Source organism: Anas acuta, chromosome 4 (genome assembly GCF_963932015.1).
Source record: "Anas acuta chromosome 4, bAnaAcu1.1, whole genome shotgun sequence".
NCBI classification, from domain to species: domain Eukaryota; kingdom Metazoa; phylum Chordata; class Aves; order Anseriformes; family Anatidae; genus Anas; species Anas acuta.
In genome coordinates, this window is record NC_088982.1 from 23,490,264 (window position 1) to 23,628,857 (window position 138,594).

Consider the following 138,594-nt stretch of genomic DNA (forward strand, 5'->3'; position numbering starts at 1 on the left):
TAAGGGAAAGTCACAATAAAGAATTAAAGAAAATTTTGAGAAAATAAAGCAACTATTATCTAAAAAAAAAAAAAAAAAAAGAGCTTGGTGAGGTATCACCCAGCCAAATCGTCAGCTGGAAGCACAGTTCAGGAAATGGAGGTTGTTTAGGTCACAGGAAATTCCAAAACTCCAGAGTAAGTTTTCAACCCAATTTGAGATGAAAAATGTAGATAATACATTTTGCAGAAGATATCCAAAGTATCTAGATTAATAAAAAAATGTTTATACTGGTAAAAGATTATGACATTGATATACATGTGCACATACATACACACACAAACTAAAAAAGCTAACTGGACAAAGAATACCATTCAGGAAAAGTGATAGAGAAGAACCAAATATAAACAAGATGAGATAATCAAAATGGAATCTCCCATTTCAATTTTGAATTTCCTTGAAACATTCCCACTAAAAAGCCAGTTGTTTTCAGCATTCAAATTCACGAAATACATTTTGCACCCAGTGGAGCATCATTTTCCAGAGGGAAATTTCCATTTCAAAGTTTTGTATCAGTTCCCTCATGATTAGCTCAGCTGTTATTCCACGAATCGGAGAATCTTTGAGAATTATGTTTTTTCTTCATTGATATGCCTTCATTTTTCCTAAGCCAAGTTTTCCCTTTCATTACACTAAAGGGAATTCTTCATTTTTTACACATTCCTTTAGTTTGTTGTTGTTGTTGTTGTTTGTTTGTTTTTTAATAAAAAGACATCCACAAATTTTATTGTCCTGTTTCTTTCCAGACCACCCTTACAAACAACTTCTGCTTTGTTTTTAGAATTACCCCTTCTTGATAGCTTATATTTTCCTGTGCAGCTCTAAGATGATTTACTGTAATTCAAATTTAACTATCAGTTTGCTGCACCATACACCTGACAACATGGCACAAATAATACCTACCCATAATCTCTAGCCAGGTACTTCATTGTCTTTCCTCACTAGATTATGTGAGTACCCCAAATACTGATGAACAGAAAAACATAAATAGGTTTCTTACTTTAATGTGCAAAGAAGAAGTAATAAGATTTGTTTTCCAGCAATCAGTACTCAATGACTATGAAAAACTGTGACACCATGCATTATGTTCTTGGGTGCAAGCATATAAAATTTATGGAGGTTAAGTTATGACCAAGAAAGGATGTTTGTACTTCTAGTGGTATAATACCTCTAAATGTCCTATTAGAAGAACAAACAAAGCTGTATTATAAATTTGTAAAGAACTTTGATGTTTCAAACTGATGGCAGTGAAAAATGAGACCCTTTGGGGCCACCACATAGTTACTGCATGAGGCAGCTGCAGCCCTACACAGTCAGTCATGAAAAGGTTAAGATTTTCTGGAAGTGGTGTCTCCACAGATGGCAAATTCCTCTTTCTCTTCAAATGAGACTGTCAAAATCAAAACAACCTCTTTCCCAGAGAAAGAAAACTAATTTTCCACGAATTCAACCCTTCCTTCTTCCACCATTTCCTCAGCTGTTGGTCCACTGCCAGTTCAGTGCATCCTTCAGTTCCCTTTGGTTCTCAGAAAAGATTATGTTGGCTGTTTGCTGTTGTTTCCCAGCCCTAGTTACCGTACTCTTACAGCATATGTTACATCCCTCTTTCCCCTGATATCATTCCTACTTTTCTCTATTGCCTTTATGACTCCATTGCAAGTTTGCAATATCACACACTGTTCAAGGGACACTACCTCTCCCTATAAAACCTGACTCGTTCACACCTCTGAACTCTTAAAGCTAATGGCCTGAAGGTTTTTTTCATCTTGATGGCTTCAAGCTAAACCCATTCTCCTGGTGATTCAGTGTCAGATCTACATACTACCACCTCCTTTTTCAGATCTTCTCTTGTTTTTCTGTGATAATCTTCATTTGCTTTACTGGGATCTTCTTTAAATGTCATTAACCTCAACAGATTTCAGGAACTGCAGCTGGTAGTTTTTTTGTTTTGTTTTGTTTTGTTTTTGTTTTCCCCCTTCAGCCTGTCTCCAGGACTGAAGGTTTCTTTTATACTCTCCCTATTTACTTTTTTTAATCATGTAAAAAGAATTAACTGTATATCAAAACTAGTAGGAGATCAACCATCATTGTTAAATGTCTTAACTAACCCCCATATCCTTCTCTGAATACTCATCCATGAGAACATGGATGTACAAATTTTCATGTACTAGAAATCTTCTCATTATCAGGACTATTTCTCCATAGATGTTCTAATTCAGTTCATATTCTTCAGCTCTGTGACATCAAGATAGTCAAAAATTTATACATTACTGCACATCTAGTCAAAGTTTCATATTTTCACACAGTTATAGAATCTTTTAACATATATTCTGATTTATATCAAAACCTACCTAAGAATCTAAATAAGCTCTATTAGGAGAGCAAGCTAGCAGGTAAACAAAATTTTTTTCATTGCAACTTGATGCAGAATAAAACATTCTTATGGGCAGGTCAAATTTTCTAGGAATTTCCATGAAGTTCCTGAATCTCTGACTTTCAGTCTTGGTTGCATGTGCATGCAGATGGGCATTTAGCTTATATCTATACACATGAAACTGGAGCTGTAAGCTGTTGTAGCAAAGGAGGGTCTGATATAGCATTTTCATCTTTTTCAAGCAATACAATCTCATATAATTGCTTTGTTTTGAACACATAAAAAAAAAAAATGAGGCAAAGCAGAGGAACAAAATCCCCAGGCTCTGAACAGACAAACTATTTGTGCAGCTGGATCGCTCCTAGTCCTGCAAAGGAGGCATAGCAGACAGCCACCCACACAGCTTTTCAAACCACCTAATTTCAGTGCTGTGCTTATCCATTGGATATGCCACTTTCAAGCATTTATTCTGCCCATTCTCCCATGCACAACACACACAGGAACTCCTTTTCTAGTCTGTCCCTCTCTGCAACTTAGTGCAGTCAAATACCAGAGTCAAGGCAACTCTGTTATATGAACTACACAATGGCAACAGATATGGTAACAGGACTTCCCAACAAATGAACAACACTCTTAAATAGCAAATGCTTTTGGATTTGGGGAGAAGTACTGCTGAGAGAGATTTTTGCGTCTGTAGGTAAGTTGGATGTGCACACATGAAAGAGTACCTTTGTTGTCTGGTGAGGTTAATGAAAAGTTCACCTTAAAGGAGAATTCAAATGCCGTAAAATACAATACCCACAACATGAGTGTTACTAAGCACTGTTAGAAACAGAGAAAAGACAACAACAGCAAAAACACAAAGGTGATTGCAGGACTGTGTATGTCATACTTTCAGGAATAAACCTAAGCTGAGAGGAGTTCTAATCAGCCAAAGTAACCTCCCAGAGTGGCAAGGTGGCAGAAACGCAGGAAAATGCACAAAAACATTTCTTGTTTGGTTTAGCTCCACATTGTACTTGGAGTAGTTCAGCTGATGAGGAAACTGGGGAGGACATTTCGAGGTGAATTGAACAGGAGGGCCTCTCCATATTGTGCTTACAGTACTGGGAGGACCAGGGACAGCTTTGGTCTTAGAGCACTCAAGGCATTTGTAACCAAAAGTGGCATTGCTGTGAAAAGATCCTGCACAAGATACCTACAGCCAGGAAAAGACTGGTCTTTTCCATAGGAAAACTGTGAATCCCTTTAATGGTGAAATATCATCACATAAGTTCTAAATATGTGACAAATTAAAATGATTACTTCATCTTTTGCTACTGTCTCTCAACACTTTTAATTTCACTTTCACTTCCTTCCTAATTTTAAGCCTCCCTAATCAGCATTTCTCCCAAAATTGGTGATTTCTGTTGGCACCTGACCACCAAAAGCTCTTTGCATAATGTGCCTTAACCTGCAGCCTCGCAGATATCTGTGGTGACTGCTCCTGATGCAGGAGGGCTTAGTGGGCAAATGGAATGGAAAGTCATCTCATTTACTTGATTATAATTCCAATTATGCAAACAGATCCACTGTCATTTCTCTTACTGCTGTTTTCATGGTAGTTCACATAAATTTTCACAAAGCCTTTGAGAAAGCAGTGCTGGCTAGCTTAGTTCTTTCATTATAAATAATATTGTCTATATCTTGGCTTTCCCTGCCAAATCAAGAGTGAAATCTAGCATGCTTAGTTTTAGCTAAGGAGCAACCTGTTTTCCTAACACTCAAATGAAGTCAAGCTAGTCAAGTCTTACATCAGGAAATCCTTACAAAATAGGATGTCAGTCATTCCAAGGAGTTTCTTGATTGTTAAATTGAACTGTGCCATGATAAATTGGCACTTTTAAACAAAATGCAGCCTCATAATTCTCACATTTCTTTAGATAAATGTCAAATGAGAACAGGGTGGCTAAATTCCAGGTAGCTTTCTGGAAAGCAGAAAGGTTAATTAATCCACAGTGTAGTTTCAATCTTCAAATACATATATATAGGTATATATAAAGCGCTCCAGGATTTCAATTTCAGCAGGGGCTGCTATGCATGCAGCAAGGCTAAAATGTTCTTCATCAGTGTCTGGTGGTCCCCAGAGATTTTTCTAGATAAGGTCAAAAATTCAGTCAGGATTTGATTTTTATTCACATAGTTGAGCTAAGGCTCAAGGATGTCTGGACATTTTTGAGCTTCAGCTGTTCATGTTTTCCCTCTTTCCAGTCTTTCCAGGGCCTAATTTCCTTTCTTTTCCATTCAGAGATCACTGCTGTCACTCCCATGCCACAGACAGGCCATGACCCCAGCCTAGCGTATCTTCCCACCAGAGACCCAACCATGTGCTCCATGGTAGAGATTTGCCTGTTAAACATTGTTTTCAAAAGATAACTGTGACATGAAAAAGCCTTACACACTTTTCTGTCATGTTTTCCCATTCTAGGTAACATACATGTATTTTCCCCAAAGTATGACTTGTTCATTTACAGAGAAATAAATGTAGCATTTTGCTCCTTATTGTAATTGGAAAATTATTTGGTGAGCAACTCTTCTAGGGAGACCACTGTAATTATAGTTAGGGTCCGATCTTTGGAGATCTCCAGAAGCCACCTGGACATGGTGCTGGGCACCATGCTGGGGGTGTCCCTGCTGGAGCAGGGGCTGGGGCAGGGGCCTCCAGAGGGCCCTGCCAATTCAGCCATTCCATGATTCTGTGATGCAGTGACTCTGATCCTACAGAAATCATAGGAGCTTTTTCCCTTGACTTCAGTGAGAATCAAACCAGATCCTAAATCACTTGGAAGATGCATACAGGAAAATCCACATCTAATGCTGGCTGTTCAGGAATGAGGCACATGAAAAATCAGACCTGAAGCTGTGGTACCAAGGAGCTCAACACTGAGTATGCAACCCAATTACTTGTGCAGTGGGCATGACAAGCACGACGACTTATATAGCAATGCAGCACGCCTAGTATCAATGTTTAAAGAGCAAGCCTGCAGAAAACTGAAACCTAATCTGATACATTTGCAGAACACTGGCAGAAGGACAGAGAGGTAAAGCATTATTAATATGTATTAGAAAGGAATATAAATTCAAACTGTGAAACGTTCATTCCTTCCTCAATAAAACTGTGAAATAGGCCACAGCCAAAACAGTAGGCCTGAGTTTCACGTTTCTCTGCTGTGGGGATCTATAATTTCTGATACTACTGCACTTAAATCCAGGGATTAGGACTTTGGATCTGGATCCAATGTTTCTATCTTTTCAAAACGGTGTTCAGATTTGATTATAAATTCAGATCCAGGCCCAACATCTCAGTTCAGCTCAACTCCATTGAAAATGAGTTATCCAATTCACAACATTCAGATCCCAACTTGTCCAGCTTCCAAGGAGGCTCAACCTCAGCCAAGATGATTCTGAAGTTCGATGGTGAAATTGAGATCCAGATGTCTGCAAAGTCTGGGGAAATAGGGTACCTGGAGTGAGAGGAAAACACAAGGATGGAAATCAGAAGCAAAATAGTGGGAGGATCAGCTGACTGACAAGAGAGGAAAGAAGTGTTAAGAAAAGGGAAAGACACTGACATTGTTGCATAGCTCTGTTCAACACTTCTGGCAGGTAGGAGATAAAAAGCCAGCTCTAGTATGAAAGCCATGGAGATATGTCACTGTGCAATGCATCTGTCCTAATAAATCTTGCTTTTCAAGCAGACTTACTGGAATGGGAACACTCCCATCCTAATCAGCTATGGAGCTCTGGGAATAGAGCTGACTTGCACTTCTTTCTGAAACAGCAGCATGATTGCTTCCACCTGTGAGCAGGTATCTGGTATTTCAGATAGCTGACACATTGACATGTCTGTGTATACATGACACAAGCCTGGGGTAACAGGCCCAAGTGGAACTGAATTAAACAAGTACCCATGATATCTCTTAATCTTTTAAAGACCCTCCTATAAATATATATATATATGTGTGTGTGTAAATGCTGTACTCCTTCTAAACCAAAACTGTAGCATCCTTACTCCAGCCCTCCACAAATGGAGCTCCATGTGGAATATTATTCTTCCAACTTTGCTATTCTTGATAAAGAAGGAAACCACACATCTTTGCTTGTTCTGTACTACAGAAAGACAGAAAGAAAAACAAGTGGCAATGCTAAGTGACCACCTGCTGTACAAGCAGCGCCTGAGAAGAATGCAAAAGCTGGTAAGAAACAAACCTGAAAGAACTCTGTTCATTCTTAGTGAGACCAAACACAAACCTCTTCATGCACAACGTCTTCTTGATGAGCAAGATCCACATGGGCTGTTAACACAAACTGCTCCCTGTTACCCCTCTCTCTCTCATTTCTCATGTACTTACCACTTAAAGTAACTCCCTTAGGTGCTGCATGGATCCATAAAGATATTAAAACAATGAAAGTGCACTAAAAAAAAACAACATGCAAAAACCACCTCGGCACTGCCCTTCTAAGGGCATTGCAGAAATTCTGCAAAATTATCATGCCTAAACCAGTGGAGTTTTGTGGTTTTTTTTTACTATCAATATATATTTAATAACCTACTTATCATGTGCATGTGTGAAAACTGCACACAGAGTCACAGGTGCAATGGTTGCTAAATTGTGTTGCTTGCAACTCTGCATATGATAACAGAAGCCAGAATGAGCATTTTAGTCCTGTGGGTGGGTGAGAAAGGTCAGGTCTTAGAAATGCCACAACAGAATCAGCAAAGCTTCAACACACGTGCCAAGAACAGATTCCAGTGAGATCCACACAGAGAGCTGATGGTTATGCTGCAGAATCTGTCTGGGGCAAGAGCAGGGCCATGAGAGGAAAGGGAACCCAGGCTATGTGTCAGGGATGCTTGACAGGATAAAGAGCTTGAAAACTGCAGGCTGGATCTGAAATTCATCAGAGATTGCATTTATGCAATGAGCATAAAACTGGACCAAATGGGTTCTCTCACATTCCTCTTTCCACATATAAGAAATCCTAGAAGTGCTTAAAAATTATACATTTTCTGAGCTTAGAGATGAAAAAAGAGAAGCTGGAGTGGTATTTACAGAAGTGATTGAGATCAAAGGTGGAGATTTTTTTTAAGGTGGGAGAAACTAAAGCTTGCTTGTATTGTAGGGTAAAATATGGCAGAGAAAAAGGAAATTAAAGAAGAAAGTAGAGTAGACACAGGAGGGGTTCAGCCAGAGATCATACTCAACTGGGGCTATATTCCCTGCTGCTTGCTTCATGCACCCCTACTACCAGCCTGCAGCTTGTATAGCACTTGTATGCTGTCTTGATAGCAGCTTGACTGCTACTTGACCACATTAACTCTTAATTAATATCTCATTAACTCTAAGTTAATATCTCACTAACTACCCTGGGATGTGCTTTTAGGACCTGTCGGCTGGCCAGCTCTACCTCCATGGCCTCGCTGCAGCAGGCTAAGGAGATGTAATGACAAACCTGAGCGTTGGCACAGACAGACCTCAGGCATGAGAGCAGGCCCAGGCCTGTGCTCCAAACACACTTTGATTTTTTCAAGCATTTATTCCAAAGTCACATAGGAAATTGATGGGATAGTCCTGGGAAGTGAAAGTTGATCTCCAGGGCATTACACTGGCATCTACAGCACATTTTGTCTTCCATGTTTCAGCCATTTGTGGATGCATGCGTGATTGCTCACATGTTGAAGTGCACAGTGACTTGACATTACCCACGCCACAAACACTGGGAAGTGTCTTCTCAGTTAAAACATTAACCAAATTCTTCGACAGGCTTGGAAAAAATTAAGGTGAAACTTTTTTTTTTCTTTTTTTTTTTCAGTCCACTGTTCACCTTCAGCACTCAGCTCAGATCCAATATTATCTTTTATGTACTTGGAGATCTTCTGGGTATAGACAGCTTGAGATTACTGAGTATCCCTGGGGGCTGGGGACACAGGTCTATGGACTGACTTTCCTTAGAGAATCATTTCAGGTTACCTTTAAAATTATAGGACAAATGGCAACAATAAAACAGGTAATAAATTACTATCACAATCAGAGCCCTATATCTCCTTGAAAGCAAACATCTGAACGAGACCAAACTACCGGCAGTGCAATAAAACACGAAGGGTGTGGAGTTTGTGCAATATGTAGACATAATTTCTGTTTCATGAATCTACTTATAGAAAGAGGAAAGATTTCTGGGAAGTAAGCAAGTGTGTTTAAACAGAAAATAAACTTCAAAGAATATCATAAAAAGAGGAGGGTAAATGCAGAGATGACTTTGTTTTGAACTCAATAAAATCGCTCAATAAAAATGTCTAAAATGCAAATTTCATTTTTGGTTTAAACAATATAGTTTCTTTTGCTACTTTGGGCAACCTGCTGTCCTTATCCTGGAGGCACTTCCCTTACTGCTCTTTTCCTTAGACTTTGACCTTGAGGCTCCACAAGGACACCAGAGTTCATCCATATGGATTAGCTTGCAGGATTGGGGATTGCTTATTGCTTATCTGAGGGTGTGGAGTGATGGTTTTCAGATACGGTCACCAAAGCTTTGCTGCTGAAGCAGTACAGGTTAGCTCAAGGTAGGAGAAACTGGATGTGCCACTACTGCAGTAAAAAAAAAAAAAAAAAAAAAAAGAAAAAAAAAAGAAAAAAAGAAAAACATTTTTCATGATTTCTTTTCAAACTACAGTATAATTTTCAACTATAAGGATCCTATTTCTGATTTTTAATTTAAAACTGCACACTTTTAGAGCAGTGGTGTGTGAGTTGGCATGTCAAGCCAGCCCCTGCTTTACTCTGCCTTCTGATCCCATTTCCTCTTTTAAAAAACTTCATAATCCTTTTCAGCATCACACATCAGATACTCACCAACCAAAAAGGCTTAGAGGCAAGAGATACAGTTTCTATTAACTCACATGTTGCCTTTGAGAAGGAGAAGATAAGAATTTCTGGAAGGAAATATACTTCAGCTATATGTACTCATACGTCCTCCTTCTTAACCTGATAGGATTTCAACTTTTATCAAATTACATAATCATATTTTACCCACAATTTCCTTATTCTCCTGTGAGCTGAACCAGCTGACGTTTATGGCTTTAACTGTTAGCATGCTACACATGATGTATCTTAATTTATATATGTGCTCTGCTCACAGCGAAAAGGATTGCCAGAAAGAAAAAGAAAGAAAGAAAGAAAGAAAGAAAGAAAGAAAGAAAGAAAGAAAGAAAGAAAGAAAGAAAGAAAGAAAGAAAGAAAGAAAGAAAGAAAGAAAGAAAGAAAGAAAGAAAGAAAGAAAGAAAGAAAGAAAGAAAGAAAGAAAGAAAGAAAGCTACTTTTCTTCTGGCTTTTAGTGGACACAGCTCCCTGTGGACAGCTACCTCCCTTCCCTGCCTTTGAAAATCCAAACCATTGTTATTATTATTTAACAGTTTTTATAGCAACCTCTATATCAGGCATTTAATGTTTTATGAGCAGATTCAGACATCAAACTTTCTAATTTTTGCATATAACAGATCCCAAGATCCCAAGAAGACAAAAATACCAGCTGAAACCCACTCTAATCAGAAGAAAGACACATGCTGACACTAGGGACTTGAGGACCAAGGCTTCAGTCATTGTCTTCACTTGTCATTCCCCATACTAAGAGCTGGGAAAAAAAAAAAAAGTTCCCTATTTACTCACACTCTGTCCTTCCCTTGCAAAAATCAAACTCACTCAGAGCCTGAAATGTTTCTGGAGACCGTGGCATTGTTTTGATCTGGTTAACATTTCATGCCATCAATTTTTATGATGTTTTCCAAATAGCGTTAGAACCAAGATGACCTGCTACCTTTTATTTTTAAAGAAGTAGGATTGGTCAGATTCCTAGGAATAATTTTTAAAGCCAGATGGCATGTGATACCAAAGTTCAGCTACACTTACAAAAAAGTACTTCTATAACATTTTGCTTCAAGCAGAGCAAATACAACAGATAAGGTGCTGCTGAATCACATTACATTTTCCTCAAAGTAGTAAAAACAATTTTGAAGTTCCCAGAGGCGCCATCTCCGTAGGCCTGTAATAGAGGAAAAAGAGAGAGGAAAATAAAAGAAAAAGAAAAGAAAAAAAAAAAAAAGTAAGCATTGTTTTCCGTTTCTTGAGAACTGCCAGGAACAGAAAGACAATGAATAAGCCTTTCTTGCATTATATATGATATTTTTGCATCTTCATGAATGTTATATATACAAAGTACACATGCACACAAATACACACAGATGTCTAGAAAAAAAGATTGTCATTAATGCAACCACAGAGATGAGAAATCCAGCATTTCAAAGTCAGAAAACCCAGCCTTAAAATAAAATGTTCTCACTGAACTTTGCCCTCCTGTATTTATTCTCAGATAGGGGTTTTGTCATAGAAAAGAATAGGAGAAATGGTAGTGATTCCAACAGCACAAACAACATAAAACCACTTTTTGCACAGCTCAGCACAATATCCTTTACTAAAAGCAATGTTTGGCCCTTCCAGATCTACAGGCTGGAGAACTTCAGCCAATTTTCTGCAACTTTGTTGTACTTGAATTGTGAAGGTCTATTAATTAAACTAGCTTTGCTTAAACTGCCCTATTGCTGAACTATGCTTGCACAAAAATGTGCAGTATTATCTGGGAAAAAGTTATTTAATGTGTTCAGAATGAAAATGCAGTTAATGCTTGCTGCAATGAGACAAACAATGAAGTGCAATTAAATCTAACAAAGTTTTGCACACCTGAGACAAGGATTTAGAAATCCAAACTAAAGATCTCCCTTAAGTAAACAACATTGTTAGTAATATTTTTTTGCCCACCTGAATGCTAATGCTCTCATAAATTAGGCATCATAAATTCTGCTACATCCAATTTTCTCTTTGTTTTATGTGAAATAATAATAATGAATTAATTAATTATTTGCATTGATATCAAGCACAGACATTTCCTGAAATGCTTTACAAACTCACCTATGAACAAAGTGTCACTGTAGGTTAAAAATTACATGAAATGAAATAACATTAAGTCCTGCATCTAGGGGCTGGCAACAAGAATTTCTGTAGTGTGGCAGAAGTTATCAACTGGAAACACAGAAGAGAAGACTGAGGATACCAGGATCATAGGATGCCTTTTAGATGCAAATGTAATTGTGAGTTAAATAATGTGGTCCTGAGATATTTCAGCCAAAATGTTTCCATTAGCAATAGAACAATATTTATGGCAATGTACAAAGCATTGCTGTGCCTTCATCTGAAATATTTTATATACAATTCTGATCACCCATTGTTCAAGAGGGGTGAATTCAGGATGCCAAGACAGTGCAGATGACTCGGATCATCCGAAGAATGGATAGGCTACCATACATAAGAGTACAATAGCCTTATTTGTTTAACCTAGTGAAATAAAGGCCAAATAGGGATAAACACCAGAAAGCTAAAATAACTTTCAGCTACGCTGAAAATGCTGTCATTTGATAGACATTGGAATGAATACATTTATGCCATAATTTACATGTTTAATCAGCAAAGAAACAGGGTTCTGAAACAGACAGTAGGATAAGTGGGAATAGAAACCTAACTGGTTTTACCATGGAACTCAGTTGTGGAAGGGACTGTATGACACAACTGTCTGCAACAGGACAGACACAGACTTGATGATCCAGAAGGTCCATCTGAGCTGTATCGTCCTACCTGACGATATCATCCTCTTTGGATGGTATATACCCCATAGGCTTTCTGGGGATCAGCCACCCACAGAAGATCAGGCATAACCAATGTTTCAAGGATTGCAACAGATGATGGGAAGTAGCACCCCAATATCACACTTTGATTTAAATCAGGAGCTCTGAGGCAGTGCCTACTCAGGTTTACTTTTTTCCCAAAAAATAACACGCTGGGTCTCTATGGCTACATATGAATGGCCAATGGTAGTCACTGCCAAAAGCACCTGGGGTCAAAAAGCACAGGGAAGCTCATGTGGTTTCATCCTCTTCCCCAGGCAGTACCCAGGGATGCAGCCCTGCTGGAAGCTGTCATGCACCTAGCACAAGTGCTCAGAGATCTGCAAGCTCAGAGGACAGCCTTCAAGCAGCCAGGATTTGGAAATCCTGGCTCCCAGCAACAGGACAGTTTGTTAACATGAGCTGTGGATCCTGGAGCTTTCCAAGCCTGGCTTTTTGACTTTGGCCTGTTTTTGTCAAAGACCATCCTCTCTGATGATCCCACCCAGTGCCTGCTTTCTGGTTCATCTGCATCCCCGTGAGCACACATGATCTGGAAAACTGTGGCTATTGCATACGGAAAAGAAACCTTGCCCACCTGCAGCTTGCCAACGTCGCTTGCCGTTCCTTCTGCAATCTCATTAAGCTTTGTTTTGCTTTGCTGACACCAACGCTGCCAAAGAGATCAGCTGGCGAAGGAGACTGCATTAGTAATGTGGCTGGCATTTTGCCTCCTGCAGTTGAGATCACTTCTGAGCACTGCCTCTCTGCTGGTCCACTTGGACAGACAGCCTAAAACTCTCTCCCTCGGTTCAACTTCCCAGTCACACAGTGTATTTGCCATTGAGCTATTGCACTGGCCTTGCTCCATACCGATGATAATATCTATAATTATTATTTTTCTTGCCTCGTATCTCGTCTTCACTAGCCAGCCATCTGAGTTGTTGAAACACTTGGTGAGCCTGTGTTCTGTTCCTAAAGCTCCAAGTAGCCCTGTGGCCCTGTCATTGTAACTCACGGTGATGCCTCCACTTTGCTGGAAGATTTTACTTAAACCATTTCGCATTTGGGCTAGAGTCTCGCTTTTCCGGTTGTTACCTTGTGATATACTCATCCCTCTCATTCATGCAAATCTTTTCATTTCAGAGATTAGAGATGTGAAACACAAACTCTGTCTTCTTCGCATGGAGCATAAACAGCCCTAAATGCAGCAACCAGGGTGGCATTCATCTCACCTCACCTTAGCCATCTAAAAGTCAGCCTCACTGAATCATCCAGATTTCCTCTATAATGACTTGAAAGGGGAAATTCTTTCCAGAAGGAAAATTTTTATCCTTCTAATGCAGGGAGAGGCCTCACCATCTGGAGATGTCTCTCTACTGAACGCAGAGCACTTCTAGGAAACTACCGAAGACCAACGCTCAGAAAACTCAAGGTAGATGAGACCTTTATTGACGTTTTAATGCCTTGACAGTATGTTGAGAATAGCAAGTAATTATTTCTGGCTCTTATAAGTGAAGTAAAACTGTTTCTATCCCATTTCAGAGAAGGCAAATAGAAGCCCATAAAGAATATACCTATGACCTGACAAAAGAGGTACTGGCCATCGCTGTCAAAGTCACAGGAAGAACATGGGGGATCATCAATCACAGTCCTTTGCTGAGACCATTAAACTATGTCTCTTTCAACAAACGTCCTCCTACTTGTTGCCAGCAAACATCTCAATAACAGTTTTACACGGGTTGTTAATTGTTTTCAGGGCCTTGCCTTTGACTAGCAATAAAAAGTGGTCACACAGAAAGAATTCTCCAGAACCGGGTTGCCTGTTTGTTTCCCTTACCCCCTTCTAGCCTGCTGGAAGAAATGAGCCAAGTGCAGCATCCAGAGTGGTTGAGAGTGATCGTTCACTGCTCTGCAGGCAGTAAAACTCCAGTGGACACAGCTGTACTGGGAAAGGAGGGGATTTTTTTGGTTGGTTCATCAGTTGTTGCTGTGTTTTTTGTTTGTTGGTTTGTTTTTCCCCAGGAAGAAGGGATATGAACACAAGCAATCTTTCCTCTGGTCACAATTGTGGAAGACTTGCCAGCTCCAAAAACATTTTATAGAGTAGAGCAGACTTACAGCCTTCACAGGTATCATCGCCCATCCATAGAAGTCAGGCCAATGACCCTTCAAGTTCATAGATTACCCAGGCCACTGTGAACATATATCTGTGTGTATATATTTATACATGCACGTATGTATCTGTGAGTGTTTGCACATTCACTCACACCATTTTATAATTTCTAGAAACTAATTCTTGATAATTAAGCATTTAGTGTTACTAATAATGTGCATGGCTCACCAGAAATCTGCGTGCACATCGAGCAGAACCCTGGAGGGATTTCATTTATTTATTGATTTCCCATTTTATGGATCCTTCGCAGCACAGAGGAGACCCACAAGACCAGGAAGGGAGAGGTATGGCTATAAAACCAGAGTAAATAATTAGTGGTGCAATGTAGCTGTAAAATCGCTGGACAAATACCTGCCATGACTCCAGTCCATCGAGCTGCTGAACTCCCTGGCCGCCGGGGGGGCATGCCGCCGAGCAGCTCAGCTGTGTCGGACCAGAGGCCACATGGGAGTCTGAATTCCAGCTGCCAGCTTATCAGAAAAAGTCATAAGACAAAGGGAAAGCTTTGCTCATTTCCAAACAATTTCGTAACTAAGAGCAGAAAATAGTGGGTTTGTTTGTGGTGGAGGTGGCAGTATATCCTGTGCTCTGCTACTGTGCAGAAAAAGAAAGCATTCGAATGCAAAACGATTGCATTTTAAGCTCAGATTGTAAAGGTTATACCCTGCTCTGTGCGTCCTGTGCTTCACGCTGTGGAAAAGCTGCAGCATGCCAGAAAGGAGCTCTTTTTCAAAATACAGAAACAAAACTGAGGAAACTGGAAACCTACGTTATTTACTGCATCTAAATCTCTTTCTTATGGTAAGCAACAGCTCTGGCCAACAAGCCACAAACCAAAAGACACCTTAGTGGTCCAGGAAGTTCAGAGTTCTTTGAGTTAAATATTGAGCAATGCAGGTGCAGGCTGCAGATGGGAGGTTTGGGTGCGAAAGCATGCCAAGTGCATAACAAAACTCGATTGAAGGAAGCCAATTTTAAGATCTCCATCTGAATTAGTTGCACATAGATGGCAGGAATTCCACACATACCCTGTTTGAGAAACAAGAGTTTTCAAGGATCTTCAGTGTGCGAATCACTGGCATGAAAAGGGACCTTCTTTGCTTTGCTTTGCTTTCTCACAATTAAAGTTACCACCAGGCACACCCAAGTATATGTGGGGGCAAATAACTTCTTGCTGCAATTTAACTGAAGTTTGCAGGGCGTTTTGTCTGTACTCATCAAACCAATGCTTTTTCAAGATTTGTGTCTAATTATTTTAGAATTAAGAACTGAAGATTTTGCTGAAAGCAAGGAGGCAGACTATCAGTATTTCCATTCCTTTCACTTTCCGCTTTTCTCCCACTCATCTTTTGTGTACTTTGTGTTACCTTACCCACTGGGATATGTAAATCATTTTTAAAACTGAAATACTGTTTTGGTGTTGTTTTCTTACCTACCTATAGAGCTCTAGTCTGTAAAACTGATAGAAATTCAAGCAATAAATCAAATTACAAAGAAACAACAACAAAGACATGCTGGGGTGGGAGATACTTGCAAAGAAATCAGCTCAGCCTGAAAAATCTGGGTGCTGATGGGGTGGACAGACTTTACCATGCTTTCAAATCTTGAATTCTCCTCATTTCTGCAAAGCAGCCCAATTAGTAGTCCACTATTTAGGGGGAGAAGCCATCACGAAGAATATACAAAGATGATGTAGCATCTTCTTAAAGCAAATGATCCTTGCTTGGCTACAGGGCAATGCTCAGGCGATGCCTACCACAAAGCTTAAAACAATGGCAGCCACCCAAGAGAGCTCCATTCTGCATAACACATTCCACTAGGGGCTCAATAGCCTTCTGGTGAACCTACTGGCTCATGGTTTCCTTTAATGGGATCTTTAAAGAACAAAAAGAGATCTGGTAGGCACTTCCCTCTTTATTAGGCTCCCCAGCTGTATACTATATCACTGTTTAGCATGAATTTTTAAGTGAGAAAGCAATAACACCAGCTTACCTTACTAATACCTGACTACGTAGCTACACAATAAAGACTTGTTTGACTGCTTAAGGTGTTTTCTCTTAGCTTTGTTAAAATGTTTATTAACAATAAAAAAGCAAATATCTGGCTCTTACACCATCATTCTATTTCATCTGTAAAACTAAAGGGAATAATAACAGAAGCGATTCTGGGAGATGTGAAATTTGGTGAGTGGGATCTATTCTGCAGCCCTACCAAAGCAGCCCCTTGCATTTCCTTGAAACTATTGACATGAATATTGGCTTCTTGTGTCTGGATCATTGCTCATACTGTGCTTTTAATATATAAAGCCCTATGTGTATGCTAACTACTCCATTACTATTGATGCATACTCAAAGAATAGATCTTATGATTTATTGTTCATGTCCTACATTTCTTTGCTTAGGTCCCAATTTTACCTAACCTTTACAGCAAGCATTTCAAGTTTACACATTATCAGTCATTAACAGCAGAGAATCTGCAGTATATTAAGTAAGGTGCATACATAAGTCTTGGCAGAATGCAAGATGCTTATTAATTAACGAAGAGTGATATTCTTCTGTATGCAGTAAGCCTTCAAAATGACTCCTAAACATTAGTCCAACTTAGGGTGTAAGTGGGATTTATATGGGAAATGGACTTTTGTTGGCTGTTTACACACGGGTGAATTTTGTCCAGTGGGTGTGTATGTTTACTTTCCACTCTAGAATTTTGGATCCTCCCAATTCTTTACTACTACCTGCCAAAAACACTGTTGTTAGTTTTGGGTTTTTGTACACTCGAAGTCAGATTTATGACCTTTGTGCTTGAAATATTCCACATCTGATCCTTTTTCCATTCACCTCTTACTCTTGTCCCCAGCCCTAATCATAACTGCTAAAAGAGTTTAAACTGATCACTTTATTAATTGCTCTTGTAACTAAATGCTAGCTTGTTAACAAAGTTTTAGTTTCTGGAGTACTGTGGAAAAAAGTGTGTCACCGAGGACTTCTCTATGTTGATGGAGTCTGCATAAATATAAGAAACTCTAACTTTCTCAAGTGTTTTTTTTTTCTGTTTGTTTGGTTGGTTGGTTTGGTTTGGTTTTTGTTTTTGTTTTGTTTTGTTTTTCTAAAACTTTCAACTCCAAAGGACTGCTATTTGCAACAAATCTCTTCAGGAGAAAATTAAGAGTTTAAAGACTTCAGATTTAGTGGCAAATTTTGCAGGAAGCATACAGCCATTTTTGAGAAAAAATGTTCATTTGCATTCTTTATTATATAATTATTTTCCCCAAAGCAATAAAATTCAACTGCTTTTGAATTTGAATGTTATTTTCCCTGTCATAACTTTAAAAATAAATCTCTTAGCATCTTTTCTATTTTCATTGTATAACTGACACTTTTTATTATCATCTGTGAAACCCAAAAAGTAAAAAAATCTGATTTGAGATTTCCGTCTTCTGAACTTATACTCCTTACCTGCAATAAGCACATTCCAAAAAGAGATATAATTTTTCATCAGAATATGATCCTACAGTTATATATTTTCTTTTCAAAAATCAAGCATTCAGACATGGCAGAATAAAACTAAATGTTGCAAATGGCATTATAAGTGAAAACCATTGGGGTTATCCAACAGCAATATGTATTTCCTACGAAATATCAGAGGATCCACAAACCCAAAACTCTCCATTTCCAACTATTGATGGAATACCTGGCTGACTAGCAGCAGTTTGTTCAGGCCTTTTATTAGAAGCCTGCACAATGTGATATCCTCTCCTGGTGTTCCCTGCAAATGCTTAAAAAAGAAGAGAAATGGCAACAGACGCAATGGACTTTAAATCAAGCTTCAGAATACCTACAGCTATTCTGTGGTGCTGTGTCTCACTGAATTTCTGTGATGGTATCTCTAAATAACTGTTCACCAAATTCATGAACCAACTGTTCATGAACTTCTCTACTGACTGGAATCTACTTAGACCATGTCTCAACAGAAGTTTTGCTGAGGGAGCTCTGTTGAGAACTGATTGCAATAGGAGTACCTTTGCTCTTCGTAAAGGGATCCAAAGGAGCCTGAAGAGAGCACACCTTCAGTGTAGACAGAAGAGAGTAATTTTGACTGTAAAGCAACCTTCACATTCTCCTAATCTTGGTCTTCTCAGTCCTATGTAATCCAGATATTTCAGACTCTTCACCTGGCACATGAGGAGCAGTGCCTCCAGCGCCAATGCACTTTAAATTGTAGTCATGTAATTGTCCATAGCTCTTTCTACTCCCATCCCTAGTAAAACCCTCTTACCAAGTTTCTGAAAGCATCTTTGGAAAGCAGCCACTCTGCTGTCCTCCTCAGCTCCTGTTCCAACTCAGTTCACTCCTCTCTGAAGACCTTTTCCTCTTTTCTATCTCTCTTGCATACTGTGAAAGGAGACGACTGGGGGTAAGGATCTCATCTACAATTCATATGGATACAGAAACCCCTTTTTTGTGCTGTATGTGTGACCCAGGAGAGGTAAGATCTCATTTCTGGACAATTTTCAGTAACTTTTTCCTGTTTTGGTAACTGTTTTATTTCTGTTTAAACGTTACTATAGATACTGGAATTCAGCCTCATGAAGTTATATAACTGAGCTTTGCAGAGGCGAGGGCAAGGATGTCAGGAGGGACAGTCACATCCTCCTGTATGGACCATAGGCAGAAGAAAGCATTTGGTGAGAGCACTCAGAGAGAAGGGCAGCCTCCGTACCTCTCTCCAGATCTGGGAGCCTGTGTGTCTTCCTCAGACCCATAAGGACTGAACGTGTCTGACGCATGTGGGAATGATTGTGTGAAACTAGTCATCGGACACTCGTTAAAAAGTACTGAAAGGATAACAGCACATTTTGTTCAGATGTCGGGAGGTGGCAATGCATTCAGGCAGGCATTCCACACTTTTGGGAAGGCCAGTGGCACATCTGAGATAGCAGGAATAGAAGCTGAAAAGGGGTTTAAAAACTACTGAATTAACTTAGGCACTTATCCCATCAGCTTTCATGATTTCAGTCCTTATTTTTCCATACTGTTCAGGACAGGGATGTGATGAGAAACCGACCCAGCTTAGAAGAAGCTAACTCCAGGCCCAGAATGCCCATAATATGGTGGGTTGATCCAGCTGGGCAGCTGAACTCCACCACAACTGCTCTCTCACTCCCGCTTCCTCAGAGGAAGAGGGGAAGAAGAAAGTGTGATGGAAAGAAAAAAAGGCTCCTGGGTTGAGTTAAGGATAATTTAATTGAAAGGAAAAGGAAGAGGGAAAAACAAGCAAAAGCCACGCAGAAGCACAGAGAGGAAATACAATTATTGTCTACTTCCCATCAACGAGCGATGTTTGGCTGTGTCCCAGGAAGCAGGGCCTCAATACACGTAGCGGTTGTTTGGGAGGACAGATGTCTACATAATGAAAGCCACTCCTCTCCTTCCCCTTCCCCACCTTTTGTTGCTGAGTGTGACACCACATGGCGTGGAATACCCCTTTGGTCGGTTTAGGTCGGTTGTCCTGGTGGTTTCCCGTTCTCACCTCTTGCCCACCCCCAGCCTGCTGGCTCTGGGTGGTTTGGAGGGAGTCTTGGTGCTGTGCCAGCACTGCTCAGCAATAGTCACAACACTGGTGTGATACCAGTGCTGGTCTAGCTACAAGAGCCTAGCACAACACTGTGTGGGGCACTGCAGGGAAAGTTAACTCCATCCCAGCCTAGACCCAGCACAGAGAAGCAGAGTGCCGGGGTGCTCAGGCACCCCAGGTACCAGGCCCAAAGCAGAGCTAGTCAGCATTTGTGGCAGCAGTCTGCTGGTACAGCTCCCCGTGCCTGAGACCTGAGGTTCAAAAGTCACCAGCTCGCTCAGAGCAAACTCTGAGCAAAATTACCTAACCATGGTGGTATGCTCTGTGTCCTCAGGCATTTTTCTATTACTCATGAATATTTCTCTATCACGTGGCAGGGGAAAAGAAGTTTCTAAACCAACTTGTCAACACCAACATACATTTGTTTTGGCCACCACCATGTTCATAATTCTGAAAATGACTTACAAAAAGTTCATTAGCCTCAAAACCTAACAATTCCCTATTGCTTCAGCAAATATAACTGGATTCGAAATAAACACCTTCATGTAAGAAGGGGAAGGATGGTTCACTGATTTATGTGCAGTTTCCCAGTACTTCAAGAAAGCCAGCTTCAACTCTTGACCTGCTGAAACATAAAAGTCTAAGTCTGTATTTTAAAACCGAGATAGGCATTTGAAAGTCCACAGAGAACTTTCTGATGTAGACACTATAGTTTTCACCCTCTCTTGCTAATACTGCCTCAGTTTTCCCTGAGTTAAATGGTGATGATGATTCCCTATTTCACAAAAGTGCAGTGAAGAAAAATTCCCTTAGCCAAGTATGCAATGGTTTTCATCACAGTTTGAAAGAAAATACAGAAGAATTAGAGATTAACTGCTTTGCAGGTATATAAAATGCCCACCTGTTTTTTATTTAAACTAGTGTCAGCAGTAATCTCATCTTTTTTGACAACTACTACAAATGCTCCTTTTACAAGTAGTACAGCTGCTGCTTCTGCTTCAGTGAAGCAAGGAGAGTGCTCAACAAGAGAGACACAGGGTATAGTCATTTAGGACTGGAAATGTCTAAGAATTAATTAACATAACATGGCAACATAGGTAGGCAGATATTGTGAACAGAAGCCCTGTTTCACCATTCCTGTTTATTTGCCCATGCCTGCCACCCCAGTTTTATGTCTCAAAGCTCCTTGCATACCAAGTATACTGATATTGGAGCTTTTAACATGCGCAGTGTTTAATCAAAAAAAAAAAAAAGGCTATTTAGATATTCTTTAATGATTGAAATATTTGCAAGCTATGTGTGCAGTACTGTAGTTGAAATTGAGCCTCTAATATTATTTAGTACATTTGAAGTTAGTGTACTGTTAGCCCACTTTAGTTAGTAGTTTTCCCAAATTATGTAAATCAGGTCAGAGAAATTGAATTTGCATTTTAAAAACACTGGGTTTATGTAAATATAATGAGGGATATTACATGATCCAGTGCTGATAAGGCAAGTAGGTGGCCATGACTCCACTGCTCACGGTAGGTAGATAAATACACAGACATTTCATTTCTATTTCCTTCTTCAGTCATCAGCGGCAAAATTAAAATCAATAAGGCCAGTTTACCCCATCTGAGTAATACCAACCGTCTGAGAAAACATTATCTAGAATGTACTGACACCCCCTCACCCTCCCTTTTTGACAATGTGATTCCTTCAAAAATGTCTCAAGATGCTCATTGAAAAGCTGAGGATTTAAAAAGGACCTGGCCATTTTTGAAAATATAACACTGACATTAACTGTTATAGGTAGATAGGGAGGCACAAGAAGGAACAGAAACGTTTAGTCTTCCCTTAAAGTTTAGGCTGGGAAAGGTTTACCTGCTAGTAATCATGCTAATTTTCAGGATTTCATTGAGGAATGCTGAGTGATATTAAAATGCCTGTGTTATCTGATTCATGAAAAATGATGAAGTTGTTTGGCGAAACACACTGTACAAATGTTTTTCTTATTGTATTCAAAAAAAACTATGAGCACAACTGGAAGACTTGCACATATTGTGAAATAGTTTCTTTGCTTTCACATCATTTTAATATCACTCAATATTTCCCAGTGAAATCCTGTACAATAAAATCAACTGCAGGCAAGCTACTCATTCAGTACCCCATGCCTTGTGATGTTCTGAATGCCGTGTTCCCTTGCTATCTCAGTACCTTTTCTTTAACAGTCCCACAGACTGGGCTTGAATTCTAACTACTTTCAGAGTATTTCAAAGAAATTCAGTCTACTTTAACCAACTAGTTGTCTCTAGTGTGGTTCCTTGCTCAGAAATGCCAGTGTGACCTTACCATTTGCTGAATCTGTAAATAAGTAATTATTTGGCTTACTTATTAAGGTAACACACCCTAGACAGGATGAAAAACCAGACCTACAAGATAATCCTCATCTCAAGTTTCTGCTGGCTGTACTGTCTCAAAGTATTTGCCCATATTATAATAGTGAAATTTCATCTATGCTTCGTACTGCAGGACGAAATGTAAGGCACTTGTGGTCAAAGCAGTAGTCATACATGAGTATTCTCTCATATATATCTGAACTTAGAATTTTGTTCTGCAGATAGAAAGATACACATTCCTCACTACAGAAACTGTAGTGCTGAGTATGTAATTCAAATTTTCTGTCAAATCACTTTTCATTAAGATAAGTAGATCAATAATGATATTACTAGGTGTCTGTGTAGTAGGCAAATGATTAGTGTATTTCACACTACAGCTGATATCACCCCGAGTATTACTTTTTGTTTATACAATGAAATTCTAAATAACATTGCTTACAAAGGTAACTTGGAAGTAGGAAAGGAAAATAGCAATGATGTTCAGAACTTTAGACATGTTAAGATGAGAAAAAAAAAAAAAAAAAAAAAAAAAAAAAACATTTTTGAAAGCATGTGCTGCTGTATTTTCCCTAACACTTTTTTGCTTTTCATACAAACTGTTTTCAACATACCATTCTTGCTGGAGTATATATTATGTGTGTATGGACTATACAGGTATGAAATATGGTAGCCACTGGCTATTTCTTTCCTTTGTTCTCAATGTCTGCAGTACAGTAATTTTAACTTGCAATTCATTTTCATTCAGCTTTAACAAGTACAACATTTTAAAGGTACCGGCTGCCATGCACAGCCTGACTTTGAAGTACCCAATGATCCTTATCTTCCCCTAAAAGTGTTACTCAGCATAGAATCACAGAATCACAGTATCAGTCAGGTTGGAAGGGACCTCAGGAGGTTGTTTAGTCTGGTCTCCTGCACAGAGCAGGCTCAGCTCTGAATACAGAACAGATTTGTCTAGGGTTTGTCCAGTCGTGCCCTAAAAACCTCTTGAAAAGATTCAAGAGACTCTCTGGACAATCTGTTCCAAAGCCTCGCAGTGAAAGGCTTTTTTCTTATTTCAGCTGGAAACATTCGGTGTTCTTATGACCACTGTCTCTTGTTCTAACACTGCTCCTCAGCTTCAGTTTCAGCTTCTCAGTAACTTCCTCAGAGTAGCTGGGGGGCTGCTGCTAGGTCTCCCTGAAGCCATCTCCTCATCAGAGGGAAAAAGTTCCATTCCATCAGCCTTTCCTCACCAGGTATATGAGTGAGGCAGATTGGTTTGCCTCTGTACATTCATAAGTCACAGCCTTTACTGATTTTTTTTTTTTTTTAATATACCAACATATAAGGCATAAAAAAAAATAGCTGAAGATGGCAGCTGGAGTATTCCAGGGGTTAAACTAGTCCAGACTGGACAGATTCTGCAAAGTTTTTTTCAAACAGCAAGGGAATGAACCAATATCATGCTAACTTTAGTACATTTCTTCTGACAAAGGAATTAAATTCCATGCTGTGTCTAGTAAGACACTTCAGAACCTCACAGATCTGCAGGGAAAAGCGCAATTTTTTCAGTAAGTATTTAACAATACTAGAGTAAAAGAGAGACAACATTTTTCAGTCCTACATTAACTTTTCAAATTCTGCCAGCATATAGTTTTCATACAACAACAGCTTTTGAAGAAAAAAAAAAATTGTTTCCCAAAATTGCATGCTTTTGGAGGCTGTTTTTGAATATTGGGCATTATGAGTCATTCATGACTGTGGAAATTCCAGTAAGTCGATGGAGTTATGTCAGACCTGAATTTGACTCTTAATTTCTGACTGTATGTCCTAAACTAAACAAGTAAACAAACTCCCCAAATGTGAAAGGAGAGCAAAAATGCAAAAATGCATGTTAGCTTTTTCCTTTTTTTTTTTTTTTTTAAAGACATGTTTCAAACACCCAAATTAGACCCAATTCCTTCAGTCTGGCAGAAGGACACCTAAAAACTATGATCTCTGGATGTGAGACTTCCAAAAATCAGCTTGGGTCCTACTCAAGTTATGTAAAGCTGAAGCCATAATAATAATAATAATAATAATAATAATAATAATAATAATAATAATAATAAAAATAATAAAGGCAACATAGGAAAATAAATGTTTTAGTCAAAGAAAAAAAAATAACAGAATATCTTAAAATTTATCTGTTTTCCCATCAGTCAAGCAAATAGATAATAACTAGTGACTATAGGTATATCAGCTTTAACTATAGGCTACTACAGTTAGATAGCCTTAACTCTCTCTCTCCAGGAAGATCCAAGATATATTGTTCTGTTAGAAGAACAGAATCATAGAACGGTTTGGGTTGGAAGGGACCTATAAAGATCATCTCACCCAATCCCCCTGATCCAGGCAGCGACATCTCACTCAATCAGGTTATCCTGATCTGGCATTGCATCCTGAGTTGCTCGACTGAGCAAAGTCAAAATGACTTTTACGTGTTAAGGACCTTCAACAGACATAAACTGGTAGCTCTGAATTACTTTCTGTCCAAGCAAAGCCAACATTCATCAACGATTCGACTTTCTGTCTAACTGGAACACAAAAAGATTTTTTGAGAGTAGCAACAAGGAGCATTACTTCTCTGGGCTTCCCATTGATTCAAGACATTCACAGCATACTACAGAATGCAGAGTAGGTCTTTCTACAATGAAAGTCAACAGCTACACACACAGACTGGTTTACATTATATGTACAGTGAATTAAGCTGAACAGAGCAACTCACTTCTGTCCACGTGTTTTCCATTGCTTTCTGTTGAGAAAGAATAGTGGACAGAGTCTGATAAGCAACAGAACAGAACTTTTATGACCAAACCTCTGACTGCATATATTTCGTGTGAGCAAATCACATCATCTCCCCGTTTCCTGTTTTACACACTGAGGAGAAATTCCAGACACAGTCTTCAGGAAAATGTAATTGCTATAAACGCACAGTAGTAAAGCTCAAGACGAGTAAGAAGTAAGAGACAGAGGATCTACATAGATGGTAAGACTGTGATCTCAATTACATCAATATCCATACTCCTCTGAGCTCACATTAGGAATAAATTTGATGAGAATTTGGTCTCCAGACCCAACCATTTTTACACATACATATCTACTATTACTACTATAATTGTCACAATTCTTTCTGCTATGGAAATCTCAAGTCTCCCTCATCTACATCTTGGACATCAATACTTGCTACGACAATCTTTCTACACATCAAATAATGAAATGCAACCCCAGCAGCCTTCAGTAAAAGTTACAACTGCAACAAAACCATGCTTGTTCTCAAAAATATCAACATGTATAAAGAAATTAAATCCCCCTTCTCTCCCCACCCCCAAACCTCGTCTCTGTAATTTTGATTGCTGCCTGGACTTGAGGGCTGACCCTTACAGGGCAGTTTTTTTATTAAAGGCAGCCATGTGTGACTGGGTGGCTTTAACAAGAAGGAGCAGCCGTCCATCCCTTCCTTGTGTGAGGCAGCGAACACAAAAGAACCCTGTGTTGTGGTGGCTAAAATTTGTTTCTGCATAAGGTGAGAATTCATTTTAGGGGTGAGCAACAACGGCAATTGCCTTGGTCCTCGGGCGATGGGAAGGGGCAGGCAGGGAGGAGGAACCTCAGATGGGGCAGGCAGCAGCACCAGCCATCAGCACCAGGAGGAGAGAGGCTGGGAGGGGCTCAGGCATCTGCCTCCTCCCTAGGCCCCATCCGCCTTACCACGGGCTCTGACCAAGCTCCTCGGGTGGTTTCCTCCCTCACGCACCTGCACGACAGACCCGGGGAGCCTGGCTGCTCGCCACCATCTTGCCCTTCCTTTAAGCAAACAGTAAGGTCCCAATTATGCAAACGCACGGGTTGACTCACATGCTACTCACGTGGCCAAGTGGCCACAAGATGAGGGGCTACCACGCCAACACAAGAAGCTTCCACACAGTGAAAGTGTGCCTTGCCTTGTACTGTGAAGCTCTGAGTATCTACAAAAGTCTTTCATGGGGACCAGCGGGTTGACACTACCCACACAGCTCCCAGAACTGCACGAGCATCGTCAGCCAAGAGACAGGGCTGAGTCACACAATTCACAGGAGGGTACGTCTGTTCTGCAGTCACAACTGATGTGACGGCGGTATGGTATAAACACAGCCGGGCAAGCTCTAAATTAGCTAGCTTGGGCACCGGTAGTAGTCTAGCCGTGGAGCTCAGGCCAGCCTAACCACTCAGGTATTTACCCAGCTTTTTGGGCACGTTTTCCAGCCAGCTCTGAGTTCCACGCTGCCGCAGCTGGATTGCACCCAGCTCCCAAGCTGGCTTGTTTAAAACCAGCTCAGGTATGTCTGTGACTGCAGTGTAGACATACCTAAGCTTCTAAATCATTTAAACTCCTACTGTCTCAACTTCCACATTTCTGAAAACTTGGAATTACAACACAGAGCCATATCAGTGCTGTGCTGCTGAGGTTAAACATTCGGTGTACAAGAAATATTAGTATACCATTTTAAGTGTGAAACTTGTGGTTCTTCTAAGAAGTGAACTGCATTTAAGAAAAATAATGAATTTTGCTGGATATATGATGACCTCTCTCTCATTCCACCCAGAGCTAGTTTAGTGAGTACCAGATGTAGAGGTGAATATCTGACCTGAAACTGCAGAACACGGTAGGTTTATACAAATGTACCTGAATACATCAAACATGTATAGGCCTTATCCTGTATCTGTGGACTAAGGACAATTTATCTGCATAAATACCACTCATTGACCAGATAGCACATTTTGTGACACAGACAGACTCAGAATAAATGCCAGAGTTGGGACCAGCAATCCACCCCAAGTTCATCCCATAACCCAAAGATGAATTAAGGATTGAAAAAGTACAGAAAAAGTACACCAAATACAGTACACTTCTTTTATTTTAAACTGTTTCATGTGAAGAAAAAAAAAAGATTTACCCTTAAAAGATGTAAATTTGTTTACAGTTTAAGTCACATTTCTCACAGAGGTAATGTAGCTGATAGTAGCAAGTGTTCATTTGTGCATGGCTGGATTTGGTCCTCTTACAGACATCTGAACATCTTATACCTTTTAATTTAACATTTTAATACTGATTTCTTCATGTCAATGACGCACCCCTTCACCTCCGCCCACTCTAAGTACCACCTCCTGTCTGCTTATACCAGAAACCTGACTGTGCCACACTCTCCGTCACACTTCTGAGAGTGAATCTTCCATCTCGTGACAAGGGTTTGTGCCATGTGCTACAAAGCAAAGCAAAGAAGACCCAAGCAATAACCTTTATTCCTGTCATACGAGGGACTTGCATGCCACTGGTCTTCCTCCTGAGAGAGAAGTCATTCAGCACGGCAACATCTGAAATGCTGCTGGGATGATGGGCAAAGCAGAAATGGAGGAGGTGTTGTGCTGGAAGATGTTAAAGGCTGCCATCCGCCAGTCCTTTGATCCAGAAACACTTCCAGACCTGGTTAAAACTGCTGGGTCTGCTAACCAGATGGCAAGGACTCTCCACACACCCAGCTTCCCCCTCCTGGCTTTTCAATTCCTATTAAAATCAATGAGATTCTGCTCCTTTCAGAATTGGAACATCTCTTCACATTTTTGAATTGCTTAGGTACAAAAACCAAACACAGGAAGGTAACGAAATGCTGACAGGTGCACAGTCCTGTTTTGCACCACAAAAGCATCGCTCACAACCCCCTCTCTCTTGTTTGTTAATACAAATCCAGAGTGACTTCACAGAACACAGTAAAATTGCACTGGATTAAACTTGGTTCATCTGAGGCCAGAACAAGGTAATAGTTAACAGGAAAATCCAGTGATTTTACCAGGAGGAGCATGCTTGCTACTACGAAATATTTTTGCCTGTTTCAGAATTGGACACCAAAACAACTCTGCCCCCTGACTTCAGAGCTCTAGCTAGCTGTGTAACCTGTGCTAGCTCCCAGAATAAGAGAGTGCAAAGCTGGGACATAACTACTTTATCTGGAGCATGTTTGTGCAAGAAAATTACAGCAGCTCCTTTTCACAGCCCTAACAAAATGTTTTGTGTCTGTCTGTATGTTCTAACACAACAATTCTGTTTATTTTATAGGCTTATAATAAAAAAATCACACTTTATGAGCTACATGATAATATTTCAACAATACCTTGTTGTGACATGATACAGTGTAATTATCCAGGAGATACTACAATTTATTGTTGTGTCATTGAGTCATACCCTTCGGGGTTTCAGACTGGTGTCTTAGTGTGCTTTTTAAAGCCCATCGGGCTATGTCAGGGGACACATTAAAACATCCTAGAACCAAAGATGTAAACTGAACATGTGGCTGTGCACAGCAGAGCGTGCATCTTGAAAGCATTTCTCCCTGTCCTTCTCCGTTCCTTCTGTGTTTTGCTTTTACAGCTTTACTGACTCGGTAATAACCAAAGAGAACAGAAATAACAACCACCAGAGGTGAGTTAGGTTGGGGTCCCAGGCAGGGACTTGAATACAGGCTGATCCCAGGGGGGGCTGGAGATGCCCAGCACCCACCGCTGGTGTTACCCACAGGACCAAACGTGTAATCACGGGTCCCACAGGGCGACTTCTCCACCCTTAAAAAGCTTCTCATCCGTCCACAGCTCGCACTGCGGGACGGAGCCTTGCCAAGCGCAGCGGTTGCCTTTTGGTTGACGTGTCAGGTACCATTTATCAGTCAGAAGAGGGTAAGATTTTACGTGGCGCAACGAGTATATAACACCTCATCTACAACATGTAGAGTGTTGGGGGCACAACCTTTGCCTGAGCAACAGAGCCGAGACGGCAGGCCGGGATTTCACTTCACTTTATTCCAGCAAACACCGCTCCGAGTGCAACCCCTCGGTCCACAGGGAGACAAGCGGCTCCTGCTCCGCGGGCCGTCCGTGCAAAACCCCAGCCTCCAGCAGCGAGCGCCGCCCGGGGCCGCCTCCTGCCTCCCGCGGGGGGCCGAGCCGGGGCCGCCTCAGGCCGCTGCCCCCCCGGCTGGCCCCGGCCCCCTGTGCGCGGGGCGTGAGGCGGCGCTCCCCGGCCCGGGCCTCAGGCGGCCGGCAGCGGGCGAGCCGCCAAGCCGGGGCGGAGGCGGCCCCACACCTCTGCCCCACGCCGGCCGCCCGGCCTCGCCTCGCCTCTCGCCTCGCCCCGCTCCCTTCTCCCAGCCCCCGCCGGCCAAGCCAACTCGGCGGCGGCAGCGCCCCAGAGCGAGCGAGCACCTCCCTCCCTCCCTCCCTCCCTCCTCCCTTCCTTCCCCCCGGGCTGTGCCGCCGCAGGTCGGCCGGGGTGGGCGCTGAGGGAGGGAGGGAAGGAGGGAGGGTGGGGAAGGGGCGCGCTGCCGCGGAGGGGAAGGGAGGGAAGGGAGGGGAGGAGCGGCCGGCCGGGCAGGTTTGTCGGCGGTGGTTGTCCCGCTCCCCGCCCCTCCCCTCCCCTCCCGGGGCTGCTGGCGGATAATGAGTGTCTGCGCGAGGCCGGCTGCCCCCGGGAGGCAGGGCTGGGCGGCGGGGAGTCACGGCGTGCCCGCCTGTTTGTGTGCGCCGCCGCTCGCCCCGGCCCCTCGGCGGAGCCTCCACCCCGCGGGCGGGGAGCCGCCCTCCTGCCTCCCTCCCTCCCTCCCTCCGTCCCCGCCCGGCCGCGCTCCCCTCCGTGACCCTCCCGGGGAGCCGGGCAGGGCGAGAGAGGCGGCGGCGTCATGTGACAGCGCGGCCCGGTGCCAGCAGCCCGGGGGGAAGGCGGGAGGCAGGCAGGGAGGGAGGGAGGCAGGCAGCGGGGCCGCCCCTCCTCGCACACACACCGCACACACACACACACAGAGCCGGAGCCACGGCGCCTCCAGCCTCCAGCCCCGCCGCCCAGCGCCCCCACGGCGCCCTCCGCACCTCCTGCCCAGCGTAAGTGGGGGTGGGTGTGGGGGGGGTGCGGCAGCCCCCCGGAAAGTTTCCCCGAGCTGCTGTGGGGATGGGGGGGCTCCGGGGGGCTCCGCGCACCTGCCCCGACCTCGCTGGGACGCCCCCGCCGCCACCATCCCGGTGCGGGGTGCGGGGGCTTTCTGGGGACGGGGGGACAAGCAGCGGACCGGGGGGTGTTCCCGGGTGGGTTCGGGTTTTGGGAAGGGTCCTGCCGAGCTCCAGGTTAAGCCAGGGGGTGGTGGTGCCCCCCAAAACCATATTATCCTCCCCCCTCCGAGCTGGCAGGGGTCGAGGTGAAGTTCAGCCGCGCCGCAGCTGGGTACGGCGGTAGGAGCAACGACCGCAATTTGCTTCCCTTTTTCTGGACGCCGTTCATTTGTTATTATTATTATTAATAATAATTAATTCTTTAAGCCCAAACGCGGACGGGAGCGTTTACTTTGGACTTTTGTCAGACGCGCCTCTCGCACGGCCGGGGGCAGCCCTGGCACAGGACAGCCCGGTGTGGGGGGCGCAGGCGGGGAGAGGGGCTGGGGGCTGCTCAGGAGGGCACGGAGGGGGGAATAAAATAGGGACTTGCCTCGTGTCCTCCCCTGATACCTCACTCACTGTACCTGTATTGTCCGCTGTGCTTTATTTGCTTCCTAGCCTTTGAAAATGCAGGAAGTGCCACTGTTTGTAGAGCTGAACTCTGAAGGCTTTATTGTTATGAAAGGCTGAATTTGGGTGCCGGATACGAGAGCTTTGAAGGCTTACTTTATTTAAACTAATATCCATGAGTGCTCATTACCTGTATTGAAAACAAAGGCTTACATGGCTGCTCAGTAATGATTTTTTCCCATATAATACTTTTAAGATGCACACTCTTGGTAATTGCATGAGGAACTTCTTGTGTGAGAGGAGCTACATCTGGATTTGATAATCCTGCCTGACCCAGAAGAGATTTACTTCAAACTAACTTTCCTCTTGTATTTTTAAGAGCTTTTTGCCTAGTATAAATACAAAAACTTGAAGCTGGTGTGAGTGGCCTTTTTTATTTCTGTCCAAGCTGGCAAAATACCTTTTTTTTTTCCCCTGCGCACAGTGTGGTACAGACCACAAGGGGGACGGGGGCAAGGGCGGGGTGTGTGTGAGGAGGGAGAAGATATAAAGTGGTCTGTGCCTTCCATGAGAAACTGGACAAAATTTGCCCTCGGTAACAGAGCCGTGAGACAGCCTTGATGTGCTGCGAGGATTTGAGCCATGCGGTCAATACCTGGTCAGCCGAAAGCAAAAGCCTTCAGATAAAAAATGATGCAAACGTGAGCGAGATCAGCCAAAGGCTCTAAGGTAGTAGAGACAGGAGCTGTGCAGCCACCAAGTTGCTTAGTTCCAGATGCTCGGTGTGAAGACAGTAAGGAGCTGATATCATCAGCATAAAGCCTGCACCCACACATTGCTGTGCAGATGCTCTGCTGGCCAGCGCACTCTTAAACACCAGCCATGGGGAGCCTGCAGCAGTTGTTAGTGCTGCTGTAGTGCCAGTCCACATAATTTGCTGTAACATGTTCTCACATTGGATAGCGTTAGATGTCCCACCCCTGGTGTATAAATAACTGATGCAAAGCATGTAAGGGAAGAGAGTGCAATGAAACCACAGCTTTGAAGGAAAGCAAGTGTTGAAGTTACCCTAGTATATGACATCTAGGCAAAATGCACCTTTCCTCTGCCTCTACCTTGAGGAAGGAGTTCGTTTATCTGGCAGGGTATTTGGGCGCTTTGCAAATAGAAGTGTTTTATCCACAGAAAGTCGGGTCCCGAGGCAAAGTCTCTGCACATGGCAGAGGGATGCCGACAGCCACGCGTGCGGTGCTTTGGACAGATGCAGTAGGTGCGCTGAGCTGTGCAGGTCCTCAGCCATGGAGCATGTTGGCCCAACGAAGCGAGATGCTGCCTGCAGCAACCCCTTCCTCTACAGCTCCTCCTGTGGCCGGCTGATTCCCTTGGTCCTGCTCGTGTAGGTCCTCGCTTCTGGGCTAGGAGCTGTGACTGCTTGGAGAAACGAAGCTCTGCTTCTGTTTAGCTACTGGCTTTCTGTCAGCCCTGTAATAAATCAATCAATCCCAGGGAAAGGCTTCGGTTAATCGTCATGACCCGTGGTGTCTAAAAAATCTCGTGCTCCCTCGTGTTGTTAAGGGTGCCTGTTTGTAAATAGGGCAGGTCCCCAGCATAAGGACAGTGTTTTTCTTCACACCCAATGAACAAACACCTCCACCCACTGTTGTTGTTTTAAAAGACTCCAGCTGCTCATGAATATAGGGTCAGGGAGGGCCGCCTAAATGTTTCTCTGTGCTTTCTCCCCAGCGCAGCCAGCAGAGCTGTTTCCTGTTCTTTGTTTCAAGGCTGGGGTTTGCGTCACACATTCCAAGTGGCATATGTGGTGCTCTTTCCTGTTTCAGGCTGTTTTCTGGTAGATCGGTAGCCTCGTCCAGGCCCCTTGTCACTGCCCCTCAACTCCCAATCCCCACCCAGTGAGTTATCATGTCTCTACACACTCACGATTGCTTAAGATGCCTGTGTTATGTCATCATGAGATTTCCAAGTTAACCTTTAACGCGCGCCCGCGACTCCCAATGTGCTTATGGGGGTGACCTGAAGAGCTTCGCTCCCTTTGCCGAGAACGGGTACTCAAGTCTCCAGAGAACTGGGATCCAGTTTTCTCCTCTGGCTTGCAACACCAGCCGGGCTGGAACAGCTCCATTAAAGCTGCGGAGTTACGCTGGTGTAAAAAGAGTACAAGAAGAGAGCCCACATCTTGCAGATGCACCTTGCAGAGGGAGCTTTGGCTTCTGCCCTTACCCAACCTGGATGGCCCACCGCAAGCACCTCGTAGTTCCAGTTCATGAAAGGGATAAATATTTTCTCATCATCCAAACTAGAAGATTCCCTGTCTCATGGATGTGATACAGAAAATGAGACTGCTGGCTATCTTTTCTTGGGAATAAATAGGTGTAGCTGTCCTACGTTTTGCATTTCTGAAGGCGCAAAAGTAATCTTTTTAGTCCCGTTTTTAGATTTGTCTTCTTCCCACAGCCTGTTACAGGCAAACATGGAGAAACATCAAGAGGAAGTCCAAAAAGAGATATAAATCTTGCTGTTGCTTTGGGTCTGACTGATGAAGAGCTAAAGGACCCAAGCCAAAGCTCATTGAAATCAAGAGAAAGACTTGCATTAACTTCACTGGGCTTTTGAATCAGGCCCCTGGATGAAAATGCAAGATGGACTGTTTATTCTTCTCTGTCATTTCTGTGCTGGAATATGCATGTTTCCTGTTCGCACCAAAATACTTTAACTCTTCTATTTTGCTACTTTTTTATTTCATTTTTTAAAGTAGCCTTTTAATCCCTGCAGTTGCTCTTTAGGATGCTAAGGATCACTTGTTTGTGATCATTGCAGATGTTTTAAATGCTATTGTGTCTTTTAAGAAGTATCTGAAATACATGCTATGAACTTCCTCTTTCAGGGTTTAATTGTATGTGAAAAAAATACTTACTAAATAATATGCGCATCCTTACATGAACTTGTTTCTTGTCTATTCAGAATTCCAGATAACAAGAAGTATTTGGCCGCACAGTTTTGGTAAGTTGTTTACTGATTATTTTCACATTTGTTACTGCCACTTATTTTTACATAACTATTTTTACTTAATTTAGTCAATTTGCACAGGATTTCAAACATTTCATCTTTTTTTTTCCCTGTGACAAAGGAAAAATGTTGCATTTAACTGTAGTTTGATATTGGAAACTAGCGTATAATAAATGCAGTACATTTTGTGGTTCACACCTTTTTGTATTCAGAAGTCTTACAAAATCCAAGACTGAGATTAAAATTATAATAGTTTTGTAAACCAACTTTTTAATATTAATTAGCACAGCTAACAGGAGGTCTTTTAAAGTTCCTTTATGCTGTCAGCATTGAAGCTTTGTGTTTTCATTCCAAGGCTAGTTGCTTCCAATCCAGAATATGAAGTTTGGCAGAGCTGGTTTTAGCAGAGATTTAACCCTTCCCTATTAAGTGTTGACTTGATGCTGAGCCATCCTTTGAGGGCTTTGTAGCCACAGTAGATACCTCCCAGGGGAAAGAAGTGCAAGTGTACATCAGCCATACTGAATGCTAAAGCTGTAGTAGTTTTTTAGTAGTAAACCAAGTCAGAATGGAAAAAAAAAAATACAAGTGTGTGGTCAAGTCTGCCTATCATGCAGTCAGTACGTTACCAACAAACTTGATCCATGAAGGCACGACAGAATTTCCGCTTTTAAAGAGTCTGAGTTTCTTTGATCACTGTCTCACTTGTACCCACTACGCTATCCAGCTCTTTTCCGTCTTGTTTTTTTCACTTCTGTAGATACACAGAAGTTCATCAACATTTGCCCTATATTCAAATCCTCACTCAAATTAGTCATTTAAGCTATTGTTCATAAATGTACACTTTCCTTAGGATTAGAATTTCTTTCTTTTCTCCCATACTACCAAAAATTTTTAATCTCTCTCAAGGTTCATGAAATAGTAGAGTCCTTTATGTTACAAAGCAGTATCTTCTGTCATTCTTCCCTAGTAATATAAAAAGATAGGATTAATATTTGTCCTTTAAAATTATCTTCAAAATTAAGAAAAAACACAACAGAAAACAAAGTTCAGTTTGGAAGGGAAAGATTATCATACCATTCCACATACTTCACTTGTTTTCAGAAGTCTGATCTTTTATCCTTACTAGACTGTTTCTCCTTCGAAGCAGTAGCTTGAGTTGAGACAGGAAACCAGACAGTAGTCTGCCCTGATAAGGGAGAATATTGTCTAATGGAGGTGCCTCAAGAGCTTTTCTTTCTCTTTCCCTTGGGTTCAGTAGATGTAGAACTGAAGGTTGAACTGGACTCCATTTTTCTTTGGCAGAAAAGGCATTTTTTTAGTAAGCACTGCACAAACTTTTTTCCCTGAAATTTTTATGTTCAAGAAGTCCATTTCCCGACATGTGGCTTCAAACAGCCTGCAACAGTAATTATCAAATCTAATTGAAATACTGATTAGTCTGCTACACAGCTGATAAATGATTATGACAAAACAGTTCTAGGTCAAAGTGATATCAGCAAAGTTAGAATGTACAAGCTGCACAAAATACCAGATTTTTCAGCCTGCTTGCACTGGAGGGAAGGTAAAAGATGTTTGTGTCAATAAAAAGCCAAAATAGTTTGAAATTATTTGCTATGTGAAAGGAAAGAATAAAATGTGGTGTTACATAAAAATTAGAATGTTTAATTGCAGTGGATTTTAAAAAACTAGTTATTTTGGTTTCATTGAAGCATCTAGTTGAAGAGGCATATTAATCTTAGAATAATGAAGGTTGTAGGGGAACTCTTGAGGCCATCTGGTCACGCCCCTGCACTAGGGTGCATGGCATTTTTGGAGAGCTTTTATTGTTAAGTGACACAACTTAACTAAATTGAAACAAAATACTGCCATTTGTCTTAATATTCCTTTTACGCCTAACAAGTAAAGCATTCAGCTGAAAGTTTTTGTCCAGGTGCCACTTTCTTTTTACACGGTATCCTACATTTTTGAACACTTACTGCCATTTCCCAGAGGAAATTCAGTGAATAAGCAAATACAGGGGGCTGCTGACCTGCAGCATGTTTTCTTGGTGTACTGCTTCTTCATGATTTTCCCCCTGCTGTTCTTTGTGGGGTGGCTGCTCCGTTCCCTTCCCCCAGCTCCATCTCGAGGCCTTCGCTCCTTCCCCTGCTCATGCTGTCTGGGGCTGGATCTGAGAGCTGTGCTCTGCTGAGCTGGGGAGTTTCTTTGCCTGCTGCTATTTTGGGGCCCGGCGCAGTTCAGCGCTCGCTTACTTCCCATTAAAGTTAATGGAACTTCAGAAATACTTTTTTTTTGCTGACACAGGTCTTGATGAGCAGCCGGTACTGTCAGTGCAAACACATCTTGCTAGGAGCTGTGGAAAACCCTTTCTCAACCCTTTCCAGGGACTCCTGCTGTCACGCTGTTTTTTCCTCTGTCAGACTATCTTCCAAGGTTCCACTGAAGGAGGCTTCTCAGCCCGGCCCAGGAAGCCTCCCCTCCCTTTGGATTTCATCAGTGGAGAGTCTTCTGATGTTATCACTTCTCCTTAATAACAGGGGAAGTTTGACTTGAGGCTCGCAGAAGAAGTACCACTTTCGGGGCAACAGCGTAAGTCCCAAAGGGCTTGGGCCGAAGAGCTGCAGCCACAAGAAATACGGTGGCTGCCAGATACCAGCAGCACTGCCCTGTCTTTGGGGAGGCCGCTCAGGCAGCGCTAATTTAGCAGATACCATTACATTATTCTGTAATTATACCAACAGTAACAATAATACCTTGATGCTTCTAGACAAAGCCTCACTGTACCACAGGGCAGCATTCCTTGCTTCCCCAGGCAGAAAGATTGAGAAAGCAAACACTGGCGCATAGTTTTATGCAGAGTGAAGAGAGGGAGGATTTATGGCCCCCACCCTGCTATCCACAGCTGTGCTATCTTTCAGGTCACTGCCTGCGCTCCCAGGTCTGGAGCAAAGGCTCTGTGCTGCCGAGAGGATCTGTAGTTGTTGGATGTGCAGAGCCAGAACTGGACGTCCACCCCACCCTTTCCTAACAGGGCTGTGGGGTTGGCGGACCTTGAAGGTGAGGTACAGAGCCATGGCAGGAGCACGATTGCCTTTCAGCAGCTGGTGTGTGGTGCAGATGTGCAGGCTGGGTGTGTTCTTCAACTGCTTTGCTCCTTTTGGCCACTGCAAATAATCTATACAAATCCTTACTGCCAGAATGCAGGCTAAGTGACTTTAAGCTCTCATTTACTAATTATGTCTCTGAAACAGCAAACCATACCCATCCAGAAGTTAATCTCAAGAACTCTCCAGTCCTGACAGGGACATGAACTTTCCTTCTGAAGGGGATACTTCGGTTCTTAATTGGGTTGTAAGGGCAGATTTTGTGATTTTTCTCATTTGCTCTTTTCACTGGACTTCACACATGGAAATACTGAGGAACTTTGCCTGGACTTTACCTTGCACCTGTCCTTATTTGCATACAAAACCCAATTGCTTCATTTGTCTTTCTGAAGTACAGGGCGTGAGCAAAATCTTATCAAAAGCCATGTCCTGTTTGGACAAGTTGGACTGACTTGGCAGAGATCCACAGGGTGGAGTGAATGGGAGGAGGCAAGAAAGTAAAACTGGGTGGCTTGTTAGCAGAAAAAGAGAAGGAGAGAAAAAAAAAATAGAAGGTGGAACATTTGCCTACCGGATTGCAGTTAATTATTTAGTTTCAGATTACATGCATTTTAAATTCTTTTAGCCCACGTGAAAAAAAAAAATAATAATTTATCTACTAGGTGAATACTAAAAGCCCTTATTTTTTAATATGTTTAATGTAAATATATTGTTGTTTCTTCAGTATTATTTTAAGGGTACCTCAGAAAATAGGAACAGTATTTTTACTTTCCAGAAATTAGTTTTATTTACTAAACAATTTGTGGGCTTTCAAACAAGCATATTATGAAATCAGTGTGTAAAGTAGAACCCAACTGTTTTTTTCATTCCTCTGTAACAGAAACAAATAAGATTGTTTACTTTCCTTGTTGGCCCCTTCTCACATGTTTAGAGGGAAGACATAGTAAGATTTTGATTTGGTAGGCATAATTTTACAAATAAACTAAGAAAAACTACTTTAATTTCTTACTTGAAGTAGCATGGTGTATTTGTGTGTTTATTAGTGTGTATGTAGACATATTTCCTTGTGAATATGGGCCAAGCAATCTCTTTGGAGCACTGTTTCTAGACACAAAGAGCATGGTTTTATGAGTTTGCTTGCAGTCTTAGGAAAGTGTCACTCTGAGCTAAATTTTAAATGACAGTCCCAAAGCTGGTTTATATTGACTCTCTAGCAGCTCTATCAATTTCCACAAAATAAGCATCAAACACTCTAGTCTGGACCAACAAGACCAAGTGTTATACATTCATTGATTTTTCCATCTTGAAAATTTTTCTACTTACTGTCAAACTGGGAAAGAAAAGCTATCTCTTGAGTAACACATGATGAAGGAGTACTCAATTTCTGCACTGTGATGCAGCAATAAACGTAATGTTTTCTTCTGTTCTTAGATGACTGCATCTGAGAAAGACTGAGAATTACTTTTCACTTTTACTTGGTGCAGTACACTTTCTGTTGTCAATGGCACTGCACAGTAATTTCGAGTCCTCTCAAGAAACACTCAGATGCGTAGCATGAAGTGAAATGTGAAACAAAAGTCTTTCATGCACTTGGAGCAAAAGGAGGGAAGGACTAATTCTTAAATTGAAGAAAATCCAGTTTGAAAACTACAAAATGAGTAGCCTGGGAACATGACTGGTTTCTTAGAACAAGTCCTCTTCTTCTCTTCTCTTCTCTTCTCTTCTCTTCTCTTCTCTTCTCTTCTCTTCTCTTCTCTTCTCTTCTCTTCTCTTCTCTTCTCTTCTCTTCTCTTCTCTTCTCTTCTCTTCTCTTCTCTTCTCTTCTCTTCTCTTCTCTTCTCTTCTCTTCTCTTCTCTTCTCTTCTCTTCTCTTCTCTTCTCTTCTCTTCTCTTCTCTTCTCTTCTCTTCTCTTCTCTTCTCTTCTCTTCTCTTCATTCTTCCTTTCCTTCCTTCCTCTCTATACTGAAGTACAACTTGATGTGTCACTATCTATGCACATTCAAAGTAAAAACTGAAAGTTTCTGCAAACCTGAAAGTAAGTTGTTCCAAATTCTTATGTATGAAGTCTGAAATGGTACATTTTTCTGTAAATATTCTTTACGTTTAAAAATACCTCTTTTTTTGTGTTCCCACAATGCATATATATGTCAGTGGATATGTGTAAATGATGCATAGATACGTGGATATATTGCTGAGGTAACAGTCCTCTGAAATGTTAGTTCTGTCTGGGAAACACTAAAAACCTGAAAAAGATAACCATTCAAAGAAAATAAGTATGGTTGACAACCTTCTTGCAAGCATGATTAAAGTGTTAACAAAATTATCATGATTTCTAGTAAGTAGAGTCATCTTTACAAAACTGCTTCTAAACTAAAACTACATTTTGTTTAAAATCAAAATTGCATTGAGCTGTTCTATTTAACTTTTTTTCTTCAGTTTGCTTTTATCAGGCCTGTGATTTTTCTAAGAAATGCTATGAAGATACATTAATTTACTTGTGATCCTAATTCGTTTCTGTTATTCAACAGGAACACTGTTATAATATTTTTCTGTAACGCTTGAAACTGCATTCATATACCTGAATAATTAACTTGACTTGTAACAGCTCATGCCATCTTTCTCTGGAAGCATTTACCAATTCCTTATTTACAATCACATGTGGCAGTTCATTGCAAGATTGTTCATTAGCGTAGGCTCTTTAGCTTTAACTTGAAACAGGTATAGTCTAACATTTCATATAAATTTCTGGGGAAATTTTCCGGCCAGGACTCCAAATCTGTTGTTGAGCCTTTAGCCTACTTCCTTGGGGTGAAAATGTCTAGATGGTGTCTTCTGGCTGTATTCGTTTATTTCCAGTGCCATCTACTGGTCAAAAGTAAATGTAAGTTTTTTGTCAACATCTTGGAGATGTCAGACCACTTCCTTGCAGGGCAGTGCAAGGTGCTGTACATGATCAAAGTATCCTCGCTGAACATCAATCATATAATATATACCATCTCAACTAGTATATAAAAGCTTATCAACATCTAAATGTCACTGAGAACAACATTACTTTGCTTCGCTTTGTTTTACTTTTTTCCTTTGCTTTATGGCCCACTCCAACAGAGATATCTGTTCTTTTCCTGCACAGTATCTTTCCAAACTGACCAAAGATGTGTAATACAATAGTTAAGTGATGACGTGCTTTATGCTAAATATTTTTTTTCAGGCAGTTCAAGATAAGCTAAAATTGGAAAAGTGAGGTTGAACATTGTAGAAAAAACAACTGAAGCTGCACAGAATACAGCCAGATTTTCTGGAGTGCTTTTCCTTTGCATAGTTAGCAGAAATTATTGTTGAATTGTCAGCAAATGTATTCTCTCCAGAAAATAACTTAAGTATTCTTTCATGTTAAGTTATTGCAGCACATTGAGTGTACTTCTCCAAATTAGTCCAGATTTTTCATCGTCTTTCTTCTGCGTTGATTTCAGTGTCATTGCACATGAAGGTTTTGGCTTTTCTATTAGGACTTATAGGAAAGAGATTCTTTCCAGAATCAGTTCACTTTATGGTCAGCTATACAAGATTATTCTGAAGTTAAAATCATGATGAGAAATGTATGGTCTAAACTGTGTTGTATTTGCACACTGACAGCTAATGGAAGTTGATATATGGACATGAACAATAAAAATTCACAGCAACTTTCATTAAAGTGAGCAGATGTCCCTTTATTTCAGTGGCGAATGGGAAAGAATAAACTTAAGATAGCTTTTTTTTTTTTTTAAATGAAGCTCTGTCAAATATTTAAGAAACTGTGTTAGAGATGGATAAATACAGACAGTTACCTGGCAAATACTAAGTTCTCTACAGTTCAGAAAGTTGAACTGGGGCTTTCCTGCAGCTTTCTAACACATTGTCTTTCTTGTGTAGGCCGGGACATCGCAGGCATCAGAACAGGTGAATAAAAAAGATGCTAATGTTTGACCCAGTCCCTATCAAGCAAGAAGCCATGGACCCTATTTCAGTGGTAAGACTTTTAAAAATATTTCAGCCATTGTAATGACACTGTTCCACCTATAAATTTATACCAAGATTTCTGTTAAGCTTTGGACTAGTCTAGGAAAGGTTGTGAATCTGTATTTTGATATTAGGGCAATAAGACTCATAGTGTAGGAAGACTTTCTGTACTTCATGAATTTGTTGTCCATGAATGACCTGTGGCATTACTTCTGCTGGTATGCCATCCACAGAGCAGAGGAGAGAACATCGAAGAACTCTTCACCCACACACTGCAAATACGATCTCTTTAGGTCATGCTGCTGACTTCATGATGGAAGTAGGTTGAAATTAAGGCACTAGACTTTACAGTGAATTGGCAAGAGCCTGTGGTTTCAGTGTTACACCTTTGAACTAAATGAACAGTTTCTCCCCATCCCCTTTCTATTCTGGTCTTAACCACATGTGCCTAGGGCTAACTCAGTGCTCTAACCAGCAGAAAATTAATCTTGACAAAAAAAGTAATGCTTTTTCCCTGGGTATGCTGAATTAATTATCTTAGCATGTAATCAGATGAGAAACAGTGGAGGAGGACTGGAGAAAAAGAAATGGAGACTTGACTTTTCAATTGGGTTAATTTTCCATCAGCTTGGTATATAGGGTCACCTCTGCAAAGTGTTTGATAAGCAAGAGCAACAGGAACATGTGGCTGGGAAGGGGACACTGAGCTGTGATGATTTAGGGTGCCAGGGAAATACAATGTTAGGAAGCAGTTTCCCCTATACTTCACCTATTCAACTTCAGGCTGCTGCCACTGTAAGAAAAGATTGTTTGTTTTTTTATTCCTCTTTTCCAGCTTTTTGCTCCCACTGTCTTCTTTGTATGACATGAGGCTACTGTGTGGACACAGAATAACTTCGATTCTTTGGATCAGACCATTGAATTGCTAACCTGCCAAAAATACCCCCCTTCCCCCCCTTTTTTTGTCAGATCAAGCAACTAATCTGATTCACTCTGCAGCTGCTTAATGCTAGAGTAAGGGGAGGGGAAAGGAGGAGGGAGCAGGACACCTCCCCTTTCAGCAGTAGCCTGCAATAAGATCAGATTAAGTGTGACATGAAACCACACCCTTAGAAAGGCTGATCAATTAAAACCGTGAAGTCAGTGTGCATAAATTAGGGTGCATTAAACTCATTAAACTCATGCTCTGACTGGCATCTCTCAGTGAAAAGTTTGTTTTCTGTTCTATTTAAAATGTAGAATAATTGCATTAAATTAAATACATCCACGAGCACTCTGATTTCTTTGGTGCTAGTAAGGACACTTCTTGAGAGTTAAGCTTTATATACATTTTAAAATTAAAGTTTGACTTCCATACTTGCTTCTGAGCAATGATAGAAAAATAATTGTCCTATTACCGAGGGTGTAAGCATATTGACAAATTCCAATATTTGGGTCAAGAAAGAACCTTAGTATTGATCAGTCTGTCTGTGACTTCAATCACAGTTACTGCATGTCCTTATTGAGATGAGTGGTGATTATCTATGATTATCTAAGGATGTTTTATGGCATCTATCAAAGGCAGAAAGTGGGCCACCTGTATAATAAAAATGTTAATACATGAGTAATAGAAAATCACTATAGAGACACCATGAGCTGTCTGCTGTACACATCTGCCTTCATCTCCCAGAAAAGGCTCTGCAGTGGTTTGGGATGATGCACATGAGAGGCAGGAGACCCTGCCCCAGCACCCTGGGCACAGTCAGTCCCTCAGAAGGCTGACCAGGAGAGGAGCGAGCCATCGCCCCTCAAGAACTGTGGGTGAGAGAGAACATGCAGTGGGAAGAAGAAGGGCATGTTTCCAACATGAAGCACTTCAGGACTGTAGTTCCAGACGTTGTGTATTCTATGCTGCATGCTGCTTACACATCAGAGGAGTGGTTGGACCTCTGGAGTCAGCTTGGGCATCCTCTTAACTCAGTGCTGTCACTCCAACTAGCTCCTAGAGGCTATTTGGAGCACTTCTTGGTCATGTAGCATCCCTGGAGCCCTCCTGCCAAGGCTGCCCAGCGGGAACAGCATTTAAAGGCATGGCATGGAGAGAACATAGGAAAGGCTAGCAGCCATAGCCAAGCTCATTAGTGCTCATGAGGAGGTAGAAGGAAAGACAAACTATTAGTGTCATTTTTTGGAGGCGCTGAGCATAGGATTCAGTTTAACATGGGCTGACATAACTCAGTTTCAAAATCAGGATTTGTATGGTATCTGTCATTCCAATAGTATCATTAGAGATCAGACTAAATGAAGCCCTTTCAGAATGATTGGTTATTTTACCCAAGCATACACTGTCTGTAGGCATAAAGTCTGTCTTTAAAAAAATCCCATTAGTTGGGGTGGGAGAGGGAAACAAATTATAGTCTTGACTCCACTGTATTTCAGGGCGTGTGGCTGAAAGGATTAACTATACTTCTCAGATGACAGCAACTCGCACCCACAGCATTTCATCACTCTACCAACAACTCGTACTATTTATTGAATTGAATTAATTGAATTATTAAACACATTTTATGATAATTCTTAGTGAACTAGTGTCAGAGTCATCTGAATCCTACCTAAATGTTTTCTGTGAGGACCTTTTAAACATTTGGACAAACACCAGTGACCATTTAGTGAAAGAAGTTCCTTTTCTTTGTGTGACCATCTTTCTTTGAATTGAAATAAACAGTTTTCTCTGCCCCTTCATCAGTAAAAACAAGACCAAAAACAACAAAAAAAAGATTGTTTCATCCCTTTTTAAGGCAAAGTGCAATGTGCTACATGAGGAATTGAGGTCTTAACTCGTCTACTAGCATGCCTTTTGATTTATTAGCTATTCTGGACTAAATCCGGTTCATTCTCTTCCATAATATATACTTACACATGTTGTCAAATCAGTAAGCAAGTTCTTCATCTGTTTCTGGTTTTGTAAAAGTCTGGCTAGACTATGGTTAAATTCATGAGGTCATGTAGTTTGAAAAAGACTCGATGACTTTCTTCGAAATGTATTATCCTGTACAACAAGCAGTACGTTTCACTGTGGCAGTTTAACAGAGTTGAGCAAATTCTATCAGATCAGTGCTTCGCAATGTCCCCTTGTGAAAGCAGCAGTCTTCTGGGGGCTGATAGGTGCTTTTGACACTCTTGGCTGGGCTTCTTTGATAGCTTGTCAAGAAGAAAAGCATGGTGATTCTTCCTCGTTTTGGAATTACTGATTTAAGTGTATCAACCATATGGTACTTTCGAATGATAACTCAAATATCAGAAGTTCCTTGAACAGCAAGGAAAGGGAAATGAACTGCTTAATAAGGTCCAAGAGGGAAAGTATCATATCAAACATAAAAAAGATCTGGATGGAGACTGTAAAGGAATATAACTTGAAATACAACCCTGCATTTTAGTAGTGAGCTAGTGTGGGGTTACACTGTTCTGTTCTGCACAGGGATGTTTCATCAAAGCAGAACTTAAAGGAAAGTGAGAATTTGTGGGTTCTTTGTGTTTTGTTTTTTCTTTTTTTATCCAAGTCAGACTGAACACCCACGTGCACTCTTAATTCCCACAACAAAAATCCAAAGTAAAGTCTTACCAGCTTAAATATTTTGGGCAGAGCAATAATATCCAGTTTTACATTGTTCCAACAGCATGCTGAGCGTTCAGTATTTTCAACATAAGATCCTTAGTATGGCTGCAAATCTGGTAGAGATCTGGTCAGGATGGACAGGCTGCAGTCCCCAGGGGAAGGTCTAGGATTGGTGAGAAAAGACTGCTCATGCAGGCTATGAAATACGCTCCTGGTTACTGCAGTTGGTGGCATTTTGAAGGCCAAGCAGTGCCAGTCAGGCTATTTTGTTTGCTCTTCTTAATGCTCCCAATTTACAGAAGGACACTGTGAAGTCTTCTTACAGTGTGAAGGCCAGTGAGATAGATCTGAGTGTGACTTACTCCAGATTAACAGGGTTTCAACAAAAATGTATCCCATGTGGGCTCTGATTGATAGCAGATACCCTACTTTTGGTTGTTCAAGCATCCTTCTCGTCTTTTTCACCCTTTCTATACCCAACACAGATTTGGAAAGCCTCACATACTGTGAATATTTAGGTACACAAATAAATTCAAGAAATTCCCTCTTTTTTTCTTCTACTCTTTGAACTGTGAGAGGCATAAGGAGGCATCTTTCTGCTGCTTTAGAAAAATCTCTCTCTCTTGTCATAAAGAAAATCATTTGTTGCACCACGTTTTTCTTTCACAACTTTATCTGCTATTTGGATAAAACATAACAATTACAGTCTTGAAGAAAAGTTTAGAAAAATGATCCAGCTTCCCCAAACTGCCATGAGAAATAGCTGATGCCAAATCTGTACCAGATTAATGACAACAATGTAAACCTTTTATGAAAAATAATTCAAGTCATGAGAGGTAATACCGAGTACCTAACATAATCAAGTTTTTAAAATAATTTTTTTCTCCCCAACTCTTAGAAGCAATTTCTTGCTTGTGTAAATATATGTTACTTAACTTTTCCAGTTTATAGGTCTTGGTGCAACATTTTAATAGTCTGGTAGTTTTTCGGCACACGCTTAGTGTTACTTGCAGAACTGGGTACAGCTTGGAGATGCTTCATTCTTTGACTCTATGACCAAAAGCATTCCCTAAGATATAAACGGTGAGGTCTTTTTGCTTTCTAGTATTCTTGTAGTCTTTCTAAGTTGTAGGGTTCAGTGCACTTGTGCAAGATCTGTAAGGCTCTGCTATGCATGAATTCATGCGTGCTGTGGTACACAGAGAACTTTACAGATCACAGGAGTTTGTTATTTTCATGTAACTGATACGAAGTATTAAACTCTATCAGTATTCAGAGGCCTTCCTCACTTGGAATTCAAATAAATTAATTACTGATAGGCTCAGCAATGGTGGCGTACCCACAGAACTTGTTTTACCCCACAATGCATGCAATAATGGCATTTTTATAGAGTTGTGCGGAACCAGTTACCATAAAAGATGAACATTTTTATAAGTTGACCTTTTAAGTCATAAAAAGGTTTATTAAATAACGTTTCTGAATTTTTAATGTGATATTTACTGTTTGAATATTAAACACAATTTTTATATGCAGCTTTATTTGAAAATAACATTAGTTAAGAGTATTTTATAGACTCAGTTTTGTTGTTTCTCATCACATCAGGAAAACATAACATTTTCTAAACTCACTGTTTCAAAAAAAAATTAAAAAAATAATGTTTGTGTCATTTTGCAATGATACTTCTGGCTATCATCAACATTTACAATCAGATAAATGTCCTTTACAGGGAAGACATAAGGTGGCATTTTGAAGGAAGACTCAATGCTAGAAGTTTTACTCCTAGAAGAAACATTCTGAAATGTTATAGAATTGATTATTAATACCTCATGGCTTACAAAAAAATATTTTTACTGAAATGTGGGCATCATCGTGTAGGTTAAGATTAACTTCAGGTTTTATATGATCCTGTGTTGAGAACTGCTGTCTCCCACTAACAGGAATCTTCTTCCAACACTCCAAATACTTATGCCTTGTACTAGTTTTCCAAAATCAGACTGACTAGTTAGCTGCTTTTTTTTTAGCCTGAAGAGAAAAAGAAGATAGCGGTTTAGAATTTACCTGTTGCACTCTTGAGTTTATCACCCATAGCTTATATAGCTCAATTGTAATTTTTTTTTTATCACTCACAGGCTTCAAATACTTGATTCCTTGTTATTGTGGCAATTGTGAGGTATTGTTTTCCAGTTACTTAAGCAGTTGATTGGGATCCGTCATATGACTTCGTGTTCCTCATTTTATACTTAAGTACTGGGCATAGCACCATGTATCTACTGAGTCAGTTAAGTAATGTGCAACTTAGTATGTGAAAAGCAGTTTTTAAGGGAGAAAAAACATTGAATAAGCTTTGAGGATTTGTTTTTCACCATCTGTCTTGCATTGCTTCTGAAACAGTGAATCAGTACGTGAGTAACTTCCTCTGCGTGAAGTCTTAGGCTTTATTTCACTTTTGTTTAGAAAATAACATTAAAATGTTCTCTTGAATCTTTTTCATTTTGCCTCAGTTTTATTAGCTGTCATTCCTTTTCAGCTGTAGTTTTATGCACATTGATTCATTATTTGATCTTCTTTATTTTTTCTGCTCCTTCTGACAGTCATACCCGTCCAATTACATGGACCAAATGAAGCCAAACAAATACAGCGTCATTTATTCTACACCGAGCATGTTGCACAATAAATTCTACTCAAACGCTGACGGACTATCGAATGGAATCCAGATGGAGCCAGTAGACCTTACGGTGAACAAGCGAAGCTCACCGCCTTCCACTGGAAGTTCTCCTTCCCCCTTGAAATTTCAGACTGTGCACAGGAGAACTTCACCTGGATTGACTCTGTCCTCACCCAGCTCACCTATCAGTAAATTCACGCCATCGCCCCCGGGAGTACAGCCTTTATCTATGCCCATAACAATCCCACCTGTAATGGCTGCTGCTCTTTCACGCCATGGACTGAGAAGCCCTGGAATTCTCCCAGTTATCCAGCCTGTTGTGGTCCAGCCGGTTCCTTTTATGTATGCTCCCCATCTCCAGCAGCCCATCATGGTGTCCACAGTTCTTACAGATGAGATGGAAAGTCCAAGTAGCATGCCAGGTTCGTGTGGTCAGTTTCTTTTTTATGCCCTCTCATCCTGGGAAAATAACTGTATATCCAGGCACCTCTTCATGCGTTTTTCACATTTGAGGAAGTGGAGACATAATTTCTGTTCTTCTAAAATATGCAAAGAATTTACTATGTAAATATTTTACCAAACTTACCATTCTGTTCTATTTTATACCTGCATAAAGGTGTTTATCTTAGTAGACCTACTGAGATTTGAATTGATGAAAATGTGAATTGAAATTTTTTGAATCATAGTTCATCAGCAGATAGCCTAGAACCAGAAGATTTTATATTTGTGTATAAATTAGAACCAGAAGATTTTATATTTGTGTATAAATTGGTGCACTAAGTATAAAGCTTGGGAAGGCGTTCTTTTGCTTTAACTATAGATTTTTATGTATATCCTTTATTAATGTAGCTGCCTATATTTTTGACATGTTGCCTTCCTCCTCTGACCCTTCCCCATACAGTGCCTGTCATTGAGTCTTTCGAGAAGCCTACACTGAAGAAAACAATTAAAGTAGAACCAGGAAGCGAACCATCAAAGACTGACTTCTATCCTGAACGAATGTCGCCTCCAATGACCTCATTGTCTCCCCAGCAAGTAATGCTTCAAGAGTAAGTAGCTAATGGTAGTCCCAACATCAGCAGGGGAACAAAATGCAGTTCACTGCAGTAGTTGCTAATTTGGAGGAGTGAGAGAGTCACTGTGTTTGACATGTGGTAAAATACAGAAAAAACATCCTTCTCCCCCAGCTGCCACAGTGAGATGTGATGCAACTTTTTTTTTTTCTTCTTTGACAGGAGTAGATAACATGTTTCTACATAGCAACCATGTAGATCTGTCATATTTATATAATGCATTTCTGAAGTAAAGCTGCTTCCAATCCTGCTGGATTATACTGACTTATAGGACTGCCAATAAGTCAGAGATATATCTTTAAGTAAAACCAGCATCAAGTTAGAAAAATACATTGAAGACATTCCATACTGATTTCTGTATTCATATGACCTAAAATACCTTTCTTTAAAAATACTCTTTCCACTTTCTTTTCTTGGAGTACCTCTTTGTCTTAAAAAAAAAAAAATAATTGTCTACCCAGTGGAAAGAAACCCCTCAGGCCTACAAGTTCTTTGTACACTCGGTGAAGTTCCATGTTTACCTGAGGCCATTGTTCCACAAATGTTTTTTTTGGCAGCTTAAGTAGTTCCGGAAGCTCTGTCTCCTCTCCAGCCACTTGTTTGCACCCAAGTACCAACTCATTTTGTGCTGTTAGAGCTGTTACTGGGACCAGTCTGTGAACTGGATCACAGATCTGATCAGGTTTAAAGCAGTCCTATTTGCAAAAGGAAGAGCAAGGGCTAGAAAGAAGAAGCTGGTCTGGGGCAGAAATTTTTTGATGGGAAAGGTTTAAATTTATCAGGAATTACCTGAGGAACCATGGCCACACTTCCATTTACTATTTTCCTACAAAAAATTTAGTCAACTTACCAAAGCTAAGGAATTGTCCAGAGTCCAGCTCATTCTTCAGCAGTCACTGCTCTGGGTGGACACACAGGCTGGTGGTGTGGCTCTGGCAGGACATGAAGTTGGGAACTGAGCTAGTTTCATGGTACATGACCTCTGAATCCATTTCTTCCCTTCCTTCCTCTGAGTGGGGAAGAAGGACTCCAAGCCAGACTCCCAAAAACAGTGTGTGAGTGCAGGAACACCAGGTGAATCAAGAGAATGGTTTGGGTTGGAAGGGACCTTAAAGATCATCTAATTCCAACCAGAGAAAGCATGGGACTGGCAGTCTTCTGCATGTCCTTCAGAGCAAAGGCATGCTGCTGTTCCAGAGCTGGCTGCACCCTACACAAGCTTCTTCCAGGCACCCCACCTCATTTTCAAGTCTCTCAGCACCTTAGGTGTGGGTTTCCGGCTGCAGGTTCTTTGCAATTAACTCCGATTGGCATTTAATTTGGTACTTGCACCATTTCTGCCTTTTTGGGCGCAGTGACAGTTAACTGGTTGCCAGCAAGCTTTCCTAAGCAGGATGCTGTTTATTTAAAAGTAAGCTTGTGTTTTCTATTACAATGAAATAGAAAACTTCCGTGGTTACTAGGTGGTGACTTGTCTTCCACAGTGGACACAACACACGCAGAAGCCAGGTCTGTATCTACTTGGAACCAACTTCTGCGAGGTCAGGGATATCAAACACTATGCTTCTGTTCTTTGTTAGGTGTCTTTAAGAAGAGCAGACCAGTAAGTGCTGTTCCTGGCTGATACCACACCCTTCCTCCAGGGCTGAGACTTCTGTAGGCTTGTCACCTGCATTAGTGATTTGCATTGACTATTTCCCAGTGAGTCCAGTTTCCACAGGAAACCCATCCGCTGAGCAAAGAATGTAAAATTTGCTGTAAGATACGAGCAGCATTGTTACATGGGAGCGGTCTGTTCCCAAAGCATCTCATCCATTTGCCCATGCAGAGGCATTGTGTTCGTGGAGAACCCAGTCCTCACGTTGCTTCCTTAACTTGCTTCCTAGCTGTCCTGTAGAGCTGCGGTTCATGTTCATTCCTAAAGCCAGCCTTTTGGAGTTCAAATTCTGCTGTATCTGAAGCGAGCAGTTTGTGTATGACAGTTTCTACCTTTCATCATTTAACAAAATAGGCAAATCACAAAAGTTACAAGACAAGAGAATTAAACCTTTACAAAACTCCCTGTTGTCTCACAGCTTCATCATCCTCTCTCCCAGCATTACGAGCTCGAGTTACACGTTAGTTTTTTTTTTTGTCGTTTTTCATAGGTTCCAACTGCCCAAAGTTTTGACACACATTCAGACACACAGGGAAGTTACATTAAAGTGGTGTAGGCTCAGTCTCACTTTTAAACGGCTGATTTTGAATTAGTTTTTGGCAGATGCATTATGTATATAATGTTGGTGGCATTTCTATAGGGATTGTTGGGCTTCCTAGGATGTTTGATAATTGATGTACCTATGCAGTGATTTCTAAAATCAAACTTCAAGTTAAAAATCTCTGACAAGTATAAGAAGCCTTAGTAACATTATATTCTCATGCGTGCATAAGTGTCCAAATCTAACTCACGCTAGCCATGTTGTGTGGTCTGCTGGTAAAGAAGTAGAAAAAGATGCTGAAATTGCAACATGATTTTTGGAAGATACTCTTAACTATTACATATTGATGCCTACATGGTTAGCCTTGCATGAGTTTGTATCTTGTGTAAGAAGGGACAGAAGAAGGCTGTGCATTTATTATTGACACTTACCTCTGATTTTTGACACTGTCTTAACCATTTTTTTAAAACTGCTGTCCCCTGTCTGAATATTGATAACGTTCTGTAGTCTTACCAGCCTCCTTTCCTCCAAATGGAAAATGAGACAAATATGCAGCATTTCGTGTATGCACTCTTACATCATGAACAATCACAAACGGCATACAGTCAGTACCCTCTTTCTCCATTTTTCCAGCTGTCACAGTGTCCAAGAGTAGCCTCCACACATCAATATTTAAACCAAGTTTGCTTGCTGGGCTAAGCCAGAGCTTCTCCAGAAAGAGTAGTATGGTACAGCAGTAACACTGAGCATTACTTTAGAGAAGCATTTCTCTAGAAGCTAAAAGTCTGTCTCTTATTTAAAAGTATGTACATCTGCATCTAAAATCATTGCCCTGGGTTTTCTGCCATTATGGTATTTTTAGCTAGATTTAATGTGTGCTTGAAGAGTGCATCACTCAACAGTCACAGAAACACCCAAGAAAGAGTGTGGCTCCCAGTTTCAAGCCGGTAACTCTGTAATAACAGAATGAATACTAGAGTGAAACTTTTCTCACTTCAATAATTTCCATCCTGCTGCTGTGGAGGCTAATAGAAACTATTTTTCTTGTTAAACCATGCGCAAACTTTTATTTGCTGTGCCTCATGAGTGTTGTTTCTTTTTCCCCTTTTTTTTTTTTTTTCACCAAAGGACCTTTAGCACATGTCCATGGTCTTGCTGTGAGAAGTAGTCATTCAGCATTTCTGAATATTAGGCCCTAAAGGAACTTGGTTAAAGTAACTCTTCATATAAACCTAGTGATAATTAAATGTAAATCAGCTTGTAAAGAAACTTGAAATACAGCCACTGAGAAAGGACTGGGGTTCCAGAAGGCTTATATCTGTCAGATGCAGGGGCTGGTCTTAGAACAAGGAATACTAATATCTGTACATTATATACTAAGCTTCAGTTACAAGCTAAAAAATAAATTAAAAAGAACCAATGTGGACCTGCTGAACAGATGAAAAATGCAGGTTGCAAGATTCATAACGCCACCTATATTTCTGACAAACATACTTCCTCTTCTAACAGTGACATGGAAGAAAGAACCAAGGTCCTGCCCAATGGTGCACTCAGGTTGTTGTTCAAACAGAAATACTTGTAGTGAATGACAGCTTTTGAGAAGCTCAGTGTATTTTCAGAGATGCGAATGTTTATGTTTTTATTTGTTCTGGAAGTCTGTGTGCAGTTAATACATGTCCTACCTGCACTGTACCTGTGGGCTTCAAAGCAAAAAAATGATGTTTATGAAGGTGGAGAGCCAGCTTTAGACATCCTGTGGGTGTGTTGCACAGGCTAAACTCTACTTTTAGGAATTGACGTCAGTGGTATAGGGAGGCCGCACCCTCCTGCCAGCACCAAACAGGAAATTCTTAATTACTCTCTAAAGGAGTGGCTGGAACAATAAAGATTGAGTTCTGCTTTGAAAGCCTAAAGATACAATTTCTGTAATAGTATGGAATAGCCATTTCCAATTACAAGCAAGTTAGCAGCATTTTAAGGCAGAAGAAAAGCTGCAAATAAAGACAACAGAAGTCCACTATGAAGTCATAGTTTGAAAAATTGTGTTTCACTGAAAAACAGGAATTTGAAGGGTTTTCATCTTTGTAAGTTTTTGAAAAGCTAGTTAGTAGTAAAAATGGCTACATCATGCTGAAAAGTGAGTAAGCATACACAAATATTACTGCTAGAATACATGAAATTTGCTAAACCCTCTTGAATTTTTCGACATGCATGTAATGTTGTTCTTCCTGCCAAGAGACAGCGTGGTAGTGAATAAAGGACTCTGTTATGAATCATATTAGCTGAGGTTTGCTGTGCTAAATGTTTTTCATTTTTAACATTGAACTTAACTTCACAGGAATCACCCTTCAGTTATAGTTCAGCCTGGAAAGAGACCTTTACCTGTGGAATCACCAGACACGCAAAGAAAACGCAGAATACATCGGTGTGATTATGAAGGCTGCAACAAGGTCTACACTAAAAGCTCCCACCTGAAAGCTCACAGAAGAACCCATACAGGTTTGAGCACTGCTATGCTTTTCTTTCATCAAGCCTCTGGTAAAAGAGTAGATTAAGCTTTTAGTTTGTACTAATTGCCAGATTACCACAGGTGTAAACAACAAAATAACATAGATTAGATCTGGCAGTGTTCTGAATATAATTATGGGCTGAGCGAAAGAGAGGATGTAGCAGGAAAAACCCGCGAGACTGTAAGCCAGAGCAGGATCATGCTGTATGCTCTACATTCACTGGCTCTTTGCTCATTTTCTGTCCAGTTGCTTGCAGATTACTCACTCCGCACACCCTGTAAACACCAAATCAGTTCAAATTGCCCTACCATACCTCTTACATCACTGTTAAATTTGACTGAGACTTCCATGGGAGTAGCCGGTTTACAAAAGTCTGGACTGTGTGCCAAAGACAAACAGGTCTGCTTCATGGGGACATGCTAACCACTGCTCCAATAGTGCTCTTTTCTGAGTGCTCCAATGTCCCCATCTCTGTTCTCCACAGAAATGTTCATCGTGACAAGTTGAATGTACATCCAAGATCTTTGCAAACGAGACACTTTTAGGTGAAAGGGAGCCCAGTTTATGTCTGTCTTACATCTCGACACAAGCCAGCCCTTCCTGCACCTGTTTGGCTGCAAATTGGTGTGAAAGAGAGTGATGATCACACATTAGAAATAGTTATTGGGGGAAAAATAAGATTTTAAGTTGAGCTGCTTGTGACAGAGGTGCCTGTCATACATACTACAGAAACTTTAAGAGGTCACAACAAGATTTCTACCAACTGTATTGAAAGATAGCACCAATCCTTTCCCCAACTAATCTACCCTATGAGGTCCTGTTTTTGAAAATACTTGAACAAATGTTTAAACTTTCACACTTCTGGGCTTGATGAGGCAAAACAAGTGCTGATATGGCAGAGGGAGGAACAGAGAGACAATAACAAAAATAAGTTGTGGCAGGAAACAATTTTTGATCTGTTAACTTTGCACGATTTCCAGCACAGAATACTCTGCAGCCCAGCGCTGGTGGGTGGCTTTTTGAATAAGCATGCAAGTACGTGCTGACATTTGACAAGGCAAGAGGATAATTCTGTCAAATAACTGATGTGTTTGTATCTTAAATCCCCACTTCTGTGTTTCTTTTTCCAGGTGAAAAACCATACAAATGCACTTGGGAGGGATGCACGTGGAAGTTTGCTCGTTCTGATGAACTAACGCGGCATTTCCGCAAGCATACAGGAATCAAACCTTTTCAGTGCCCAGACTGTGACCGTAGCTTTTCACGTTCGGACCATCTTGCTCTTCACAGAAAACGTCACATGCTAGTCTGAGTGTCTTCTGTCCCTGACTCCTGTCAACTCTTTTTTTTTACACATGCATTTTAATTTGGGTTCAGCTGGTCTGAATCTCTGAGTTTATACCATTAAAAGCTTACATATGGTCAGTAATAGATGTTATCTAACCCTTCTACGTCCTTGCCACGGGTCAGACCTAAAGAATGTGAACACTTTTTCTCTTCTTTCTCCTGGGGATGCTAAGCAAACCCTTTCTTCAGAGAGTATGTTTAATGTATTCCATTGTGAATAAGGGAATTTGTATGCAAACGGCTTTTGTTGGTTTCTTCGTATAATCAACCCAGCATATACTGATAAAGTAGTAAATGTTACTGAATATCCAAAATGCTAGTCCTTGCCAGAGACTTTATTTATGTGCCCTCTAAGGGATACACTCTCATTTTATGCTCAACAATGCAATGAACGGATTTCCCAACCTTATTGATCTTTGCAGTATGGTTAACACAGCGGTTTTAGAAAGACACCTGATTTAGAAATCCCCTCTACCCAAACAGTGAATTACACAGTAGGAATAAATCTAAGCAATATACTTGACAGAAAGATTGAGTCGTAGTACCACTCACCCCAGTCAAGAAGAAAAATCAGCAGGAATTGGTCTTCACATAATCTGTATCTAAACCAATGTCATCTGTCCTCTGTATTATAGTGTAGTGTACAGTCCTGTCCTTACTGCATAAAGCCCTGGTGGATTTGTTAAATGAAGACCTTGCGTGACACTGTATGTCTGTTTTCTGTGCACCTGTATGGATGGAACACATACGGTACTCTCCTATAACATGGCATTAAAAGATACTCATAGAAACCTACCACACCTCATTTCAGGGATATAGGCTATCCCTCCGTTATCACTCCCCTACATTTCCTTTAAATATTTTTTGCTTTCTGCTGTACCTCAGAAAATAGAAATTGTCATATCAAAAATGCTCCGAACTGTATTGTTGCAAGTTCCACTTTAATACGCTACAGTATTTTAAAATATTAATTCACAATATTTTTATGACAAGATGGCATCAAATACGAAGCACTTCTGATGATAAATTGAGTCATGTATCTTGTTTTGGATAAAAACGTATACCAAACCATCCACTTGACAATTCTGGTCTGTGACTCCAGTAGTCTCTCAGTGCTAGGTAGACTAAGCTTCCCTGTGGATACGTCTGTTGCATTAAAATGTCACATCAGCAACACCTCGCTCCCAGGTCAGTTAGCAAACACACCTCCATAGGTAGAATACAAGTAGTATAAGCTGAATTAAGACAACGTACAGCTGCCCCTAGGAATGTTCTGGTATGCGGAACACCACTGAAAGGAAGGTTTCTGTCTTTATTAGCTGGCAGATCATGGCACTACAAGGAAACAGGATGTGTTTGTCTAGACTCTAGCACACCATGGAGTTTTTGTTCTTTCCCCTATGTAAGGTAAACACCATTCCCTGCACTGTAAACATGATGAAGTCAGATTTTCCTTCCTCTTGGAAATACCCACTGGGAAATGGAGGGTTGTGGGGAGGAGGAAGTTGATAAAATCCTCCAGGAGGAGACAGGTGGAGTGTCCATCTGCAGGTGGGTACATTAGGACCAATGGAGAGGAACGCTCTGCTTCTATATCCTGTGGAGTCCAACGCCAAGCTGAAATATTGCAGACGTGAGACTGAGTGTGAGGAGCCATCCCTTGCTGACAGGGTTTACCAGGTGTTCAGCTGACACATGCCAGTTACAGTAGAGAAAAAGGGGAGAAACGTACTCGTGGTGATTGCTGTAAAATGCGAAGTATTGTTCAAATTGTGTAACAAATCTTACGTATGGGAATATACAAAACCAGCAATTTTATTTAAGGAAGAGAGCCCTTCATCTGTGCTCTGGAAAGGGCAGAATGGGAGTTTGCAGTGCTGGGCTGGGGCTGATTCTGCACAGCTTTTATGAAGATCCATATGCTCTGTTACCTCACCCCAAATCCTCAGGACTTCACTAGGACTCACCCTGATCGGTTTAGCTCCAGAACTGAAAACCTGGAAAATCAATTGGTCCCTGTTTGCTCGGCTGGTTTGTTACTAACATTGATAAACTTGCTGCTCTCGAGCAGCTGTTTTAGAATGATGATTATCATTGGATTTTCATTCCTTATTTTCAGTGGTAGCAACATCGTGAGGAGTCAGAAATTGCCTCCTTCATTTGGCTCAAGATTTTGATGGTAATTGATAATTGTAGACCTGTTGCTGACTGAGGGGGGCTTCCTGGAACTTCGGTAGCATCAAGCACAGGTCTACAGCCACTTACTAGCTTTTATCTTGGGATGAAAACAATTCTCAACGATTTTAGGGGAAAAAGTAGGTGAGATCCTATTAATCTGTAAGTGGGTTAATGGAAACTGATGCCATTTTTAGCTTAACAAATGCAAATGCCTAAGATTTGGGATGCTTAAGCAACATTTCTTTCCAATGCTTGATTTCTCTTTTAAGGCTTTTGCAAGATGTTTTCTTTAATCTGTTGTGGGTTTATTTTATTATTTTAAACTAGAAATATAAAATCAGATACCTTAAAGGCTGAACTTCTTTTTACCTGAGAGTCACTTTGCAGAACTTAATCTATTTTATTTACTACGTTCATTCATTAGCCTATGTACCTTTTTTCCAGAAAATATTTATGATAATGGTGGGGACAAATACAGTGGAGATGCAATAGAACTTTGAAATGTTTTTAGCTATGTGCCTTGTGATTTAGGACAACAAAAAATTAAATATTAAATAGAAATATTTGAGATTTTTTCATGTAAATGCCTTGTTTGTACAATTTTTCACTTGGGTCTATGGTGTCTTTGTGGAATGTCAAAAAAGTCACAGGCAAACAGGATTTCATCTTTTTGCTGAAAAACATGCGTTTACATCTTGAGTGACTCGTTGACTCATTTTAGCAAATTTTGATTTGATGGGTACCATGAAAATTTTTAATATATACAACTAAATACTTTTTAACAGCCGGTATTTCCATCTATGACCTAAAGAGAAGCCGGTTTAGAAAAGATTAAAAAAAAAAAAAAAATCCTACAGACGGTGTATTTCAAAAAACATCTTTCACTAGCAGTGTTGCACTGTGCAGCAGGAAACAAATAATACTTTTCTACTAAAAAGTTCCTGTTGAAACCATTTGATTATAATGGGTTACTAGTTTCTATGACAATCGTATAAAGCTAAGCAGGTGTTACAATGTGGTTTATTTAAATGTACGCTGCTGTGCTGCAGTGGTATTTCTAATGCCACATTTTGTCCAAATACTTTGTCGTCTCTGTCAAGGTTAGCAAAATACAGGTGAATACAAATCCATTTTACATATCTTCAGAGGGCTACACCAGTTTTCATTGTATTTTACAGATATTAGTACTTCTCTGCTATTTATGTACTTTAAATGTTAGAGGGTCAAAATAATCTTTCCGCTTAGCATCTCTCACCTGCAAATATAGCAGGGGTGTTATATTTACTTTAATACGTGTATAAACTATGCAGAATTTTTTAATAAAATGTAATATATTTTATAAGCTAATAAGACTGAATGGGTAATTAAAGGTTTCTAGTGTACATTACTATAACTTGCAAATATGGAGACATTTTGGTAATCTTTCTTACTAAAGATGTGAATGTTTAATGTACTTTCACTGTTTCTACTTTGGTAGTCCAATGGGAATTCAGTAATGACATTTTGTCATGTCAAACTGTGAACATAAATTTGTACTGTACAGTCCTCATACTATATTTAGTATAAAATACATATGTATTATACTTGTTAATAAAGCCATCAGAATATTATTTCTGGTCATGTCATAATCTACTATACCACAACAGATAGTTACACATGCACAACGTTCATTAATGTGTCAAAGGAAGTGTGTAAAATTGGTACTGAATAAAAATAACAAGAACCTACCCTTCCCCCCAAGAAAATCCCACCCTATGAGAGTCTGTAAAATGTGTTTAAACACATTAATTTCTAATCCAAGGAGCCTGCCATTAAGAAGTTCAGGACGAGGTGATTACCACACTGAGGTGGGTTGGACCTGCTCAATGTCAGTGCCTTGCAAAGGCCACCTGCAGCCCCTCTTCCCTGCAGACCCCTTTATGGGCCAAGGTGCCAGAAGGGGGCACACAGGGGACAGGTAATAATAATAATAATGTGCAGACCGGACCAAAGCATGATGGTTTTCTTCAGCACACGTGAAAGGCCCCCACATTGTGAACCTAGGTGTTAAGGCAGCCATTTGAAGGGAGAGGGAGAAATTTTGGAAGCTGTGGATGCAGATTTGAAAATAAATAAATTCTCTATGGGCAGCACTGAGCAGTGCTCATCCCTTATGCACACGCCTTTAAGAAGAAGGACACAGCTCTTGCTGTAGCAGACTGCCTTCGAGCGCCTTCCCCAAGGGCCTCTCAGTGAGGTTATCTGCAGGGTATGTTTGGTTTCAACACCGCTGCCTACCTCGTGAGGTACACCCAGCAAGACACTGCGAGAGGCTGCAGGAACGGCTTCAGGACATGCCTGCTCGCCCCATGAGTAGGAAGGTTTGTCATCAGCTGCTCTCTGTGGGGCTGCCCAGGCCCCCAGGAAGCCCCCTGGCTCTCTGACATGTCTGGGGATCAGAAGGTAGCTGGGATCTGCAACTCTGGACCAGCGCCACGTCATGATCTCCAGCCTCAGGGGAGACTTAAGAACGCTTCTTAAGCTTGCTTTGAGGTTTATGCATCGCTGAAACAGTGCAAAGGTGACAGAGAAGAAGCCAGGAACTTGTCCAATATATTAATGTGCGCCAAGCAATCTAAAAGCAGAAACAGATGCTTTCTTCTTCCAGTCAAAACTAACACAGCAGCTAATGATTTTACCAAGCATGCAAGTTACTTACTTGGTTAAAATCTTTCAGGAAATACTTCCAGCCATCAGGTAGTCTTGGAGGGGGTAGAAAGGGAAATCAAGGCACACATACCCCAAGTTGGAGCCCTGCACTGGAAAAGAGGCTTCTAAATAAATATGTAAAAGAAGTATGGGTTTTTGTCTGTCAAATTTACGGTGAGCAGAACTGAGCTTTCATCACTACGAAAGAGCATGGTTCTGGAAGGGCTTCCCAGGGTAGGACAGGGGTGATGACATGCATGTGCCTGCTCCAGAAGAGTAGGCTCCTATTTTGTGTGAAGAGAACTGGCTTCCTCCCTCAGGGGTATGAGTGTATGATGGGCAGCTGAGAAGTGGACCACTAAAACAGGGTTACGGGCCACCACAGCAGCTCCTAGATGAAAGTAGACAGCAAAGTTAGGTATGTTTTTTGTTTGTTTGTTTGTTGACATTGGTTTGGTTTGGTTTTGGTTGTGGTGTTTGTTTGTTTTCCCAGTTAATTGGTGAACTCTATTTTCACATGACAAAACTGAGTACTCAAAAAATGAAATATTCTCAGTGTTGTCTCAAGTAATAAAAGGGATTGACGTTTTCAGTTTTATGACAACATTAAAAAATCATATAATAATGTTAATCAGCTTGAAATTTTTAGAAAGAGGCAGTTTCTTCCCAACAATGCCTCAGATCTCTGATATTTTCCTTGCATCACACATTTTGTCGGTGTTGCTAAAACAGGACAAAACCAGAGGGCAGTAGGGTATGTTATTTTATATGGAGACCATGTGTCATTTGTTTTACTGGCTGGAGATAAAGAGATTCTGTCATACTACTGGAGAGCCTTTGACCTACCAATGCAATGGAAGTATATACAGTGGTATAGACCAGAACAATGACTGTGACTCTCAAGCAAGCTAATTAAGACTTTACTCTGCACAGATGTGACTTTGTCTGACAAGTTTCTATTACTCCTGTGACAGATGCTTTGGATTTTGTGCCATTTAGCTGACAGAATCACAAACACTAAATATAAAACATCCCAGAGCTTAAAGTCTCTGAAGATGTTCAAAAAGGAAAAACTGACTAAATTTGGGGCTTTCTGCTTCTGGTCCCATGTGTTTCACCTCAGCAAAAGCAGAGCCAAGCGCAGGCCTGGCCTAGGCCACCAGGCTTTTTTTTCCCAGGGGGGCTATGGGACTACAGGCCGGAGGATGCCAGGGGTGGATTGTAACCTTCTTGTGAGCTGTGAGATCACTTCTGGCACAAAACTGAGGGCAGCCTGTGTCTTTTTAGAAACTCTGGTGGATGTCAAACACCAGCTAGAAGTTTTGACCCATCCTCATAAAGATCCGGTAGGCCATGAGACGCCAAGCTCACACCTTCTGGTGTACTTTGCTGTAGGAGCCTATCTCAGCTCCAAGTCTCTGGATGCTAAACAAATATATAGCTGAATCTGTCTCTACAAAAATGTGTTTTCCTAGCAACTAGGGATTTTTAAGATAACTGTTCCATTTTCTCTGAAGTTATTTAGGTTTTTTGTCCTTCTCTAAGTGTCATTGCGTCCCTTAACTTTCTCATCTCCGTTCTTTCAATAATTTATATTTTGCCACCAGAAAAAGAAAAATTGAGACATCTAATGATATTTGATTAGAGCGAATGGTTATCCAAAAGTACAGAAAGGATGGTATTTATTGCTCCCAAAAACTGCTTCAATTAGATAATGGAAAATACATGTACATACTGAGTCAATAGGATCAGATATTCAAGGAGTGTGTTATCACAAAGAAGTATGAGGTAATCATGATTTGGGAGCTTTGACACCTCACCTGCAATTTGATCAGAGGGCCGGGCAGAGTTTGTGATCTGCTCTGAATAAACTCCATGAATATATGCTCTCTACACCCTACTTATTAGGAGCAAGCTATGGAGCACGGGACTGAATCACCACCACTGACTCAGCAGGAGAGCTGCAACCAGGAAGATCGTCTCCCGACCTGGGGAAATTCCCTCGTCTGATGTATTCCACACACATCTCAAGGGGCTCCTGAGTTTTCTGGACCAATATGATCATTTGTTTCAGTTTTGCTAGTGAAAAATGTGTGTATTTTCAGCATGAAGTGGAAAAATGTGTTGTACGTATTCTAGCGTGAGCTTTCAGTTTTAGGAAACGGTCGGTGATAATTTAATCGGCCACTGGGTGTCACCCTTTATCTGAGGAAAATAGCAAAATTTACGATGAAGAGATTGTACTTTAAGAAAATACTTCTCCGCGCACATTTAAGAAATGAAGCTGCTACATCTGTCTCACCTTCCACCACAGCGTCTGATCCTATCACACAGAAACCTACTCAAAGATTCGAGATTGATTTTGTGTCCTTACAGTGATTTTTAGCCATGAAAACACATTTAACGTATTCTCTATAGTTGAAATTCTGGTTTGACAAAACATGAACAAAGTCGATACATGATGTTGCTTTCATGTGTGCTTTCAGGCCTGTGATTGCAGTGACAGCAGTTCTTAAATTCTTTTTTATGAAAACAGATGTTAGTGTGACAATATTTCAAGAGTTTAACCAACTATTCATATCCTGTAAGTTTTGAAAACTCTCCAAGAAACAACTCTATGAACACGCTTTGCTTAATGAAACCTATGAAGGTTTATGTAGAACCTAATTTTCTACATTTGGTCAAATCAAAAAAAAAAAAACAAACTTTATGAATTCACTGAACAGAAACAAGAGCTTTAGGGAAGGGGGAAAAAAGTTCCAACAGAGAAGTGATGAGAAACTCCATTAAATGTTAAATTAAAGAAGAAAAGAACCCCAAAGTCTATTTTACATGGATACAGGGTACGCTACAGTGTGCAAATAACTAAAATTCTTGGTAAGGGTATGAAAGATTTGTGAGGTAGGAAGGACAGAGGATAAAGGGCACTCACAGGGTTAATAACTTGAAACAATATACTTAGCAAACCTGAGAAAACAAATAATTTCTTTCACTTTTACTTATAACTTCAGTTTCAGAACAGTCTAAAATACGAGGCAATCTTCACAGGCCCAGAATACCACACACATTATTTAGTATGTTTAAAAAAAAAAAAAAAAAAACAGCTTGCTGACTGCATTACATTTATGGAGACCGGAAAGTCTGATTTGAGAAATCTTACTTCTTCTTTTCTCATTGTGTAGACAGGGCAATGTGTGCTCATTGCAAGATTTCCACTAATTATGAATGCTAGTCATATCCTTAGACTTTAAAGGTTTGGAGGGGAGAGGAAGAAGCCTGCTATTAGGGAGGAGAAGAGGTTTTCTTGTAGCATTCTCAGCTGCAAAGCTCAGAGGAGCCCTGGAGAGGTATCAAGCCCCTCACCAACTTAATGCATCGGCCTATATTCCTGAATTATTCCTTAAGTGTCTGAGAGCTGTAGAGCATTTCAAACCTTAAATTATAGGCATACTTTGGCCATAGCTATTATAAAGCAGACACTAAAGTTTAGGTAGACAACTGCTTAATAGCAGACAGCAGTGTTATTGAGGAAGCAAATATTCTACACCAAGAATGGTGTTGTACAGTCGGGGGAAACTTGCTAAGAAGGAAATGCAGCAACTCCAGCTGTGCCTTCTGGCTGCAGCTCCAGGCTGAACATCAGGGCTTTTGTGGAAAACGCCCTGCAGCCAGCCATCACAGGCCGACTGACACATGAGCTCTGCTATTCGTTTCCAGTGCCTGTTCCCCTGGCTGCTGAGTGAGGTTTCCATGAAGCACAAGTGACCCAAAGGGCAGGGCGAAGCCTTGCTGACATGACCTCCTGCAGAGCCCTAAGCTCCCATGTGAACATCTCCCCTGCTTGTAAATAGCCTGCTTGTCAAGCACGCCACATCCACCGGCTCCCACCAAAGTTCTGGGTGGTTAGCAGCCTGTGTTAGGGATCACATCCTCCTACAGGCTTACTCACTTCATATGCCACTCACGGTTGCGGTCAGAAGGCTTCTCATTTCCATCAGGTGGTGTGTATAATTACACAGCTCCTCGCCACCAGTGACATGACACAAGGAAGTTTAATAACAGGTTTTTTTTAAAAAATGAGACATCTATTAGGTTATCAAATTAAATCCAAGTACAGCAAATAATTAGATGCCTCCTATCAACAAGTATCATTAGTTTAATTAGATTGATTTTAGCAGAGAGGTTATTTCCCAGTGAAGCACACGCTTTTTATCCTGAAAGGTGACTCTCAGTGCCTGGTGATGAAAGGGCAGGATAACAGAGTTCAGTGAAACTCTATAGATAAAAGGGGATTTACCTCAAAACATCAGCCTCCTGAGTTTAAATACTTAATAGATGACCTAATTCAGTGACAGCCCTGGTAATGCAACTCTTTCACAATGGTTATGCAAGTTCTGCTTCCTATTTTCAGTAAGAGGGGCTTTCCTGCAATATTATCACATGGTACACATTCTGAATACCTACGAAACCACACTGCGAAGTAGGTTACTTACTAGCTGATCAAGAGAGATAGTAATAAAATACATTTTATAATTTAACAGAAGAATTACAGTGGTGTAACTGAGATAATTTTTTTAATGAAATTGTAGTAGATTGAGACATCTGGTTTTTTTTTGTTTTTTGTTTTAACCCTTACAGTTGAAAGAGTTCATAATAAGAGAATATATTACTGAAGTACTTACATATAGCTATACTTCTGAAAACAAGCAGCCCAATACGGCTTGATATGAGCACAGCAGAAACAGTAATATTATAACACAATAAAACCCATAAATTCAGATATTAGCTATTATTTTGAAAATAACCAATAGCAAATTTTATGAAATGATTGCTTGATGGGTAAATCTATGCAAGCGGCAATGTATGGTACAGCAAAGTAAGAAGGATATTAAACACGGATTAATGACTCCAACTTCCAGCTTTTACCCAGGGCAGTCTCTGTCTGTGATCAAGGGAAAGATTTCCCAGAAGTGAAAACAGGCTTGGAATAAGTTGCAGGGAGGTCTGAAGGTGTAGGAATACTGTACCTTTGGCATCTGTTATGCTAGTATACACAAATGGACTTAAACAAGAGTTTTCTTCTTGTTTGTATTATTTAATTAAACCTAAGGAAGAAGACCCCTACCATCTTAATTCCAAAACATCCCTGCCAGAACAAAGACTAAGTACATGACTTTACAATCCCAATGACATTGAACTTTTGTTGCTTTCAAATATGGCTAGAATCAATGGGAAACATCCAAAGCAAAGCCAACACAAGCTTGGAAAAAAAAAAGAAAAGTGAAATTACTAGGAAAAATCCTTTCTCATCCTCTAGTCGATGATGGGGAAATAAGAGAAAACTTCTGACTACTTTCACAATTAAAATAAGCAGTAGTAATTTCCATATGCTTCACAACTACATTTTGCTACAAACTCAAAATATTTTTTAAAAATATGGAACATTCATTAACACAACTTAATGCAGGACAGTCAAGTCACTTAATCAGAGGCTGAGTTATACTATCAGTAAAAGTAACATCATTTTCCTCCTCATTTCCTTCAAATGACATTGGCAGGTTAACGTTAATAGCTGCCCTCAGGTTAGCCCAGAAAAGGGCACGCTTGCTCCTCTCCTTTGGCCACTCCAGGTACGTTCTCTTTGCCATGAGAGCCTTCAGCTTGTGGTACCTCGCAGGGATAATATACTGAGGAATAGGCTCCAGCAAAATCAGGATCAAGCTGTTGCAGTTCTCACTGAACAACTTGTGATGGGCAAAGTAGAGCTCGTAGTGACACCACTCGCTCTGCACAAAGTTGGGAGACAACACAAAGATTGACTTGTAGCTCTTGTCTATGCAGTTAATGATATTCTCCACAATGCTCTTGCCGGGAACAAAGTTTCTCTCGTGCTGGCACAGCTGGACGCTGCCCTCCCCCTTCTCCAGGTTCGGGATCAGCTCGGTCTTCACCCACACGGAATCGCGCTCGCTGTAGGAAATGAAGGCGTGGAACTGCAGGACGGTTTCCCGCTCCTCGGGGCACTCGTGCCAAGCTCTGCGCTTCGTCTGCGTCCACTGCCACAGCATGCGCACGTACCACGGCACGTCCAGGTAGATGCACAGAAAGGCCACCACCCCCACCAGCACCAGCGTCAGCAGCAGAGCCGTCACAAGCAACAGGGTCGCGTTGCAAGCAAGCTCCGTCAAGTGGAAGTCCTTCAGCTGCGTTCCCTTCAGGTCCTCGGGGTACTCGCACACGTATGCCTCCGGCCAGCCGGACAGCTTCCCCCCAGACTGCCTCTCCAGACGCACGAAGGCCTGCAGTTCACAGGAGCACTTGAACGGGTTGTGCCCGGCTTCCAGCTCCCGCACCCTCTGGCAGCTCTCAAAGAAGTCGGCGGAAGGGGTGAGGATCGAGTTCATCTCCATATTCAGGATCTCCAGGGCCGAGAAGCCACCGCACCCCGGCAGGTCGGCCAGCCTGTTCGACGCCAGGTTCAGCTCTTTCAAAGACTTCAGCTCAGCAATCCCCTGGGGGACGCTGCTGATCTGGTTGTTGTGTAGGTCCAGTTTGTTGACATTGACCGGCAAGCACCCGAACACGGACTCTGTCAGCTGGTTTGAGGACAGGTCCAGCTCCTTCAGAGACTCAGTCCATTGGCAGTGCTCCTCGGCTCCATCGGTACGCAGCAAGTTGCTGCTCATGTCCAGATAGCTCAGTGATTTCATGTACCTGGTCATGGAGCTCACCTTGGAAAGGCTCTCAAATTTATTCCTCCTCAAAATAAGTAACTTCAACTCTGCCAGAGTACTACAATTCTGGAACAATTCATCTGTCAGAGCATTGCGAGAAAAATTTAAATATTGAAATGAGCTTGCTCTCTGCGGACAAAGCATGTGTGGCATGTATGCATCATATATTGTCAAATTGGCAATATTCATCTCTGAAAACCACCTGTATAGAATCTTCTGGTTGAAATAATAAACCTTATTACGAACACGCTCCAAAGTCAGCGCTTTCATGGAGACACCCAAAGACATTACTTGTTCCAGAGAGCTTAAGAAGGGTACAAATTTATATGCAGTCAACCCTCCTATTGGTCCCCGAAAAATCAAATTTCTCACAGTCAGATGCTCCACAGGTGAATACCAAATAAGCAGGAAAATTTGCAAAATGATAGGCCATTCTAAATCCACAGTGTCAAGCATCAGAGCCGTTGTCTTGATTTTCTTCAGAAGCGTTAAAGCAGGAGAGGGGAAATCTTTGTAGCTCAAGGTGTATCTTACATTAACTATTTTTAAGTTTTCTGAAGTGCTCATCCCATCATACAAGAGGGAAAAATTGAAGTTTTGGTTTGCTGAAAAAACAATGTGAAGGCTCTTTGTATTTAAGGCTGTTAGACTTTGAGGCTTGTACAGAGAAAAGTTTTCCAAGGTAAGGAAGACAGTGTTCAGTTGTAAATGTGTGATGTATCCGAAGTCTGACCTTCGTATCATTGTGGCACTTAATCCTAGATATTCCAAATGAAACATGGTCCCAAATTCCTGACAGATGGGCAAGACAGTAAAATTATTGAAAGAAAGATCTAAATGTCTAAGACATGCAAGCGTTTGACAATAAACTTTCCAAATGTTATTATGAGATAGATCTAAGTATTCTAAATCTTGATTAAAAATGAAGACATTAAAGTCAAGCTCTGTAATTAGATTATGAGAAAGATTTAATACCTGAAGGTCAGAAAGAGAAATAAATTCAGAGATACTAAGTTCAGAGATCCTATTATGTGATAAATCTAATACACGAGTATGGAGTGGAATGGTTTTTGGAACATCAGTTAGCAAAAGGCTTGAATAGTTTGCAATGAATTCGTTTTCCACAGTTGGCTGGACATTATTCCAAAGTGTGAGTGTAAAGACACAAGCAAAGATATAGATATTTGTAAGGGATCCCATTATGCCTTCTAGAATTATCTTGGTTCTTTAGAGAAACTCAGAAGCATATCTTTGTTTTTTGTTCAATATGTCTCAGTGAGAAGTCCAGCCCTGTGAAAAGAAAACACATGGAATTTTCTGAATTTGATGAATTGTTGAATTTGTTGTTTATTATTAAAATAAAATTCAATACAAAAAATATGTAATAAATATATTTTTTTACTTACTTTCTCTAAGTTATTACCAATCCCCGCCCAAAATTCCAGTTATTGATTTTGTCAGTTATGTAGAAAATAATAATAATTTGTATATAATGGGAAGAATACAATAAGAGGCATGTTTTAAAAAAATGCAAAGATGTTAAGGAATTCAAATTTCTCAATCATCTTAAAAAAATTGACACAGACATCAATGCATTTAGGAGTAAAATAGAACACAACCAACCTCCCATCTGCTTTTTCCCTACATCCCATGTCCAGACACATCTGGTGACAGAACTCCAAAAGGCCCATGGACCCTCACAGGAACCGGTGCAAAAGAAACCTTTTCCCTCAAGAGCTAAAGGATATTCTTTACACCATAATGACATAGGATATGGCCATGCAACCCCTCCAAGTTTGCAGATCAAGGAAGTACAAAGACATAGGTGTCCATTTTTCAAGTAAGACAAGGAGCTTGAGGACCAATTTTACTGTCTTGTTACTATTGTAATGCCAGTATGTACAAAAGCATGCTAACAGGAAAACCACAGCATAACTGGAGAATCCATATGAAGTAGCAGTACTCAAAAGTTGAAAGAAAATACTTAACACTTCAAAGACTCCAAGATATTCTAAGTGTCCTAAGACATTTCCTACATTTTCCAAAGTATTCCATAGTTGCCAACTTGACAAAGAACCTCCCCAGAAATGGTGAGGAATGAGGAATCCAGTTCCAGAGATCAAAAAACAGAATGACTAAATGTTTGAGCCTATCAACAGCCTACTTAGACTCAGAACAGCACCTGCTCTACCATGAAAAACCATGCTTTGGGCAGTACTATTGTGTTATCTAGACAAGACAACATAGACACCACAGACAGGCAGCCGGATGTATGAATGACTCACCAATTCTTTTAGAAGACAAAGAGCCCCATTTTTTTCCTCTGCTGATTGTGTGGTTGGGGTATTTGGAAAGGGGAGGAGGGGGAGGGATTCTTCCTCTGTGTAATCTTTTGGTAATAAAAAATAAAAGCCTATTTTCTGTCAGTTCTGGGTGATAATACATGTTAGTCCCTAGTGATTTGATTGCCTGATATCAAAACTCTTTCCTTTCCCTTCTAAATCTTCTACCAAGCTTAATCAATTTTTTTTTCCAAATAAATAAAGCAAAAATATGTGTAATTAACATATAGAGCAATATAAGAATGAATCTTATATGCTTATTTTAGCATATAAGAGCAATAAAAGAATGAATAATTAAAGTATAAAATTTCTGGAGAATCAAACTGAGAAGTCAAATTCTATCTTTCAGAAAGTTGTACTAGGCAATCCAAGCACAGAACAGATCCTAAATGAAGCTGAGATGGTTGGTCAAAGTACAGTATCACTCGCAAGAAGAACCAAGATTACTTTAAAGAGTAGCTGACCCTGTTCTTCAGACATTATTCCAAGAAAACCCTCTTGAATCAAATAAAATTTGGGGAGATGGGAAGTCAGGAACAAAGCAAGACTTTTTTTCCTGAAGGAACAAAAAAATAAAATAATAATAATAAAAATACATTCTCTGGTCCATATATAGTTTACTATATACACCATGCTGTACAGTGCAAGGGACAATCCACCCTGTAGAGCAGTGAAGTGTGCCAAACTCAAAGAACAGAGTAGATCTATACAGTGAAGCAATATTAAGGATCAGCAGTAACCCATCCAACACTATTGTATGACAGTATTAAATTAGAGTTGGTTGAGTATGAAAATTGCCTTTTTTTTTTTCCTTTCTTCTGTGTTGAAATTCAACATACAAATGAGCATTTCCACTGAAATTTCAAAATGCAATAATATCTTCCCCTGGTGAAGAAAGACAACACCTGAGATCTGATGGACTCCAAAACACCCATAATAAAAAAAATTAAATGTAAATAAAGTAAAATAAAGTAGGAAATATTACCCACCTTTTGAGCATTGAATTCATCTCCAAGTGAAGATCCAGCATAAGGCTTCGGCATACTCAGTTAACAACCTCAAGACAGATTTTCAAGCACATGTAATCTCCAAGCTGGAGAATCTTATACAGGATGTTAATTCCTTAACTACTGTGCCAGCAAGTAGAAAGAACAGTTTTTCATCTGTAAGCTACATAATTCCAATAAAGAAAAACATTTCCCTGCAATGCAGGTATTAACAGTACAATGAAAGGAAAATTTTAGCAGTTCAAACTCAAAGTACATTTACTTCTGCAATATTTACCTAACTGTATGGTTTAGGAAGAAACAAACCTATCCGCAGTACAAGATGTTCCCCAAAAGCAAGAATATTTGAATAATTCTGCATTTCTAATTTCACGTCTGTATCTGATGGTTACACAGATGTTCTGGAAGTTCATCAACTGCATCTCCTCTTTTGCACGCACAGAAAACAGGAAGCAGAACTTTCACAGCCAACTTCTCTTTGTATCAAAATCTCTTGCAGAGATCTACCCTCCTGAGTTAGTTTCCCCAACAAGCAGATTAGTTGATGTAGCACATTAACAGACTCCAAATCTAGTAATGGGGCAAACTGATGCAATTCAAAACATTTACAGGTCCGTCATCTTTACATTAGATATGGCTTGGATGGTTAAATCAGGGAAAACTCACATTGTACTTTAATTCAGAAAACTGGAAAAAAATAATAATCTAGAGATAGTATTTTCTATATGAAAGCTGCAGAGCAGCCATGAAGACTAAAGCCATAGAGGGCAATCTGGGAATGAAGGAATCCAATAAAGCAGTCATTCAATTAAAGTTTTGAGCAGGAGCATGAGCCTAGTGAACAAATCAACAGAGCAGAGAGTCAGTGCACTTCAGAGGCACATGTAAATAACCAAAACCAACATCTCATTCCCATGAGCCTCCAAACTAACACAACATGCTTCAGTAAGATTAATCAGAAAGGAAGAAAGACGCCAAGATAAATAAATGAACAAAGGTTCGTTTTGTCTTAATAAATTTTAAGATTAAATTCATGACGTATGTAATGAATCCCTTGGGTATGAGCAAACTGGGGCATCTTGGATGACTCTGGACTCCATCAAAAGCTTACTCCCCACCACGAAACAGCACCTTGGAGGAGACTTGAAGGCAAGAATGTATTCAGCTACAGAAAGAGGAGAAGTATGACAACTAGTTCTGCCAGGTATATCTGAACCTTGCATTAGATTCCTTTAAAATTTTTCTTTTGCCTTTCCAATTTTGCAAAGAAGAATGTAATCTTTTTGCTTTGCTGGAAGATTTCTGGCTTTCAATTTGAGATTGATGAGTAAGATAGTCTTGCTAAAACCTGCTGACAGCAAACCATTCTGCTTTCCTCAATGCAGTGATCTGAGTAACTCATTACAGATTGAGACACCTGTGACCATAGACAAGGCTGGGGATCATGAATGATTCTGTCTGATTGTCAGCTGATATTGTTTTTTCTTCATGTTAAAGGAGAGGTTCCCACTGGAGAACATTAATCTATCAAAATGAATAGTCTAAGGCACTTGTTGACACAACAATGACAGTTTTCTTTCCAGTATAACTGTGGAAAAATCTTTGCTGTGTTGACAAAATCAAATATACCATCAGCTTTCTTCAGAACTGACTCCAGCGCACACAGGGTTGTCAAACGGAAAAGTACCCACACCTTTATTTATAATATGTTTAATTTCCTTACCACTCTTCTTTAGTAGACATTAAAGTACATTCAAAATGCAGTTTTGTACTGCGTAAAATACAATTTTGTACAATTGTACCATAAAAAAAATTTGAAACTAGTGAAAATAAAACTGACACTCCTAAATACCTTTGTTAATTCATTAGGGACATTGCACAATGTTATTTTTACCAACACATTCAGCAAAGGTTTGTTTGAGGGAGGTTTCAGTTTACTGATTAAGCCATTTTGCATGATAGCAAAAACTAAAAAGCAGTGTGTACCTGTTCACACATCCTGAATGTAGCAGGTAAAGACCACCCTTTCTGTCCTGAACATATCTATACTCATGCAGATACCTTGTTCCATTTGTTAAGATTATACTGCTGTATTTTGGGGTGGTTCGTTTTTGGCTTTGGTGAAGTTTTTTCTTTTTTTCTTTTTTTCTTTTTTTCTTTTTTCCTTTTTTTTTTTTTTTGTTGGTTGGTTTTTGTAGCTTATTCTACCAATGAGCACTTACTTTCACAAACAGCCCTTCCTCCATGTATATCTCACACATCTGCCTCTATATTGTGTTTACTTACCTAGGGAGGAACTGCAACTACACTCAGCTGAATATCAGAAGCTATTTAGGACCAGTGCTGTCCTGAAGGATCAAAGGATTTCCCCAATAGGAACTGATAAAGGGAACTTACATTGCAAAACATTGAGTTAAAACAGCCAGAGCAGTTAGACTCATCCAAGCACTTACAAAAAATTAACAGTTACCAGAAGTTGCAAGTGGCTAGGTCAGTGTTTGGTCATACAGAGGACCTCAACTTCAATGGCAGTTCTTTCATAGTCACAGCTTACTCCCATGGGTCAAGTAGGCAAAATGAATGCTAAATGCCACCACAAGTTAAACTGAGCAGAGATTTACCACATTTAATGCCTAAGTCTATTTTGCTTGGGCAAAGACAGACACCAGGATTGAAGCATGGAAATCAAACACAGCTCTCAGCAGGGCAACCCTCGTGTGCGTTGTGACTTCCATTCTGTCATAGTTTGGTTTCCTTTATGCTACACACTACATAAATACATATATGTATATATATGCATGTGCTTTTCACTGCATTCTGCACATTTTCTAGGTTTTGGAGGGTGGTTAACACCCACATTATCAGTTTTGTATGTTGATATTGTTCTGCATGTGAAATAGCATTCCTGCTAGTCATTGAGATGACTAGTCAAACGCCAGGAATATGCTGATATGGTATCTGACATCAGAATATATTTACATACACCCTTTTTTGACGTGTGGGAGCTACCTTCCAGAATGTGCACGCACAGCTGCCAGAAAAAAAGTCTGACAAGGGATGTGAGGCTAACACATGGCCCCACATATGGGAAAAAATCCTCCTTGGACTAAAACTGGTTTTATATAAAGTGTTCGGAGTATGACAGAGGCTAAACTAATTATTTCAAATATCCTGATATATCTCTTGAGAAATCTCTGCTGGGGAATCTGAGAAACTGGATGCAGTAATTCACAGCACATGTAGCTGTTTGGTCAATTATTTGGCACATAATGTAAATGTAGATAATCCTTCTGACTTGTATCAGAAACAGTGTGACCAGCAGGGCTAGGGAGGCGATTGTCCCCCTGTACTCGGCTCTGGTGAGGCCGCACCTCGAGTACTGTGTTCAGTTTTGGGCCCCTCGCTACAAGAAGGACATCGAGGTGCTTGAGCAGGTCCAGAGAAGGGCAACGAAGCTGGTGAGTGGCCTGGAGAACAAGTCCTACGAGGAGCAGCTGAGGGAGCTGGGCTTGTTCAGCCTGGAGAAGAGGAGGCTCAGGGGTGACCTTATTGCTCTCTACAGATACCTTAAAGGAGGCTGTAGTAAGGTGGGGGTTGGCCTGTTCTCCCATGTGCCTGGTGACAGGACGAGGGGGAATGGGCTTAAGTTGCCCCAGGGGAGTTTTAGGTTAGATGTTAGGAAGAACTTCTTTACTGAAAGGGTTGTTAGGCACTGGAACAGGCTGCCCAGGGAGGTGGTGGAGTCACCATCCCTGGAAGTCTTCAAAAGACGTAGATGTAGAGCTTAGGGATATGGTTTAGTTGGGACTGTTAGCGTTAGGTCAGAGGTTGGACTCGATGATCTTGAGGTCTCTTCCAACCTAGAAATTCTGTGATTCTGTGATTCTGTGTGACTTTGTGAATAGAGGCCTGACAATTTGTCACAAGATTTGAAAAATCTCCATCGTTACACAGCAAGTTGCTGCTCATGTCCAGATAGCTCAGTGATTTCATGTACCTGGTCATGGAGCTCACCTTGGAAAGGCTCTCAAATTTATTCTTCTGTAAGATAAATATCTCCAGTTGAATTAATGTATCACAGTTCTGAAAAAGCAGATCGGTTAAATCATTGTTTATAAAATTTAGGTATCTCAAGGGACTGTTAGATGAAGGACATAGCATATGTATCATCTCGGATCCTGCTACTGTCAAGGCTTCAATGTTCATGTCTGCAAGTATCCGGTACAGGTCATCCTGTGAAAAGTACAGATCTGTGACTAAAATGTTCTTCAGTGCCAGTGCTTTCATGGAAGTACCCGAATACCTGAAGTTATATTTTTCAATGTTCGACAATTGCGTAAAATTGTTGATATTGAAATATTCAATGGATGATTGCCATATAGTCTGAAGAAGTTCAAGAAAAATATTCCAGTCCACTGACACATTCGTCAGTGTCAGATTCTGTAGCCTGGAGCCTTTTCCGAAATCAGACAACAAAGTTATTAATTTTTTTACATTGCTATTAGTGATTTGTGACAATGACAGGCTTTCTGTAGTGTTTTCTATTACAACCCAATTGTAATCAGCTTTGGACCGCTGATGATGATGATTATACAACAGTGGAAGGCTCATGATGTTTTTCTCAGAACCACCTTCTGGAAAATTATTAGAAACAGGTGTAAAGAGTTCATCTTCCACAGACAGGCTGATATTGTTCCAAAAAGTTAATACAAAGAGACACTCATAAACAAAAAAGTTCTGGAGATCTCTCATTTTCTTTGCCGTACTGGTTTATGGTTCCTTGCCAATGCTCAATATTTATCCATCCGTCTTTGTTCTTATCCTGTAACAACAACAAGAAAAACATATCGTATCATTAAGCGTCTATCCAACAGCCATCAAAGACCACCTTTTTTAAGGTTCATACTTTCTGCCTCTCCCTTTGACTCAGAAAGCAATTATTATAAGCCTATTATCGTTCACGAGAGGAGTTCCTGAACTGTTTACTTAATTTTATTATTTAAATAAGTGTAATAAATTTTATTAAATAATTTTATTATTTAATTAAGACATTCCTTCATTATTTAATTATTATTTGATGGTGTATTTTCATGCTTTATGATAGGATAAGCAGGCAAAAAAAACAGGAACCATATCTCTCTCCTGTTCCACAGCAGTGTTTTGATTGGGTTAAATAGCAGACACGATGAGAACACTGGGTAAGGTGATATTTATTTTTATTTTATTTTTGAATTAAAACAGAGCAGCACCTTCAGTATTGAATGCCAAACACTGGGGTTATTGTCCTAGCAAAGACATAAACCAGTCTCTCTTTATTTCTGTACGACACTGGTCAGAAAGTCCATCTTAGCTGAGGTCTGAATATGGAACTAACTCCAATGGAACTAATCTATTGTTCTGGTTTAGCATACTGTTGTGATATATGGAGTAATAATTCGTGTCAAGAAAATGGTCGATATTAATAAAGAAGGGGGAGATGTGGGAGTGTGGCCATGGGGGTCAGCAAGCCCCAAGGTTGATGGTAACATCAGACTCTTCACGATGAGGCCATCAGGAATGTAAAAGAGCTTAGAGGGAACAAAGAAGGGTGATTCAGGAGATGCCATGCAGTCTCGGGTTCCTTCTTCTCCAGCCGTTAAGGCATGGAAGTTTCTGGGTGTTTGCTGTTGCTGTTATATGCAAAGTTGTTTGACCAATGAAAAGTTGGTTTTGAAAAGGACTGCTGTGGGGAGAAGGGTAGAAGAGGGGAGCCTGTTCTCAGGAGAAAAAAGGCAGCACGATATAATGAAGTTATGGCATCAATAAAGAACTAGAAAGAAGGAATGAAAAGGAACAGGCTAGCAGAACGGAGACCAGGACGAGAACAGGGACATTGATCGCCCCATGAAGATAGCTTCAGCCAAAGTCAGCAAACCGCTCAGAGAAGCTCGCACAGAAAGTCGCTGGAAATGGCACACTGGAGCTGGAGAGAAGCTCAAGCTGAGAGAAGCGGAGCCACGCACACAGCTGCCCCTCGCTGGTAAGCAGCTGCAATTTGTGGGGAATCATACATGTACGTCCTTAGGAACAAAGACTGTCCTGGTAACCTTACAGCTTATTCTCCTTATTGACAATCGGACAGTTTATGAGCCTGAAACATGGGACCAAATTGAGGTCAAGGTGTGGGACTCTGCTACTAAAAACGACAAGGTTGCAGTGGGATTGCTCGGCACCTGGCAAGAAATCTCTGAGGCCTTAAAGAGCCCTGTGGGACCACAGTCAGAAACGTGTGGTTTGCCAGATAGTGAGGGAGCTGCGGGCTCCTTTACTGATCCTTCTGCTATGCCATGGGCCCCTCTGCTGCTATAGCCATCCAAGGCTTTTGCTGCTATGCCCTCTGGTGACCTGGACGTGCCTTTTGACCCAGGCCTATTGGCCTTGAAAAGGAAATGGATACGCTTTTCTTCGATCTGGGAAGAACGACGGGATACAGAAGGCCTGAAGACCGAGTTGCTTGACAACTTAAAGCGAGACATATTGTTCAAAAGGAATGGAAAATGGAGACTTGTATGTAATCAAGAAAAGGAATGGGAAATGGAGACTGTTAAGTCGTGGAACTTCAAGGATTCTTTGTTACCTTTTCTGCTCGCGATTATGTATAGGCGTACTCGATTTTAGTAAGTTATGGAACTTAGAGGATTGTTTGTTACCTTTCCTGATTGTGCGTATGTGTAGGCATACTCGGGTTTAGTATGTAAAGCAACGTGCTGTATATTTAGAAAATTGATGTTTGTGTGTGCGTGTTGGTGGAGCGTAGACTCCCCGCACACCCAGCGCTGTTTACTTTATACCTTTTAGAAATATTTGTTTTATAAATATTACAAAATTCAGATTGAGTTGAGACCTCATTTATAACACTTTGGAGACTCAGGAGTTGGCCTCAGCGATCCTCGTGGCTCCCTTCCAGCTCAGGACATTCTGTGGTTCTATGACCCCAGTGGAGAAGTGGTGAAAGGCGACAACCAGACCAAGATACGGTAGGTTTGCCAGGATGGATTTCGGTGCCGAAGTTTCCTCCTCAAGTCTACTTCAGCCATGAGCTAGGGACAGCCCTCTGTGTGGTAACAGGCCCTGGTGCTGAGGTCACAGTGTATCCCTCCTACATCCCTCTGCCGTGCGTGCCAGCTGTGGCCCAGTTGCTTGTGGGGCCGGTAGGAGGAGGACCCAGAGAGAGCGTTGTGTCTATCTGGGGACATCCTGCTGCGATGGAGAGGCTGAGAGCCCTTAGCGGTGAGGGGCAGCGGGAGGGAGGTTGGGGGCTGAAGCAGGACCCTTCCCAGCAGGCTGCTCGGGGCTGCGTCTCCTGCGGAGATTTCTCTCCCAGCTGGCCAAGATCCTCGTCCCTACCAGCTCCAGCCCCCTGCAGCCAGCAGCACCGATGCCACCTGCTCCGTTCTTTCCTTCCTTCCAGGTGTGGGCTGCTGGCCCAGACGTAGCCGTCGCCAGGGCAGAGGCAGGGTGCCAGGGCCTGTCCCTGAAGCGGCCCCGACCTCTGCCAGTGTTGTGACTTCTCTGCTAGAGCGCCTGCAAGATGAGGAGGTGAGCTGGGGGCTCCCCACCATGATGCAGCGGGGGGAGCAGGGGGAGCCTGTGCCTGGCGGCACCTCTGCCCTCCTGGTTTTGTCGTCCAGAAGCCCCGGCACAGGGAAGTGCCCAGCCTGGAGCTTCTCAAGGAGCAGTCATTTTCCCGGGCCCCATCCCAAGGTCCCCTGGCTGCCCAAGCCCAGAGGCCAGGGGCTTTGTGTCCCTCTTGCAGCTTCCCAGCCCCAGCAGCACATCCCTAGGCTCTGCAGAGCGAGGGGGGGCAGCTGGCGGCGCGCTGGCAAGAGGAGCAAAGCAAGTGCAACTGATCCCTATGGTGCTCTGTCCCCAGGGCGACAGAGCGCAGACTTACTGCGAGCTGGAGACCGTCTTGTGGGAAGATGACAGCTGCCTGCAGTGCGGTGTCGTCAACCGGCTGCTAGCAGAGGTGTCCTGGGACCTGACAGCTGACCAGGTGAGATGGTGCTCTTGGGAGGCGAGGGGAGCAGCCTGCCAGGCATTGGAGGGCAATGCGGAGCACACAGACAGGTTTTGCTGGCCTTGGGGCCCCACAGAGGCTCTTGAGCCAACCTGAGCCTCTGTTTCAGGGCGTGACAGAAGACACGAAGGTGGCTGCCAGTGACGTCCTGGTGGCTCTGGCCCGCTCCCACTTCAGCTTCGTGCTAGCCGAGCTCCTGGCCCAGCTGAATGCCCCAGGGCAGATCTCCAAGGAGTTCGTGCTCATCACTGTGGGCAAACTCCTCACCACCAACGGTACGGTCCAGCACCGCCATCCTCCCTCCCTCCCTCCTTCCCTCCCTCCCCTCCCGCTTTGGGCCAGGCTGGGAGAGCTGGGATAGAAAGGGATCCTTCCCCTCTCCACGCAAGCCGTGCTGAGCTGGGGGGCACCGTGGCTGCAGCGCCTCCTCCCTCGCTGCCAGTGCCGGCTGGGGGCTCTGACCATGGCCACTCTCCGCTCTCTTCGCAGCCCTGCAGTGCATCCCCTTCATGCGCGTGGTGCTGTTGGGGCTGCGCACCGTGGTGGGCCAGTTAGGGAGCGGCCGGATCCTGCGTGCTGCCTGCGGTGGTGAGTGGACCCTGGGGAGGGGCAGGGGCAGGGGCAGGGGCAGGGGCAGGGGCAGGGCAGCCCCTGGCACCTCGCTCTGCTCTCAGAGCGGGCATGGCGGGCCTGAGCCCACGCTGCTGCCATCCCAAAGCGTTGGGGACGCCTGGAAAGGGTGGCTGAAGGTTTCTGTGGGCTGGAGGTGAAGGTGCCCGGGAACTCCTAGGTCCTTTTGCTGCCTTCCTGGGCTTTCCTACCGGGTTCCTGTGCCCTGATGGGCAAAAATGGGGCTTCCAGCAGGCTGGCGGGGGGTGCCGCTCCCTTCCCTGCTCCAGGCTCCTTTTTCTCTTCTCTTGCTGCAGCTCTGGAGCAGTGGGCCAAAGTGGTCAACGTTTACATCTGCACCTGGAAAGGATGCTCCTTGCCTGCTACGGAGAAGGAGCAGCTCTACGAAAACCTTGCCCAGGTGTTCTGCTCTGTGGCAAGCAACTGGCTGGACTGCCAGGAGGAAGAGGTGAGAAGTGCTGCTTTCCCAGCTGGGGACGGCAGCAGGGATGTCCCCTGTGCCTGTGCCTCTGTCTGTGCCCAGCGGGCTGGCTGCAAAAGGCCCCAGACTGGCTCTGTGCCTGGGGCTGGGGGCTCCCTGCGGGGAAGCAGCTGAAGCCCAGGGCATTTGGGCAGGCAGGGCGGGGGGTGAGGGGTGGGGAAAACCTCTCTGCCCTCCAGAGCAAGCCCATCTCCTGCAGGGCAGAAGGGAAAGGGCAAGGGGAAGGCCTCTCTGTGGGCAGGGCAGGCCTTCAGCCTTTGACGCTGGGCCTCCCCGCTTCCTCTCCAGGACAAGCAAGCCGTCATCGGGGCCATGACTCCCTTGATGCGTGTCCTCCTGCACAAGGAGGAGCACCGGGAGCATGTCTGGGAGCAGCTCCTCTGGCTCCTGCAGCAGTACCGGACGGTCCAAGACGCCTCCAGGGTGACCAAGGTGAGGTGTGGCGCAGGGCCTGGCACGGCCGTGGGGTCTGTGCAAGTGGCACGAGGGCTCAGGGGCTGTTTGCACGGGGAGCTCTGTGGCTGTGCACAGTTGCTCCATTTGCAAGTGGCTTGACATGGCTTCGGCCCTTTCTTCCTCTCCCGTTCTCTTGCAGAGCCTCCTTTCTTTCCTGGAGGCCCTGGAGCAAGTTCAGATCCCCGTCCCCAAGGGCAAGTGTCTTGCCATTAACAGCGTCGTGTACAGCGAGGTAAGGGGAGCCTGCACCCACACAGCCACAGCAATTCCCTCTTGGCTGAGTCTCGGGAGGACTCCAGAGCCCCGAGTCTTTGAATGCTGCTCGGCCTTGGCTCCTGGGTGGCTCCTGGGTGCTCCAGACCTGTGCGTGGGTCCCTGGGGACGCTGTGGGGTGGGCTGGGTTTTGGCTGGGGGTCCTCTTGCCACCAGTGCCCAGGGAGATGAGAGCTGGCAGCGCCGTTTCTTTTCGGGCCCTCTCAATGCTGCTGGGACTTTCTCCACCATGTTCCCACCTTGTTCCCACAGCTCACTGCCGACACCAAAGAGCACAGCCAGGACCATAAGGCAGAGCTGAGCCAGTGCATCCTGCTGCAAGGTAAGGAGAGGAGCTGTGGCGATGCCCCGTGGTGTCCCGGCAGCTCTCTCCCAAAGCTCAGCAATGGGGGTAAGCTGCTTGCTAATGCAGGATGGGATTTCCTCCCCACAGCTCGCATCTGCCCAGAGGAGACGATCCTGTTCCTGGAGTCCCAGCTGGGCCACGAGAGGGAGGCCGTGCGCGTGGCAGCCCTGGGTCTGCTCGGTGCTCTGGCACGCTGTGACGGTCAGTACTGCGGGGTCAGGGCTTGGAGGGCTCTCTTCCGCCCTCTGGGCTGTGCCTCCACGCATGCCTCACTGGATCTCTTGCAGAGTCCGCGATGGCAGAGAAGCTGCCCGAGGTGGTGGAGGCTGTCAAGAGTGTGTGCAGGGACCCCAGCATCCCGGTGAGCTGCTTTGGGAAGGGACTGTGCCGTCAGGGTCGGGGTCGGGGTCGGGGTTGGGATGGGAGAGCAACCTTTTCCCTCAGGGCAGAGGCAGAGCCTGGCAAGGCTGGACTAGAAGGGCTCGGACCTAGCCAGCCATTTCCCCGCTCCTTCGTGTTTACCGGAGGGAGGGCTGACGGCCAGAGGTGATGCCGCTGCCGGCATGGGCAGGTCCCCGTGGCCCTGTGCTAAGCACACTTGACCCCTGGCAGGTGAGGAGGGCAGTTCTGCACTTCATCAGGGAGCTGCTCAGTGCCAATGCCCAGAGCTGCTCAGCGTGGGACGTTGTGGGCTACATCTTCAGCGAGTTCAGCCAGAGCTCGAGCAGAAGGGTAAGGCCAGCGTGCAACATCTTCCCTGGGGAGATCTGCTGCCAGGAGGCTGGCATGGGAGCCTGCTGGGGCCACGCCTGAGCCTTCTGGGGCAGGAACTGAGAGCAAGCGGGGCGGGGGGTTCCCAATGGTGTCTTGCAGGCTGCGGGACTCCTGTCTGCCCAGGAAGCCCAGGAAGAAGGAGCTCTCCAAGGGCTGTGCATGGACGTCCTGGGGTCGCTGGACATCTCTGTGAGAGGGATGGCCAAAGTAAGTCCTCCTCTGTCCTGCTGCTGCTGCTCCTCTCCTCTCCTCTCCGTCAGGCCATTTGTTCCTAGCCCCCTTTGCACACCTGAAGGCTCCCCCCCAGCATGCTCGGAAGTGCTCAGGGAGATGCACACCATCCTCCCCATCTCTGAGCTGAGGCAGAAATGCTGACGGGCTGAATTGTCTCATGGCCTACAGCTCCTGTGGCCGAGGCTGCTGATCTATGTGATGCCAGCCAAGTACACGGGCATGCTGATCCCCCTCTCGCGCTGTCTCCGTGCCCTGGCTGAGAGAAATGAGCTGACAGCAGGGCACGAGCATCACGAACTGGATCCCGATGTCCTCAACGCCCTGTTGCAAGGTAGGAGTAGCAACTCCCCCAATGCTGACCTCTGGGTCTGCGCCCTGCAGGGACGGCAGCGTGGCAGGGCACGGTGTGGCTCGGCATCTCACCCAGCATTTCTTTCTCCCCGTAGACACGACGCTGACTCCGCACAACTTGCTGGCTCGCTTGCTGGTGGTGGCGGGGTCTCCTTTTGCGGGCAGTGACCTCCAAGCTGCTGCCTTGCTGGTGCTGCAGAGCCTCCACAGCAGGATCCACGGAGCTGTGGGGGCCACGTGGAACAGCGAGATTCCCCTGCTGCTGCAGTACCTCCAAGGTAAAGTGCTGCTGGGGAGGGGAAAGGGGAGGGAGGGCATGGCAAGTCAGCTTCCCAGCATGGCTAAGGGGAATCCCCGCCTGGTGCCCAGTGCTTCTTCTGCTGCCGTTTCGTTTCCCTGCCGGGGAGCCAGCACTGAAGCTGGGGGGAGCGGTCCCACAGCCATCCATTCGTCCCGGCCCTGGTGGCACCTCCATGGCCCTGCTGGGGCGGTGCTTGTGGGGAGGGACGGACGGCTGCCTCTGGAGCGGGTGCAGCCACCAGCTTCCCTGGGCCAGGCCAGCTTTGCAGCAGCTCTTCTGTTGTGGCTTGGTCCCAAGCAAGGTTTTTGTCTTCTTTCTAGGAGGAAAGGGGAACATCCCAGACGCTGCCGAGTGGGAGCGCCGTCTGCTTCAGGTACTGCAGCCCTGGGAGGCGTAGCATATAGATAGAGGTGGCATTCCCCAGCTGGCAGGGGTGTTTCCCAGGCACCCCACTCCTCCTCCTAGAGGAGTCTCTCCCTTCTCCCACGGGCCACAGCTCTCGTGGAAGGCCACTCTGGCGTGGCCGTGTGCCTTGGCACTGCCTCTTCCTGCTTGTCAAAGGCCAAGAAGCATTCGCTTCCTCTCCTGTTCTCTCCTGCAGTTCCTGAGGGCATCCCTGGAAACCATCGGGGACGACGCCTGGATCAAGCGCCTGAGCTGTGCGCTGAGCCAGCGGCTGGACAGCTCTCCCAGCAGCTCTGGGGAGAAGGTCGGTTCCCTGCCCGGCTCTCCCCTGGCAGCGCAGCCACGGGGCCCCCGCCCACGTGCGGGGCTGGGGCTGGGGCTGCAGGCGCTGCTCTGCCCACGAGGGCTGTCTGCGCTGCTTCCCCGGCCCTTGCCCCCCGCGGCCTTTCCCTCCTCTCGTGCTGAGCGGGGCTGGCGAAAGCCCATCCCTGCGTCCGGGCTCGGCTGCTCCCCGTGCGCTGGCGCCTGTCCTGCTCTGGCCCCGTTGCAGCACGCCAGGCTGGTGCTGCATCTCGGGCTCGGCTTCTTCCCTTGCAGGCTTTCCTGTACAAGGCTCTTGGGACGACGCTGGGAGCTTGTCAGGAACTCCCACACGTCCAAGAGAACCTGCTGCACCATCTGACGAGAGCACAACCTGAGGAGCCATCTGAGGCCCAGGTGAGCTTCCCTGCTCTGTCCCTGGGCCCTGCTCCAGGCCTTTTCCAGCTCCTCATCGCTGCCCGCCACTGTGAACGGCTGGGCCTGTGCCAACTGTCCCTCGCTCTTTTGTTGCAGGGAATCATTGCTCTCGTCTGCCAAGCCGCCGACAGCCACTTCCGCCTGGCCTTGGAGACACTGACAACATTTGCTGCCACCTCGAGCAGTGTCCGGGGCCTTAGGGTTTCCAGAGGCAGGAAGGTGAGGTGTTTGGGGTTTCCCTCCCTGGCTGTCTTCCACCTGCTCTTCGTCGTGGGCTGTGGGGGGCCATGGGGCGGACGTCTCACAGCATCTCTTGCAACGCAGACGACCCAGGCCAGCAGGAGAGCTGAGGCCACTTGCAGGGCTGTCATGCTCGCCCACAGCAGCATGGCACTGCGTGCCTCCAAGGAACAACTGCTCGCCCACGTGGAGGCAGACATCGCAGGCAACATCCTGCTGCTCTCCATCTCCAGCAGCCAGGTGAGAGCTCGGGGCGTGCAGGGGCACGGCTGCACCTGAGCTGGGCCGTCTCTTTCTCAGGGTCCCCCGAGGAATGGTTTGTCCCAGCAGGAAGATCCAAGGCCTTCCCCTAGATTTCCCCCGTGGGCTCATGTTCCTCTCGCAGCCCGTGGCCCTTCCTCCAGTTCCAAGGGTTTTCTTCTCTCTTGGGCCCCAGAACTTGCAGACCAATCTTGCCCTGGCGCAGAGCATCCTTGAGGTCGGCTGTGCCATCCACGCTGCGGGGAACTTGGGCAGCTTCCATCCTGTCCTGAAGCACAAGCTGCTGCTGATCCTGCAGGTGAGTGCCCAGAGCCAGGGCTGTCTTGCAGGGGAGTTTGGGGCCATGCCAGGAGGCAGGAAGGTCTCCCTCAGCCGCGTGGGAGCTCCTGGAGCCGTGTCCCCAGCTGGTGGGGGGGGCCCTTGGGTGCTGGCAGGCAGTGGCCATGGCTGGGCAGCCGCTGGGGAGCTGCTCCATCCTGCAGCGCCCCTGTGGGAGCTGCGGGAGCGCTGCAGCCAGTGTCTGGCAGGAGTGCCCGTCCCCAGGCAGGTTGCGAGAGCTCTCCTGTGCCCAAGGCCCACTTGGCGACTTTCTCTTGCAGAACTTGATGAAGACGACGCTCTGGGACTTCCCGGCAGCGTCCCTGCACCTCAAGGTGATTCTGGCCCTGGAGCAGTGGAGGTAAGAGCGAGGAGCTGCGGGGGCTGTGAGGCGGGATGACGTTCCTCCTGTCGGGGAGCTCCCAAAGAGCAGCACTCCCTGCCACAGCCTAGGCTGCTTGCATTTGGGGCTGTCGATGAGGACAAGCCCAGATGCCATGCGACCCTCTCTGGAGAGCGCTAGGAACTCCTCTTTTTTATTGTTTTCCCTCGTCTTCCTTTTTCCCCTTGCCAGCAAGCTGGAGATCTCGTTCAGCAGCAAGGAAATTTGCAGCCTGCTGTCTGACTGCTGCCGGGCCATCCTGCCACTTCCTTCAGCGGCTGAGCAGACTGGGGAGATCAGGAACGCAGAGCAGGCAGTGCTGCAGCTCCAGGTAACTTGCTGTCCCTTCCCTGCCCACCTCTCGCTCAGGACAAGCTGCCCTCCCCAGCACAAGCTGTGTGCTGGCAGCAGCCGTGATCCTGCATCTGCGTCCCTCTCCCCCGCTTTCAGTCTCTGCACATGGCCACGAAGGCTCTGGGCCGGCTCATGGCAGTCCTGCTCAAGGCAAAGCCAAGCCCTGTCGACTTGGTAGACATCGCCGAGGTGAGTATCCATGGGGTGCTGGGGCAAGCGTCCCTCCTGTCACCAGTGGGGACCCTGTGAGTTCTGGAGCCTCTGGGGAATTAGCAGAGGAGCAGGAACCTCCTGCTGCCATGCCAGGTGACTGTGAGCTCGGGGAGGCCAAGAAGTGGGCCCTTCAGGGGGGAAAGCCAAGAGGCAGCCCCTGGCTGGCTGCAGCAGGGAGCTGGCTGCAGGGAAAAGCTCCTGGGTGGGAGCAGGTGCGTCTGAAGAGAGTGGGGCAGTGCCGCAGGGAAAGTGCCAGGAAGGGAGGGAAATGGAGAGGGATGGCGGGAAGGGAAAGATGCCCCTTGGCAGACAGAGCTGCTCTGCCCCAGGTGCTGTGGTTCTGGCTCTCCTCGGACGATCCGTGGGTGTGCAAGAAAGCCCTGCAGGTCTGCGCCCAGCTGCTGGAGGACTGCAGAGATGGAGTGGCTTTTCAGGTGAGGAAGGATGCCCAGCGTGTGCCCCCAGCTGCAAGGGGGCCTGGCAGGGCAGCTCTGCCCAGCTGTGCACGGGCTGTGGGGTCCCCCAGCGCCCAGCCCCCCTCTGCCCAGTCCTGGCCTGAGCAGGGCGCGGCTGGGAGACGCAAGGGAGTGCTGGGGCCACCTCCAGCCCTTGTTCTTCCTCTCGCCCCTGCAGACCAGAGGTGCCTACCTGCCGTTTGGCGCCTTGGCGGGATTGCTGGGGCCTCTGACCTGTGAGCCCACGAGCAGCTCCCGCCAGCTGGCCGCTGCCTGCCTCAGCTCCCTTCTCCACATCCAAGGTGAGTGTGAGTAGAGCAGGCGCCTGCCGGCCCTCTGCCCCGCCTGGCCCTAGCGGGAACCTGGCAAGGGCCATCCCGCTGCAGCGAGTTCAAGACTGACTCCCCTGGCCTTCAGCAAAGGCTGGGAAGGGAAGTTCAGTTGCCCTAAGTGGGACTCCCCTTTTCTCCCCGTGCTCGTTGCAGCCAAGGCCACGAACAGGGTGCTGGAGACAGACGACCCTGCGAGCTTGTGTGAGGGGCTGAGTGCTCGCAGCGACGCCTCTCAGCAGCTCCAGACCTCCATCCGCATCGCAGAGGTAAGGAGTGCCCTCAAGCTTGCCTTATGTTCTGAAGAGCTGGAGCGGAGCCGTGACGGGCTCTCGATCTCTCCTGGTTCTTGCATCTTTCCAGGTCGTTTGCAAAAACGTCCCCAAAGAACAGGCCGCAGACTTCATGAATGCCATCCTGGGGCCCTTCCGGCATTCCAGAGGAAGCCGCGTGCGTGCTGCAGGCAACTGGATGCTCACCTTTCTGGAAACGTGTGGCAAGGACATTGGTCCAGACGTAAGAGACATTTTGCCATGCCTTGGACTTTTTTGCTTTGGCTGTCGCACCACACATCTTGCCGTTTGTGTGCTAAAGAAGCTCTCGGTGCAGAGTCAGGGCTCGGGCAGGGTGCTAGGGGTGAAATTTCGCCTTCGAGCGTGAAAGCGTGGCAAGGGAGCAGGCGTGGCTCATGGGCTGAACGTCCATGTTCCCGTGCCAAGACGTTCTTTCTCCCCTGCTTCTTTCAGGTGCGAGGAATCGTCTCCGCCCTGCACACCTGCACAGAGTCCATGCTGGAGCCCTCGTTCGTGTACTTTGTGCACCGTGCGGTGCTGATCCTGGCCCGCCATCACCGGGAGGTCACGATAAACGTCATCCTTGAGAAGTTTGTGCCTCTGGACAGGTACATGCGCTCCTCCCTTTCCTGCTGGGCTCAGAGAGCCGTAGCTTGCCTCCCCTCCCCTAGGGCGATCCAAGGGGAGCAGCAGCTCCTTCTCCTCCAGCCAAATGTCGGAGGTGTGCTTGTAGCACTGGTAACAGAGCATACAGGCTCATGGTTGCACATCTCTTGGCAGAAACACACTGGAGCTGTGGAGGACTCTGGGGAGAGACAGCATTGGCCTCGGTGTGCTGAAGCGCTTAGCGAGGAAGCTGAAGAAAGTGGGAGACGACAGCTCCCAGCCCAGCTCGCCCAGTCGCAGGCTGCACGCCCACCAGCCTTCTCCGGAGTCCTTGACTGTACGTTCGGTGGCAGAGGCTTTGTGCCTGCTCCCCCACTCCCAGTCCGAGGGCAAGGCGTTGGGTGCCCTTTGCAAGCGTCTCTGCTGCAGTGTCTCAGCGGTAGCAGTTCGGGACGGCCGGGACAGCCGCTGCTCCCAGGCTGCAAGGCTGTCCCGGAGACGGGGCGTGCAGGCAGTAGAAGTGCCCCAGGCAGCCAGCGGGCCGGGGCTGGTGGCAAAGCTCTTGTTTAACGGGTGCTTGTCGGGTGCTCTCATTTCCCTGCAGGTCACCCGTGCCATCTCCGAAATGGTGTCCGTGCAGTCCAAGGAGGGGGTCCAGAGCTTGCTTCCCTCCCTCCTCCCTGGGCTCCTGCTGCAGCTCAGCAAGGCACTGGGGGAAGAGATGCTGTCTGCGCCCCTCAGCCCCTGGAGAGGGCACGCTGAGGATCAGCGGCAAGAGGACAACGTGTGCAGGTCAGGAGCAGGAGGGGCAGGGCAAGGGGTCTTGAATTGCCTAGCCAAGCATGCTTGGTTGTTTCCTGTCCTGCTTCCTAGGCGGGAGGCCACTTGAGGCTGCAGATTTGCTTTTTTCCTCCCATCCCTGTTTGTTTGGGGCTTTCTTTTCTCTGTTTTTCTCTCTGTCATTCTTGCACGATGGCTTGTGCAAAGTTGGTTTTCACTGTGGTAGAGATGTCTGTGTGCTGAGGGTCTTCCTGGGCGGTGACTCCCAGGGAGCACAAGCACAGCTGCCACATCCTCGCAGGGTTTGTGGCCCAGCTCTGGCCACGGGCAGCTGTGCTTTCCTGCCGTGGAGGCTCTGCCGGTGTAATTCCCGGCCTGTCAGGGTGCACCAAGCATTGCACTCAGGCGGTGCTGCCTCCCTGGGGAGGTTCGAGTGCTCACATCAGTCCCCCCACAACACAACACAACACAACACAACAGGGCACCTTGCCAGGGCTTAAATAGACAGTTGCTTTTTTGGCCGGCTTTTGCCACAGACCTGGTGGCTACAGAGCGTTGCCTCTGCGCTTCTTTGCCTCTCTCTCCGTCGCTGGAGCTTGGGATGAGTGAAGAAGCGGCTCGTAAAGCTGCTGAGCATTCTTGCTCTGCTAAGTTCCTGTAAGTTCTGTAAGATCCCTGCGGAACACTGCTCTGATCTGAGACTTCTCTGGCTCTTGCTCTTTCCCAGGCCTTTCTGCAAAACTCTCATGGCAGTGCTGAGCAAATGCGCTGAGAAGAGCTGGCTGACGCCGTTCTGGAGGCAGAAAATGTCGGCGCTGCTGGAGAGCCCCCGCACTTATGCCGAGGGCATGTGCCTCCTGACGAGGTGAGAGCCCCAGGGCAGCATCTCGCCTTCCTCTCGGTGGCTGCGCCCAGGGGAACGGCTGCCGGGGCCCTTTCCTGCGTGCTCGGGGAGCTCTGTGCAGGGCAGAGCAGCGCCTGTGCTGGAGGAGGGCAAGTCCGCGGTGGCAGCCTGCAGCCTTCCCACTTGACCGGGCGTTGCCCCTTGTGCTCTTTGTGCAGTGTCCTGCTCCGTGCCCAGCTCATCTCCCGGGAGCTGATTGAGATCTTCTCCCAGTGGCTGCGCTACCCATCAGCAAACCTGCAGCTGACGGCCATGGCTTTCTTTGCTGAGGTGAGGCAGTAGGAGGGCAGGGGGGCTCCCCAGGACTTTTCTGAAAGACATTGCTGCTTGGGCTGCCTCTTGCTGTGGGGAGAGATGAGAAGCAAGCGTCCCCATCGAGACTCCTTTGTGCGAAGCCTGCTTGTGTGCTGTGCCTGGGCTGAGGTTGTGTCCTGACTCTCGTGGCTGTGTTGCTCTGTTGCAGCTGATGAAGGAGCCGCCTCTTGAGAAGAGGAACGTCCTGAAGACTCTGCGTGTCTTGGCTGAGAAAGCACAGCACCGAAGCAGCACCATAAGGCAGCTGGCAGCGAGAGCTCTGGGCAACGCAGCCGGCAGCATGCCCGTGGAGGTGAGACGGATTTCCCTGCGCTCTGACTGCAGGGATATTCCCCTCCCTAGCAAGACCCCGGGGGAGAGCTGCTTCAAGGGCCTGGACAGAGCGGCAAAGGCAAAAGCAGGGCTCCTTTCCCTGATGCCAGCAGGGCTGCCGAGGGCAAATTGGGTGCCAAACGTCAGAGTAAAAAAGTCTGTGCACGTCTTTGGCTTTGCAGGTGCGGAAGCACGGGAGACAAGTTGTCCAGGTGCTGCAACAGAGCCTGGCGGACACTGCCTGTCCCGAGGTGGTTGCAGAAAGCATGCTGGCGCTAGCTGAGCTCGTGAGGGTGCTGCAGGCGGTGAACTTGGGATCGGCCTTTGAAGACATTGCCAGGGCCACCAAGATGTTCTTCGAGTCTGTGAGTGAAGCCAGCTCTTGCTGCCGCTGCTCTGAGAAGCGTGGGGTGGGCAGGGGCCTGCATGCGCCGCCTGGATGGCCTCTGCTGGCTGAGTGCCGGCTTCGGCCTCGTTACCCAGCTGACAAACGGCTTTCTGCTTGCAGGAAGAAGAGTACCTTCGCTACTCGGCCTTGCGCCTCTATTCAGTCCTGGCTTCCTCAGCCTCGAGCAAGCGGTCGTTCTTTGCCGGAGAAGTGGCGGAAACATGGGTCAGCCTTTTCCTGCACCTCCGGGATCCCGACTCTGCAGTTGCCAGCGTAAGTGCCCTTGGAGCTTGCTCCCAAAGCCCCAGAAAGCTGCGTGGCCACGGCCCAGGCGTGGCTGGCTGAGCTCCCTGGGCAGGTCCCACACACGCTGCTGGAGGAGGAATGACGGCACAACTCTCTTTTTCAGATGTGCAAGATCACCTTCAGTCTCTGTGCTCCATTTATGGGGCTGAGGCGGCCACAGGACATCATCTCTCTCTGCGAGAGGCTGGGTGCACAAGAGCTGCAGGATGCGCTCTGCAGTTACCTGGTAAGGAAGCTGTGCTCCAGCGAGACGTCAGGGCCCTGTGGCCCTGCCCTGCCTCTCCCCTTCCCCCTGCCCCAGCTGGCTGAGGGGCAACAGAAGGCATCTTTTTGGACCCCATGAACTTGTGCCTTCCTGTCTTGCCCTAGGCCAGAAACGCCCCCCCCATGTTGGAGAGGCTCCGTGCCGTAGCCAGGAGAGGCTGCCTAGAGAACGGGCAGAGGCTGCACCCATCGACCTTCGAAATCCTTGGTGAGAGCCCGCACTGGAACTTCCCACTCCCTTTCCTGACCAGAGAGCTGTAGGGGCCTCTGCTTTCTCTTTCCTCTTTCCTCTGGGCCCTGCCTTTGCAGAACAGGGCACACACCGTGCTGTGTCCCATGGCTGAAGATGGGGTAGACAGGGATGCAGGGCTTTGCCTTGCAACCTGCCTCCGAGTTCCTTCAAAAGCTTGAGCAACCATCAAGGAGTGATCTGGAGATCAGGGATCCAGCTACCATCAGGAGTGATCAGGGGGCACAGCTGCCTGGGCTGGCTGCTCACAGCTCTGTCTGTCTTGTTGCAGCTTTCCAGGGCCCGAGCAGCACTGAGGACACCCGAGCGTGGAGAAGGCAGACAAGGCCCTAGGTGACCATGGCACCCTGTGGGCAATAAAACTCTGTACATGTACGTGGTCTCAGCGCTCGCTGTGTCCTTGGGGAAATCCAACTCCACGTGGCCTCCCCTCTGCGGACAAAGGGTCTTTTTCGTAGGGCCAGGGGGGCACGTTGGGGCCTGTGGGGAAAAGCCTGGCAGGATGCACAAATGGGTTCTGAAGGAGCTGGTGGACCTAACCGTGAGGCCTCCCAGGGTTATCCATCAAATGTCACCGTGATCAGGAGAGGCTGCTGAGAAACTGCTTGCCACTCCTGTTCCCAACGTGTCCATTTCATGAGAAGCGCAGAGAACGTATACTACTGTAACCTGGAGCTTAACTTTTTCCCCCAGGTTTCACTAAAGAGCCCTTTGCACCCTTTGCACATTCCAGGAACTCATCTTGGGCATCTTTGGAAAACTGTTCTCCAAAGCAGTTCTCAACATGCACTTCTGGGATGGTTTTACTCGGGTGGGCAGCTGAGCTCCACCACAACCACTCTCTCACTCCCCCTCCTCAAAGAGGAACAGGGAGAAAAGAGGATGCAAAGGGCTTGAGGGTTGAGATAAGGATGGGGAGATTGCTCAACAATGATCTTGACAGGCCAAACAGAGTAGGGAGACAGTCACATTCATTGCCTATTCCTAACAAGCTAGAGAAGCGAGAAACAAAGGAAAGAAACCCAAAAGGCCATCCACCCTCTTCCACCTCCTCCCCCCAGGCGGCAGTCTCACGCAATTTTCTTTCTTGCAACCTAATTTTAACAGAGTCCTATGACCAGCAGGTCTAAGCCTTATGATTAATGTAGTTATCTGAAGTCACCAGCAATTCAGTCCCTCTTCTACAGGACTATACCAAATGCTCCAGATTTTATTCCACTGAGAAATAGTTACTACAATATTTCAAGTACAGTTTCAAAAAACACGTTCAGTTTATATCTTGGTGTCAATCTCAAGTGACTTCCAGTAAACTGGGCTAAATTTTTCCTCTAGTAAGGCAGCATAGACAATTCTGTAGGAATAGTATTCTATAACACAAAGTGAAATATATTGACAACAAATAGAAATCATAAAGTATTTATTGTTTCATTAAAAAAAAATAAAAGAAGAATTAACTGCATTAGAAAGGTTCTTAATCCCTTTCTCCACACCTTTGCCCCTCAGCCACTGGCAGGTTAATGTTAATAGCTGCCCTCAGGTTAGCCCAGAAAAGGGCACGCTTGCTCCTCTCCTTTGGCCACTCCAGGTACGTTCTCTTTGCCATGAGAGCCTTCAGCTTGTGGTACCTCGCAGGGATAATATACGGAGGGATAGGCTCCAGCAAAATCAGGATCAAGCTGTTGCAGTTCTCACTGAACAACTTGTGATGGGCAAAGTAGAGCTCGTAGTGACACCACTCGCTCTGCACAAAGTTGGGAGACAACACAAAGATTGACTTGTAGCTCTTGTCTATGCAGTTAATGATATTCTCCACAATGCTCTTGCCGGGAACAAAGTTTCTCTCGTGCTGGCACAGCTGGACGCTGCCCTCCCCCTTCTCCAGGTTCGGGATCAGCTCGGTCTTCACCCACACGGAATCGCGCTCGCTGTAGGAAATGAAGGCGTGGAACTGCAGGACGGTTTCCCGCTCCTCGGGGCACTCGTGCCAAGCTCTGCGCTTCGTCTGCGTCCACTGCCACAGCATGCGCACGTACCACGGCACGTCCAGGTAGATGCACAGAAAGGCCACCACCCCCACCAGCACCAGCGTCAGCAGCAGAGCCGTCACAAGCAACAGGGTCATGTTGCAAGCGAGCTCTGTCAAGTGGAAGTCCTTCAGCTGCGTTCCCTTCAGGTCCTCGGGGTACTCGCACACGTATGCCTCCGGCCAGCCGGACAGCTTCCCCCCAGACTGCCTCTCCAGACGCACGAAGGCCTGCAGTTCACAGGAGCACTTGAACGGGTTGTGCCCGGCTTCCAGCTCCCGCACCCTCTGGCAGCTCTCAAAGAAGTCGGCGGAAGGGGTGAGGATCGAGTTCATCTCCATATTCAGGATCTCCAGGGCCGAGAAGCCACCGCACCCCGGCAGGTCGGCCAGCCTGTTCGACGCCAGGTTCAGCTCTTTCAAAGACTTCAGCTCAGCAATCCCCTGGGGGACGCTGCTGATCTGGTTGTTGTGTAGGTCCAGTTTGTTGACATTGACCGGCAAGCACCCGAACACGGACTCTGCCAGCTGGTTTGAGGACAGGTCCAGCTCCTTCAGAGACTCAGTCCATTGGCAGTGCTCCTCGGCTCCATCGGTACGCAGCAAGTTGCTGCTCATGTCCAGATAGCTCAGTGATTTCGTGTACCTGGTCATGGAGCTCACCTTGGAAAGGCTCTCAAATTTATTCTTCTGTAAGATAAATATCTCCAGTTGAATTAATGTATCACGGTTCTGAAAAAGCAGATCGGTTAAATCATTGTTTATAAAATTTAGGTATCTAAAGGGACTGTTAGATGAAGGACATAGCATATGTATCATCTCGGATCCTGCTACTGTCAAGGCTTCAATGTTCATGTCTGCAAGTATCCGGTACAGGTCATCCTGTGAAAAGTACAGATCTGTGACTAAAATGTTCTTCAGTGCCAGTGCTTTCATGGAAGTACCCGAATACCTGAAGTTATATTTTTCAATGTTCGACAATTGCGTAAAATTGTTGATATTGAAATATTCAATGGATGATTGCCATATAGTCTGAAGAAGTTCAAGAAAAATATTCCAGTCCACTGACACATTCGTCAGTGTCAGATTCTGTAGCCTGGAGCCTTTTCCGAAATCAGACAACAAAGTTATTAATTTTTTTACATTGCTATTAGTGATTTGTGACAATGACAGGCTTTCTGTAGTGTTTTCTATTACAACCCAATTGTAATCAGCTTTGGACCGCTGATGATGTTTATGCAACAGTGGAAGGCTCATGATGTTTCTCTCAGAACCACCTTCTGGAAAATTATTAGAAACAGGTGTAAAGAGTTCATCTTCCACAGACAGGCTGATATTGTTCCAAAAAGTTAAAACAAAGAGACACTCATAAACAAATAAGTTCTGGAGATCTCTCATTTTCTTTGCCGTACTGGTTTATGGTTCCTTGCCAATGCTCAATATTTATCCATCCGTCTTTGTTCTTATCCTGTAACAACAACAAGAAAAACATATCGTATCATTAAGCGTCTATCCAACAGCCATCAAAGACCAACTTTGTTAAGGTTCATACTTTCTGCCTCTCCCTTTGACTTGGAAAGCAATTATTATAAGCCTATTATCGTTCACGAGAGGAGTTCCTGAATTGTTTACTTAATTTTATTATTTAAATAAGTGTAATAAACGTTATTAAATAATTTTATTATTTAATTAAGACATTCCTTCATTATTTAATTATTATTTGATGGTGTATTTTCATGCTTTATGATAGGATAAGCAGGCAAAAAAAACAGGAACCATATCTCTCTCCTGTTCCACAGCAGTGTTTTGATTGGGTTAAATAGCGGACACGATGAGAACACTGGGTAAGGTGATATTTATTTTTATTTTATTTTTGAGTTAAAACAGAACAGCACCTTCAGTATTGAATGCCAAACACTGGGGTTATTGCCCTAGCAAAGACATAAACCAGTCTCTCTTTATTTCTGTACGACACTGGTCAGAAAGTCCATCTTAGCTGAGGTCTGAATATGGAACTAACTCCAATGGAACTAATCTATTGTTCTGGTTTAGCATACTGTTGTGATATATGGAGTAATAATTCGTGTCAAGAAAATGGTCGATATTAATAAAGAAGGGGGAGATGTGGGAGTGTGGCCATGGGGGTCAGCAAGCCCCAAGGTTGATGGTAACATCAGACTCTTCACGATGAGGCCATCAGGAATGTAAAAGAGCTTAGAGGGAACAAAGAAGGGTGATTCAGGAGATGCCATGCAGTCTCGGGTTCCTTCTTCTCCAGCCGTTAAGGCATGGAAGTTTCTGGGTGTTTGCTGTTGCTGTTATATGCAAAGTTGTTTGACCAATGAAAAGTTGGTTTTGAAAAGGACTGCTGTGGGGAGAAGGGTAGAAGAGGGGAGCCTGTTCTCAGGAGAAAAAAGGCAGCACGATATAATGAAGTTATGGCATCAATAAAGAACTAGAAAGAAGGAATGAAAAGGAACAGGCTAGCAGAACGGAGACCAGGACGAGAACAGGGACATTGATCGCCCCATGAAGATAGCTTCAGCCAAAGTCAGCAAACCGCTCAGAGAAGCTCGCACAGAAAGTCGCTGGAAATGGCACACTGGAGCTGGAGAGAAGCTCAAGCTGAGAGAAGCGGAGCCACGCACACAGCTGCCCCTCGCTGGTAAGCAGCTGCAATTTGTGGGGAATCATACATGTACGTCCTTAGGAACAAAGACTGTCCTGGTAACCTTACAGCTTATTCTCCTTATTGACAATCGGACAGTTTATGAGCCTGAAACATGGGACCAAATTGAGGTCAAGGTGTGGGACTCTGCTACTAAAAACGACAAGGTTGCAGTGGGATTGCTCGGCACCTGGCAAGAAATCTCTGAGGCCTTAAAGAGCCCTGTGGGACCACAGTCAGAAACGTGTGGTTTGCCAGATAGTGAGGGAGCTGCGGGCTCCTTTACTGATCCTTCTGCTATGCCATGGGCCCCTCTGCTGCTATAGCCATCCAAGGCTTTTGCTGCTATGCCCTCTGGTGACCTGGACGTGCCTTTTGACCCAGGCCTATTGGCCTTGAAAAGGAAATGGATACGCTTTTCTTCGATCTGGGAAGAACGACGGGATACAGAAGGCCTGAAGACCGAGTTGCTTGACAACTTAAAGCGAGACATATTGTTCAAAAGGAATGGAAAATGGAGACTTGTATGTAATCAAGAAAAGGAATGGGAAATGGAGACTGTTAAGTCGTGGAACTTCAAGGATTCTTTGTTACCTTTTCTGCTCGCGATTATGTATAGGCGTACTCGATTTTAGTAAGTTATGGAACTTAGAGGATTGTTTGTTACCTTTCCTGATTGTGCGTATGTGTAGGCATACTCGGGTTTAGTATGTAAAGCAACGTGCTGTATATTTAGAAAATTGATGTTTGTGTGTGCGTGTTGGTGGAGCGTAGACTCCCCGCACACCCAGCGCTGTTTACTTTATACCTTTTAGAAATATTTGTTTTATAAATATTACAAAATTCAGATTGAGTTGAGACCTCATTTATAACACTTTGGAGACTCAGGAGTTGGCCTCAGCGATCCTCGTGGCTCCCTTCCAGCTCAGGACATTCTGTGGTTCTATGACCCCAGTGGAGAAGTGGTGAAAGGCGACAACCAGACCAAGATACGGTAGGTTTGCCAGGATGGATTTCGGTGCCGAAGTTTCCTCCTCAAGTCTACTTCAGCCATGAGCTAGGGACAGCCCTCTGTGTGGTAACAGGCCCTGGTGCTGAGGTCACAGTGTATCCCTCCTACATCCCTCTGCCGTGCGTGCCAGCTGTGGCCCAGTTGCTTGTGGGGCCGGTAGGAGGAGGACCCAGAGAGAGCGTTGTGTCTATCTGGGGACATCCTGCTGCGATGGAGAGGCTGAGAGCCCTTAGCGGTGAGGGGCAGCGGGAGGGAGGTTGGGGGCTGAAGCAGGACCCTTCCCAGCAGGCTGCTCGGGGCTGCGTCTCCTGCGGAGATTTCTCTCCCAGCTGGCCAAGATCCTCGTCCCTACCAGCTCCAGCCCCCTGCAGCCAGCAGCACCGATGCCACCTGCTCCGTTCTTTCCTTCCTTCCAGGTGTGGGCTGCTGGCCCAGACGTAGCCGTCGCCAGGGCAGAGGCAGGGTGCCAGGGCCTGTCCCTGAAGCGGCCCCGACCTCTGCCAGTGTTGTGACTTCTCTGCTAGAGCGCCTGCAAGACGAGGAGGTGAGCTGGGGGCTCCCCACCATGATGCAGCGGGGGGAGCAGGGGGAGCCTGTGCCTGGCGGCACCTCTGCCCTCCTGGTTTTGTCGTCCAGAAGCCCCGGCACAGGGAAGTGCCCAGCCTGGAGCTTCTCAAGGAGCAGTCATTTTCCCGGGCCCCATCCCAAGGTCCCCTGGCTGCCCAAGCCCAGAGGCCAGGGGCTTTGTGTCCCTCTTGCAGCTTCCCAGCCCCAGCAGCACATCCCTAGGCTCTGCAGAGCGAGGGGGGGCAGCTGGCGGCGCGCTGGCAAGAGGAGCAAAGCAAGTGCAACTGATCCCTATGGTGCTCTGTCCCCAGGGCGACAGAGCGCAGACTTACTGCGAGCTGGAGACCGTCTTGTGGGAAGATGACAGCTGCCTGCAGTGCGGTGTCGTCAACCGGCTGCTAGCAGAGGTGTCCTGGGACCTGACAGCTGACCAGGTGAGATGGTGCTCTTGGGAGGCGAGGGGAGCAGCCTGCCAGGCATTGGAGGGCAATGCGGAGCACACAGACAGGTTTTGCTGGCCTTGGGGCCCCACAGAGGCTCTTGAGCCAACCTGAGCCTCTGTTTCAGGGCGTGACAGAAGACACGAAGGTGGCTGCCAGTGACGTCCTGGTGGCTCTGGCCCGCTCCCACTTCAGCTTCGTGCTAGCCGAGCTCCTGGCCCAGCTGAATGCCCCAGGGCAGATCTCCAAGGAGTTCGTGCTCATCACTGTGGGCAAACTCCTCACCACCAACGGTACGGTCCAGCACCGCCATCCTCCCTCCCTCCCTCCTTCCCTCCCTCCCCTCCCGCTTTGGGCCAGGCTGGGAGAGCTGGGATAGAAAGGGATCCTTCCCCTCTCCACGCAAGCCGTGCTGAGCTGGGGGGCACCGTGGCTGCAGCGCCTCCTCCCTCGCTGCCAGTGCCGGCTGGGGGCTCTGACCATGGCCACTCTCCGCTCTCTTCGCAGCCCTGCAGTGCATCCCCTTCATGCGCGTGGTGCTGTTGGGGCTGCGCACCGTGGTGGGCCAGTTAGGGAGCGGCCGGATCCTGCGTGCTGCCTGCGGTGGTGAGTGGACCCTGGGGAGGGGCAGGGGCAGGGGCAGGGGCAGGGGCAGGGGCAGGGCAGCCCCTGGCACCTCGCTCTGCTCTCAGAGCGGGCATGGCGGGCCTGAGCCCACGCTGCTGCCATCCCAAAGCGTTGGGGACGCCTGGAAAGGGTGGCTGAAGGTTTCTGTGGGCTGGAGGTGAAGGTGCCCGGGAACTCCTAGGTCCTTTTGCTGCCTTCCTGGGCTTTCCTACCGGGTTCCTGTGCCCTGATGGGCAAAAATGGGGCTTCCAGCAGGCTGGCGGGGGGTGCCGCTCCCTTCCCTGCTCCAGGCTCCTTTTTCTCTTCTCTTGCTGCAGCTCTGGAGCAGTGGGCCAAAGTGGTCAACGTTTACATCTGCACCTGGAAAGGATGCTCCTTGCCTGCTACGGAGAAGGAGCAGCTCTACGAAAACCTTGCCCAGGTGTTCTGCTCTGTGGCAAGCAACTGGCTGGACTGCCAGGAGGAAGAGGTGAGAAGTGCTGCTTTCCCAGCTGGGGACGGCAGCAGGGATGTCCCCTGTGCCTGTGCCTCTGTCTGTGCCCAGCGGGCTGGCTGCAAAAGGCCCCAGACTGGCTCTGTGCCTGGGGCTGGGGGCTCCCTGCGGGGAAGCAGCTGAAGCCCAGGGCATTTGGGCAGGCAGGGCGGGGGGTGAGGGGTGGGGAAAACCTCTCTGCCCTCCAGAGCAAGCCCATCTCCTGCAGGGCAGAAGGGAAAGGGCAAGGGGAAGGCCTCTCTGTGGGCAGGGCAGGCCTTCAGCCTTTGACGCTGGGCCTCCCCGCTTCCTCTCCAGGACAAGCAAGCCGTCATCGGGGCCATGACTCCCTTGATGCGTGTCCTCCTGCACAAGGAGGAGCACCGGGAGCATGTCTGGGAGCAGCTCCTCTGGCTCCTGCAGCAGTACCGGACGGTCCAAGACGCCTCCAGGGTGACCAAGGTGAGGTGTGGCGCAGGGCCTGGCACGGCCGTGGGGTCTGTGCAAGTGGCACGAGGGCTCAGGGGCTGTTTGCACGGGGAGCTCTGTGGCTGTGCACAGTTGCTCCATTTGCAAGTGGCTTGACATGGCTTCGGCCCTTTCTTCCTCTCCCGTTCTCTTGCAGAGCCTCCTTTCTTTCCTGGAGGCCCTGGAGCAAGTTCAGATCCCCGTCCCCAAGGGCAAGTGTCTTGCCATTAACAGCGTCGTGTACAGCGAGGTAAGGGGAGCCTGCACCCACACAGCCACAGCAATTCCCTCTTGGCTGAGTCTCGGGAGGACTCCAGAGCCCCGAGTCTTTGAATGCTGCTCGGCCTTGGCTCCTGGGTGGCTCCTGGGTGCTCCAGACCTGTGCGTGGGTCCCTGGGGACGCTGTGGGGTGGGCTGGGTTTTGGCTGGGGGTCCTCTTGCCACCAGTGCCCAGGGAGATGAGAGCTGGCAGCGCCGTTTCTTTTCGGGCCCTCTCAATGCTGCTGGGACTTTCTCCACCATGTTCCCACCTTGTTCCCACAGCTCACTGCCGACACCAAAGAGCACAGCCAGGACCATAAGGCAGAGCTGAGCCAGTGCATCCTGCTGCAAGGTAAGGAGAGGAGCTGTGGCGATGCCCCGTGGTGTCCCGGCAGCTCTCTCCCAAAGCTCAGCAATGGGGGTAAGCTGCTTGCTAATGCAGGATGGGATTTCCTCCCCACAGCTCGCATCTGCCCAGAGGAGACGATCCTGTTCCTGGAGTCCCAGCTGGGCCACGAGAGGGAGGCCGTGCGCGTGGCAGCCCTGGGTCTGCTCGGTGCTCTGGCACGCTGTGACGGTCAGTACTGCGGGGTCAGGGCTTGGAGGGCTCTCTTCCGCCCTCTGGGCTGTGCCTCCACGCATGCCTCACTGGATCTCTTGCAGAGTCCGCGATGGCAGAGAAGCTGCCCGAGGTGGTGGAGGCTGTCAAGAGTGTGTGCAGGGACCCCAGCATCCCGGTGAGCTGCTTTGGGAAGGGACTGTGCCGTCAGGGTCGGGGTCGGGGTCGGGGTTGGGATGGGAGAGCAACCTTTTCCCTCAGGGCAGAGGCAGAGCCTGGCAAGGCTGGACTAGAAGGGCTCGGACCTAGCCAGCCATTTCCCCGCTCCTTCGTGTTTACCGGAGGGAGGGCTGACGGCCAGAGGTGATGCCGCTGCCGGCATGGGCAGGTCCCCGTGGCCCTGTGCTAAGCACACTTGACCCCTGGCAGGTGAGGAGGGCAGTTCTGCACTTCATCAGGGAGCTGCTCAGTGCCAATGCCCAGAGCTGCTCAGCGTGGGACGTTGTGGGCTACATCTTCAGCGAGTTCAGCCAGAGCTCGAGCAGAAGGGTAAGGCCAGCGTGCAACATCTTCCCTGGGGAGATCTGCTGCCAGGAGGCTGGCATGGGAGCCTGCTGGGGCCACGCCTGAGCCTTCTGGGGCAGGAACTGAGAGCAAGCGGGGCGGGGGGTTCCCAATGGTGTCTTGCAGGCTGCGGGACTCCTGTCTGCCCAGGAAGCCCAGGAAGAAGGAGCTCTCCAAGGGCTGTGCATGGACGTCCTGGGGTCGCTGGACATCTCTGTGAGAGGGATGGCCAAAGTAAGTCCTCCTCTGTCCTGCTGCTGCTGCTCCTCTCCTCTCCTCTCCGTCAGGCCATTTGTTCCTAGCCCCCTTTGCACACCTGAAGGCTCCCCCCCAGCATGCTCGGAAGTGCTCAGGGAGATGCACACCATCCTCCCCATCTCTGAGCTGAGGCAGAAATGCTGACGGGCTGAATTGTCTCATGGCCTACAGCTCCTGTGGCCGAGGCTGCTGATCTATGTGATGCCAGCCAAGTACACGGGCATGCTGATCCCCCTCTCGCGCTGTCTCCGTGCCCTGGCTGAGAGAAATGAGCTGACAGCAGGGCACGAGCATCACGAACTGGATCCCGATGTCCTCAACGCCCTGTTGCAAGGTAGGAGTAGCAACTCCCCCAATGCTGACCTCTGGGTCTGCGCCCTGCAGGGACGGCAGCGTGGCAGGGCACGGTGTGGCTCGGCATCTCACCCAGCATTTCTTTCTCCCCGTAGACACGACGCTGACTCCGCACAACTTGCTGGCTCGCTTGCTGGTGGTGGCGGGGTCTCCTTTTGCGGGCAGTGACCTCCAAGCTGCTGCCTTGCTGGTGCTGCAGAGCCTCCACAGCAGGATCCACGGAGCTGTGGGGGCCACGTGGAACAGCGAGATTCCCCTGCTGCTGCAGTACCTCCAAGGTAAAGTGCTGCTGGGGAGGGGAAAGGGGAGGGAGGGCATGGCAAGTCAGCTTCCCAGCATGGCTAAGGGGAATCCCCGCCTGGTGCCCAGTGCTTCTTCTGCTGCCGTTTCGTTTCCCTGCCGGGGAGCCAGCACTGAAGCTGGGGGGAGCGGTCCCACAGCCATCCATTCGTCCCGGCCCTGGTGGCACCTCCATGGCCCTGCTGGGGCGGTGCTTGTGGGGAGGGACGGACGGCTGCCTCTGGAGCGGGTGCAGCCACCAGCTTCCCTGGGCCAGGCCAGCTTTGCAGCAGCTCTTCTGTTGTGGCTTGGTCCCAAGCAAGGTTTTTGTCTTCTTTCTAGGAGGAAAGGGGAACATCCCAGACACTGCCGAGTGGGAGCGCCGTCTGCTTCAGGTACTGCAGCCCTGGGAGGCGTAGCATATAGATAGAGGTGGCATTCCCCAGCTGGCAGGGGTGTTTCCCAGGCACCCCACTCCTCCTCCTAGAGGAGTCTCTCCCTTCTCCCACGGGCCACAGCTCTCGTGGAAGGCCACTCTGGCGTGGCCGTGTGCCTTGGCACTGCCTCTTCCTGCTTGTCAAAGGCCAAGAAGCATTCGCTTCCTCTCCTGTTCTCTCCTGCAGTTCCTGAGGGCATCCCTGGAAACCATCGGGGACGACGCCTGGATCAAGCGCCTGAGCTGTGCGCTGAGCCAGCGGCTGGACAGCTCTCCCAGCAGCTCTGGGGAGAAGGTCGGTTCCCTGCCCGGCTCTCCCCTGGCAGCGCAGCCACGGGGCCCCCGCCCACGTGCGGGGCTGGGGCTGGGGCTGCAGGCGCTGCTCTGCCCACGAGGGCTGTCTGCGCTGCTTCCCCGGCCCTTGCCCCCCGCGGCCTTTCCCTCCTCTCGTGCTGAGCGGGGCTGGCGAAAGCCCATCCCTGCGTCCGGGCTCGGCTGCTCCCCGTGCGCTGGCGCCTGTCCTGCTCTGGCCCCGTTGCAGCACGCCAGGCTGGTGCTGCATCTCGGGCTCGGCTTCTTCCCTTGCAGGCTTTCCTGTACAAGGCTCTTGGGACGACGCTGGGAGCTTGTCAGGAACTCCCACACGTCCAAGAGAACCTGCTGCACCATCTGACGAGAGCACAACCTGAGGAGCCATCTGAGGCCCAGGTGAGCTTCCCTGCTCTGTCCCTGGGCCCTGCTCCAGGCCTTTTCCAGCTCCTCATCGCTGCCCGCCACTGTGAACGGCTGGGCCTGTGCCAACTGTCCCTCGCTCTTTTGTTGCAGGGAATCATTGCTCTCGTCTGCCAAGCCGCCGACAGCCACTTCCGCCTGGCCTTGGAGACACTGACAACATTTGCTGCCACCTCGAGCAGTGTCCGGGGCCTTAGGGTTTCCAGAGGCAGGAAGGTGAGGTGTTTGGGGTTTCCCTCCCTGGCTGTCTTCCACCTGCTCTTCGTCGTGGGCTGTGGGGGGCCATGGGGCGGACGTCTCACAGCATCTCTTGCAACGCAGACGACCCAGGCCAGCAGGAGAGCTGAGGCCACTTGCAGGGCTGTCATGCTCGCCCACAGCAGCATGGCACTGCGTGCCTCCAAGGAACAAGTGCTCGCCCACGTGGAGGCAGACATCGCGGGCAACATCCTGCTGCTCTCCATCTCCAGCAGCCAGGTGAGAGCTCGGGGCGTGCAGGGGCAGGGCTGCACCTGAGCTGGGCCGTCTCTTTCTCAGGGTCCCCCGAGGAATGGTTTGTCCCAGCAGGAAGATCCAAGGCCTTCCCCTAGATTTCCCCCGTGGGCTCATGTTCCTCTCGCAGCCCGTGGCCCTTCCTCCAGTTCCAAGGGTTTTCTTCTCTCTTGGGCCCCAGAACTTGCAGACCAATCTTGCCCTGGCGCAGAGCATCCTTGAGGTCGGCTGTGCCATCCACGCTGCGGGGAACTTGGGCAGCTTCCATCCTGTCCTGAAGCACAAGCTGCTGCTGATCCTGCAGGTGAGTGCCCAGAGCCAGGGCTGTCTTGCAGGGGAGTTTGGGGCCATGCCAGGAGGCAGGAAGGTCTCCCTCAGCCGCGTGGGAGCTCCTGGAGCCGTGTCCCCAGCTGGTGGGGGGGGCCCTTGGGTGCTGGCAGGCAGTGGCCATGGCTGGGCAGCCGCTGGGGAGCTGCTCCATCCTGCAGCGCCCCTGTGGGAGCTGCGGGAGCGCTGCAGCCAGTGTCTGGCAGAAGTGCCCGTCCCCAGGCAGGTTGCGAGAGCTCTCCTGTGCCCAAGGCCCACTTGGCAACTTTCTCTTGCAGAACTTGATGAAGACGACCCTCTGGGACTTCCCGGCAGCGTCCCTGCACCTCAAGGTGATTCTGGCCCTGGAGCAGTGGAGGTAAGAGCGAGGAGCTGCGGGGGCTGTGAGGCGGGATGACGTTCCTCCTGTCGGGGAGCTCCCAAAGAGCAGCACTCCCTGCCACAGCCTAGGCTGCTTGCATTTGGGGCTGTCGATGAGGACAAGCCCAGATGCCATGCGACCCTCTCTGGAGAGCGCTAGGAACTCCTCTTTTTTATTGTTTTCCCTCGTCTTCCTTTTTCCCCTTGCCAGCAAGCTGGAGATCTCGTTCAGCAGCAAGGAAATTTGCAGCCTGCTGTCTGACTGCTGCCGGGCCATCCTGCCACTTCCTTCAGCGGCTGAGCAGACTGGGGAGATCAGGAACGCAGAGCAGGCAGTGCTGCAGCTCCAGGTAACTTGCTGTCCCTTCCCTGCCCACCTCTCGCTCAGGACAAGCTGCCCTCCCCAGCACAAGCTGTGTGCTGGCAGCAGCCGTGATCCTGCATCTGCGTCCCTCTCCCCCGCTTTCAGTCTCTGCACATGGCCACGAAGGCTCTGGGCCGGCTCATGGCAGTCCTGCTCAAGGCAAAGCCAAGCCCTGTCGACTTGGTAGACATCGCCGAGGTGAGTATCCATGGGGTGCTGGGGCAAGCGTCCCTCCTGTCACCAGTGGGGAATTAGCAGAGGAGCAGGAACCTCCTGCTGCCGTGCCAGGTGACTGTGAGCTCGGGGAGGCCAAGAAGTGGGCCCTTCAGGGGGGAAAGCCAAGAGGCAGCCCCTGGCTGGCTGCAGCAGGGAGCTGGCTGCAGGGAAAAGCTCCTGGGTGGGAGCAGGTGCGTCTGAAGAGAGTGGGGCAGTGCCGCAGGGAAAGTGCCAGGAAGGGAGGGAAATGGAGAGGGATGGCGGGAAGGGAAAGATGCCCCTTGGCAGACAGAGCTGCTCTGCCCCAGGTGCTGTGGTTCTGGCTCTCCTCGGACGATCCGTGGGTGTGCAAGAAAGCCCTGCAGGTCTGCGCCCAGCTGCTGGAGGACTGCAGAGATGGAGTGGCTTTTCAGGTGAGGAAGGATGCCCAGCGTGTGCCCCCAGCTGCAAGGGGGCCTGGCAGGGCAGCTCTGCCCAGCTGTGCACAGGCTGTGGGGTCCCCCAGCGCCCAGCCCCCCTCTGCCCAGTCCTGGCCTGAGCAGGGCGCGGCTGGGAGACGCAAGGGAGTGCTGGGGCCACCTCCAGCCCTTGTTCTTCCTCTCGCCCCTGCAGACCAGAGGTGCCTACCTGCCGTTTGGCGCCTTGGCGGGATTGCTGGGGCCTCTGACCTGTGAGCCCACGAGCAGCTCCCGCCAGCTGGCCGCTGCCTGCCTCAGCTCCCTTCTCCACATCCAAGGTGAGTGTGAGTAGAGCAGGCTCCTGCCGGCCCTCTGCCCCGCCTGGCCCTAGCGGGAACCTGGCAAGGGCCATCCCGCTGCAGCGAGTTCAAGACTGACTCCCCTGGCCTTCAGCAATGGCTGGGAAGGGAAGTTCAGTTGCCCTAAGTGGGACTCCCCTTTTCTCCCCGTGCTCGTTGCAGCCAAGGCCACGAACAGGGTGCTGGAGACAGACGACCCTGCGAGCTTGTGTGAGGGGCTGAGTGCTCGCAGCGACGCCTCTCAGCAGCTCCAGACCTCCATCCGCATCGCAGAGGTAAGGAGTGCCCTCAAGCTTGCCTTATGTTCTGAAGAGCTGGAGCGGAGCCGTGACGGGCTCTCGATCTCTCCTGGTTCTTGCATCTTTCCAGGTCGTTTGCAAAAACGTCCCCAAAGAACAGGCCGCAGACTTCATGAATGCCATCCTGGGACCCTTCCGGCATTCCAGAGGAAGCCGCGTGCGTGCTGCAGGCAACTGGATGCTCACCTTTCTGGAAACGTGTGGCAAGGACATTGGTCCAGACGTAAGAGACATTTTGCCATGCCTTGGACTTTTTTGCTTTGGCTGTCGCACCACACATCTTGCCGTTTGTGTGCTAAAGAAGCTCTCGGTGCAGAGTCAGGGCTCGGGCAGGGTGCTAGGGGTGAAATTTCGCCTTCGAGCGTGAAAGCGTGGCAAGGGAGCAGGCGTGGCTCATGGGCTGAACGTCCATGTTCCCGTGCCAAGACGTTCTTTCTCCCCTGCTTCTTTCAGGTGCGAGGAATCGTCTCCGCCCTGCACACCTGCACAGAGTCCATGCTGGAGCCCTCGTTCGTGTACTTTGTGCACCATGCGGTGCTGATCCTGGCCCGCCATCACCGGGAGCTCACGATAAACGTCATCCTTGAGAAGTTTGTGCCTCTGGACAGGTACATGCGCTCCTCCCTTTCCTGCTGGGCTCAGAGAGCCGTAGCTTGCCTCCCCTCCCCTAGGGCGATCCAAGGGGAGCAGCAGCTCCTTCTCCTCCAGCCAAATGTCGGAGGTGTGCTTGTAGCACTGGTAACAGAGCATACAGGCTCATGGTTGCACATCTCTTGGCAGAAACACACTGGAGCTGTGGAGGACTCTGGGGAGAGACAGCATTGGCCTCGGTGTGCTGAAGCGCTTAGCGAGGAAGCTGAAGAAAGTGGGAGACGACAGCTCCCAGCCCAGCTCGCCCAGTCGCAGGCTGCACGCCCACCAGCCTTCTCCGGAGTCCTTGACTGTACGTTCGGTGGCAGAGGCTTTGTGCCTGCTCCCCCACTCCCAGTCCGAGGGCAAGGCGTTGGGTGCCCTTTGCAAGCGTCTCTGCTGCAGTGTCTCAGCGGTAGCAGTTCGGGACGGCCGGGACAGCCGCTGCTCCCAGGCTGCAAGGCTGTCCTGGAGACGGGGCGTGCAGGCAGTAGAAGTGCCCCAGGCAGCCAGCGGGCCGGGGCTGGTGGCAAAGCTCTTGTTTAACGGGTGCTTGTCGGGTGCTCTCATTTCCCTGCAGGTCACCCGTGCCATCTCCGTAATGGTGTCCGTGCAGTCCAAGGAGGGGGTCCAGAGCTTGCTTCCCTCCCTCCTCCCTGGGCTCCTGCTGCAGCTCAGCAAGGCACTGGGGGAAGAGATGCTGTCTGCGCCCCTCAGCCCCTGGAGAGGGCACGCTGAGGATCAGCGGCAAGAGGACAACGTGTGCAGGTCAGGAGCAGGAGGGGCAGGGCAAGGGGGGCTTGAATTGCCTAGCCAAGCATGCTTGGTTGTTTCCTGTCCTGCTTCCTAGGCGGGAGGCCACTTGAGGCTGCAGATTTGCTTTTTTCCTCCCATCCCTGTTTGTTTGGGGCTTTCTTTTCTCTGTTTTTCTCTCTGTCATTCTTGCACGATGGCTTGTGCAAAGTTGGTTTTCACTGTGGTAGAGATGTCTGTGTGCTGAGGGTCTTCCTGGGCGGTGACTCCCAGGGAACACAAGCACAGCTGCCACATCCTCGCAGGGTTTGTGGCCCAGCTCTGGCCACGGGCAGCTGTGCTTTCCTGCCGTGGAGGCTCTGCCGGTGTAATTCCCGGCCTGTCAGGGTGCACCAAGCATTGCACTCAGGCGGTGCTGCCTCCCTGGGGAGGTTCGAGTGCTCACATCAGTCCCCCCACAACACAACACAACACAACAGGGCACCTTGCCAGGGCTTAAATAGACAGTTGCTTTTTTGGCCGGCTTTTGCCACAGACCTGGTGGCTACAGAGCGTTGCCTCTGTGCTTCTTTGCCTCTCTCTCCGTCGCTGGAGCTTGGGATGAGTGAAGAAGCGGCTCGTAAAGCTGCTGAGCATTCTTGCTCTGCTAAGTCCCTGTAAGTTCTGTAAGATCCCTGCGGAACACTGCTCTGATCTGAGACTTCTCTGGCTCTTGCTCTTTCCCAGGCCTTTCTGCAAAACTCTCATGGCAGTGCTGAGCAAATGCGCTGAGAAGAGCTGGCTGACGCCGTTCTGGAGGCAGAAAATGTCGGCGCTGCTGGAGAGCCCCCGCACTTATGCCGAGGGCATGTGCCTCCTGACGAGGTGAGAGCCCCAGGGCAGCATCTCGCCTTCCTCTCGGTGGCTGCGCCCAGGGGAACGGCTGCCGGGGCCCTTTCCTGTGTGCTCGGGGAGCTCTGTGCAGGGCAGAGCAGCGCCTGTGCTGGAGGAGGGCAAGTCCGCGGTGGCAGCCTGCAGCCTTCCCACTTGACCGGGCGTTGCCCCTTGTGCTCTTTGTGCAGTGTCCTGCTCCGTGCCCAGCTCATCTCCCGGGAGCTGATTGAGATCTTCTCCCAGTGGCTGCGCTACCCATCAGCAAACCTGCAGCTGACGGCCATGGCTTTCTTTGCTGAGGTGAGGCAGTAGGAGGGCAGGGGGGCTCCCCAGGGCTTTTCTGAAAGACATTGCTGCTTGGGCTGCCTCTTGCTGTGGGGAGAGATGAGAAGCAAGCGTCCCCATCGAGACTCCTTTGTGCGAAGCCTGCTTGTGTGCTGTGCCTGGGCTGAGGTTGTGTCCTGACTCTCGTGGCTGTGTTGCTCTGTTGCAGCTGATGAAGGAGCCGCCTCTTGAGAAGAGGAACGTCCTGAAGACTCTGCGTGTCTTGGCTGAGAAAGCACAGCACCGAAGCAGCACCATAAGGCAGCTGGCAGCGAGAGCTCTGGGCAACGCAGCCGGCAGCATGCCCGTGGAGGTGAGACGGATTTCCCTGCGCTCTGACTGCAGGGATATTCCCCTCCCTAGCAAGACCCCGGGGGAGAGCTGATTCAAGGGCCTGGACAGAGCGGCAAAGGCAAAAGCAGGGCTCCTTTCCCTGATGCCAGCAGGGCTGCTGAGGGCAAATTGGGTGCCAAACGTCAGAGTAAAAAAGTCTGTGCACGTCTTTGGCTTTGCAGGTGCGGAAGCACGGGAGACAAGTTGTCCAGGTGCTGCAACAGAGCCTGGCGGACACTGCCTGTCCCGAGGTGGTTGCAGAAAGCATGCTGGCGCTAGCTGAGCTCGTGAGGGTGCTGCAGGCGGTGAACTTGGGATCGGCCTTTGAAGACATCGCCAGGGCCACCAAGATGTTCTTCGAGTCTGTGAGTGAAGCCAGCTCTTGCTGCCGCTGCTCTGAGAAGCGTGGGGTGGGCAGGGGCCTGCACGCGCCGCCTGGATGGCCTCTGCTGGCTGAGTGCCTGCTTCGGCCTCGTTACCCAGCTGACAAACGGCTTTCTGCTTGCAGGAAGAAGAGTACCTTCGCTACTCGGCCTTGCGCCTCTATTCAGTCCTGGCTTCCTCAGCCTCGAGCAAGCGGTCGTTCTTTGCCGGAGAAGTGGCGGAAACATGGGTCAGCCTTTTCCTGCACCTCCGGGATCCCGACTCTGCAGTTGCCAGCGTAAGTGCCCTTGGAGCTTGCTCCCAAAGCCCCAGAAAGCTGCGTGGCCACGGCCCAGGCGTGGCTGGCTGAGCTCCCTGGGCAGGTCCCAGACACGCTGCTGGAGGAGGAATGACGGCACAACTCTCTTTTTCAGATGTGCAAGATCACCTTCAGTCTCTGTGCTCCATTTATGGGGCTGAGGCGGCCACAGGACATCATCTCTCTCTGCGAGAGGCTGGGTGCACAAGAGCTGCAGGATGCGCTCTGCAGTTACCTGGTAAGGAAGCTGTGCTCCAGCGAGACGTCAGGGCCCTGTGGCCCTGCCCTGCCTCTCCCCTTCCCCCTGCCCCAGCTGGCTGAGGGGCAACAGAAGGCATCTTTTTGGACCCCATGAACTTGTGCCTTCCTGTCTTGCCCTAGGCCAGAAACGCCCCCCCCATGTTGGAGAGGCTCCGTGCCGTAGCCAGGAGAGGCTGCCTAGAGAACGGGCAGAGGCTGCACCCATCGACCTTCGAAATCCTTGGTGAGAGCCCGCACTGGAACTTCCCACTCCCTTTCCTGACCAGAGAGCTGTAGGGGCCTCTGCTTTCTCTTTCCTCTTTCCTCCGGGCCCTGCCTTTGCAGAACAGGGCACACACCGTGCTGTGTCCCATGGGCTGAAGATGGGGTAGACAGGGACGCAGGGCTTTGCCTTGCAACCTGCCTCCGAGTTCCTTCAAAAGCTTGAGCAAGCATCGAGGAGTGATCTGGAGATCAGGGATCCAGCAAGCATCAGGAGTGATCAGGGGGCACAGCTGCCTGGGCTGGCTGCTCACAGCTCTGTCTGTCTTGTTGCAGCTTTCCAGGGCCCGAGCAGCACTGAGGACACCCGAGCGTGGAGAAGGCAGACAAGGCCCTAGGTGACCGTGGCACCCTGTGGGCAATAAAACTCTGTACATGTACGTGGTCTCACCGCTCGCTGTGTCCTTGGGGAAATCCAACTCCACGTGGCCTCCCCTCTGCGGACAAAGGGTCTTTTTCGTAGGGCCAGGGGGGCACGTTGGGGCCTGTGGGGAAAAGCCTGGCAGGATGCACAAATGGGTTCTGAAGGAGTTGGTGGACCTAACCGGGAGGCCTCCCAGGGTTATCCAGCAAACGTCACTGCGATCAGGAGAGGCTGCTGGCAAACGGGAGAAAGCACACGTCGCCCCTCCAAATTGGTTTCTTCCCTGAAAAAGAAACCGCTTGCCACTCCTGTTCCCAACGTGTACATTTCGTGAGGAGCGCAGAGAACGTATACTACTGTAACCTGGATCTTAACTTTTTCCCCCAGGTTTCACTAAAGAGCCCTTTGCACCCTTTGCACATTCCAGGAACTCATCTTGGGCATCTTTGGAAAACTGCTCTCCAAAGCAGTTCTCAACATGCGCTTCTGGGATGGTTTTACTCGGGTGGGCAGCTGAGCTCCACCACAACCACTCTCTCACTCCCCCTCCTCAAAGAGGAACAGGGAGAAAAGAGGATGCAAAGGGCTTGAGGGTTGAGATAAGGACGGGGAGATTGCTCAACAATGATCGTGACAGGCCAGAGTAGGGAGACAGTCCCATTCATTGCCTATTCCTAACAAGCTAGAGAAGCGAGAAACAAAGGAAAGAAACCCAAAAGGCCATCCACCCTCTTCCACCTCCTCCCCCCAGGCGGCAGTCTCACGCAATTTTCTTTCTTGCAACCTAATTTTAACAGAGTCCTATGACCAGCAGGTCTAAGCCTTATGACTAATGTAGTTATCTGAAGTCACCAGCAATTCAGTCCCTCTTCTACAGGACTATACCAAATGCTCCAGATTTTATTCCACTGAGAAATAGTTACTACAATATTTCAAGTACAGTTTCAAAAAACACGTTCAGTTTATATCTTGGTGTCAATCTCAAGTGACTTCCAGTAAACTGGGCTAAATTTTTCCTCTAGTAAGGCAGCATAGACAATTCTGTAGAAATAGTATTCTATAACACAAAGTGAAATATATTGACAACAAATAGAAATCATAAAGTATTTATTGTTTCATTAAAAAAAATAAAAGAAGAAGAAACTGCATTAGAAAGGTTCTTAATCCCTTTCTCCACACCTTTGCCCCTCAGCCACTGGCAGGTTAATGTTAATAGCTGCCCTCAGGTTAGCCCAGAAAAGGGCACGCTTGCTCCTCTCCTTTGGCCACTCCAGGTACGTTCTCTTTGCCATGAGAGCCTTCAGCTTGTGGTACCTCGCAGGGATAATATACGGAGGGATAGGCTCCAGCAAAATCAGGATCAAGCTGTTGCAGTTCTCACTGAACAACTTGTGATGGGCAAAGTAGAGCTCGTAGTGACACCACTCGCTCTGCACAAAGTTGGGAGACAACACAAAGATTGACTTGTAGCTCTTGTCTATGCAGTTAATGATATTCTCCACAATGCTCTTGCCGGGAACAAAGTTTCTCTCGTGCTGGCACAGCTGGACGCTGCCCTCCCCCTTCTCCAGGTTCGGGATCAGCTCGGTCTTCACCCACACGGAATCGCGCTCGCTGTAGGAAATGAAGGCGTGGAACTGCAGGACGGTTTCCCGCTCCTCGGGGCACTCGTGCCAAGCTCTGCGCTTCGTCTGCGTCCACTGCCACAGCATGCGCACGTACCACGGCACGTCCAGGTAGATGCACAGAAAGGCCACCACCCCCACCAGCACCAGCGTCAGCAGCAGAGCCGTCACAAGCAACAGGGTCGCGTTGCAAGCGAGCTCCGTCAAGTGGAAGTCCTTCAGCTGCATTCCCTTCAGGTCCTCGGGGTACTCGCACACGTATGCCTCCGGCCAGCCGGACAGCTTCCCCCCAGACTGCCTCTCCAGACGCACGAAGGCCTGCAGTTCACAGGAGCACTTGAACGGGTTGTGCCCGGCTTCCAGCTCCCGCACCCTCTGGCAGCTCTCAAAGAAGTTGGCGGAAGGGGTGAGGATCGAGTTCATCTCCATATTCAGGATCTCCAGGGCCGAGAAGCCACCGCACCCCGGCAGGTCGGCCAGCCTGTTCGACGCCAGGTTCAGCTCTTTCAAGGACTTCAGCTCAGCAATCCCCTGGGGGACGCTGCTGATCTGGTTGTTGTGTAGGTCCAGTTTGTTGACATTGACCGGCAAGCACCTGAACACGGACTCTGTCAGCTGGTTTGAGGACAGGTCCAGCTCCTTCAGAGACTCAGTCCATTGGCAGTGCTCCTTGGCTCCATCGGTACGCAGCAAGTTGCTGCTCATGTCCAGATAGCTCAGTGATTTCATGTACCTGGTCATGGAGCTCACCTTGGAAAGGCTCTCAAATTTATTCTTCTGTAAGATAAATATCTCCAGTTGAATTAATGTATCACAGTTTTGAAAAAGCAGATCGGTTAAATCATTGTTTATAAAATTTAGGTATCTAAAGGGACTGTTAGATGAAGGACATAGCATATGTATCATCTCGGATCCTGCTACTGTCAAGGCTTCAATGTTCATGTCTGCAAGTATCCGGTACAGGTCATCCTGTGAAAAGTACAGATCTGTGACTAAAATGTTCTTCATTGCCAGTGCTTTCATGGAAGTACCCGAATACCTGAAGTTATATTTTTCAATTTCCGACAATTGCGTAAAATTGTTGATATTGAAATATTCAATGGATGATTGCCATATAGTCTGAAGAAGTTCAAGAAAAATATTCCAGTCCACTGACACATTCGTCAGTGTCAGATTCTGTAGCCTGGAGCCTTTTCCGAAATCAGACAACAAAGTTATTAATTTTTTTACATTGCTATTAGTGATTTGTGACAATGACAGGCTTTCTGTAGTGTTTTCTATTACAACCCAATTGTAATCAGCTTTGGACCGCTGATGATGATGATTATACAACAGTGGAAGGCTCATGATGTTTTTCTCAGAACCACCTTCTGGAAAATTATTAGAAACAGGTGTAAAGAGTTCATCTTCCACAGACAGGCTGATATTGTTCCAAAAAGTTAAAACAAAGAGACACTCATAAACAAAAAAGTTCTGGAGATCTCTCATTTTCTTTGCCGTACTGGTTTATGGTTCCTTGCCAATGCTCAATATTTATCCATCCGTCTTTGTTCTTATCCTGTAACAACAACAAGAAAAACATATCGTATCATTAAGCGTCTATCCAACAGCCATCAAAGACCAACTTTGTTAAGGTTCATACTTTCTGCCTCTCCCTTTGACTCGGAAAGCAATTATTATAAACCTATTATCATTCACGAGAGGAGTTCCTGAACTGTTTACTTAATTTTATTATTTAAATAAGTGTAATAAATGTTATTAAATAATTTTATTATTTAATTAAGACATTCCTTCATTATTTAATTATTATTTGATGGTGTATTTTCATGCTTTATGATAGGATAAGCAGGCAAAAAAAACAGGAACCATATCTCTCTCCTGTTCCACAGCAGTGTTTTGATTGGGTTAAATAGCGGACACGATGAGAACACTGGGTAAGGTGATATTTATTTTTATTTTATTTTTGAATTAAAACAGAGCAGCACCTTCAGTATTGAATGCCAAACACTGGGGTTATTGTCCTGGCCAAGACATAAACCAGTCTCTATTTCTGTACGACACTGGTCAGAAAGTCCATCTTAGCTGAGGTCTGAATATGGAACTAACTCCAATGGAACTAATCGAGTACTGTGTTCAGTTTTGGGCCCCTCGCTACAAGAAGGATATTGAGGTGCTTGAGCGGGTCCAAAGAAGGGCGACAAAGCTGGTGAGGGGCCTGGAGAGCAAGTCCTATGAGGAGCGGCTGAGGGAGCTGGGCTTGTTCAGCCTAGAGAAGAGGAGGCTCAGGGGTGACCTTATTGCTCTGTATAAGTACATTAAAGGAGGCTGTAGCGAGGTGGGGGTTGGCCTGTTCTCCCATGTGCCTGGTGACAGGACGAGGGGGAATGGGCTTAAGTTACGCCAGGGGAGTTTTAGGTTGGATGTTAGGAAGAACTTGGGGGTTGTTAAGGGTTGTTAGGCACTGGAACGGGCTGCCCAGGGAGGTGGTGGAGTCACCATCCCTGGAAGTCTTCAAAAGACGTTTAGATGTAGAGCTTAGGGATATGGTTTAGTGGGGACTGTTAGTGTTAGGTTAGAGGTTGGACTCGATGATCTTGAGGTCTCTTCCAACCTAGAAATTCTGTGATTCTGTAATCTATTGTTCTGGTTTAGCATACTATTGTGCTATATGGAGTAATAATTCGTGTCAAGAAAATGGTCGATATTAATAAAGAAGGGAGAGATGTGGGAGTGTGGCCATGGGGGTCAGCAAGCCCCAAGGTTGATGGTAACATCAGACTCTTCACGATGAGGCCATCAGGAATGTAAAAGAGCTTAGAGGGAACAAAGAAGGGTGATTCAGGAGATGCCATGCAGTCTCGGGTTCCTTCTTCTCCAGCCGTTAAGGCATGGAAGTTTCTGGGTGTTTGCTGTTGCTGTTATATGCAAAGTTGTTTGACCAATGAAAAGTTGGTTTTGAAAAGGACTGCTGTGGGGAGAAGGGTAGAAGAGGGGAGCCTGTTCTCAGGAGAAAAAAGGCAGCACGATATAATGAAGTTATGGCATCAATAAAGAAGTAGAAAGAAGTAATGAAAAGGAACAGGCCAGCAGAACGGAGACCAGGACGGGAACAGGGACATTGATCGCCCCATGAAGATAGCTTCAGCCAAAGTCAGCAAACCGCTCAGAGAAGCTCGCACAGAAAGTCGCTGGAAATGGCACACCGGAGCTGGAGAGAAGCTCAAGCTGAGAGAAGCGGCCCCACGCACACAGCTGCCCCTCGCTGGTAAGCAGCTGCACGTTGTGGGGAATCATACATGTACGTCCTTAGGAACAAAGACTGTCCTGGTAACCTTACAGCTTATTCTCCTTATTGACAATCGGACAGTTTATGAGCCTGAAACATGGGACCAAATTGAGGTCAAGGTGTGGGACTCTGCTACTAAAAACGACAAGGTTGCAGTGGGATTGCTCGGCACCTGGCGAGCAATCTCTGAGGCCTTAAAGAGCCCTGTGGGACCACAGTCAGAAACGTGTGGTTTGCCAGACAGTGAGGGAGCTGCGGGCTCCTTTACTGATCCTTCTGCTACGCCATGGGCCCCTCTGCTGCTACAGCCATCCAAGGCTTTTGCTGCTACGCCCTCTGGTGACCTGGACGTGCCTTTTGACCCAGGCCTATCGGCCTTGAAAAGGAGCCAGATCTGTTTCCCTTCAATCTGGGAGGAATAGGATACATAAGGCCTGAAGACAGAGTTGCTTGACAACTTAAAGCAAGACATATTGTTCTCACGACTAGCCTTGGAAGTCTCCGGAGTTTGTAATCAAGAAAAGGAATGGAAAATGAAGACTGTTATAAGTCATGGAAGATATGGTAGCACTTCAGCCAGGCCAACTATGCTCCCCCAGTCATGGACATTACCTTTTCTGATTGTACATATGTAAAGCCGTACTCAGGTTTAGTATGTAAAAGCAACATTCTGTACATGTAGAAGGTTCGATGTTCGTGTGTGAGTGCTGGTAGAGCATAGACTCCCCGCGCACCCAGCACTGTTTACTTGCCTTTTAGAAATATTACTAAATTCAGATTGAGTTGAGACTTCATTTATAACACTATTGTGTATTAACATTTCAGTCAGTCTGGAATCAGAGGAAATAATCTTAAAAATTACTTTTTCACTTTCAAGTTTATTCTATACATCATACTTCATTTCGCAGCTACACGTGAAAACAAGTTATCCAAAAAAGAAAGGGAAAGATGGGAGAGACACAAAACAGAACATGGGCAATTCATACTCTCCACTGTCACGCTGATAAGCCTTATGGTGGTACTCTATGATACGATACTTTGTTTCTGTCAATATAAACAAGAGAATTCACATCTAGTTTGCAAGTGACACTTTGTACCATTGTTACACACAAGCCATACTATTGTCTGTTCCTGACTGAAGAGGTAAAATCTTGTGGTAAGCCCTTGCTTATACCAAATGTTCACTCTTGTTTTAGAATATAACAATTTAACCACCTGAATGTAACACAGGCATTATTCTACTGAATACAGAATCAGATGCACATTTAGTTAATGTAAAAAACAGCCATAAATTAGTCACCAACAACAGGCTCTATCTGCTTCATTAAATGACAGTATACTGGCTACTGGCATAGTGTGAGTTCTCCTGTTCTGTCTACATACTATAAAGATTAAGTATATGTTAAAATTTTACCATAAATTGCATGCCATTAGTCCTCACTTACCACTCTAGTGCAATCACTTGAAGATGAATATATTCCCCAAATGACTTGATAAAAGTCGCCAAATTAAGTCATATAATGAAGTTGTTTCCTTCTATTTTTTAAAATATATATAACTATTTACTAAAAGGCAATATTTTTTTTTCTTCTGAAGCCTAGCAAGAACCTGTTAGGAAGATGATTGCACTCAGAGTGATAACAGACTTCAGTGAAATCCAAGGTGAGTAGAAGTGTTCCATCTCTGTTTATTGCTCATTTTCTGTACTAATTTTTCTGTTCCAAAACCATTTGCAACATTTCCGCAGTGAGAAAATACAAGCAAAATGAATTACTGAAAAGTGAAAGAGAAAGAAAAGTAGTAAACACAAGTGCTAAATTCAGTGAAGCCAATTAGGACGTTGTATGAGTTTCCCGAGTTCCTATCTCACAGACAGACATATACACACATTTACAATGTTCTTTCATCCTTGAGTAGCAACCTCCTATTGCAATACTGATTAATTACTGCAAGACCTATTTTATAGTCAAAATTACCAGTCATGACAAGGAAAAACAAACCCCCAACTATTGAGCTTCATCTATTATGATTCCTACAAAAACAATGCCTTTACTCTATCACAAGCTCCCTTAAAAAGAACATGTGAATCCTAATAAATACATCTACGCGTTAATCAACCTAAAAGACACCAAAACTTCCAGCATGCCCTGATACTTACATTCTCGTTGAAACACCTAAAAATAAGCTTATTGTTTAGAAATACGAGCACGTGTTCTGCTATCACCTACCTTAATGGGATACTTCAGATTGTTTTGCTAAGTCACGGAGCTTTATCCTCATTTGTGAGGCACACTTCTGAGAACTGAGGTTTTACTTCATGACCTCCTACAGCAGCTCTCCTCAGTGATTCATAAGAAGTTTTGTTATGCTTCCTGTACCAACAGCAATTTTTTTTTTTCCAGCAAAGGAAGTCTGGTGACAGAAACAATGCTGCAACAAATCCTGGAACTGCAAGAGGGTATGCTTTGCCTGAAAACGAAGCAGCAAAAAGAGGAACAGGCGTGAGGGATCCGACAGTGACCAGAACCGCAAGCTGTTTGCCAAGAGCCACACCACGGCTCCTCACAGGGCGGCGGGCAGCACCGCAGGCACTTACTGGAAGTTTGCGTACGCACCTCCCAGCTACTTTCGGCTGCATTTCCTAGATATGCAGCCAAGGTGCAGGGTGTCACCTGAAAGGCTAACTCCCAGCAGTGCAATCCTACAGCCGCATATTTCAGCCCCTTTCTGCCTCCTGAGACAAGCGGGGCTGTAAGGGGCTGGTAATGCTGGCTGGGGTGACTCTGCCTGCGGCGGGGCAGTGCTGCCGGCATAGCCTGCAGTCCTGGGCACAACAGGCAGCCGCTTTGGAGGGACGTGAGGGAGACGGACTGAGGGAAGAGCCCTCCCTCCTCCCAGCGGCCCGGCACGGCACAGCACAGCACAGCAGAGCCGGCCCATGGCCGCCCGGCCATCGCTTCCTCCTCCCCCCGCTGCTGCCGACGTGGCGGGGCGGGGAAGGAGCAGGGGGCGCGCCGGCAAGGGGACTGCTGAGCGGTAAGGAGCACGGCGATTTCTGGGGTTGTTTTGGTTTCCTGACACTTTCCCGCAGGCTCCTCACCCACAACTCAAGCCCGGAGGGGTTTAAACCAAGAGACGAAGAAAAAAAAAAAAAAAAAGAGGAAGAAGAAGGGGGAAGCTGCGGGTTTGAGGGAGCGGCTGCTCCTGCCTCGCCCTGCCCATGGGGGAAAAGCGACCCGGCGGGAGTGTGGTGTCGTGGGGATTGCCCCTGGGGGGCAAAAACAGACAAAAAAGAAGTTATCGAGTTATTCCTGAGTGAGGTGGTGCCAGTCGCTTTTGGGGCGGGATGAAACTCCACAGGCGGCCGCCGCACCTCAGAGGTGCTGGTGGTCGCCTAGAGCTGGCCTCGATGCCTTCCTCTGGATCCCAAAGGGGAGAGGGGCTCCCTCACGACAGAGCTGTCACGGTCATGTCATGCCGGTACAGCCCGCAGCGACGCCATGCCCTAGGGTCAAGCACAAGTGGATGGCTTCTTGGTTTCTGACTGATTTTAGGAGTTTGCTGTTAGGTGTTCGGGTCCCCAAAGGCAGGCTTAGCAGAGGACTGCAGGGACCGCGGTGGTCCCCAGAGATGAACCAGTCCTCCCACTATCTGTGTGCACATGTGAGCCTTTAAAATTTGTGGTGTTGTCGGGTATTTGATCGTCCAGATCCAATCCCAATGCGAAACCGTGATATGTGTATCTACAGGTTTTACTGGGTTTAGTAGAGGATCCTCATAACTGACGCAAATAGAAACATTTTCTTGTGGTGATATTACCCATCACACAGAGTGCTGTAAAATTATAGCAATATTTGCCTACATTATTTGATGGTATTTGCTGTATTTGTAATAGAAAACTTCAAATGTTTGCAGCAAATGTAAATATTCTGACTTGTAAATGCATGTTTGCTAAAGATAATTAAGTTACAGCGTAAGCTAAAGTAATGTAAGTGGCATCAAGTATTTGTTTATTTATGCCTCTCATTCACTGATCCTAAACGCTATTCTTGGTACTGTTCAAACAGCTGCTCTAATTCAAATTAGATAAACAGGCTGCTAAGGCCACAGATGTACATGGTTCTATAGACTTTAATAAAAGGTACTAGTATAAGTACATGCTTGACAGGCAGGTGTTTTACTAATCCCAGTTATATTCTGCTTTTCACCCTCTTTTCTTGTTTGCCAGTCTCTTTTAGAACCTCAGGCATTCCAACAGGTACGAAGTTGTGGACTGTTTTTAGTTCAAATGGGAGTCAGTGAAAAGACAGCATCAGCAGACAAGGTTGCTTGAGTTTATTTTCTGCCACTCAGCTCTGCATGTAGACAAGACCTTGCAATGACAGCCCTCTGTCAAGGTTTGTCTTTCAAGTACAGTGCCAGGCATACCATTATTGTCAACAAGTAAATAGTAGTAATCGCTACTAAAGTCCAGTGCTCTTGGACTCTGCCAGTGAAGCTTCCTAATCAGCTGCAGAGCTTACTCCATGGCCATTTCTTTCTTTGTGTGGGTCCTTCGTGCAATGACTACAATGTTGTGGAAAATGCTTGGAAATGCATCAATAACTGTACCTCATGCAAGCTTGCCTTGGCTTCAGAATTGAAGTTTAATCACACAGAACTGATGCCTGACATTATAGGAATAGGTGAGAGATGTTGTGCTCCCCAAACAGTAAGCTTTTGAGACAAGCAGTACAGACTCTATGTGAGCAGCAAATGTTTCCTATCTGTGAATTGGCTGCAGGGACCCTGGCCTGTTGTGTCTTCAAATTATGACCCATCTCCAATATATTAATATTACTGAAGTTTTTACTGGTGCTTTTTTCAGCTCCTTGGCATCTTCCTCTCTATCATTCAGAAGATGATAGGAACATGTGTAAGTGGAGGCGATGAAAATAAGTGCAAGAGCTGCTTGGCCATTATGTTCTAGAGCCATTGCAGCTCAGATTATCACATTTTCCAGTGTCCTATCTATACATCTAATAAGGAACATAGAAATTAACCATGGGGAAGCTCTTATAGTTGACTTATCCAGGCAAATGAATGTGCTTTCTCCCTCAACAAGAAGTATTTTGGAAAACAAAAGAAAAATGCTGCTCTTTGTACTAGAGTGCAGTCCTGCCAGGTGAATCAAGTATTCAAGGTATAATTGTGTCAGGGTCAACATGCTGTATGTACCACAGGGCTCCGTGCTTCAGGAGACCTTACATCAAGGCTATGTTGTTTTTCAGCAGTAGCTTTTGGGAAACACTCCATATTTTATGATTATTCATCTAAAAAGACTACCTTGTTTTCTGTATTCAGAATTGAAAATGTCTGAAGACTTAGGTGATGGCATCCCACCTGAAGAAAAGCCTGAAGTAGTGGAAATGCCAAGCAATGATGTATTGCCTCACGAGTCGGTACCAGACCTTGTGGAGGCTGAGATCTTGCCTACGTCTTCACATGAGGAACATGGACAGGCTGCTCAGAGTGCCAGTAATGGACAGAAAGGAGACATATTTATTAATGAAAATCCTTTGACTGAAAAAATAGCTGAAAATCTGCCTTCCAGTGGAGAGCTGGCTGAAGATATGCCCACTGAGTGCATTGAGACAGTAAGCCTTGATGCAGAACCTGAATCTGAAGAAACACCACCTGAACAAAGCAGTCCAGTGAGTAATATTTTCATTTCCATAAATGTCCTTCCCTCCCTGCTCTGTAAGTACAGAGTTTTGTAAAATTTGTATACTGCTTTTTAGATAAAAATAAGGAGTTACGTACAGAGAACCTGCGTGGGAATAAAATCAGTTAGACTGCAGCACCAAGCCTTTGGAAACTAGGAACAGTTGAATTTCTCTATTTATATCCCTGCTGGAACATTTTCAGGTATCCACAAATTGGAAAAGGTTCAAATGCATTTGTTTAGTCCCACTACCAGTAACAGGGCCCTGCCTCCAAGAGGTTACAGGGGATGTATACAGTGCAGAGCTGCTTGGGATACTTCAGCTTTTGTTCATGAGTTAACTGTGCAGAGGCAATAAGTTACATGCAGTTGAGACAACAGTTTCTTAGTATGATTTAAATATGGAGTAGTGATACTTGCTCAATTCCACACATTAATGGAAAAAAGTGGGCAGCACCTCTTCTGGCTGTGTTTTGATCGAACACAGTTGTTATGAATTCCCTGTGCACACCTACTGGGTTACACCTATGAGGAGACTGAGGCAGAGAAGCCTCTAGCTCTGTCTCCCTATGGAACAAAAAAAAGGAGATGGATGCCTGCCTGTCCCAAAGAATAACTGTAATACATTTGAATGGCTTTATAAGGTTAGGTGCCTGAAGAAATATTAGGACGTCCATAAGACATCTCTAGAGTTTTGTGTGCTTTCAGGAATAGGTGCTTTGAATTAAGCTTCCTATTGTGCACAGAGATTTAGATTTCACATAATACCCAACCTAGCACTGTCTGTAAGTGATTAGGATCCCATTAAGAATCTGTTGCTCTTTTAGGAATTAAAAAGACTTTAAAATTTGGCTTCTAGTGATCAAACTCTGAACATGGAGGCAATATAAATTGGTCATTGTAATAGAACTAGAGAAGCGCATGTCTGTCCAGGGATGGTATATGTGAAATAAGCTAGAATGACACTTCACTCTGACACCAAATTCTTAACTAATCCTTGGTACAGACACTCTTATTTCTTACTGCAGTTGTAGACACATGTTCACTGCACAGTCAGTTATTCCCAGTCAAACGTTGCAATTCCTTAGCTAGAAGGTACCGTACAACAGCAGATCCTGCAGAACCCATTACAGGACCTTTCAGCTCAAAGCCTGCGGGGTTGGTTTAACCCACTACAGAAGACTCTTGAGTTAGCCTGACTTTGTATTGAAATAGCCAAATTATCAGTGTCACAGATTTGGAGTGAGCTTGATGACTATGGTCTCTTCTTGGAGGGAAGAAAAAGTGAGGAAAGAATAGAAACAGTCCTGCACTGTAATAAGAATGATACCTCTATGCACGGACTACTTTGCTAAAAAAAATTTGAGCATCTGTTAGAGGAGCTAGCAACAAAGTTTTTGTCAGTAGTTGTTCAGGGCTATTTCTCTGTATATTTTGACTCTAAAGAATCATTCTTCAGAAGGTATCACTGATAACATGACTTTTAGACAGTAAAGTAATATATTTGTTCTTGTAGGCCACAGACTCCTCATCTAAAGCAAGTAGATGGGGAGCTTGGGGTACCTGGGGCAAGTCTCTCCTGTCATCAGCTTCTGCCACAGTGGGTAAGTGCTTAGTCAGTAAGCGATATGGAAATAATTTTAATATGCTGTTAGACATGTTAATGTCGTATCTTAAAAATAACATCTAAAGGCAAAACTACTTGTCTTGATTAATAAGATTTGTAGACAGTTTTCTCCTGATAAGCTTGGCAAACTGATAGTGTGCCATGATTTTTTTTTTTAATAGGATGAAGGACTTTCCTAAACTGTCAGGGCATGTAAATACTTGTCCAGGTCAAATTATGGACAATGTAATAGGTTAGTTTGTAAAGTGAGTGACTTACCATTGTGTCTGCCTCACAGAAAAGGGTGCATAGTATGATGCAGTGACTATCAGTTGTGGCTTTTGAAGCCAAAGCCTTCCATCCCCAAATCACGCATATGCATGTTTGTGGTATATGCATTATAACTTCTAACTGCACAATATGAATTCATTTCTCATAAATTACTCTGGCTTTCACTGACACACAGTGAAGCTGGTAATCTTACCACACCAGAGTTCAGGGAGTGAAACAGCATATCAAAACATAGACCCTGTACTCCCTCTCCCTGTATGCTCATTTCCAACAGTATGTCAGCCCAAAATATACTCACATAGACTTCGGGTAAAACTTAATCATTATACCCATTAAAAGCTCACACAGACAAGAAGTGAAGCATGCAATAGATAGCAGCAGGAAATTGTTTCTCACAAAACAGCTACTAAGCTGTTAGCTAATGAGCTCTCATCAAGGATCCACAAAATACCTTCAAAGGATGAACCTCAGAATTAAACTTTATCGCTAGTTACTAAAAATAATGAATTTAATGGAGTTATGGGGTTTGTGATCCCATATAAGGTTAAATAATTCTCCTCTTGATCCTTTTTTGTTCAATGGGCAACAAATTATTTCTGTCTATCCCTCAGAGAAGGAGGGAACTTCCCTATCATCTCTTCTTTCAGTAACACCCACACTCAGGAGTTCATAATTATCTTTTCTGTCAGACAGTCCGCCAGTTAACATGTCTAATAAACTTAGAATGGGTTTCTAAAATGTCTTTAAATTGATGTAAATAAAGGCTCCTGCTGAAAGGGTCAGGCCTGCCCTGCACTACCAATGTATTTTTCCTTCTCCTATGCTAATGATAGCCTTTGTGTAGCAGTGCAGGGAGCTGGATTCTGGGACTGATTTTGAAAGTACCAATGAAGTGAGAGCTGGTTCTTCACCTGGATTCATTTGTAAATTCCTTAATCTGGTTCACATTTTAATCACCTAAATGCTACTGCTAGTGTGAGGGAAATGACGAGAACATACAGATGGGGACAAGGACAGCATAACTAGCTGTGGAACTGCATAAGTGTTGGCAGTTTCTATTAAACCATAAAGTTCAGTGCGTCTCTTTCAGACTTGTAGAAGAGCCTGTGTGTTGAAAACTTTGCTTATTTTGTTCCCAGCAGCATTAGTAGGTGTAATAAAAGATGCTGCTTTCACAGATTTCTATGGGCCTTGCCTCTCACACATTCTCAACATAACAGCATAGCTACAACAGCATTCTGAAAAGAATTTAGCCTAGTGTAAATAACAAAAGAGGTCAAGTTATGTGCATGAAAGTAATTCCGCAGTTGATCAGTTGAAATTGTAATGGTGATGGATTAGTTCAGTTCATTTTTATAGCTGCAGTAACGGGTTTCTTGGAAAACAGCTCTTTTAGGTGATTCACTTTTGCCTATGAGATAGCCCCATTTATAATCTGATCAGGTTTTGCAGTAAGTAGTAGTATATCAGATGGAAATTCTAATGTTCCTTGTGAGTTCTAATTTACTACCAAACAGACATTGTTTTTGCAGGCTTTCAGTGGCAATCCCACTTACTGTCTTCTGTTTCAGTCTCGGCTTCACAGAGCAATCAGTTAATATCACAAAGCGTATACTTTTTCTGTGGAGCAGCGTGGATATTTTCTTGCAAAACTGACACAAGCTTGCCTGAAAATGATGAATACTGTTGGAAATTTTGTTGGGAGACAAACAATAATGTGCATTGTATCTCTTCCATCCCTTCTTATTGCCTAATAAGTAAACAAGACATACTATTTACAGCTGTTTGCTGCTTCTGTCTATGAAAGCTGCTGCCAGCATTGTATATCTGTGAATTTCCATAGGCTATTTTATGATATGATCTTTTTTTATAGGCCATATAAATATTGGTTCATGTACATTTAAATCTCATGCTTCATTGACGTTAAATACCACCTGACTCTATCAGCATTGTTGCTGATTTTCAGTGAGTATAAATATGCAAACAATTTTGTTGTCTAGGCAGTCTGACTTGATAAGGTTGTGTGACGTCTATTTAAAATAGGCATATAATCACCATGTATATATTTGCAGCATTGATGTTATTTTGAAATGAGCACGGTTGGAACAGTTCAAGTTGCAAAGGAGCATCCGCAAGCAGAAAACAAAACAGAAACAAAATTTTTAGCTGTCAATTATTGCAATTGGGAAAGAGTGTAAAAACCAATGTCTATATGTACAGCAGCACTTCTGCTGTTTTTCCTGGAATTTACAACTTAGAGAAACTTTCTGACCCAGGGGTCAGGGTAGGATTGAGTTCCCATATTCTGATCGAATAACTGTGGATCTAGCTTTTCTGTATGAATTTATTAAATAAAATAGGCATTGAATGAAGCGGAAAACAATTGACATTCAACTATCCTATAGTCAGATATACTAGGTCTCTCTGGTTTTCCTTATAAGATATTCTAAGGCTGATGTGGATACTAAGTCTTAATTAACAGCATTTGAATTTATTACTTGGGTTGCTAAATCAAACATTTTAATACAGTTCACAGAACCCAAGATAACTTAAAATGCTACATACATAATCTTAGATTTGCTCTAGGAAATCAATACAGCAAGTAATAGTGTATATTCCTGATATGGAGGGCTTATTTCCAAGTAGTATGTTATGGAAATTCATGCTTGATCCTGGAAAGTATTTTCTGCCTGCCACTGTAATAGACAGGATGTTGGGCAGGGTATGCCATATATCTGATTCAGTGAGAAACAGAGGAAAAAAGCTATCGGGAATTTCTGTAAGCTTCCTTCTTTTTATTAAATATTTATTATTCCCCTCAAAGTTACTCTATTTAATATCTGAGCAATTCAACTAATATCAGAGCAGCTTCATCTCCTGTTCTACATCAGAAAATGGATTTGCCATGATCCAGTCCATTTAATGTTGCTTATTGCTTTAGTGCATGGTATAACGGTATAAGTAAAGCTGCTTTTCTGGAATTAGACTTATCAGCAACACCTTCAGTATGTGATTTTTCTGTCTCTGTCATTGTTTCTGTATAGCACAGCTGCTTGTCTTCTGAAACATGACAAATATTTACAGTTCCTTTTTTTTTTTTCCAGAATTGTACAATGTAAAAATAGCAGAAACCATCTGTGATGGACTAGATAACATATTAAAGGCCTAATCAAATACATTCAGCTTTTACCAAATACTTTCCTTTCTCTTTAAGTCTAAGCTGAAACGGTTGTTCAAGGATCCCAGTTGCATTATTCATCAAACCCTGATTTAGAGCTCCCAAACAGATTAGCATTTTTATTGCATGTCTATATGTTTAGCATTGCTGATTTTAGTTTCCAGCAATAGTTTCCGTATAATTTTATCTTATCTCTCTGTAACTAACTTCATAGGTCTCTATTGATTGCTTTGGTGATGGTTTTGTCTTCTGGACAAAATGTCTGTTGTCTTTAAAGTGACTGACATTTTTTGGATCAAAGCCCCTTTCCCTGGCATTTCTGCCTGTGAAAGGCTGATGTGATGCTCCTCCACACAACTGATAACACAGTGCCTTTGGGAGAAGCAGCAAGCACTGCCTGAACCATGCTCAGTGTCTGACACTAGGTGTCATGCTAAGAAAGTTATTGAATCTGCCTTGTTACTGAGGTAAAGGGGGTTGTTTTCTTCTTGAAGATGTAAGAAGTTTGGCATTCCCCTTTGTGAAACCGCAGTGGAGCAGATCCACTGAAATAGTTGCTGGGATGATAGAAAGGGAGAAGTAAGCTCAGTGTGATCTGGAGATAGAACTTGTAGTTATTGTCATCTTTTTACCCTCTTTCTTTTAAATTAAATTGTTTCCCAAATCAGCAATTATATAGTCCAGTGTTTTAGTAACAGTGCTGACAAAACTGTACCATGGGGTCCCTCCTGCAAGCTAAGCCCATCTGATGGCTGACAGCCACTGAAATGTGCAGTCCTGCACCTCTCTTCTCCTTGCACGTTCTTCTTTGTCCATGTGCCAGCACTCATGCTTTTCTGAGCACCTGGTAATCCGGTTCAGGAAGCTAAATCGGCATACAAATAACCCCAGAGGAAAGAAAAATCAATTTTCTGCCTCTTTAGCTCCTTGAACCAATTTGCTATGGAATGAGGTAAGTGCCAGGGCAAGCAGATGAACAGAAAGGAGCAGGAGCTCCCTCACCAGCACCAGGAAGCCATTAGGTCAGCCTAGCAGTGACATCAAACCCTGAGCCCCAAGGCTTAACTGGGGCAAAATGTATTCTCAGTCTGTATTTGAAGCTTGTGACTTTTTTTTTAAAGAACAGCTTGAATGGTTGAAAACTTACCTGTTTGTTTGTTCATTTTTTCCAACTAAGTGAATCTGCTGGTTTAATGAAAGCTGTTATCTTCCTACAAGCCTTGTCTTTCACATGGTAGATTCTTTTATGTGGATGAATTATGCCTTTCATGTATTTGCAGAAGTTACAGCACTCAACAGGCTGCATTTCCAGGGAAAGCCTGTTGTAGATCAGCTTGTTCTATGATTTGGTGTCATGTTGTATGCATGCGCTTCACTCCACACAAGTTTGCGTGTTTTGTTCTTTGAAACTCCAGTGCCCTTGATTAGGCTGTCATGTATCATTACCTCTAATTCAACAGAAATAATAAAAATAGAGCCCAGCTAGTTAATTCACATGGTCTGAAACGCGTATTATAAAGCTGCATAATGCACCTCTTTCGTGCATTGCTTTAATTGTATTCTGTTTTCTTGGTAATTTTGTGTTTATGTACATTTCTCATCTAGCTCGTCACCAAGTAGAACCACACACGGAAATACCCGACACCCATAGTTTTCCCCATATGCTGAAAATTTTGTTTTCCTGTCTTGTGTATGAGGGAAGGAAATGTCACTTTGTTCCTGAACTTGGATATGTGTATTAGTCAGCATTGCATAGCTTAAATTTAAGTCTGTGCTGAACAGAAATGCAAACGATTCAGATAATGTCAAACTGAAGCATTGGAATGAAGTGAATATCACCTCCATTCTCTACAGATTCTATTCCCCTGTTATGAAATAAAGAGTTACATAAAAAAAACAAAGGCTTAATGTTATGCCTTCCTTTTCTGCGGTCATAAAAAAGGACAGTTAATCTCTTCCGAAGATGTTTTTGTTGTTTTTTTTTTCATTGCATAATTCAAGTTTTCAGTTGATTCAAGGAAGACTATTTTTGTGCCTGAAACCACATGGTGGTCACTCAGCTATTTTGTGATGGCACATTACAGCTGCAGAAGCAGCAAACCCCTTTTACAGATCTTCCTTTTTAAGAATCCTGAGTGCAAGTAACAAATGAGAGGAACTGTGGACATGCTTTTGGGGACTGTAGTCCCGTTTGCTTTCTTTGTCTTTTAATGTGGGCTTATGATGTACCAGAGGTTGAGAACCAATAAAGTGTTGTAACAGCCTTTATGCCTATTGCTACTTTATTAAAGCATTTTATCAATTCAGGTAAAGAGATCTGAAACTAGTCTCATTTATGGGCTTAATTGGAATTATTTCTGATTTACAGACTGGATGGTATAAGTATGGTAAGAATCTAGGCAGTGTATTTGTTTTAGCTGCAGGGAAGGTAATTTTGCTAAAGCCCTGAAGTAAATGGAGTGCCAGTTGTGAAGCCTGACAGTGAGCACAGTGTGCTCCCACTGCTTTAATGCATATGAGCAGAGTCCAGCTGCCTTTTCCACATACCTATATGCATCCAGTGGGGTGATGCCTTTCAACAGGGTTCAGGTTCCTCAGTTTCCCTGTCAGTTTCAGATGCTAACTGAAGGCCTTAATCTTCAGCTTGAACTGGGAGAAGCTTCGTTCATTTTAGTAGGTTAAATTTCTATCAGTAGTTCATCAGGGACACCCCCAGTGGTACAACACAGGTTACAGACTGGGGTAGGCAGAAACAAAATTGCAAACTCATCCTCCCTACCTGTACCACTGAAGCATGGAGTCCAGTTGCCTGGGAGTGCGAGATTGACAAGGGACGGAGTTTCTTGCAGGAATGGCTGAGGTTTCAGATGTGCTGAACCACCCTCCAGAGAGGTTTGTCTGCCTCTTGCAGCTCTGCAGGGAACCCAAAGCTGCTCAGCTGGGAGGCTGAAGATGAGAGTGTCTGAAGTGAGGTGGGATGTGTCTGACTAAAGCATTTGTGATCGCTGCGATTTGGCCTTGGGCAGATCAGGCGAGCTCAAAGGTAGGCCATGATTTTAGGCGGTGCGTGCAAAAGCTGCCTTTTCAAATGAAAGATTCCACCCAGCAAGCTAAACAACAATATTCTGCTGAAATTACCAGCCAATACAACGAGAAAAAAAAAAAAAAAAACAGTCAGCATGTAGGCAAGAAAAACAAAACCAACAGCACAGAAAAACAAACTTAAGGAAGCATGTGGTTTTCTTCTTAAGCAAGCACCCATAGCTCTTTCACCTCTGCTGTTCAGATGAGTAAGTGGGGGCATCTGAGGTGCTCCTAAGTTGACGATATCAGTTCAGTTGGTACCACACCCAGTGTAAGAAAAACAGTGCGATGTTATCTCTAAAATGTGGCATTATCTCCCATAACCACTTTTATTTCTGTGCTTTTCGAAATCAAAAATTATTATTTTCATTTCCAGCACAGCACGTAGCTGTGCAGCATTTGTGCAAGTATGTCTGTCTAACAGTGCTGCATTGTTTCACTTGTGATATTCTGATGTTTTGTTGTTGCAGTCAAAGGTACATGCTATGCAGCTTCCTTCAGCAAAAACACTCCCGGCTGACCTGAAATATTTTCTTGTCATTCTCGTGCATGTAACCACAGCCTTGAAAATGCTGCCTAAGACTGTAAATAGTAGTACAGCTCCTGTGTGAACGCAAATCTTCTTGGAGGTGTAAGCTCATCTGCAAATCCATGACAGCCAAATCACAGAATGTTAAAAAAAAAAAAAAAAAAAGAAAAAAAAAAACAATGTATTTATATAGAGAGAAAAAAAATGAACTAATCTGAAAATCATTAACTTTTTCACAGACACTTGAAAGGAAATTTTAGCCTAATATTCATAGCAAAATGTTTATATGATTAAAGGACAATATTTTGTTATCAAGTCAAAATCTTTAAGCAGTTTATGTCAATGGAAAGAACAGAATGCTTTTTCTCATTTAAGGAAATATGAGCAGGGGAAATGGAAAGAATGTGACACCAAGTATCTTTTACTTGGTATTTAAAGATACGTTATAAGTATCTTTACTTATACTTAAGATACTTTATAAGTATCTTTAAAGATACTTTACAAATATCTTTACAAGTATCTTTAAAGCACAATTAATAATTATTTAAGTGAGTCTCAGGAAACTGATGAGTAAATAAGTGACTGAAGAATCTATTCATGCAGATATTTTCACTGAGCCAATTAAAATGTGCAGGAGGTTGGGATTAGACAAAGTAGTACTCCACTCTCCAGTATCTGCACTGAAGCAGACCTTACAAGGGGCACATTATTCAACAATGATTTATATTGCTGAGGCAGATAGCCTAGCATGTCCTACGTGGTTGTAAGACATGAGATGAAATAGGCGAAGGCCGTATTTTCTTTAGACAGGTAAGAGCATTTATGTGCCTTGTTTCTCTGTTTCAGTGTAAAACATCAGGGCTCTGTGTAATTTATACTCTCATATGGAAAATCACTTGTTTCTGCTGGTCTGTTCCTTAGGGAACATCTGTTCTTTACTTTGTGTTTTCCTGCAGATACTCCAATTTTCTTGTATGTCATCTTTCAGTAGTGCTGCTTCACATATGGTTTCTGGAGTATATTTATTATCGAATCTGTAGAGCACCTGATACACAACCCATCTGGAAATCCCAGAATCATAAATTTAAGCTTTCCTTCTTTCTACTCCTTTCCAAATAGTTTTGATGCATCTTTTTAATCAGATTTTCAAGAAGCATATCTGTATGACTGTATATACACATACATCTATACATATGTGTATACATATATGAATATTTATATAGATTATAAAATAGTTCAGTTGGAAGGGACATTCAAAGATCCAGTCCAGCTGCCTGACCACTGGCAAATGATAGGCTGTTTTGCTGTAATTAGCCCAAAAAGATGTTTTGAACTTTTATAATAGGAAGTGCATGCAATTGTAAGAAAGTTTGGGCAACGTGTGATGAATTGTTACACTTGACTTCCTGCCTTAGATGTGTAAGTGTCTGCCTAAGCATCTGTATTAATGGCTTTACTGAAATTATTTATGTAGTTACCATTCAGTTTAAGGTAGAGAGGCCAAGAAGTGCTGGATCATCATTAATACTTCTAAGTAGTTAGGACAGGTAAGTAAAGTACTCTGTTGCCCTACTGCTGGAAATGATTGACTTTACAAGCGATGTGTACCATGCAAGTAGCTGTGTACCATGCAAGACCCGGGAAAATAGGGGCACTGAAGCCATTTCATTGTGTTATGGAATAAACAGGAGGGCTTGCCTGGCTCGTTGGTTACTGACTGCAGTCAGCTGATGTGCAGAAGCTTCCAGCTAAGGCAGGTGTGCTAGCTGGATCGTTTGTGATGAGATAAGCACATCATGAGCATGACTGCGTAGGGTTATATCCAGAAGCAGAATAGGCAGATCATTTCAGGGTAGTCTTTTTTTAAGGCAGTATTTTTCAACTACAGCTGATGCAGATGAGGAAGCTACTGCCTCCTTTTGCTGACCACCAGCCAATCGCACTCTATCCTATAGTGGGATATTAGCAGTCCATGTAATCTGCTCTAGAAAATTCTGTGTAAAAAAGCATGCCAAAATGATTCAGATAAAAACACTAATGACATACATATTTTTTTACATAAAACTAGACCATTTTAGTAGAACAGAGTTAAGGAGTCACTACATGTGCATCTGCACAGAGGGCACAATCTCTGCAAGAGATTGTCCACCAGTGGAAGAATAATTCTTTGTCCTCTAACACCTACAGACTTTAAAAAGTGTATTTAAACATCAGTTTTGTGGATACATGCTTCAAATTTGACTTTAAATGAGCAACTGGGAAACATTGTTCCTAAAGTACTTAGTGAAGAATACTGAAGAACAGATTTCTCACCTCAACCCTGCAGTTATTCACAGTTCATCAAAAGGCAGATAAGGTTATTGTTCTGGACCTCTGAAAATGAAATAATGCCAAACCCTACAGCATTGCGAGGATGATCAAGTTCTCTTTAAACTTTCTAATAGAATATTCAGCATTTTGAAAAGTATGGAACTAAATTAAACTCATTTGTGCCATTGAAACAAGTTTTACAACATTTTTGATCCAGTGTCATTTGTATTATATTTTAACTTAATTTTTTCTAGTCAGCTAATGTACTGGACATAGTAGAACCTAGAATTATTAACCTAGAAAATAAGTTAAGCAAGTGAGGTAGGTTTAATGCTTACCCTGATTATCAGGTTTTTTGGTGATCATTCGTGGAACATAAGGATACTACACACTGTTTGGAATAAGTTTTCAAATCACACAATCTAAAGTATGTTCTTGCTGCAGGTCATGGGATAACAGCAGTAAAGGAAAAAGCAGGAACTACCCTGGGAATTCATAATGCAAGTTCAGCATCTTCAGAAGCAGCAGAGCATCCTGCAGCTGAAACATCAATTATACGTAAGCTCAAATTCACTGAAATCTTTGACACTCGTTGACACTGCCAGATTAACACAATTCACAAATTTTAGTATTTTGATCACAAGATCCAGTTTACTGTAATTTTTGACTTGTAGGGGTGAAAGAAAACTGTAGCTTGCTCTTTTTTTGTTGTTGTTAGAAGCAGAGGATTCTCTGGACCAAAGCTCTTCTGAGAATATTCCTTCTTCTCCTTCATCTGGATCCCGTGGGATGTTGTCAGCTATTACTAATGCTGTACAGAACACAGTGAGTCATTTTAGCAGGCCTCTCTCCTCTAGGTATTTTTCATCATTTTAGGTGTAAATTCACTGCAGGTGACATTTAATGAGTGGAGTTTGTTGGGTTGTAGGTCTTTGTACAAACAGTTCTGTTGTAAGTCTGTTTCAGGTTTCTTCCAGTGAAAGTGAAATCGTTAGCCAATGAAAATTCTTCAATGTAGCTGAAAAATTTCAAGTGAGGAATAATTCTAGTATGAAGACGCAGGAAGAACTGCATTTCTATAGACAGATTTATCACGTCAAAATTTTAGAAATCAGTTAGATAAGACAGCCTCATCCTGTTCATTATAGACTTTGGCTCCATATTTTTCTTACCTAAAATATGTTTCTACTGACTAGCTGCTACTTAAGATAAAATAAAAGTGGTATTGCTGTTAAAATTTTCATTGGCAACAGGTATTACGTTTCTTCTCACGTGAGTCTTTCAATTAACTGCAAATAATTTGTATGGTTAATTTTTTTCATTTTGAAAATGTATTCAGAACAAGGTAGCATAATTTTATGAGCATATAAATCCTAATGTTAGCTAAAGCAGAGAAAATCTAGGGAGCTGAATGTTCAAAGATGGTATCAGCAAAAGTAATACTCTTTATGGCTCATATTGGCATAAACTAGAAAGGAAATAACCACGTTTCATTATTTTATACAGGGGAAAAGTGTATTATCTGGAGGCTTAGATGCTTTGGAATTCATTGGAAAGACAACCATGAATGTCCTTGCAGAAAGTGATCCTGGATTTAAGAGAACAAAAACACTGATGGAAAGAACAGTTTCTCTCTCTCAGGTTGGATTTATTTTAATACAGCTCTGTCAATGTGGTTTTAGATTCTTTTTGTAGAATTTCATGTGCCTCAGGGAGAGGCTTTATTTATTGCAGTAGATATTGGCTAGGCTTACAAAAATAAATATTATGCTTTGTGTTTGCTACAGTTTCTTTTTCTTCACAGAACCACAAAAGATGATGTAAAATCATCCTTTCTGCTTAATTATGTGAGGAATAGCTGATTTTGATGAGGTAATATATGTGGTAATAAATTATTATACTCTGGAGAACAATCAAATAGTTAGTGGTTTTGTAACAGCTGTAGATAGATGTCCTCCGGCACAAACATCCCTATACTAATTTCCCTGGAAATGAGTAATGCAGGAATATTACGTATGTTTCATTAGGAGTTAAAGCTGAGAAAAGTTATATCTTATGTCCTTTTAAACTAAATGTACCCTTGGAGAGGAGTCAAGTCAGGACTTGTATCTTTAAACGTTCAGAGATATGGTGATAATAGAACAGACATATAAGTGCTGCCAGTACAAAATTATTTTAGTTCTCCAGGCACTGAGGGGAGGGAAGCTGTGGAAATCAATATACATGGGGAAGGAAAAAAAAAAAAAGTTTTAATTTTACTACACTTACCACCCAGTAGAAAGCAGTAAAGGATCTCTCCTTTGATGAGATGTTTCATCTTTAGTATCAGTCCTTGTAAATTGATACAGACTATTGCTGTTGTGGTAGGCCAAAAGCAAATAACTTGTACAGAATGTTATTGTAATTACACATATTACATATGTCTGTTGCAGCAGCACTCTTATTTTAAACAGTCGCCGTTGATAAAGTGGAAATGCATGCAGGCATAGCACACTGCAGTCTCAGTATCACAGCTGAAGTCTGCACCGCAGTGGGGTTCTGAGTGTGTGTGGCCAATTCAGTAACGTTGGCGGTTGTACCAAGGCTTAAGCTTGTAGAGCACATTTCATGGAAGGCATCCCAAAGCACTTCAACAGGGTAATAACATTAGATCTGCAGTAATGAAAGTGGCTCCTGCTTTTTATAGAGATTGAAAAATTTGATCTATCTGGCAAAATTAGTGCAGACTGTAGGATTCATGTATTTAAACATAGGGCTGTTTATACAGGTGTATTTGATACCATATATGAAATGCTGTAGATATGTAAAACAATGGGACTTTGTTGTTGACTTAACCGAGGCATGCATTTGACTTCTTTTTATGGTTTCAACATATAAAATGATTTTATACACATCAAAATTAAAGAGTCAAATGGGATCGCAAATTACTCAAAATCAAACTTAAAGAATGCTTAAAATAAGCCTAATACAATGTAGGATAGATCTTTCAGAAGCAACAAAATTTAACTTAAAAATGATCAACTTCCAGTGCCCTAGCCATGCCCAGTGCTTTGTAATTTGTTGCTTTTCTCTACCTGTAGTGACTAAACTGGGCTTGGGCTCTGAGTTGGCCTGCAAGCAGTCTGAGACATTTCACCAACTATACACGTAGTCAGGCACACAGGGTTAAAATGAGCCTCTGACAATACCTACCTAACAGTATGTGTGAATCTACCCATAACGTCGGATGCAGAAAGTTGTATAAATCGGTTCTCAGGGGTCTCATAACATAGTGCTTCCTTTTAGGTGATTTGTACATAAAACTTTATGTGTGATTTTGAGGGTGGAGACTTTGAAAAATCTGTAATCGTAAGAGATATGTAAAAAATGAATAACTGAAGACAATATCATAGAAGTTTTTGAATGATGGAATGGTGTAAGTGGTGTGAGTTTGCCTGTATTCAAAGGCTTGTATGTGATTTAAGATGCAGTTGAGGTGAATTTAGCAGCTTTATGGTGGCAAATTCATGCAAGCAGCCGGGCCTTCCTGGAAATTCTGCTCTATAAGAAAACCATTCCAAAATATCCCCAAATATATGATGTATACTTCTGCCTCACTCTTGGAAAAGACATATTTAATTAGTCAGATCTCTTTTGTCAGTCCTGCTGTCGCATAAAACTGAATTCAGTATCTACTAAAAATATTTTATGTAGGTAGGAAATATTTATGTAGGTGCATTACTTATGCAGGTAGGTAGGTAGGTCCTGAAAATAATATTCTTCCCATTTTGTGGCCTGTGGAATGGATTGCATGAGGCTTTAATGCTCTGTATGAAACAGTCCTTTTTATTTTTCTTCCATTGCAATTGGTGGCTAGATTTATGAGATAGTATTCATAGCTGATATTACTTCTGAAAACATAAGCAAGATTATTTGTTTGTTTATTTTTTTTTTTTTTAAAGAAAAAGAAAAGAAAAGAAAAAAGGTTAGTGATTACCATTGGGAAAAACATGCTCAGAATACTACTTAAATATTTTAGTAGAGAAGTTTATCAAAAAAAAAAAGTTAGGTATTTCAGCTCTGTAGGTGTTATATTGTTCCAAATTTTATTACTATTTTCTAAACAAGCAGAAACAGAAGGGAATAAAATGTCATACCTACAGCACCACCAATAAAACAACAGGAATGATGTATATTTTTGCAGCTGTTACGAGAAGCTAAAGAAAAAGAGAAACAGAGACGGGCCCAGCAAGTTACAGTTGAAAGGACAGCACATTATGGACTGCTTTTTGATGAGTTCCAGGGTTTGTCTCATCTTGAAGCTCTGGAAATCTTGTCAAATGAAAGTGAAACCCAGGTACAGTATGCAGACTGGATAAGTCACAATGGCTGGTAAAAAGTTGTTCTTTACATTAATTTTGATATGAAGTTGCATGTGAAAATGAACAATAGTGTTCCATCAGCTTCAGAGAAAGCTGGATTGGTCCCATGGGAAGTCTGTGGCTTCGGGGAATTCATCTCAGTACATTTAGAATTTAACTCAAAGATTAGGTCAAAAGAAACAACTTCACAACTGGAAGTTATTTTTGTTAAGATCATGCATAGTGTATATCTTTCAGCTTGTAACACTGTGCAGATGTCTTTTCAGAATTTGCAAGGAGACTCAAGTCTTTTGGTTTGTATCATGCACTGATACTTATACTCAGGTATTTCAGACCTACTACACATGGAAGCTAGTGAATTAAAATTAATTCCAGATTAATTATTCAAATTCTGTCTTCTTTTTGTGTTGGTTTCTAAACTTACAGCAGACTACCCCAGGAAGTATACTGAAACTATACAAATTCTGTATGTCTCTCCAAAGAACATGCTAAAGCTGCTGATACCTATATGATACATATATTTTTTAATTTCAGCTGTCAAATTACTGACACTGCTTCTAGATCAGTACAACAGCAACAGTATATTACTAGAACTTTTGTAAATTTGCATCAGTGGTTTCATAATGAAACATTTTTCTGAATAAATTTCTTAAAATACATTTTCTTTCATTTTATTTTGGTAATTAACACTCCTTACCCTCTGGGTTATTTTTAATAAAAAATAACCAACTTAATTTTTTAAGGTTTTATTTGCTCTCAATAATAATAGGAGCTTGCTTTAATAGCAGATAGGTACCTACTCTCTCTGTTTGTTTGTTTTTTTCTGCAATTATGTCTAAAAGCAAAATTATAAATTCTAAGCCTACAGATAAGGTTCAATAGTCTGCTTTTGCAAGAAAAAGAAAAAAAAAATTACAACACGGAAAAGAAATACAGAGAGAACAAGTTCAGGCTGTGTCTGTCAACACTATTTTTCTTTTACTGTGAAGTACTGCATGGTAAGACTTGTGCAAGTTGTAACTTTGAGGTTTCTGATAATGCTGCATGTTATGTCTTAGATAACCTGTAGATTACTTGTTGAAAGTCCTACTTTGTCAGCTATCTAGAAGATACAAGCACATATGACTGAATGCAACTGTCTGGGTCTACAAGTCCAGTTACCTGATATATATTCCAAAAGGTTTAGAGAATGTATTGAAATTGCACAGTACACACCATACCACGCACACTCATACCACAGGCTCCCAGTACTTTTAAGCTTGGGACCATAATAACTGCCTAAAAGCCACACTCTGATGGGCCCACAAGAAGAATGCAACAGAAACTGAAGGCATTGCTGATGTCCTTGGTCCTTCTGACAGCAGGGATTTAAAAATATATATATTTATTAACTTCTATTTTAAAAAATCACGGTTATCATACAAAATGAGCAATGCTATTGAGAGGGACACAAAAACCGTAGGTAGTCCATCTCGAGGTGGATCTCCCAGCTTTATTTTGTATTTACTCTGAGCATATGAACTGGATGTGCCAAGGTGGAACACCAGAGAAGCATTTTGTGCCTCGCCAGTCTCTCACTGAGTCGGTCTGCACTTCTGTGAAGCAAGCTAAAAAAAAAATAAACACCTTTAAACAAACCTAAAGTAAAATTTTATAACAAGGACACAGAAGACAGTTCTTTTGGCTTCCATAGGTAGAGAGTGGGAGCATGAGACTAACACAACATAACTGTAATGCAAACAGTGATTTAAATAAGCTGTTTCCATCCCTCTTGGGCATGCCACCCTATTACATATGCAGGGACTTGCAGATAATCTGCAACTTGCAGTTAGCTCAAAAGATGTCTCGATGCATACTTCGGAACAGGTAGATCAGTACACTGTCAATAAATTTTGGTGGGATTCTGAAGGAGGAAAATCAGGCTCCCACGAATGTTAAGCTAAGCATGAATTGTGTCTGCTCTTCTTGCACGCTGTCTTCATCCAAACAATCCCAACTGTTTATTACAGTTTGCAGTTAAACCACAGATTTATAATTCAAAATAAACATTCTTGGAGAAGGTAGAGACCTGGTGATCTTACAAGGCTAGTGTAATTTTTGTGATACTTAATCAAATGTTGATGAGAACTAAAGACAAATCTATGTAATTTGGAAATGGAATTAGTGGAAGTTTCCATTCTTAGCCTGTTTTGGTATCAGGCTCAAAATTAGCCATTTAACAAAGTCCGTTTCATTTTGGACTGCTTTATGTCCCTTCTTTTACAGATTCAGTCATATTTGGAAACACTTGATGGAGAGCAGTTGGAGACTGTGAAAAATGATTTAATTGCTATAAAAGAGATTTTCGTTCCAAAGGAATCAGATGATGAAGTCGTGCAGGCACAGAAAGGTAATCAGAAATACAGAGACTTAACTTGTGTTACTTCTGTATATAGCAATTTAAAAAATTAAAATACAAACCATAATTTCTGTTATCTTAATATTCCTTGTAAGAAACTCACTAAAATGATTACACTTGAAGTTCTGTAACATGAAAGAATGCTTAACTTTAGATTTACATTGTAATTGGAGTCTGAGAAAGAGAAAATACAAGATAACGATGTGTTATACCGTTTTGCTATGTCATCAGTGCAAACAAAACAAAAATGAAAAGGGAAAATAACTTTCTGGGTGACTGAGGTTTTGTTACAGTCTCTTTCTGAAGTTGTATAATTGGAAAATTTAGGAATATTTAACAATGCTTTTCTGTTTAGCAATTTCATCCTAACTTTGCACCTTCCCTTGGTAGTTAGGGAAAGGGTTAGAGTGTAATTAAGGGACTTGAAAAATCTGAACTCTTTCAACAAAAGGCACTGTGAAACATAGTGGCAGTGCTGCCTTCTAGGTATTGCTTGGCAAGATGTTGCATATGGAGTGTTAGAAAGAAGTCAAAATAGCAGAACATGCCTTAACTATCACAGTGCACAGCATTAAAGAGGGTGGGACCAGTGTGGTAGTCCATAAAATAGCTCACAAAATACATGGATCCTCTGGTTAGCAGGAAAATGGGTGTCTTAAAGCAATTATGACTTTTGGCATTCCCCTGAGCGGGCTCGGGTCAGGAAAACTTACCATAATTTATACCTCTGGGCCTGTGAGATCCTTGCCAAACCTCTTCTAGCAAATAAAAAGAAGACTGAACACTGAACACTCAACTGAACACTGTCTCAAGCCATTAAACATAGTATTCAGAACCTTACTTTGAAAGATCTTTCTTCACATCCTTTTGATCTTCTCAGGAGTGCTTTGCCTATATTCTGCAAGATGCTGAGGTCTGATTTTTCTAACCTTCGGAAAAGTTAGAGAAATTGTGTTAACATCCATGTATTCCAACAGGAAAGTATTTCCTCATCAGACTGTGTTCTTTCAAGCAGTGCTTGCTCAGTATGCCTGATGTCTCTCACAGGTAGCTTATTGCTTCTCAGGGGAATGAATAGCAAGTGTTCAGTGTAAAGTCTTAGTATGGTAGAGTTTTGTGCTGTGTTTTCCCTTGTTACTCTTGAAAACTCCACTTCCTTCTGTGGGTTTGTGACAAATAGAAGTGGAGAAAGTGTTTTACCTGCTAAAGATTGAGGATTCATGAGATGTGTGTTGTACCTTAATTTATATGGAAAATAGTTTTTCTTTGAAACCAGCCTCCAGAAAAAGCTCTGCTTCTTGCACAAAGTGATGTTTCCTCTGGTAGTTAGAAATTCAGTTTTTTTCAGTGAAGCACAGCTGCTGAACACTTCTTGAAACATTAACTGGCCTTCTAAATGTGCTGGAACCAAGACAATGAGCACCTTAAAAAAAAAAAAAAAAAAAAGGACGAAGTGAGAGTTTGCTGCAGGTGTTCCCTGCAAAAGTAAGTCAGTCAACAGTGAAACATATCCTCCTCTCTGTGACAACAGAAATAATAACCATGCACAAGATCTCTCCGCATTACAGTTAAATGGGTGTTACTTCAGGCTGTGATTCAAAATGACTCACATCCTTTAGTGCAGTCAAACTCAAGATTTATTAGTACTTGAACTACAGATAAATTTCATGTATTAGTACTAAGTTGGATAAGTTTTAGTTCCACTAGAGGACACAAAAATAATAGAAAAGTTAATCACCTTTCAAAGTAGCTTTCTGTTAGGATGGAGCTGACAGAATGTGGTCAGACTATTAAGTGGGGACTTGTGGCCTTTCTTCAGCCTCTCCCATAGTACATGGAACACTGCCTGTACTGTAGAGAGGGTGCTCTCAATACCATGTAGTGCTTTGA

General features: G+C 44.9%; 9 protein-coding genes and 4 long non-coding RNA genes across 20 annotated transcripts in view; 9 read left to right on the forward strand and 4 right to left on the reverse strand.

Annotated features, from left to right (window-relative positions):
• Window positions 1-2,533: 2,533 nt before the first annotated feature.
• On the reverse strand, window positions 2,534-18,782 carry LOC137855697 (uncharacterized). The gene is made up of 2 exons (XR_011095903.1): window positions 18,613-18,782; window positions 2,534-5,916 (listed from the first exon to the last, which is right to left on the reverse strand). It is a non-coding gene; the product is annotated as an uncharacterized lncRNA (long non-coding RNA).
• A 10,892-nt stretch (window positions 18,783-29,674) lies between these two features.
• Window positions 29,675-58,137, forward strand: KLF3 (KLF transcription factor 3). Its single transcript, XM_068680113.1, has 7 exons — window positions 29,675-30,215; window positions 33,813-33,851; window positions 40,875-40,971; window positions 47,148-47,643; window positions 48,123-48,270; window positions 52,831-52,991; window positions 54,133-58,137. The coding sequence occupies exons 3-7, from the start codon at window positions 40,915-40,917 to the stop codon at window positions 54,312-54,314; spliced, it is 1,044 nt and encodes a 347-aa protein (XP_068536214.1). The 5' UTR covers window positions 29,675-30,215; window positions 33,813-33,851; window positions 40,875-40,914; the 3' UTR covers window positions 54,315-58,137.
• A 5,111-nt stretch (window positions 58,138-63,248) lies between these two features.
• LOC137855698 (toll-like receptor 1) lies at window positions 63,249-74,065 on the reverse strand. 2 transcript variants are annotated; one of them, XM_068680112.1, is made up of 2 exons: window positions 73,313-74,065; window positions 63,249-65,946 (listed from the first exon to the last, which is right to left on the reverse strand). In XM_068680112.1, the coding sequence occupies exons 1-2, from the start codon at window positions 74,048-74,050 to the stop codon at window positions 64,693-64,695; spliced, it is 1,992 nt and encodes a 663-aa protein (XP_068536213.1). In that variant the 5' UTR covers window positions 74,051-74,065; the 3' UTR covers window positions 63,249-64,692. The 2 variants fall into 2 exon arrangements, with proteins under 2 accessions (XP_068536213.1, XP_068536212.1); XM_068680111.1 differs by lacking the exon at window positions 73,313-74,065 and adding an exon at window positions 69,281-69,702 and having other exon boundaries at window positions 63,249-67,239.
• Window positions 74,066-75,667: 1,602 nt separating this feature from the next.
• On the forward strand, window positions 75,668-87,186 carry LOC137855309 (maestro heat-like repeat-containing protein family member 2B). Its single transcript, XM_068679346.1, has 33 exons — window positions 75,668-75,848; window positions 76,245-76,314; window positions 76,621-76,876; window positions 77,211-77,333; window positions 77,467-77,632; window positions 77,847-77,945; window positions 78,284-78,435; window positions 78,757-78,900; window positions 79,064-79,156; window positions 79,450-79,519; window positions 79,631-79,744; window positions 79,831-79,904; window positions 80,156-80,275; window positions 80,417-80,524; window positions 80,720-80,882; window positions 80,998-81,180; window positions 81,524-81,576; window positions 81,805-81,912; window positions 82,206-82,325; window positions 82,443-82,565; window positions 82,671-82,826; window positions 82,921-83,145; window positions 83,447-83,526; window positions 83,740-83,878; window positions 83,998-84,090; window positions 84,444-84,641; window positions 84,748-84,871; window positions 85,055-85,167; window positions 85,262-85,414; window positions 85,645-85,799; window positions 85,972-86,134; window positions 86,402-86,589; window positions 87,114-87,186. The coding sequence occupies exons 1-33, from the start codon at window positions 75,668-75,670 to the stop codon at window positions 87,184-87,186; spliced, it is 4,380 nt and encodes a 1,459-aa protein (XP_068535447.1).
• Window positions 87,187-87,301: 115 nt separating this feature from the next.
• LOC137855310 (protein maestro-like) lies at window positions 87,302-88,841 on the forward strand. The gene is made up of 5 exons (XM_068679347.1): window positions 87,302-87,442; window positions 87,640-87,751; window positions 87,945-88,088; window positions 88,291-88,473; window positions 88,617-88,841. Exons 1-5 carry the CDS (start codon window positions 87,324-87,326, stop codon window positions 88,839-88,841), a joined length of 783 nt encoding a protein of 260 aa, XP_068535448.1. The 5' UTR covers window positions 87,302-87,323.
• A 27-nt stretch (window positions 88,842-88,868) lies between these two features.
• On the forward strand, window positions 88,869-89,691 carry LOC137855219 (uncharacterized). The gene is made up of 3 exons (XR_011095607.1): window positions 88,869-89,028; window positions 89,172-89,274; window positions 89,588-89,691. It is a non-coding gene; the product is annotated as an uncharacterized lncRNA (long non-coding RNA).
• A 1,047-nt stretch (window positions 89,692-90,738) lies between these two features.
• Window positions 90,739-92,741, reverse strand: LOC137855700 (toll-like receptor 1). The gene has a single exon (XM_068680114.1). It carries the CDS (start codon window positions 92,735-92,737, stop codon window positions 90,788-90,790), a length of 1,950 nt encoding a protein of 649 aa, XP_068536215.1. The 5' UTR covers window positions 92,738-92,741; the 3' UTR covers window positions 90,739-90,787.
• Window positions 92,742-98,838: 6,097 nt separating this feature from the next.
• On the forward strand, window positions 98,839-99,563 carry LOC137855702 (uncharacterized). Its single transcript, XR_011095905.1, has 3 exons — window positions 98,839-98,962; window positions 99,104-99,211; window positions 99,407-99,563. It is a non-coding gene; the product is annotated as an uncharacterized lncRNA (long non-coding RNA).
• A 168-nt stretch (window positions 99,564-99,731) lies between these two features.
• Window positions 99,732-103,333, forward strand: LOC137855311 (maestro heat-like repeat-containing protein family member 2B). Its single transcript, XM_068679348.1, has 11 exons — window positions 99,732-100,263; window positions 100,492-100,599; window positions 100,893-101,012; window positions 101,130-101,252; window positions 101,358-101,513; window positions 101,710-101,832; window positions 102,134-102,213; window positions 102,427-102,565; window positions 102,685-102,777; window positions 103,104-103,208; window positions 103,301-103,333. The coding sequence occupies exons 1-11, from the start codon at window positions 100,063-100,065 to the stop codon at window positions 103,331-103,333; spliced, it is 1,281 nt and encodes a 426-aa protein (XP_068535449.1). The 5' UTR covers window positions 99,732-100,062.
• Window positions 103,334-103,986: 653 nt separating this feature from the next.
• On the forward strand, window positions 103,987-104,662 carry LOC137855701 (uncharacterized). Its single transcript, XR_011095904.1, has 3 exons — window positions 103,987-104,074; window positions 104,305-104,459; window positions 104,632-104,662. It is a non-coding gene; the product is annotated as an uncharacterized lncRNA (long non-coding RNA).
• Window positions 104,663-105,957: 1,295 nt separating this feature from the next.
• Window positions 105,958-109,152, forward strand: LOC137855312 (protein maestro-like). The gene is made up of 7 exons (XM_068679349.1): window positions 105,958-106,098; window positions 106,296-106,407; window positions 106,601-106,744; window positions 106,947-107,129; window positions 107,273-107,425; window positions 107,828-107,930; window positions 109,130-109,152. Exons 1-7 carry the CDS (start codon window positions 105,980-105,982, stop codon window positions 109,150-109,152), a joined length of 837 nt encoding a protein of 278 aa, XP_068535450.1. The 5' UTR covers window positions 105,958-105,979.
• Window positions 109,153-109,212: 60 nt separating this feature from the next.
• Window positions 109,213-127,117, reverse strand: LOC137855708 (toll-like receptor 1). Of its 5 annotated transcripts, none has more exons than XM_068680134.1 (3): window positions 126,802-127,116; window positions 115,472-115,712; window positions 109,213-111,515 (listed from the first exon to the last, which is right to left on the reverse strand). In XM_068680134.1, exon 3 carries the CDS (start codon window positions 111,443-111,445, stop codon window positions 109,493-109,495), a length of 1,953 nt encoding a protein of 650 aa, XP_068536235.1. In that variant the 5' UTR covers window positions 111,446-111,515; window positions 115,472-115,712; window positions 126,802-127,116; the 3' UTR covers window positions 109,213-109,492. The 5 variants fall into 5 exon arrangements, with proteins under 5 accessions (XP_068536235.1, XP_068536236.1, XP_068536234.1 ...); XM_068680135.1 differs by lacking the exon at window positions 126,802-127,116 and adding an exon at window positions 126,570-126,770; XM_068680133.1 differs by lacking the exon at window positions 126,802-127,116 and adding an exon at window positions 115,859-116,002.
• FAM114A1 (family with sequence similarity 114 member A1) overlaps window positions 116,009-138,594 on the forward strand; it is a 36,956-nt gene continuing 14,370 nt past the window's right edge. For 2 of the 3 annotated variants that reach the window (XM_068680129.1, XM_068680130.1), the window contains exons 1-8: window positions 116,009-116,279; window positions 118,587-118,936; window positions 120,464-120,551; window positions 130,390-130,503; window positions 130,664-130,770; window positions 131,452-131,586; window positions 134,129-134,281; window positions 136,572-136,695. In XM_068680129.1, the coding sequence (XP_068536230.1) occupies window positions 116,009-116,279; window positions 118,587-118,936; window positions 120,464-120,551; window positions 130,390-130,503; window positions 130,664-130,770; window positions 131,452-131,586; window positions 134,129-134,281; window positions 136,572-136,695 (1,342 nt within the window). Of the gene's footprint in view, window positions 116,280-117,460; window positions 117,641-118,586; window positions 118,937-120,463; window positions 120,552-130,389; window positions 130,504-130,663; window positions 130,771-131,451; window positions 131,587-134,128; window positions 134,282-136,571; window positions 136,696-138,594 lie in introns of those variants that run through there. The other variant, XM_068680131.1, reaches the window with a different exon arrangement.

What these genes read in the sequence shown, in the direction of transcription:
- KLF3 (XM_068680113.1), top strand. Translation starts at nt 40,915, where the DNA reads ATGCTAATGTTTGACCCAGTCCCTATCAAGCAAGAAGCCATGGACCCT. An exon ending in CAGCAAGTAATGCTTCAAGA is followed by an intron (nt 48,271 to 52,830) that starts GTAAGTAGCTAA and finishes TTAACTTCACAG; the next exon opens with GAATCACCCTTCAGTTATAG. An exon ending in TCACAGAAGAACCCATACAG is followed by an intron (nt 52,992 to 54,132) that starts GTTTGAGCACTG and finishes TTCTTTTTCCAG; the next exon opens with GTGAAAAACCATACAAATGC.
- LOC137855698 (XM_068680111.1), bottom strand. Translation starts at nt 67,149, where the DNA reads ATGGGATCCCTTACAAATATCTATATCTTTGCTTGTGTCTTTACACTC.
- LOC137855309 (XM_068679346.1), top strand. Translation starts at nt 75,668, where the DNA reads ATGCCCTCTGGTGACCTGGACGTGCCTTTTGACCCAGGCCTATTGGCC. An exon ending in CCTGCGTGCTGCCTGCGGTG is followed by an intron (nt 77,946 to 78,283) that starts GTGAGTGGACCC and finishes CTCTTGCTGCAG; the next exon opens with CTCTGGAGCAGTGGGCCAAA. An exon ending in GCCAGAGCTCGAGCAGAAGG is followed by an intron (nt 80,276 to 80,416) that starts GTAAGGCCAGCG and finishes GGTGTCTTGCAG; the next exon opens with GCTGCGGGACTCCTGTCTGC.
- LOC137855310 (XM_068679347.1), top strand. Translation starts at nt 87,324, where the DNA reads ATGGCAGTGCTGAGCAAATGCGCTGAGAAGAGCTGGCTGACGCCGTTC. An exon ending in GGCATGTGCCTCCTGACGAG is followed by an intron (nt 87,443 to 87,639) that starts GTGAGAGCCCCA and finishes CTCTTTGTGCAG; the next exon opens with TGTCCTGCTCCGTGCCCAGC. An exon ending in CCAAGATGTTCTTCGAGTCT is followed by an intron (nt 88,474 to 88,616) that starts GTGAGTGAAGCC and finishes TTCTGCTTGCAG; the next exon opens with GAAGAAGAGTACCTTCGCTA.
- LOC137855700 (XM_068680114.1), bottom strand. Translation starts at nt 92,737, where the DNA reads ATGAGAGATCTCCAGAACTTATTTGTTTATGAGTGTCTCTTTGTTTTA.
- LOC137855311 (XM_068679348.1), top strand. Translation starts at nt 100,063, where the DNA reads ATGGCCCTGCTGGGGCGGTGCTTGTGGGGAGGGACGGACGGCTGCCTC. An exon ending in AGGAGCCATCTGAGGCCCAG is followed by an intron (nt 101,013 to 101,129) that starts GTGAGCTTCCCT and finishes CTTTTGTTGCAG; the next exon opens with GGAATCATTGCTCTCGTCTG. An exon ending in TCTCCATCTCCAGCAGCCAG is followed by an intron (nt 101,514 to 101,709) that starts GTGAGAGCTCGG and finishes CTTGGGCCCCAG; the next exon opens with AACTTGCAGACCAATCTTGC.
- LOC137855312 (XM_068679349.1), top strand. Translation starts at nt 105,980, where the DNA reads ATGGCAGTGCTGAGCAAATGCGCTGAGAAGAGCTGGCTGACGCCGTTC. An exon ending in GGCATGTGCCTCCTGACGAG is followed by an intron (nt 106,099 to 106,295) that starts GTGAGAGCCCCA and finishes CTCTTTGTGCAG; the next exon opens with TGTCCTGCTCCGTGCCCAGC. An exon ending in CCGACTCTGCAGTTGCCAGC is followed by an intron (nt 107,426 to 107,827) that starts GTAAGTGCCCTT and finishes GTCTTGCCCTAG; the next exon opens with GCCAGAAACGCCCCCCCCAT.
- LOC137855708 (XM_068680137.1), bottom strand. Translation starts at nt 111,445, where the DNA reads ATGAGAGATCTCCAGAACTTTTTTGTTTATGAGTGTCTCTTTGTTTTA.